The sequence below is a fragment of the Eptesicus fuscus genome, chromosome 1, assembly GCF_027574615.1.
Source record: "Eptesicus fuscus isolate TK198812 chromosome 1, DD_ASM_mEF_20220401, whole genome shotgun sequence".
Classification (NCBI taxonomy): domain Eukaryota; kingdom Metazoa; phylum Chordata; class Mammalia; order Chiroptera; family Vespertilionidae; genus Eptesicus; species Eptesicus fuscus.
In genome coordinates this window covers 5,745,536-5,867,431 of record NC_072473.1, presented here as the reverse complement: position 1 = coordinate 5,867,431, position 121,896 = coordinate 5,745,536, and the positions used below count along the sequence as shown (strand labels likewise).

Here is a 121,896-nt window from a genome sequence, read left to right as displayed (position 1 = left end):
CTACAATTGCCCTACTGGAAGGGTCATAAATTATTTGATTAATAAAACCATCTAACACAGCTCTTATGACTCAGGGCTTTGTTTTATTAATTTGGTAAGTTTCAAATTCCATAACGTGAATTAAATTTATTTGGAATGGCCCTAGCTGGTTTGGCACAGTGGATAGAGCATCGGCCTATGGACTGAAGGGTCCCAGGTGGATTCCGGTCAAGGGCACATGCCCGGGTTGTGGGCTTGATCTGAGCAGGGGGCGTGCAGAAGGCAGCCGATCCATGATTCTCTTTCACCATTGATGTTTCTAGCTCTCCCTCTCCCTTCCTCTCTGAAATCAATAAAAACATAAAAAATTATTTGGAATGCATTATTTTGTGTTTGAAACATTCATAATAGTAACACTTGATCCAGTTTGTTAAAGTTAGATGCAGTGCTTCCAAAGTGTGGGGTGAAATATGCAGAACAGAAACATGGATGAACTCATATTGAAATCCCACTCCCACTTGAATAAACATCAACTTTACAAAACTGCATTAAGCAGTTAACCTTGGGGCTTTGAGGGGAAGAAAAACCAAACATGTCCACAAGCAATGTAAAGCAGTGATACAACAGGGGAGAGATAGAATACAGAAAATTCGTCGGATGAGCTAAGTGTAAAATCCCCCAGCCTAATGATGTAATGGAATTATGTAAGGAAGAGACTACTTTACAACAAGCTAAACAATTCAAAAGCACAATAATTTTATGCCAGAGGGTGCATATGTGGAAGGAGACAGGCAGGGGAGGAAAAACTGAACCCCACATGTTGCTGAAAATTATGAACTTGAGGGCTCCTCAAAGTCCTTAGTGATGAAATTCTATTAAATCATCTTTGCCAACTAAATTAAGAAACGAGGGGAAATATCCGTATTTCCTTTTTCTTAAGGACAAAAAAATCACATGACCTTTATCTTGTAGATAAGATTCGAGTTTTTCTGCATTCAATATGTCAAGTTTTGCATGTGGTTAACCAAAAATAATCATTCACACAAAAGTTTGAAGAAGTGTAATTGTAACAGGTATAAATGTTAAGTTATTTGCGTAAATTCAGTTAAAGCTGCACTTTCAATAAAGGTCAGCACAGTTCCTTTGGTTAGTAAAACAAGGTTTATTTCTTGAGCTTTAAAAAAAAAAACTCATGTGAAAGAAGCCAGACACAAAAGAGCACATATGGTATGATTCCATGTATATGAAATGTCTGGAGCTGGCAAATCCAGAGAGACAGAAAGTAGATGAGTAGCTGCCAGGGGCTGGGGGGAGCGAGGGACGGGAAGTGAATGCTAATGGGGACTAGGTTTCTTTTGGGGATGGTGAAAGTGTTCTGAAATTAGATAACGGTGACGGTTACACAACTGTGTGAATACACTAAAAACTGCTGAATTGTAGAATTTAAGTTAAAAAAAAACTGCTGAATTGTAACAAAACTAAATAAATGCACATGAGCTTAAAACACTCTGTGTTGAAACTATATATATATATAATTAGTTTCAGAGAGGCACATTTGAACCACCAACATAAACTCAAGGACAGTCTGTAATACATAGGTAATTAAGTCAACAACAACAAAGAAATCACCAAGCAATTCTTCCAACGATGTTCCTTATTAAATACTTGCAGGGTCTTCTGGCAAATAAAACAATGAGCAAATAGAAGTTGATTCTGACCTCCTTTTCCTTATTTGTCTCTGGTGAAAATGGTGTGGAATACTGAAATGGAAAACCATGCAAAGAAAGGGAAATGTCCTAAGACAACAGGACGGTTGTTTATACCCTAGCCCAGTGGTCGGCAAACTCATCAGTCAACAGAGCCAAATATCAACAGTACAACGATTGAAATTTCTTTTGAGAGCCACATTTTTTAAACTTAAACTTCTTCTAACGCCACTTCTTCAACATAGACTCGCCCAGGCCGTGGTATTTTGTGGAAGAGCCACACTCAAGGGGCCAAAGAGCCGCATGTGGCTCGCGAGCCGCAGTTTGCCAACCACTGCCCTAGCATTTGAGCACATGTGGCCTGAGACTTTGTATCTGATGCTCACTCAAAGAGACTACATGGGAAAGAAAAGCTCGAAAATATTCTGGGAAAAACATGTTTTCTCTGTTCCAAGTCTCCACTCTCAAATTGTTTTGCCTGTTGTAAACTACAATCACTCCCTCTAAACTGCTTTTTAATTCTTTACATAAATGTGCATATGTATTGATATGTCATCTTTCTGGCTATTCTGGTTTTCTTAAGTGCATTAATTCAGCAAATATTTGTTGAAGGCTTTCCATGTGCCAGGAACTGTTCTTGGGGCTGGGGATAAGCTGTGAACTAAGAAGACACAAATCCCTAACCCTATGGAATTTACAATTTGGTGAAGGGAGGGGGGTGGGAAATGGACAATTAACAAAATAAATAAGTAAAGCATTGTATCCAAATAGTGAATAAGCTCTATAAAAAAAAATCAGAAAGGGTACTTGGTGAAGGTATCACTGCCCAAGGTGACAACTGAGCTAGGGCTTGAAAGAGGTAAATGAAGTCATTGGGAATCTGGGATAAGAGCATTCGAGGCAGAAGCAACAGCCAGTGCAAAGGTCCTGTGGCAGGTGTGTTCCCCGGCAGGGCCTCACTGCGAATAGCGAGAGCACTGGGCTGATTTGATCTGCAGTTCCTTTCCTGAGCACAGATCTAACCAGGGGCGTAGGTGGCAACTGCTCTGGGTTGATTCTAGAAGCTTTTTATTCCAGGGGCTTGATATCATTGTCAGCGCAGCTCAAATCTGTGGCTTGAGAAATGGGGAAGAAACAGAGAGAAATGGGGAGCAATGATTGTGGATCGAAGCTTTGGCCCTGTTGGATGTGTGACTGAAAGAGGAAGGGCCTTCTATGCAGAAACGCCAAGGCCAGAGCCCAACACGCTGCCTGGCCGCCAGCTGGCTCCTCTTCATCTGTCAGTGGTTCTGGCGGGCACCTCCTGTAAGCCCCCCTGAGGAAGGCTGCTGTATTGCTCCATTATAGGTATGAGGGAAGCTGGACACTGAATTGTACAGAAAGGTTCAGAATGACTCACTGAGATAAATATCCAATAGAGATTCTGTCTCCAATTCTCTTTCTCAGTTCATTTGGTTTTTTAATATATATATATATATATATTTTTTTTAATATATTTTTATTGATTTCAGAGAGGAAGGAAGAAGGAGAAAGAGATAGAAACATCCATGATGAGAGAGAATCATGGATCGGCTGCCTCCTGCAAGTCCCCCACTGGGGATCGAGCCCACAACCCGGGCATGTGCCCTTGACTGGATTCGAACCTGGGACCCTTCAGTCCACAGGCTGACGCTCTATCCACTGAGCCAAACCGGCTAGGGCTGATTTTTTAATATATTTTTATTGAGAGGGGAGAGATAGAAACATCAGTGATGGGAATCATTGATCGGCTGCCTCGTGCACGGCCCCACTGGGGATGGAGCCTGCAACCTGGGCATGTGCCCTGACAGGGAATGGAACCATGACTTCCTGGTTCATAGGTTGATGCTCAACCACTGAGCCACGCTGGCCGGGCTGATTTTTTTCATAATAGCTTTACAGACCATACAATTCACCCATTCAAAGCAATCAATTCAATGGTGTTTATTCACAGAGTTGTACAACCATTATCACAATCAATTTCTGAACATTTTCATATCCCCAAAGAAACCCCACACCCTTGAGCCTGATTTGTCTGATCGGTTTTCTGTCTCATTTTTAAATATCAAAATGCACTTAAATGCCCGGCCAGTGTTGCTCAGTGGTTGAGCGTTGACCTATGAACCAGGAGGTCACAGTTCAATTCCCCCGTGAGCACACAGGCTGGGGTTGCTGGCTCGATCCCCAGTAGGAAGTGTGCAGGAGGTAGCCGATCAATGATTCTCTCTCATCATTGATGTTTCTATCTCTCTCTTTCTCCTTTCCTCTCTGAAATCAATAAAAATATATTTTAAAAATAAAAATAAAATGCTGGCAGGGTGGTAGTGAAGATTAAATGAGATGCTGTACGATATGTAAAGTGCCAGGAATCTAGTGAATATGGTGATGGAACATCCTTCACCCTTCCTCTGAATGGATGGCTAACCTCAAGATTTGCCTGAAGGGTCACAGCCTCTATGAAGCCCTCCCTGATTCCCCTAGACCAGTGGTCAGCAAGCTCATTAGTCAACAGAGCCAAAAGTCAACAGTACAACGATTGAAATTTCTTCTGAGAGCCAAATTTTTTAAACTTCAACTTCTTCTAACGCCACTTCTTCAACATAGACTCGCCCAGGCCGTGGTATTTTGTGGAAGAGCCACACTCAAGGGGCCAAAGAGCCGTGTAGCACTTCCACAAAATACCACATGCGGGTGCGCACGTACAGTGCGATTGAAACTTCGTGGCCCATGCACAGAAGTCGGTTTTCAGCTCTCAAAAGGAATTTCAATCGTTGTACTGTTGATATTTGGCTCTGTTGACTAATGAGTTTGCCGACCACTGCCCTAGACGCCTGCACCCCTGCCTCTTCGGTCTCTTAAAATGGAAAATGACTACTGGCTACATGGCATTGGCGTTCCACCTGCATCTGTGGGTCCTGAGGCCTGGGACGGTGTCTTGTCATCTCTTTGCACCCAGCACCTGGCAAAGTGTAAAGCAATGTGCAATCGTTACAGTACAGTCTTTCTGGTAACACACAGTTACATCTCTGGAAACCTAATTTTAAACAGTATTGCAAATGAGATTATATGAAGTTGTCATGGGTTCTCCCTTCAGGCTGTGGGCTCTTCTGAAAGCAAGAAGGTACCTTCTAAAATTAAAGAAAGAAAGAAAGAAGGTGCCTTCTATAATCGAGGCCCTTACAGTAAATACCTCTGAGAGACAGAAAAATATTTGAGTCAAATATTTTGCATTTACTGGTAAGTTATAAATAACAAAGCAATCTGACCTGAAAGATGAAGGGCCGGGCCCTTGCAAAGGCAGTGGAGCGCTGCCAGCCGCGGGCTTCCTGACTGGTCCTTGGAAATGGAAATGGGGAATGAAAGGAGCCTCTGATCCCAGGAAGGGCTGGGGAAGAGACAGAGCTGCAATTGTACCAAGTTTTGATTTGAAAGAAGTGACATGGACAAAAGGAGAGTGATGTGGGAAAATCCATGAAGAGAGCCTTTCTGCATTCAGGTATAACAACTGATGTTTGTGCCGAGTGCAGAGCTACTCCTCATAACCATGGCAACCAGGATCCAGGCTATACTTGCATGGGGCAGAGTTTCTGTGCTGTTTGTTATTTCTGATTAGGGGCCACAAGTAGGGAGTTTGGGGTTGGTTGTATTTTATGAAGCATCCATTTGCAATATTGCCAATGTATGGGAGGAAAACATCGTTTTTCTTCTACCCGTCCAGGTTCCCGGCTGGGACTCTGTTACAAAAGACAAATTAACAAGAGGAAAGCATACACATTTATTGAGCATAAGTTTTATGAGACACGGGAGCTTTTATAAGGAAATAAATACTCAAAGAAACGGTTAAACCTGAGTGTTTTTCTACTTGGTTTGATGAAGAGTGGAAAGTCATGAGGAAATGTGATAGAACAAAGGTTATGAGCCCATAGTAGTAATCTGAGGGAAACCTAGTGAGGCCTGTTCTTTCCGGTTCCTCTCATCATGTTTCCATCTATAGACATAAGAATGGTCTTTTCCTTGGGTGTGGGTGGGCACCTAGCCGGTTTGGCTCAGTGGATAGAGCGTTGGCTTGCGAACTGAAGGGTCCCAGGTTCGAATCCAGTCAAGGGCTCATGCCCGGGTTGTGGGCTCGATCCCCAGTGGGGGACTTGCAGGAGGCAGCCGATCCATGATTCTCTCTCATCATGGATGTTTCTATCTATTTAGCCTATGACCTGCCTCCAGGGAGAATGGGGAGACCAGAGAGTCCTTCCTGCACCTGCCATTTCTCAGATTCCTTCAGCTTAAAATATTTTGGGGTAGCATGTCCTGAACCCCATTATCAAGGACTTTGTCAACCATAAGGATACAGGGAGAGCTGTCTTTGTGTCCTTGTGTTTGAAACCAGGTATATGAAATTTGGACCATTGGTATGGCCACTTAACTGGGTCGCCTGATCCACCCTTGCTTTCTTCCTCATTTAAGTTAACATAGAAGCCACAGGGATCCTTCCTAAAGGTCATTCCAATCTTATCACCACCAACTCCTTAGCTTCCATGGCTTCCCCTCAAGCTTGGAAAAACCCCCAAAGTCCTTATCATGACCGAGTCCTTATTATGAATTCGATGGCCCTTAACTTCACCTCTTCCCCCTCGCCCCCCCGCAACCCCCGCCCCGCTGGTGACGACACCTCAGCCTGTGGACGCTTGCTGTGCCTCATCTTTGACAGGCACCTTCCAGTCTTAGGTCCTTTTCCTATAAAAAGACTTTAAATAAATGATCCTTTACCCCACAAGCAATTTAAAAAAACACCTTTTCCCTGGCCGGTTTGGCTCAGTGGATAGAGTGTCAGCCTGCAGACCAAAGGGTCCCAGGTTCGGTTCCAGTTAAGGGCACATACCTTGGTTGTAGGCTCCTCCCCAGTCCGGGCTCTGGTCGGGACTCTAGCGGGAGGCAACCAACTGACGTGTTTCTCTTACATCTATGTTTCTCTCTCTCTCTCTCTTCCAATCTCCCTAAAAATCAATGGGAAAATATCCTCTGGTGAGGATTAACAAAAACAAACAAATTAAAAAAAACAACAACACCTTTATTTTTAGGGAATAAGATCTAGGATGTGAAAGAATGCTTACCTATGCTTAGAAAACATAATGCTATCTAAAGCAAAAACCCAGATTACTATCTTCCCGACTCTAGTTGCAAAAGTCACTAACAAAGTTAATACAAAATGAGGAAGACTAGCCAGATTTTTATGTCTTGGAGAGTAAAGGAATTTCCATTTCAGGTGTTTTTGTCTGCACATTTAGGTTGCAAAATTCCAGTATAAATAAAAACTACCCACAAAAAAAATCCCCAAACCCCGAAACACACAGACTAAAAAAAAAACAAAAAAAAACCCTAACCAAAAAGCAAAGAGTGACATGAACTAATCACACTTGGGTTTCACGTACTGTGCTCTTTCATACCCACTGAATAGTCTTTAAGATCATTCCAAGTCACATGAAACCACACTTTGTGAAACTTGAAGTTTTAGGTGACTTTGCAAGTTTCTCTTTAAAAGACTAATATGCCACATCACAATAAGCAGCTCTGGGAAGTCACAGGGAGAAAAGGGACCAAAATAGAATTCACACTCGATGGCCTCAAGAGATTTCTTCAAAACCATTTGAAACACAAAGGTCTTTTAGTTTTGAGCACCTTTGGGGGGATTCTGTGGTGAGGCAGGTAAACTGTAGTGGGCTTAGGCCTTCAGGGTCTGGCAGAGCAAGTTAACAAGTTAGGAGAAAAGAACTTATGAAAATGTGTAGGTCATCTGGTTGGCAGATAACTCAGAAATAAACTTGTACTCTTATTTTTTTATTTTTCAGAAGTAAACTTGTTGAAGCTATTACAATGAACATTCTATGAATATTTATTTTAAAGTATATTTTATTGATTTCAGAGAGAGGAAGGGAGAGGGAAAGAGAGAAACATTAATGATGAGAGAGAATTATCAATCGGCTGCCTCCTGCACGCCCCACACTGGGGGTCGAGCCTGCAACCTGGGCACATGCCCTGACCGGGAATCCAACCATGACCTCCTGGTTCATGGGGTCAGCGCTAAACCATTGAGCCACACCGGCATGGCTTCTATGAATGTTTAAAAGAGAAAAAAAAAAATCAGCTGCCACCACACAGAAGGCTGGTTGTGTTTAAACAATTATACCACTTGCTTAAACACTGTTTGCCAGGCCTCAAAGAAGTCCTTTCCTTTTCAATTCATTTATTAGAGAACTGCTGGGAGAGTCCAAGGCTGAAGCAATGGCCTTCCTCTGACTAATTCCTGTTTTTACGTAAGTAGATGTGGAACTTCAGATCTAGAGGGGTTCAGAGTATGCCACCCCGGGATACGCCATCCTGATAGAGGGATCATTCTGAGCTGAAAGCGAATGAGAAAAAGCAGACACAGGATGAGCTTCCTGCCCTCATGAAAGCAGAACAGAAATTCCCCTCACGAATTCCTTACCAGGAAGCGGGTAACAACCTTATCACTGGAGACGAGATGGCACTGAGACTACCCAAACCAACAACTAAATAACCACTGCCTCCCATTAGGTTCCCCATATATTTACTTTCCTTTGTCTTCTCTACAAATTTCTTGTTCTTTGTTAAAATGCCATAGAAGCCCAAGTTCTAACCACCCCTTTGAGTTCCTCATCACTGAGTTTCTTCTGTGGGTATCATGTAGCAAGTGGTAATAAACTGGTTTTCTCTGGTTAAGCTGTCTTTTTCAGTCTAATTTGCAGCCTCCCAGGTGCTTCGTCCTCCCCTACGGACCTAAAACACATGCCCTTGAGAACACGAAGACTCCCTAACATCAGAAACTGTCATGGTTGAAGAGTTTACACACCCTGGAGAACTTTGCAAAGAAAAACCCCCCATAACTCCTTCAACTAATCAAGGACTCAAAATAAAACACTGTAGGGTTAGTTATAGGGTAACTTTCATGGCTTAAGGGAGAACTGTAAACTGAGAAAAGCAGGGAAAAATAACAAAGCTCGAGTTACACAATGTTAGAGCCTAAAGGCACTACTCGCTTAGTCCTGCAAACCTCGGAACACATTTCTCAGAAGTCAAAGTAGCCTGGCCGGTGCGGCTCAGTTGGTTGGAGCATTGTCCAGTGCACAGAAGGGCCACAGGTTCGATTCCTATTCAGGGCACATACCCGGGTTGTGGGTTCGATGCCTGGTGGTGGTGCATATGGGAGGCAACCGATTGATGTTTCTCTCTCTCCCTCTCCCTTCCTCTCTCTCTGAAAATCAATGAGAAACATGTTCTTGGGTGAGGATTTTTTTAAAAAAGAAGTCAATATTGAGGCAGTTGCTGACATGAATTTGGAGGAAGAAAATCTGGAAGCAGCTCGAGTTGGGCTATCTGTGGTGTGTAGCCTGGGCAAGTCACAGCGCCTCTGTGGACCTGTTTCATCATCTGTAAAGTATACAGAACAACAGTCTTAAAGCCATGAAAATGATCAAGTGAGAGCCTAGGTATGAGCAGTTCTCAACTCTGACAGCATCTCAAAATAACTTGAGAAATTAAAAAGGAGCCCGGCCCGTGTGGCTCAGAGGTTGAGCATCATCCCAGGAACCAAGAGGTCACTGGTGCCATTTCCGGTCAGGGCACAGTGGGGGCATGCAGGAGGCAGCCGATCGATGTTTCTCTCTCTCGATCCCTCTCCTTTCCTCTCTCTCTAAAAAATCAATAAAACGTATTTAGAGAAAAAAAAATGAAAAAGGAAATGTTGACGCCCGGGTTGTAGCCCACAGATTCAGATGTGATTTTTCTAGGGGTGGCCCTCAGCCTCTGTGGAGTTTCAAAGTTCCCCAAGTGATTCCAATACGCAGCCACTGTTGATAACTACTGGCCTATTGCTAAAGTAGCGCTTCTCAAACTATTTTGGACAGGATCAACTTTTAGTGATAGTGGTGTGGACTTCAGCAAACGACTTTCTTAGGGTTTTTAAAATATATATATATTTATATATTGATTTCAGAGAGGGAGAGGGAGAGATAGAAACATCAATGATGAGAGAGAATCATTGTTTAGCTGCCTCCTGTACGATCAAGCCCGAAACCTGGGCATGTGCCCTGACTGTGACATCCTGGTTCATAGGTCAACATTCAACTACTGAGCCACACCGACTGGGCTTCTTAGGGTTGTATAGGATTTTAAAAACAAGTATAAAAGGGTGATATAAATAAAAGGTTTTACTCCAGTTATCTGTTGTTCAGAACATTTATTTATTTTACTTTAAAAAATAATTTTATTAATTTTTAGAGAGAGGAAGGGAGGGAGAGGGAAAGAGAAACATCAATGTGAGAGTGAAACATCAATTGGCTGCTTCCTGCATGCATGCCCCCTACCAGGGACAGAACCCGCAACCCGGGCAAGTGCCCTGACAGAGAATCCAAGAGGATGCCCAACCAACTGAATAAAGCTGTTATTTAAAAATTCATATACTTTACTTAAAAATCACATGTGAAAAGGCCAAAAATAGATACACAACATTTTAGACTGGGATTTCCTGAACGGCAAGATTTAGGTGATTTTTGTTCGTTCTCTTACTCTTTTCTGATTTTCATAATCGTAAAGTTGTTAGTCTAATATAATTTCCTGACAAAATCTATATACATTTAAGATATGTGCCAGGCCCAGAGCATTTATTTACAATTACAAGCACACCCAGTTGCTATGGTACCACTGTTCTCCACATTCATTACAGATTACATAGGTCATCATTTGTTCATCTGGGTTTGAATTCCGCACCCAACTTGGAAGGAAAAGTGTCCCTCTGTCAATTACAGTGACCTTGCAATTGAACTTCTCACAGCGTCTGCATTTGATTTTCTCTGTCGGGGTGCCCTCCATCACTTGGGGAAGGCAATGCTCCTGAATGCCAGATTCCGTGTAGGAAGCTCTCAACTGTTTCAACTCCTTGCTTGCCATGTCCATGACCGTCATTTCGGCAAATTCCCTTGGCGACATGGTCCCAGAGAGCAAGTTTTGTTGTAGGTGAGAATTTTTGGGGTTCTTCAGATTGGCAACTTTGCTTCTGATACAAGTTTTATATTTTTTGAGGTTCTTTGGATACAGGATAAAAACGTGCTCTTCGATTTCTCTTGCAAAGTTCTGCCACAACTCGGCTTTGGGCTGATCTGCAGAAGAACTAGTTAAAGCTTCATAAAGAAGCTCTGTGCATTTCATTCTCACGGGCACTGCCGGATGGAGCAATGCACTTGATCTCTGGTCAGTGGATTGAGGGTCGCCACCCTTGACATGCTCTTCCTGACGTTCCATTCCACTAGGGCTATTTTCAGGCACAATCATTTCAGTGGCTTTTGCTAGAACATCTTGGGAAGACAGCAGAGAATCAGAACTGGAGCCTCCCACTGTCTCATCTGGACGTGAGTCATAATTCAGTCCTGAATGTTTGGCCTTTCCACCCGCAGGGAAGAATGTGGGGCTGTCACTTGGTTTGAAATAAGGATCCTGATAAACAGCTTTCCATTTTGACAGTAGACACTTGGCCTTCTTCTTCAAAGCCACCGTGGGGCAGTTTTTGAGGACACGGTACACAGCCCTGACCACATGTGTCTGCTGGAGATGCTCCTTGGTCACGTGCAGAGTCTCTAGCTCTATCAGGTGGTTGCCAAGATCCTCAAAGTTCCCTTCAGACATCAGCTGCTCAATAAGGGAAGCTCTGGCAGCTAGCTGGGGCTTGGCAGACATTTTCACAGCTGCAAAGAAAAAAAGAGTTTTCCATTTTCTTAGGCTTGTGTTTGCCAATCACAGCTTCCTGATATTAGCGTGGCACTTTCTGCCAGTGACCTACATGGTGTTTGCTAAAGGAGTTGGGTAACAAAAATGGGTGTGGCATGTTAGAAAACGGGATCTGCAGTGTGGCATGGTTTAGTTTAAAAAGTTTGATTCTCGCCAAAACCGGTTTGGCTCAGTGGATAGAGCGTCGGCCTGCAGACTCAAGGGTCCCAGGTTCAATTCCGGTCAAGGGCATGTACCTTGGTTGCAGGCACATCCCCAGTAGGGGGTGTGCAAGAGGCAGCTGATCGATGTTTCTAACTCTCTATCCCTCTCTCTTCCTCTCTGTAAAAAATCAATAAAATATATTTTAAAAAAAAGTTTGATTCTCAGTAGTTTTTTTTTTTTTTAAAGCAGCACTGTAAACAGCTTCTGCATGAATGGCTGCTTAAAGATCTGCTATAACTTTTGCCACCTCAGATTTTACAAATCAGTGAGCTTCCCGAATCAAGACTGGTCACTTCCTGTGCATGGAATCTGGTGGTCATGTTGGGGATGAAATCATGCCAGTGTCAACATCAACAGGGTACGACTGAGCAAGTCTGGAAACTTCTTCCCATATTCAGCTATATAAGGGAGCTACTTGCTCATTTTATAATCTTTTTTTTTTTTTAGAAATTAAAATATTTTTATTGATTTCAGAGAGGAAGGGAGAGGGAGAGAGATAGAAACATCAATAATGAGAATCACTGATTGGCTGCCTCCTGCATGCCCCACACTGGGGGTCGAGCCCACAACCCGGGCTTGTGCCCTGACCGGGAATCGAACCATGACCTCCTGGTTCATAGGTCGAAGCTCAACCACTGAGCCATGGCGGCCAGGCTAATTTTATAATCTTTACATGGTACTTTTCTGAATATAAAAGAATGAGAAACAGGGCAAAAGGGGATGCTCTTTAGATGTCCCAAAGAATCTAAAGAAGTCATGAGCTAGCACAGGTTGGGAGGCAGCCGGAGCCAGGTCTGATGGGCCCCCTGTGCTGACATCTGAGTCTTCTGAACAACGGGGTAAAGGTTTAGACCAGTGGTCGGCAAACTGCGGCTCACGAGCCACATGCGGCTCTTTGGCCCCTTGAGTTTTTAGCAAAGGCCAGCTTAGGAGTACCCTAATTAAGTTAATAACAATGTACCTACCTATATAGTTGAAGTTTAAAAAATGTGGCTCTCAAAAGAAATTTCAATCATTGTACTGTTGATATTTGGCTCTGTGGACTAATGAGTTTGCCGACCACTGGTTTAGACTAAGCGATCCATAGGATTTATGACATTGGACTAACTGGTCCCTAGGCTGGAGTTTGGCTCTGTTAACTTTTTTCTTTTTTTTTTACTTTTAGGTGTAAAAAGTTGCTTGATGATTATATCTGAGTGAATCTCATCCCAGGCAGGCAAATGTTTACTGTACCTCACCAGTCTATGTTTGTCTCCACATAATGTACACCATCATGCCTACATGACACTTGTGGATCTACGTAGATCTGCCCATCTGGCTAAATGTGAACATAAGCGTCTTGAAGGCAGGAACCCTGTCTTTTAAAAGATTCATGGACTCCTCCCTGACTGGTTTGGCTCAGTGGATAGAATGTCGGCCCACAGACTAAAGGGCCCCAGGTTCAATTCTGGTCAAGGGCATGTACCTTGGTTGCAGGCTTGATCCCCAGTAGGGGGCATGCAGGAGGCAGCTGATCGGTGTTTCTCTCTCATTGATGTTTCTAACTATCTCTCGCTTCCTCTCTATAAAAAAAAAAATCAATAAAAAAATTCATGGATTCCTATTTTACAGCACTTGGTATTAAATAACCATCACTGAACATACATAGGCTAATAACACTGAAGCGATTACAGAGAGAATGAATGTAGTCTTCCTAGAAACCATCTGACAAGTGCTGTAACATGTAATGTCCTTTTAGACAGCAAATCTACTTCTATAAATTACTTTAAGGAAATGAGAGATGTGGAGGCTGGAAATCTAATAATTTTCTTCAAACTAAGAAATGAGAAGGTCCCAAATGGTTAAACATGAATGTTCATAGCAGCATCCTACATAATAAAAGCCTAATATGCAAACTGTCCCCTTGACCAGGAGTTCGACCAGAGGGTGGGGCCAGCCCACCAACCACCTGCAGCTCCCCCCCCCTCCCCCCCGCGCTGGTTCTTGCCCTGATTGGACACCCTAATCAAGCGGGGCCAACCGGCCAACCACAGGAAGGAAGGCCCCAGCTAGCAGCCAGCAGCCGCTAGGGACCCTACCCATGCACGAATTCCATGCACTGGGCCTCTAGTTATTCATAACAAAGAGTAGGAACAATCCAAATGTCCATCAACTGATGGATGAATACACAAAAATGTAGTACATCCATATAACGGAATGATATTTGCCAATACAAAGAAATGAGATTCTGCCTGGCCGGTATGGCTCAGTGGTTGAGCGTCCACCTATGAACCAGGAGGTCACAGTTCGAATCCTGGTCAGGGCACATGCCCAGGTTGTGGGCTCGATCCCCAGTGTGGGGCGTGCAGGAGGCAGCCAATCAATGATTTTCTGTCACCATTGCTGGTTCTATCTCTCTCCCTCTCCCTTCCGCTCTGAAATCAATAAAAAAATTTTAAAAAGAAAAGAAATGAGATTCTGATACACACTACAATATGGATGACCCTTGAAAACACTATGCTAAGTTAAAGGCACAGAGGACCACATACTGTGTGATTCCATTTATACGAAATGTCCAGAATAGGCAAATTCATAGAGACACAAAGGAAACTGGTGGTTGGCTAGGGCTGGAGGGTGGGGGCAACAGTGGGTGGAATGAGAAGGGGAGTGGCTGTTAAGGGGTGCAGCTTTTCTTGGGGTAGGTGGAAAATCTTCTCTAAAGGTGATTGTGGTGACAAAGTTGTGCAACTGTCAATATACTAAAACCCACACATATCATTAAAATTAACCATCTTAACCCATTTCAAGTGGTCAGTTCAGTAATGTTGAGTACATTCAGTGTTGTGCAACCAACCTCCAGAACGCTTTTCATCTTGTACACCAACGTGTACATGCCAAACAGGGGAATTGTATGGTATATAAATTATATCTGAATAAAGCTGTTATTTAAAAACAACATATAGAGTCTGAACCAAATTTTACTTAAAAATCACATGTGAAAATATATACACAAAATTTTAGACTGGGATTTTCTGAATGGCAAGATTTAGGTGATTTTGTTTGTTCTCTTCCTCTTTTCAGATTTTCTATGATGATTATGTATTATTTTTATAATCACAAAAGTTATTAGTCAAATATAATTTCATGATAAACTCTATATACATTTAAAATATGTGTCTAGCCCTGTTGGTGTGGCTCAGTGGTTGAGTGTCGACCTATGAACCAGGAGGTTACGGTTAGATTCCTGGTCAGGGCACATGCCCGGGTTGCAGGCTCTATTCCCCAATAGGGGTGTGCAGGAGGCAACCAATCAATGATTCTCTCTCATCATTGATGTTTCTCTCTCTCTCTCCCTCTCCCTTCCTCTCTGAGATCAATGAATATATATCTATTTTGAAAAAGATTTTAAAAATATATATGTGCCTACTGAAAAATAGCCATGTAAGTGGGCCAACAAACCTTCCCTCTGGAGTTGGCTTGGAATACCGCGAAGGTGCTCCATCACCATGGGTTTGCATTCAGATTAGCATTCATAGTTTCCTCAGGAGTCTACCCTGACTCTAAAACAGTTGACTCTCCCCTCAAACTTTACCACCAAACATAAGAATTAAGTACCCTTTAAAACATTAAGCACTCTTGCCCACAACTATGAGGTCCCTTCTGGTGTTTCCCTGTTCAAGATTCCTGAGTCTTGCATTTTTACCACCAGAATGTAGACCACCTTGGCAGGTTTTTTTTGTGTGTGTTTTTTTTTCAGTCATTTAATAGTCACGCAATGGGCCATCAATTCAGGATCTTAAGTGGCTATTTTTCTAATTACCCATTCAGTACTTCATGGCCATTGCTTTTCCTTTTTGAAGATTCCACTTCCCCTAAAAGCAAAGGCTCAGTAAACAAAGAACATGCAATATAGCACAGAAAAATAAAAAATGCACACCCTCAATTGCTGGATATTTGTCTCAAAATTGTCCACCTGACATCTTGGGATCTGGAGGAAGTCAAGCAGCCATGTCATGATGATGAGGTCTCAAGCCCTCCCCCACTTGCTGGAAAGTATCCTAACCAAGAAGAAATATTCATCCTGCCTGCCTTCTATATTCACTCTATATGCATGCATACCAAAGAAATCAGGATTGAAATTAGCTGGAGGTTAGCAAGGTGGTTAATAAGAGACAGGTCTACAATGCCCACATGGCGATTAGGCAATATTTAACTCAGGTCAGAATTTCTCAACGAAGGGTCAGAGTCTCAAGGAGACTCTGAAGGGGAATTGAACTGCAGCTTCAGGGCGTCAGTGCCATGAGAGCAGCAGTCTGGCATCCCAGCAAAACTTGTCCCTTACTCACATCAATCTACAGAAGTGAATGCATTCATGTGTAAGCACTTTGCTCTTCATTCCGTATGTCCCTCTATTCAGCTCTCCTCCATATTTATTCATTTTCCATTTTTAATTGTGGTAAATTACAGACCACAGAATTTACCATCTTAACCCTTTTCGAGTCTACACTTCAGAGGTGTTAAGTGCATTCAGTGTTGTGCAACCAACCTCCGGAACCTTTTTTTCATCTTGCAAAACAAAATTTGTGCCCTTAAACACTAACTCCCCATTCCGTTCTCTCCCCCTTACCTGCAGCCCTGGGAAACCATCATTCTACTTCCTATATCTAGGAATTTCACTACGTTATATACCTCATATAAGGCGAATCATACAGTATTTGTCTTTTTATGACTGGCTTATTTCACTTAGCATAATATCATCAAGGTTGATCCATGTTGCAGCACATGCCAGGATTTCCTTCCTTTATAAGGCTGAAAAATATTCCATTGAGTACAGAGGCCACATTTTGCTTATCCATTCATCCATTGATGGATACTTGGGTTGCCTCCACCTTTTGGCTTTTGTGAATAAAGATACTATGAGCACAGGGGGGTACAAATACCTCTTTGAGGCTCTGCTTTCAATTCTTTGGGTGTATACTCAGAAGTGGGATTGCTGGACCATATGGTAATTCTATTTTTAATTTTTCAAGGATCTGCCATACTGTTTTCCATTCTCCATCTTTTAAAAATATATATTTTTATTGATTTCAGAGAGGAAGGGAGAAGGAAAGAGAGACAGAAACATCAATGATGAGAGAGAATCATTGATCCGCTACCTCCTGCAGGCCCCCTACTGGGGATCGAGCCTACAGCCTGGGCATGTGCCCTTGACCGGAATTGACCCTGGGACCCTTCAGTCCGCAGGCTGACGCTCTATCCACTGAACCAAACCGGCTAGGGCTCTCCATCTTTTTAACAGCATTTAAATCCTGTCAAACTTTCTACCCCCCCCCCCCATGGGACAATCTGGTGACTATAAAGCACTTATTACCCTAGGCCAGTGGTCGGCAAACTCATTAGTCAACAGAGCCAAATATCAACAGTACAACGATTGAAATTTCGAGAGCCAAATTTTTTAAACTTAAACTTCTAACGCCATGTCTTCAAAACAGACTCGCCCAGGCCGTGGTATTTTGTGGAAGAGCCACACTCAAGGGGCCAAAGAGCCCCATGTGGCTCGCGAGCCGCAGTTTGCCAACCACGGCCCTAGGGGGGTCTAGTGTGGAAGCAACTGGGATACAAATTTTGAGAACTGTCCTAAAAAGACAAAGTGAGCTGTGTGTCCAGTTTCGAGTTCTACATAGTTCATTTAATAAAACATTTAGTATGTGTCTAGTACATGATAGATGCTGAGCTTCAATATTCTCTGCCTCGAAGGAGCTGCCAGCTCAGTGGAATACAGACAGAAAAACTCAGCCAATTATGATCCACAAAGATAGACATGATCCACTAGGAACTCACATAGGAGGACACCGAATCTGGGCTTGCCATCATCTGACCAGCTCCAATTGCATCCTCACTGCCTTCCCGGCACTTGGTTAGAGGGGTCATCCTCTCTCCACTTAGAGCCCTTCAGGGATTCCCTTCTGCTCTCAGGATGGAACCAAGGTCCTTGGCCAGGTAATGAAAACCCTCCTTGCAGCCCACCCCCCTGTGCCCGGCTGAACCACCGAAGGCACGGCCAACTTCCCAGCTCCGGGCCTTTGCTCCAGTAGCTCCCTGTGCCTGGCCTGTATCACTCACCATGAGTGGTTCTCAATCCTCACTGCAAATCCGAACCATCTGGAGAAAGTCAGCAGCAAAAACAACAACGCCAGGCCCTTGTGGGATAGAATGATATCATAATGAATTAGAATCTCCGAAGGTAGGCCTGGTATTCATTCTGTCAGCTCTCCAGGCGATTCTGATTTAAACCAGAGCTGCCACCACTGCACAGGCCTAACTCCCTGCCCGCAGCAGGAACGTCCCAGGGTCGCTGCTATCAACCCCCCGTCCTGCTCCTAGACTGAACGCACGGAACCTCTCTGACTGCGCTTTTGCTAGATGAGCCCCATTAAATCAGGAAATATTAAAAACACCTGCTGGGCACAACCAAGCTGAGAACCTTCTCTATAAATTACACGTGGTGACTGCCCTGTTTTAGGTGCTAGGATGCACCCAATTCCCCATATTCATTTTCTCTCTTACCTCCTAGCAGCAGAAGGCAATGTGTATTTATTGAGCAACTCCACCTGCCGTACACTCACGTCATCTCGATCCGCACAATAACCGAGACAGGCTTCTCTCCATCTTGCAGATGAGGAAACCTGTTAAAAACATCAAGTATTTGCCCAGTTTTTTTCATGCTGCATATCACATTAAATTTTCTTTATTGTCTGTCTCCCCCACAAGACCCTAGGAATGACATGTTTCATTCCCTGACACACACCGGGCAAAGCCCTGGCCAATGCTCAGAATTACTCAACAAATACTTTTTGTTAAATTCAGGAGGCTCTCTCCTCTCTGCTTGTGAAGTTCATTCTTTTCATACAGATGACCCTGCTTGTACCCACTGCACCGAGCTTAGGGCTCCCTCAGCTTCTTCTACAAGAGACTAATCTCATCTCAATTTTAGTATAAAAAAAAAACCATTAACAGCCCTAGCTGTTTTGGCTCAGTGGGTAGAACACTGGCCTGAGGACTGATGGATCCTGGGTTAGATTCTGGTCAGGGGCACATACCTCGGTTGAAGGCTCGAGCCCCTCTCTCTGTCTCTTCCCCTTCCCTTCCACTCTCTCTAAAAAAATCAATAGAAAAATATCCACGGGTGAGGATTAACAACACGGATTTAAAATAAATAAATAAATAAATAAATAAATAAATAAATAAATAAATAAAATAAAATAAAATCATTAACAGAAATTCTGTTAAAAAACAAAAAGAAACATGGTGTCTACTGTGGGCTAATCAAGTGGGGTCCAGGAGTCAAGCCATGTGGGGATAAGGAGGTTCAAGAAGGTACAGTTCCAGAAGTGAGGTGTGTTGAGCATGCTGGGTAGGCTTCATGAACATTCTGTGCCTCATTTTCCTCATCTACAAAAGGGGGGAAATCCAACATCCTAGGATTAATATGAGAATTAAACGACATAGTCCTTATAAAGTCCTTAGAACTACACCTGTCACACAGTAAGCCTGACTGACAATTACACAGGACTACAATGAAAAGGTTTACATATAGCTAGTATAATACCAGGCATTGTTCTAGAACAGGGGGTTGGTAAACTTTTTCTTTAAAAGGCCAAACAAACAAATATTTTAGGCCTCACAGGCCATCCGATCTCAGTATGCACTACTCAACTCTGCTGCTCTTGCAGCAGGAACAGCAACATTGCCAATGCAGAAATGAACGAGCATGGCTTTGCTTCAATCAATCTTTTTTCCTAAAGCAGGCAGGCTGGATTCAGCTGCAGGTCCCAGTTTGCTGATCCCTTTCTAGAACATTGCTGTTCAATAGAAACATAATGCAAGCCACAGATAGAATTTAAAATTGTGTAGCAGCCATGTTAAAAAACAGACAGGTGAGCCCAGCCGGTGTGGCTCAGTGGTTGAGCGTCGACCTATGAACCTGGAGGTCAAGACACATGCCTGGTTACAGGTTGGGTCCCCAGTGTGGGGCTTGCAGGAGGCAGCTGATCAATTATCATCTCTCATCATTGATGTTTCTATCTCTCTCTCCCTCTCCCTTCTTCTCTAAAATCAATAATAATAATTAAAAAAACACACCAGACAGGTGAAATTAATAATACATTTTACTTAACCTAGTTTACCCAAAATACTGCTACTTCAACATGTTATATTAAAAAACTATTGAGCTACTTTATATTTTTCATAGTAATTCTCAAAAATTTTGCTGTTTTATACTTACTGCACAACTCAATTTGGACCAGGCACATTTCAAGTACTCAGTTGCCTATGTAGCTAGTGGCTACCATATTGGATACAGTTCTAGAACATATGCTAATACAGATAATGCTTAGATACACACCTATACCTCTAGCTTCTGAATACATACCAAAAATTGAGTGTATACAGCGCCAGCAAGAGTATGCATGTAAAAGCTTGTCATTATTAACTAGTACTACAGTATGTGCAAGGTGCACGCATTTGGCCTTAACCCCAGAGTGGAAGACCAGAGAAAAATTTCCAGAAGTTTACAAATTAGCAGTAACTTAGATCTGTTGAGAACTTTAGATCTAAGATCTAATCCAGCTACACAGGGAGCCCCTTCCTCTGGGGAGCGAAATGCCAAATGTCCGTAGGGGCGTCTCGGTTTCTGAACTGTCAATACTGCGCTAGGGGACGATCCCTAGCAAAGGTGCAGGGCCAGTGAATGGAAGGGACACCCCAAGGGCCCGCCCTGGCCCGGGTTCGGGTTCCAGTGGGTGGGGTGGAACGACAAGCAAAGCCTGCAGCAAACCGTTCTGGGGTGACAGCCTGGCACCCAACACAAGCAGGGGCGGCCCCGAGGGATCTGCCCACCCCGGGATCCTCGGGCGGAGGGGACAAATCAATGTTCGGGCCTGCCCCGCCCGCGCACCAGGACTCCCCTGGGCAGAGCCCCAGGCGAACCCGGAGCGCAGCTCACCCAGAAGAGCTGGCTGAGCGCGGAGCCCTCCGCGGCCTCCGAGTCTAAAATGAACTTCCGGTTCCCAGGGCGGGACCACCAAGGTTCAGCCAATCAAAGCCCGCAGACTGGAAAACACAGCCCGGATTCAGCGCTTGCGTGCTAGGGAAATAGCGCCTGCGCACAGCGATCAGCGGCCAGGCGGGTTTGGGCCGCTCGCTGGAGGCGGTAGGCCCAGGGCCAACAGTGCAGCTTGCGGGCACGGATTGAAAAAACTAGTGCGGGTATTGTCTTTCAGCAGCAATTTGTGGACCTACTCTGCAACGTTCCATTTCTGCTTCCAGTCAAGACAGTGCTCAGCTAAATGTTGACAAAACTTTGGACAAATTGCTAATTACCTATATAATGCAGAGATTAATTCCACTAGTATTTAATGCACCCCTAGCATGCACCAGCTAATGCGAAAGGAGTAGACATTCATTAAGTAGCCACTAATCACTTGTGCACATCTTCCCCCTGCAAAGGTTCAATAAAACCAAAGTGATGGTACAACTCGAAGGGGTCCTCAAACTACGGCCCGCGGGCCACATGTGGCCCGCGAGGACATTTATCCGGCCTGCTGGGTGTTTTTGCCGCCGCAGCCTGTCCTGCTTAGCAGCTGACTTAGCAGTGTGCATAGGAATTTGTTCATAGTTTTTTTTTTTAAACTATAGTCCGGCCCTCCAACAGTCTGAGGGACAGTGAACTGGCCCCGTTTAAAACGTTTGAGGACCCCTGACCTAGAGAATGTGGCTCCCTTCTTTGCTGACCCCCTCCTATAAGACAACTTGGGGGAGGGTTCAAGGAAGCAGGGGTCTGCTCTGGATTGGATGCTGTCAGGAAGCAGGGCAATTCTAAGATGGAGCAATGTAATAAACCTTACCTAGAAGAAGGGAAGACTAAAGCTGTAATTAGAAAAAAATTTATATATAAAGAAGAGCAGCAGTAACTCAGTGTAAAAAAACCGTTGAAATACTGCAGGTCCATTCTGGATGTAACCTGAGACTTTAGTTGCAAAATTTGATTGCTATAAGATTGTTTCTATCACAAGAACAAAGTGAGACATCTGTAAATCAATTTTATTGCACAGGCTGGGCTCTGTAGGGTGAATGGAAGAAGAAACAATTTTCTCTCACCACTGCCTTGAAACAAGCTTTGTGGGCTCTCTCCCCTGTGTGGGCTCCTCCACGGCTGGATCTTGAGGCTTTTCCAATTACTTTCAGGTATAAAGAAATCATCTTAGTTTTAGGCTACTAAAACCCATTCTAACCTAATGGAAAGAATTCAATTACTCATCCCATTCAAAGCTCCGACCTTCCCTCGCTCAGGTGTGGTTTGTAACTCTGGAACAGCAAAGAGAAACACATATGAAGGGCTAGCAAGTCTGGTTTTAATAACTTCTTGGTGTAGCTCATAGGATGGAAATCTAGAGGCAAAGAAACAATATTTATACTACTTGGTTACTGGGATGCTTCAAAATTCCATTTAATCAGAAAAATATAGGAAAAGTACAAAAAAAATGGGATGAAAGGATGCCAACTCTATTCAAAGACCTGCCCACTCGATTGCCTTTTGCACTGTGGTTAGGAAATCTGAGCTGAAGCCTACCACTAGGATTTAATTTGGTCAGAGTGGCTTATTACCAGGAGTACAGTCTGCCAGTGATCCTGGACAGACTGTTCCATGAAACGCCTCTTCATTTTGGTTCTCAGCAGTTCATCCGAATAGGAAGACATAAAAACTGAACTAAAAATCACTGGCCCGTGCTGCTTCCTTGTCTTTTTGTTCTTGCACCATGTAGCTTCAAAGCTCATTCTCATGGACTAACTGTACTCACCACCCACAGCCCCTTTTCATGGTATAACCTGGGAGTGCTGCCATAGGGGCCATTAATCAAAAATGACAAGATAACAGATGACATGATACTGTACACAGAGAACCCTAAAGACTCCACCAAAAACCTACTGGAACTGATAAATGAATTCAATCAAGTAGCAGAATACAAAAGAAATATCCAGAAATCACTTGCATTTTTATACACCAATAATGAACTATCAGAAAGGGAAACTGAGAAAACAATCCCATTTATAACAAAAAATACCTGGGAATTGCCCTAGCCAGTTTTCTCAGTGTTTAGAGTGTTGGCCCATGGACTGAAGGGTTGAGGATTCGATTCTGGTCAAGGGCAGGTACCTCGGTTGCAGGCTCAATCCACAGCCCCAGTCAGGACACGTGTGGGAGGCAACCAATTAATATGTCTCTCTCACATTGATGTTTCTCTCTGTATCTCCCCCTTGCTTCCACTCTCTCTAAAAACCAATGGGAAAATATCCTTGGATGAGGATTAACAACAACAAAATACCTGGGAATAAATTTAACCAGGGGTGTAAAAGACCTAAGGACTAGTTTTTTGTTTTTTTTAAATATGTTTTTATTGCTTTCAGAGAGAGAAAGGGAGAGAGTCAGAAACATCAATTATGAGAGAGAATCATGGATCCGCTGCTTCCTGCAAGCCCCCCACTGGGGATGGAGCCTGAAACCCAGGCATGTGTCCTGACTGGGAATTGAACTGTGTCCTCCTGGTTCATGGGTCGATGCTCAACCACTGAGCAACACTGGCCGAGCTCATATACTAGTTTTTATTAGTTGTTCTTAGTTTCAAAACTGACCCAAACATCAACTAAGTTTCTAGTTGCTAAAGAAAACAAAGGCATCAACTCGTTTGTCATGACAAGGGTACATCATTTAGACTGGTATGTTGGCATGTACTTAATCCCAGCTTTTATGTGATATGGTCCATGTGGGAACTTCGGTGGGTTTGGGTCAGCAGCTTTTAGCCCACTTTCTGAAAAGCTAATTAGTTACCCCAATCTGCCCTAGCAGGGATCAGCCACATGACCCAGGCTGGCCCACCTGCCCACCCCTCCCCAGAATGTGAATTTTGAGCAGAAGATTTGAGGGCCATCAGAAAATGTTAAAGTTAAAGTTACACTTGCACCTGTTTATTCCTGACACTTGAGTTATCTTTTAAGGGTAGCCTCCCTTCATTTGTCAGAGACCAGCAGAACAGGACATAGGACCAGTAAGCGTTGATAGAAGAGAATGAAAGTTCTGCAAGATTGGATTCATATGTATGTATACACACACACACACACACACACACACACACACACACACACACACATATATATTTTAGAGAGGAAGGAAGGAAGAGATAGAAACATCAATGATGAGAATCATTGATGGGCTGCCTCCTGCACCCTCCCCCCCCCCCCCCCACCCCCCCACACTGGGGATCGAGCCCGCAACCCAGGCATATGCCCTTGACAGGAATCGAACCTGGGACCCTTCAGTCCACAGGCCGACGCTCTATCCACTAAGCCAAACCAGCTAGGGCAAGATTGGATTCTTCAAGATCTCAGTGGTGACTGAATTGTAAGGTTTTGGGTATCCAGAAAGAAGCATGAGTCCACCAGACACTGGAAAAGGGAGAAATGGAGCAATTCGGGGTGGGAGGGTGGGGGGCTGAAACCGGTTTAGCTCAGTGGATAGAGCGTCGGCCTACGGACTGGAAGGTCCCAGGTTTGATTCCGGTCAGGGGCATGTACATTGGTTGCGGGCACATCCCCCGGTGGGGAGTGTGCAGGAGGCAGCTGGTTGATGTCTCTCTCTCATCGATGTTTCTAGCTCTCTATCCCTCTCCCTTCCTCTCTGTGAAAAATCAATAAAATATATTTTTTAAAAAAGTCCTTTTAGCTGTAAGTTTCCCTGGTGGCAGCCACATACATATGCTCATAGGCTGCCACAAGGGGGCACTGCTGGAACTCTGAGAAAGGGTCTCAAAAATGAATGGTGCAAGTGGAAAGTCTCACTTTGAGCAGGAGAGCTGTGTGACTGCAGCTTGGACTCACGAGGAAAAAGATTTTTAAAGGGACAGTGACAGCAAGGAGGTTGATGGGAACTGGAATAGAGGCGGTCAAAGGCCTGTGAGGCCAGGATATTGGATGGGTCATTTGCACAGATTGATTGATGACAATGGCTAGCAAGGACAGAGGGCTGGAAAGCTCCTTAATGGCACCTCCAATGAACAGTGGCTTTTACATGGAAATCAAGAAATAAGAGACTATAAACAAGAGTAGGACGAGGAGAATAGCATCTTCAACTCTAGACCCTGATATGTGTGCGCTGTGGGAGGATGAGTGGCAGCCATTTGATCAAGCTACAGGGGTAGAAGTGGCTATGTTTAGCTAAGGCTGAGAGATGGAGGAAGACATCACTGGCATGAATTAAGATGTAGCAGAGTTTGTTCACCAGACTGTGGAGTATGTGTGATGGGGGAGGGGCAGAAACAGTGAGAGTTAGTGTCCAAAAGAGGAAGCTCATAACAGTGTGGGGATGAGAGAGTGCGAGAGCATGGATGACATGTGGGGGGGGGGTGGTTTGGACATTGGATCATGGCCAGGGTCAACAGATAGGGGAGTCATGGCTGAATTAGCTGACCTTAGATTTCCCCAAAGGAAGCAAAGTATGATTCCATGCTGGTGCAGGTTAGAGCTCCATGACACTACAGGCTGTTGGTTGGAATTTAAAACAATATGTTGGAGCCCTGACCAGTTTGGCTCAGTGGATGGAGCATCGGCCTGTGGACTGGGGGGGTCCCAGGTTTGGTTCCAGTCAAGGGCATGTACCTTGGTTGCGGGCACATCCCCAGTGGGGAGTGTGCAAGAGGCAGCTGATGGATGTTTCTCTCTCATCGATGTTTCTAGCTCTCTATCCCTCTCCCTTCCTCTCTGGAAAAAATCAATAAAATATATTTAAAAACAAACAAACAATATGTTGGTATTTTATTTATTTATTTATTTAACTGTATGAGAATATTTATTTGGTAAATCACAGAAGTAGAAATAATTCCTATCCCTGTGGGTGTGGCTCAGTGGTTGAGCATCGACCTATGAACCGGGAGGTCACAGTTTGATTCCCGGTCAGGGCACATGCCCAGGTTACAGGCTCGATCCCCAGTAGGGGGCGTGCAGGAGGCAGCCGATCAATGATTCTCTCTCATCATTGATGTCTCTCTCTCTCTCTCCCTTCCCTTCCTCTCTGAAACGAATAAAAAATATTTTTTAAAAAAGAAATAATTCCTAGAAGAAATGGGTTTAAAAAACAAGTTATAGAGGAAGGAAGGGCTCTTGGAGCTTGGGAGTGAGGAAGGGATGGGCGGCGGGGAGGACGGAGAAAGGAAAGGGAAAGGCATGGGCATGGGCATGCTCCTGGAAGGGAGAGCACCAATAGGTTGGTATTTAATGGTCTAAAAAGTTAATCCCCGAGACTATGGTCTTGTGTTGAAAATGGCAGAAGTAGCCCCCGGGGAGCAGGGAGAGTGGTCACCTGAGTCTGGATTCTGCTTTGTTTGAAATCCTAGGTAGGCCAACAAAGGATGTTTTTTTCTTTCACTTAATAAAATATTGAGCAGTGACTCGTCTGAGCAGCGGTAGAGATGCCATAATGTCGTCAGTGACCCAGGCTTCCTCCAGCTATGCACTCCTGATCACCAAGTACCTCACAGAGTTGCTGCCTTCACAACCACATTGAAGGCAGAAAGAAGGAAGAAGAGAAATGGCAAAAGTGTGCTGCCAGCTGAGAGCCTTCTTTAATGATCCCTTCTGGAAGCCTACCAATGCTTCAGTGGCCTCCTCCAACTGAAAGAGATTTTGAGAAATGAAGTCCTTTAGTTGAGTACATTGCCCTCTAACCCTCAAATATATTTATATACTAAAGGCTCAGTGCACGAATTCATGCATGGGTGGGGTCCCTCGGGGTGGCCTGCAGAGATAGGGCCCCAGCTTGCGCCTCCAGCCTTGCAGCCCCACAGCCCCGCCTGGCACCCCGCCTTGGCCTGGCGCTGCCCCTCACCTGCTCCACCATCCCCACCCCCCACCCCTGCGGCTGGTCGCCATCTATGGGGCGATTGGTGGGGCTATTGGGCCCCACTTGCACCCACCTTGACCCAGCGCTGCCCGCTCACCTGCTCCACCATCCCACTACAGTCCTACTCTTTTTTTTTAATTTAATAAATCTTTATTGTTCAGATTATTACAATTGTCTCTCCTTTCCCCCCCCCATAGCTCCCCTCCACCCGGTTCCCACCCCACCCTCTGCCCTTACCTCCCCCCGCACTATCCTCATCCATAGGTGTACGATTTTTTTCCAGTCTCTTCCAGCACCCCCCACACCCCTTTCCCCCTGAGAATTGTCAGTACACTTCCTTTCTATGCCCCTGATTCTATTATATTCACCAGTTTATTCTGTTCCTCAGATTTTTAATTCACTTGATTTTTAGATTCACTTGTTGATTACAGTACCACTCTTGTCGGGGCCCATTGGGGCTGGCAGTGCCTCCACTACTGCCTGCCATGTTTTGCACCTCCCCCTGGTGGTCAGCACATGTCATAGAGAGCAGTGGAACTCCTGGTCCAACAACCACCAGAGGGGACAATTTGGATATTAGGCTTTTATTATATAGGATGGTTACATTAGTAAGGGAAAGGGTGAGAATGAATACTGGATATGTAACTAGAAGTCTCTGCTACACATATTAGAGAAACATGAAATATTAGCTTTATGCATTGTTTTTATCCATGTATAACATGATTCACAGGCCTCCCTATTTCATTTTTGGCTCAACATCTCTTCCTTCATTTAAAAAAAAATATTTTTATTGATTTCATAGAGGAAGGGAGAGGGAGAGAGTGAAACATCAATGATGAGAATCACTGATTGACTGCCTCTTGCACACCCCCTACTGGGGATCGAGTCTGTGCCCTTAACCAGAGTTGAACCCGGGACCCTTCAGTCCGCAGGCCAACGCTCTATCCACTGAGTCAAACTGGCTAGGGCACGTTTCTTCCTTTAATCTGGATCACTGGGACACTGTCTTTTATTACAAATTCTCCCCCTATCTTTTATTCTAAGGCACAACTATGGTCTCAAATTTCCTCGATCACTGAATGGATAGAAAGTCTTCTTCAGATTCTAGTGCAGTATTTGAAACCATATGTATCAGTTAGCTTTTGCTGTGTAACAAACCAATCCAAATTTTAATGTCTTAAAATAACCATTTTATTCTTTCTTACAATTCTGTGGGCTGATTTGATGTAGCTGGGGCAGGTTTTCAACTGGTCTTAATAGAAAAACTGTTTTTGAGGGTTTCTGTAACTACCAGTTCTCAAACAGATACAGCTACATTCCCGTGTAGACCTTTTGTGCCAAATTTACTGCACTCTAAAGAAAAACAATTTGTTTCCCTACCCTCCCACAAGAGTTTCAGTATAAAAAACCTGAAGAGACTACAAATTTTAAAGATTATTAAATGGGCCACCTTCTCTCTTTCCTTACTCTTATGGCCCAATGCCTTCATTGCTTTTAGGAGAGGTCAAGGAAATATATGGAGAACCTTCTATTTGGGAGCTACCTTGGAGCTATTTGTGACTGAGAATCTTAAAGCAGAGTATCCTTTCATCCTCAGAGAATTCACTCAGGTTTCATTACCATACAAAGCTGTTACTGGATTTGGAAGAAAAGAGAAATAGAAAAGAGTGTATCCATCTTTTTTTTAGTCCTGCTACTTGCTTAACTTAGTTGTAGGTTCTCTGAAGCCTTGAATTCAACAACTTATGCTAATTTGCATTGCAATTATGAAGCCTAATAAAGCAGCCATGTGTTCCTATAATAGAAAGTACTTTTAAGAAAATAAAGTATTTCCATAGAGAAAAGAATAAAAACCACATTTCCACAAAGCAAATAATCATACACATAACTAAACATAAAATCAAATTAGCATATTTTCTTACTTAGAAAAACAAACCATGACACAAGGCAATTATTTGGATATTAGTACAAAGAATTTAAACATACAAGTTTGGCTATAAAAGATCAGGCTAAGCAACTTAGGTAAGTCTATCTGTGATGTCATGGTTTCCAAGAAGTGCCCTAAGAGTCACACAATTAAACATTTTTCTGTACTTTTTTTTTCTTGGTAATTCTATAAATGTTGTATAGAGAGGTTCATAAACTCATATAGACAAAAAAAATATATTGGGGGGAAAAGCTGAACTGACATTTCCACATTTTATCAATTCAGAAATGAATTTAAAGCACATAATGATGCATCTATACAAGAAAGGCAGCTTACAATAATGTTTCTATTGGTACATTACAATTTTTCAGTTTGTATTTTTTAAATGGAGGGGCATCTATGACATAATATCAAAAAAGCAGAGAACTGACATTAAAAGTCAAATATAAGGATATAAAAGACAACAGTAACATTCCAGCATCCACTGATAAAAAGGCCACCAGGACATTAGCCTGACACCAGCATGACACCGTCTACAGCAATTTCTCCGGTTATGCCTTTGTCATGTTCTGCTTCAAAAGTGATCTAATAACGGAGAGGGAATAAAAAATTACTTCAAAATGTTCAAAACAATGAGATAATCAAACCACTGAACAGCTATTAAAGAGGACTAACTCATGTGTCTCTGTTGCACAGGAACTGGCTTTGACATTGAGTAGTAGGAATAGATTTTATTTTCCAGATGCCAGTTATCCACGCTGAGTGAGCTATGTTCAGAGGAAACAGGGTCACTATAACACCTAAATGAACCTGAAGAGCCCTGTGAAGCTGAGAAGGGCAAGGTTTAAGAAGAAATTCTTGAATTCCCATTTAAAGAAATAAAAAGCAAAAATAAAAGAATATGAGTTTCTTTAAAAAATTGCTTGCCCAGCCAGCGTGGCTAAGTGGTTGAGTGCTGACATATGAACCAGGAGGTCACGGTTCGATTATCGGTCAGGGCACATGCCTGGGTTGTGGGCTTGATCCCCAGTGTGGGGCGTGCAGGAGGCAGCCGATCCATGATTCTCTCTTATCATTGATGTTTCTATCTCTTTCTCCCTCTCCCTTCTTCTCTGAAATCAATAAAAATTATTTTATAAAAAAACTGGCTGGAAGAAATTTAATATTCCCTGTGAACATTTAATAGAAAACTATATAGTTGAAATATTCAGATTTTGGTAGTTTTGATATATTCAGATTTTGGTAGTTTGTAGTAGTACAGTTATTTTCCTTAACATATTGATTCACATATTCAGAAACTATCTGGCATGTCATTGTTTTCATGTGTTGACAAATGTTTAATAATAAGTTATAATCACTTTAATCTAAGATCTTTTTTAATAATCTACAGAGAAGCAGCAAGGTAGGGGGCGGTAACATGTCCCTTCTCACCAGGTTTTGGAAATATATTTTCGTGAGATTCTCACTCGCTATTAGGGGAGATGTTGTCATTGGCACACTAGTTCTTGGATGGGTGGTCCTGGGTCTACTCCTCACATGGTTAAATCCAACGGTCATGGGGCCAAGAAGAAACAAGGCAAAATATAGAGGGAGCAACAGATGCCCAGTGAGAATGAGATGGAAAGTCTCAGTGTGGGGGTTCAGGGCAGGTTAATAGGAAAACTGTCCTGTATGGGCTGGGACTTAGGGGGGGGTTCTGTCGTCATTCAGTTCGTGGAGAAAACTAAAGCTTATGCTCTACTTCAGGGGTCCTCAAACTTTTAAAACAGGGGGCCAGTTCACTGTCCCTCAGACCGTTGGAGGGCCGGACTATAGTTTAAAAAATCTATGAACAAATTCCTATGCACACTGCTAAGTCGGCTGCTAAGCAGGACAGGCAGCGGCGGCAAAAACACCCGGCGGGCCGGATAAATGTCCTCGGCGGGCCGCATGTGGCCCGCGGGCCGTAGTTTGAGGACCCCTGCTCTACTTGTAACATTTTCTTCCCTACAATGGTCTCCTTAGGCTTTTAAAACAATAACCACACAACTGTGAAATTCTCTTTTCATTGAGCGGGCCTGTAAAAGGAACCTTCAAGAAGGAAAAATGTAGGGTTTGGCAGATCCAGCTGGTAAGGGTCTCCCTGGTTTGGGGTTGAACTGAATGGAGGTCTGGGCAGCCAGACAGACAACTGTGCTTGCTGGACAAGCAGGCTGTCTTTGCAGGGAGTGGAATGAGAGGGTCTGTGTCAAACAGGACCCCCGCCCCCCAAGGTAAGGGAAAAGGACCCAGACTTCTGGTTGCCCACAGGAGCAAATTTGATTGCGCATCTGCAGAAGATGTTACATTCCAGACTTATAGAGAACCCTGCTTTTTAGGACTTAGAGCCAAACCCATTTCACTTAATGAGTGAAACTGTCTTTTCTTCTTTCATGTCCCAGAGAGACCACAACTCATTTTTCACAAAATGTGTAAAATAACAGAAGTGATACTCACAAAACACATCTCCTCGAAGACTTCGTTCCTGCTCCACATGGTTCTTCAGGGCTGTCTCCTCTCTTTTCTCTTCCTCCAGCCCCTCTTTCTTTCTTTCCTCATTCTCCCTTTTCCCTCCATCTGGGTTCCCATCTCTGGAAACACTCTCTTCAGAGTCAAGGGGCCGCAAGTTACCCTTCGGGGCAGGAGTCCCCGCAGGTTCTACGATGGTGTTTTTTATTTTTACCGTCTTTTTCATGCTGTTTTTGTGAGCAAGCAACTTCTTGATTCTGTCTTTGATGGTACCAGGTGCTCTGAGGACTTCCTTCACAGACTTTTCAGGGATAACTACCACAAACAATAACAGGTGAGAAGTTCCACCTTGGCCGATAATTAGATAACTCACAAAACAACAGAGCATTTGAAAAGTGTTCAAGTGCTGGAAATGAATACTTTCAGAATCAACCCACATGAGGCTCTACCATTTGATATTTTCAGAAGAACTATATCTGCACCTGTTTTAAGCAGTTATGTTATGGTAGTATCTTTTTAAAAATATTTTATTGATTTTTTCCAGAGAGGAAGGGAGAGGTATAGAGTCAGAAACATTGATGAGAGAGAAACATTGATCAGCTGCCTCCCACACAACCCCCACTAGGGATCGAGCCCGCAACCAAGGTACATGCCCTTGACCAGGATCGAATCCAGGACCCTTCAATCCGAGGTCTGACACTATCCACTGAGCCAAACCGGTTAGTGCTGTTATGGTAGTATCTTAACTATCTTAGAGGTCATACGTTTGTTTTGCTTCAGAGACTACGATGATGAATACCTGCTCCTACCAGGTTGGGCTACAGGTTCTAAGATGATGGATTTTTCGGGGGGTCCTCTCATATTTCTGTTTTCACACAGATATTCTTTATAGCTGGTGTCATCCAGGTAGCCCTATCGATTTGTCCAAATTTGCTGTTCAAAGATTACAGCTATAGCATTAGGCTGGACCAGGTAAATGGTCAATAACGGGTCATTTGTGACCAATAAAAATTGTGCTTTATGGTTCAATGTGTATATACCTAATTTTTCTTCCCTGCTCTCTCTCCGCTTTGAATTACTTAACCTCAATCCACTACTATCTAAAATGAAATAATTTTATTTATTGAATACTTATAGAGGCTTTTACATTTGCTGTTTTACATTCATTTCCTATTTCTCACCACTAGATTAAATTGTTTTAAAAAATGTACCTCTAGATTAATTCCTCATGCCCCCAGTGGATCAATGAAGAACTCAAGAGGTAGAAAAAAAGATCATTTAGCCCAACAACTTTGATTTATAGATGAGACAACTGGGTCATGTTAAGTGACTTGCCCAAAGTCACTCAGATACCAAGGGGCTAGGATTTGAGGGTGAAGCAGATGAATGATTCTTTTTTTCCAGCCTATTTCCATGACAGATTTATTCCTACTCTAGGGTTAAGGGTAACTTTTCTCTAGACTGGTTCAAATGCCTTGAAATCTAGAACCCAAAGATGCATGCCTCCTTTTCAGGGATCTACTCATGACAATTAAAGATATCTAACTAATGTAAGAAAAAGTAATTTTTAAAAATTAAAAACACTGCCCAGTCAGCATGGCTCAGTGGTTAAGCATCGACCTATGAACTAGGACGTCACAGTTCGATTCCCAGTTAGGGCACATGCCCGGGTTTCCGGCTCGATCCCCAGTGTGGGGCGTCCAGGAGGCTCCCTTTAAAGTGAAATAAATAAAAATATTTTTTAAAAATTAAAGACACTAAAAAAATTAAAAACACCGATCTTTAAAATCAAATATATTGTCCTTTTATAAAATATCTAGGCATGTGCTGGTCTAAAACTAATAACAGCTGAACCAATTTATTCAATTCTACTACTTGGATATAGATTAGAGGAAAATGAAATAAGGGAGTAGACATCAACTTTAATCCCTGAAAAGAATACTATCCAAGAAATTGGAAATAACATTTTTCTTGGCAATGTCTTAATCTCTTCTGTTCAATTCCTTCTCCATTACTTGGTTGATTCACTCTGTACCAAAGTGGTAGAAAAATAAACAAGAAGTCCACCATATTTTTGGGCAAGCAAAAGGAGAAAGAAAAAATGCTTTGAAAATATGCATGCTCTTAATTAATACATTGCTTTTACTTTGAAATCAATCTAAGGCTGTTATAACAAGAGCTACATTTCCCTATTCAATGAAATGTTCTAGTTATTTACCAATGTGACAGCCTATAGTTATAGGTTCGAAATCAACTACTACTAATACAAGTAAGGCTTCATTACTCATTTTCCTGACCTTCAGAGGGCCTGTTTTGACTTCTTTGCTGGAGGTCGCATGCTAAGTTTTGATTGTAATATGCTGATCAGATATAGACCTTCCCCTGGAGGCCCCACTGTGTAATTCTGCACATGGTTCCCTGAATCTTTTCCCAGGATCCAGCACGAAGATTAACAGGAAACACCCATTCCCTAGAAATTTCCTTTATGCAATCAGTAACATAAAACTAAGGACCTTTAATAAATAATGAGGAGAGGGTTGCAACCTACACCAGGCAAACTGAAACATCTGCTTTCAGTTTCTGCTTTGAAGTTTTGATTTTTTCCTTTTGGAAAAAAAAAATCAAGCCACAAGAACTTTGTGGTGCCAACAATTTCATTTCCTTAGTATGTTAAGAGGAAGCTGGGGCAAGGATAAGGAACCCATGCATAGGCATGACCATGAAGATATGGCTTTACCTGAGTATTGCTGTTTCAAATGTGACATAACTGATTTTTTTCACGTTAGAATTTCTTGATTATTGCATCATCTTCTTGAGAATATAAAAATGTGGGAGGAAGTTGCAGTAGGAGGGCCTTTGACACATTGGGGGATCTCAGACATAAAAACAGGGAATTCCAAGGATTTCAGATTCACAAGACAGTCTTCTGTAGATGAAGTTGGCAATTTCTCTGGGGGAGATTTGAGATTTCTTTATATACCCACTTTGCCCCCAGCTGGCATGGCTCAGTGGTTGAGCATCGACCTATGAACCAGGAGGTCATGGCTTGATTCCCGGTCAGCGCACATGCCCAGGTTGCAGGCTGGATCTCCAGTGTGGGGTGTGCAGAAGGCAGCCGATCCATGATTCTCTCCCATCATTGATGTTTCTATCTCTCTCCCTCTCTCTTCCTCTCTGAAATCAGTAAAAATATATATTAAAAAAATAAAAAATAAAACATAAGTAAATAAATAAATAGATAAATATATAAATGTAGTGCCTGCAACTTCAGTATTGGAGTATTGGAGATGTGGTCCGATTAGCAGAGAAGACAAGGCTGAGGCCGAGTTAAATTTTCAAACACTGCAGGCTAACTGATGAAGGGAGGAAGGAGACATGGAGAGAATGCTTCATTGGAAGAGCTTAGACACCGTGACCAAATGCTACTTACCGGAACACTGAAGTCCACTGCCTTTATATCCCTGCTTGCACTTGCACTTGAAGGATCCTTGGGTATTAAGGCAATTGGCATAGAGGCTGCACGTATGGGTATTTACAGCACATTCATTTAGATCTAAAAATGTGAACAAGCTTGTAGTAACAGGGCATGCTTAAAGACTACCATCTTGGGCCAACCATCAACATTGCCAACAAACCAAGTGTGGCCACAGAACTGTGAGGTGTTCATAACCCCCAGTGCGTTGGCCCGGAGCCCCAGCTTGCCTGACCCCCGGTAGGTAGGGCGTGTGTCTGTAGCTCAGCACCCCCAGCAATCTCATCTGCTTATCAATCCTGCTGAAATCTGTAAGATGTGTAGGTTGTTTTCTTAACTGTCCCATCTGTCTAATTTAGAACTGAATCACAATATCAGGAAATACATTCTATACAGGGAAGGGTTTGGAACTCCTAACTAACAAAGGACAAGACTGGCCAGGAACCATCGACATCATCTGCATATATAGGCATTTTGTTCAAAGACTGCAGACTGCCAGGAGCAAGGTCAGGCTGGTCTGAGCTTGTCTGCTGGATTTAGACTAGGAAAGCTGACCAAATTCCACCCAGGTGAGAAGTGCATAAGCCCGCTTCTCTGCCCGCTTTCTAGCTATGCTTTTGTAGACATACACACACGAAATAGTCTACTGTTTTTAATTTAGCCACAAAGGGAGCTCAGAGGCTATTCTCAATCACTTTTGTTAATCTTCACATGAGGATATTTTTCCATTGACTTTTTTTTGTATTTATTTATTTATATTATTCCATTGATTTTTAGAGAGAGTGGAAGGGAGAGGGAGAGACAGAGAGAGAAACATCGATGTGAGAGAGACACATCAATTGGTTGCTTTCCACATGCATCCTTACCAGGGCCAGGGATAGAGCCTGCAACCAAGGTATGTGCCCTTGGCCAGAATCGAACCCAGGGCCCTTCAGTCTGCAGGCTGATGTTCTATCCACTGAGCCAAACCAGCTAGGGCTAATCTCAATCACTTTTAAAATCACAAAAAGATTTGTTTCCTTTGGAAGCTCTCCATGCCTGTCCTGTGGAACCTCCCTGTGGGTATCAGGGAACAGGCTTCTGCTCTGTGACATGGCATCACCCATTACAGAGCTGGACGGGTCTGCAGGAGGGTGTGGGGTCCAAGCCCACAAGAAACAGGGGCTTTACCAGCCTGTCTGGGTGGTCTTTGCGTTTGAGAAGATCTGACGGAAGAGCTGTGGAAGCTTCACAGGATAGTTCAAAACTCAGGAATTGAGTGTTGCCCCAACATGATAACACAGGATGCATCCTAGGTGCAAGGTTAAATGAATTCTGACTTTCCCCCCAACTGTTAGCTTTCCGTGTCATGTGCACATTTGCTACACATATCATGTGACTAGAATTCTACAGGGGCCTAAACTCCCCTTCACTATAGGACCCCACGTTATATCAGGGCCATGGGAATGCATCCAAGGGCTCCACAGATACCCCATTTCTCGTGCTCATTGAGACTTGGAATCCCTTCACAAGGGATAAGTATTTTATTTCACACAGATCATGCCCACCGCTGCCTGATACCAGAATCTTAGCAGAGTGGTTTCAATGACCCTGGAAGGGAACATCTTAGGGATGTGGAGCTTGAATCACTAAAGGGCTGAAGGAGGAGAGGCAAGAGCACGTGCCTTCATATCCTTCAGCTGTTTCTCCAAAGCCACCCCTGCTGGAAACTGCCATGAACAGATCACTGAGATCAAGATTAAACAGGCCTTGTTACTCTTCCTTTTATCAAATATAAAAACTTCTTTATTGTTCCTATTTTTAGGTATGTACCTGGACAAAGAATGAAAAATTAAAAGCAAAACCAAACAAATTTTTTGAAAAAGGCCACAAAATGCTTGGCTGATATGGCTCAGTGGTTGATCATCGACCTATGAACCAGGAAGTCACAGTTCGATTCCCTGTCAGGGCACATGCCTGGGTTGTGGGCTCCATCCCCAGTGGGGGGCATGCAGGAGGCAGCTGATCAATGATTCTCTCTCATCATTGATATTTCTATCTCCCTCTTCCTCTCCTTTTCTCTCTCTGAAATCAATCTTCTATATATATAAAAGCCTAAGCGACTGGACGGTAGCTATGACATGCACTGACCCCCAGGGGGCAGACGCTCAATGCAGGAGTTGCCCCTGGGGGTCAGTGCATTCCCACAGCCAACCTCCCGCGGCTGGCCAACCTCCTGCAGTCACTCCCCCCCGCCGGCCACCCCGAATGGCCCCAATTGCCAGCCAGGCTGAGGGACCCCACCTGTGCATGAATTCATGCACTGGGCCTCTAGTAATAACATATTTTATATTTGAAAAAAAAGACCACAAAACTTATCTCAAGATATTTTCCCCATAATAGAGCTATCCAGACTGAAGTTCCTTAGTTTAAATCTTTACTGACCTGACTTCCTATAATTCATGGCGTCAGAGTTCCCTAAATGCCAGACTTGTAAAAAATGTAACTGTTTCTGTCATTCAGCTGGTTGGTACCCTAGATTGTTCAACTAATAGACTGAATTGAAATAGTTGTAGAGAAAGCCTACATGTTTGGTGGGGACAGGGAAAAAGAAAAAGGTGCCACCAGATCTTACCTACACAGTCATACCGGCCACTGATATATTTCAGTTCGAAACCAACATGACATTTGCAGTAGTAGCTTCCAAATGTGTTCACACATCTCCGATTGTAGGGGCAGACAGCTTCGCCAGAGGCACATTCATCGATATCTAGGATGGAGAACCAGAAGGTGTCAGTGACAGCAAGAAAAACACTCTCCCTCTGAAATACACACGCACGTGCACGTGCATGCACACGCACACGCACATTACATGTTTGCTGAGTGGATTAATATTTTTCCCGCTCTGTAAACTGCATAGCATACACAATTTTTGAAAACAATCAGATAGCTACACTTTAAGCCAGGGGTCCTCAAACTTTTTAAACAGGGGGCCAGTTCACTGTCCCTCAGACCGTTGGAGGGCCGGACTATAGTTTAAAAAAAGCTATGAACAAATTCCTATGCACACTGCACATATCTTATTTTGAAGTAAGAAAACAAAACTGCAAAAACACCCGCATGTGGCCTGCGGGCCATAGTTTGAGGACGCCTGCTTTCAGCAAACTGAATACACAAACATTTAAATTGTGCATTTTACAAAATAATTATTTAATTAGCAAGCTCTCCCAAGTCCTGAAATATTGACCCAAATCACAGAAATGTGGTTTCCTAAGAATAGACTTATTACACAAATTGTGGGTCAAGCCCAACGGGTGTGGCTCAGTAGTTGAGTGTCGACCTATGATCATGATTTGATTCCTGGTCAGGGCACATGCCTGGGTTGTGGGCATGGTCCCCACTAGGGGGCATGCAAGAGGCAGCCGATCCATGATTCTCTGTCATCATTGATGTTTCTATCCCTCTCCCTCTCCCTTCCTCTCTTGGAAATCAATTTAAAAAAACATCAAAAAAAGACTCAGATTTTGATTTCACTTTCAGATATCAAATCAAATAGATATTGTGTTGTTATTTTAGAATGGTGCTGGCTTATTGTTTCTTTTGCATTCTTTTTTTAAAAGTAAATTTTATTAATTTTTTACAGAGAGGAAGGGAAAGAGATATAGCGTTAGAAACATCCATGAGAGAGAAACATCAATCAGCTGCCTCCTGCACACCCCCTACTCGGAATGTGTCCGCAACCAAGGTACATGCCCTTGACCGGAATCGAACCTGGGACCCTTCAGTCCGCAGGCCGACACTATCCACTGAGCCAAACCTGTCAGGGCTTCTTTTGCATTCTTAAAATAATCAATAAATAAGTGATGGACTGACAACAATTACTTTTCAGTGATTACTTTCCTGCACATCCTCTTCTCCTTCCAATAAAAACAGCATCTGAACAATCAAAGACGTGGGGGGGGGGGGGACGGTGTGTGGATTCAGTTTTATCAGGAATTAGCCTTGTCATAGAAACCTTCTTTTACTACAGAATACTAAACTTGTCATTCTAATTAAAGCTGTTTGATTACTCTCAAAGAGCAGAGCCAAATTTTTAATTTACATGATTAAAAAAAAGTGTTTAACTGATGTAGGACCTATTTGGCTGAGCTTTCTAAATGCAGTGTATCAAGTTATGTACATTTACGATAAACATCCAGCACCTTGAGTGAAAAATATTTCTTTATAGTAAGGAATTACGAATATTAAATCATACTGATATTTCCTTATTTAAATAAATAAGATTAATAACTCAATGTTCTGACTTGGTTTGACATGGCTTATTAATGCTCTGTGCTCCTTGCTCTAAATATTATGTATATTTGGTGCAATATAATTCAGTACAATACTATGAAGATATGCAATTTGGTGGCCGAAGTAACATGTGCAGGGTAAATATACTAAAATAAAATTATTTCAAAATTTTTTTACACTATGGCATTAGGCAACTCCCAAATAACAGAGAAGTGTTCTTTCTAGCATTCCAAAGTCTAAAGCATATGTGGGTAACAATGTTGTCTCAGAGACGGACATAAGTCTGTACTTTTAGGAGCTTGCGATGTTTAGTCACCAAGCAGAGTGTATCAGTGAAAAAGGAGGAATTGAGCTCTAGCTGGTATTGCTAAGTGGATAGAGCATTGGCCTACAGACTGAAGGGTCCTGGGTTTGATTCCGGTCAAGGGCACATGCCAGGGTTGCGGGCTCGATCCCCAGTAGGGAATGTGCAGGAGGCAGCCGATCAATGATTTTCTCTCATCATTGATGTTTCTCTCTCTCCCTTCTCTCTGAAATCAATAAAGATATGTATATATTTAAAGTTAAGGAAAAAGAAAAAAGAAAAAGGAGGAATTGAGTAAAGGGATCAGTCAAGGACAGGGGACAGGGCGTGGAGGCGATGCCTCGTGCCTTACCAATGCAAACTCTTCCATTTGGGGCCAGGTGGAGTCCTGAGGACGGACACAGACACTGTGGCCCTTCCTCCGTGTCTTCACAGCTGTACTGGCAGTATGTCATGGCACACGTCCTAGAGTCTGGAAAAGTAGGCAAAGATGAGCCTCCTCTTGAGATGCTAAGTAGTGCTTACTGAGAAACCACCTCCGAGTTCTGGGATGTTACATGTAACACATGGAATGGAATCTATATATATAAAAGATAATATGCAAAGTGTCCCCTTGGGCGTTCAATCAACCGGGAGTTCGATCGCTCACTATGATGTGTGCTGACCACCAGGGGGCAGCGCGGAACGAAGGAAGGCCCCGGCCAGCAGCCAATAGGGACCCTACCCTTGCATGGAATCTGGGCACAGCAGTGCCTTGGTGGCCACGTGGTCTGTTTCGATGGCCAGTGTGTTGAATATGACTGTCTTTGGGTAGGACATGCACCCCTCAGTTACCAGGCTGCATCTGCCTCTCCTCCTGCCTGAGCTCTAATCACTTCTTTATGTCACCCGCTGCTCCCTACAGGGTTGAAATGCAACCTCCAATGCAGGTGATCAATCTGAGTAATTAGGGTAGAAGAATCCATTCTAGACAGCTCTCCATGCATGTCTAGCCTCAATGAGAGAGTCACTTGAGATATGAGACTTGGTCTTTTAGGTACCAGTTTTAAAACATGTGGCAGACAATACTGACTGGCTGCTAGCCATTCTGGACCTCCTTTTCTCTTTATATTAACACTAGTAGCCCTGTACATGAATCCGTGTGCCAGTAGCTCACCAGTAGATCGCTGCTGCCCTCCAGTAGCTCTCCACCTGCTGCCCTGCCCTCCTGTAGCTCCCTCAACCCCCCTTGCTGCCCTGCCCCCTCCTGTAGCTCTCTGCTGCCCGCTTGTAGCTTGCTGCCCCACCCTCCTGCTGATCCATGATCTGGTCATTATGCGGTCAGTCCTTACACTTCACGGCGTAATGACCATTTGCATATTACATCTTTATTATATAGGATCAACGAGGCTGAAAAGCCAGATATTTATCTTTTCCCCAGTTTCCCTTGCAGCAAAGAGGAGTGACCATGTCACCCAGTTGTGGCCAAAGAGATATACAGATGAGTCTGGAGGGAGTGGGGTTTTTGGAAAATATGCTGCTGCACAATAAAAGGGACAGTCATGACAGAGGTGTCATTCACTGGCATCACTCCTTTCCCCTTTGTCTTGCCTCCCTTAAATGCACGTGTGATGTCTGGAGCTGCGGCAGCCATATTGTGACTCTGAGGCAACAAGTATGAGAATGAAATCAATACCCTGAGGATGGCAGAGACTGAGTCCTTGTTGAGCGGTTGGGAAACTGCCTGCCTTTGGCTATTTTAGCAAGTAAGATGATTTAGCTGGATTTTTCTGTCGCTCATCGCTAACCATAACTTATCTCACAAAAATGCATTTCCTCAGCAGGAGTCCAGTACGTGTGGATCATAAGCTTCTACAACAGGAGAGCATGGCGAATATACTCCCTTCACCCACCCCATCCATGGCATGCCAATCACCCAGCTGCACAAGAGACTTCAGGGAGCCAGGTGCAATAAAATCAGCATCCAGGAGAGCGGTCCGGGGCCCCTGGACACTCTGAGCTATAAACAGAGAGGCCCAGGCAACCTTTACATACACAGAAACAAAGAGGGGGCAGGGCCAGATACACAGGCCGAGATAATGTAACAAACACCTACCGATAGTTATATTTCTAGTTCACTCTTCCTTCTCTTTAGTTGTCGTCTTTTAAAATTAATCTTCACAATTACCTAATTCTATCTTTCCATTTGGAGAAAGTTACCTTTTTTGGCACTGACTGGGCCTTCATGGAATGTTTTAGAAACATCCATTAGCATATATCTTTTCAGAAATGTTAAGTGATTACTATATAAGCCTGACTAGTGGTTCCCCCGAGGGTGTGTGTGTGTGTGTGTGTGTGTGGGGGGGGGTTCTGGCGATGTTCTATTTGGTAGTAGTTACTTGGGTGCTCACCATATAAGAACTCATTAAGCTATGTATTTGTCTCTGGTGGTTTTCTGTTTAATTTATAATAGTAAGGATTTTTTTAAAATATATTTTGTTGATTTTTTAAAGAGAAGAAGGGAGAGGAATAGAGAGTTAGAAACATTGATGAGAGAGAAACATCAATCAGCTGCCTCCTGCACACCTCTTATTGGGGATGTGCCCGCAACCAAGGTACATGCCCTTGACTGGAATCGAACCTGGGACCCTTGAGTCCATAGGCTGATGCTCTATCCACTGAGCCATACCGGTCAGGGCTAGTCAGGATTTTTTAAAAGCCTCTTGAATGCCTGCTCTATCTCTTCAGCTTGCTGGCCAATGAAGAATCTAGGTGAGTGGTGGTGTTGGGGCACTTTGCCAAGAAGGGACAGTCCATGGGTAAGCCAGGGGAGCAGTGAGCCCCGCATTAGCCAAAATTTTACAACAGCAGGAAAGCCCAGGACGGGCTGGGGAGTCCCCAGACTCTGCCACCACAGAAGCTGGCAGAAGGCACAGGCTCCAGGCTTGTTGGGGGCTGCAGGGCAGTAGAAAGAGAAATGGGAAGAGGGGAGGGAGGCCGGGAGGCAGGCAAGGAGGATGCGTTTACCTTTCAGCTCAAACCTGAAAAGCTTTCCTTCTCAGTAAATGAATGGATACAGACTCTCACCCTCCCACAGGACATGGGTTTCTCTTGATCACAGAAGGGCTTTTCTTTCCAGGAATGTGAACCAGAGTGTATTTGCAACAAGAGTCACTAATCTTTGAGCCTGGGGCAAAGGGCGTGAGAAAGGTACTTGGTGGGACTGATATTCCAAGATGGAATTTAAATTTATCACCTTCCTGAAACAAGCGGCTTATTCTAGCCAACATGTTTATTTTCGTGAAGAAACCCAATACATCCCTGCATATACAGAGATACAGAATTTATTTTGTTCCTCAGCGACTCTTTTTATTTAATATCCACATCCATAGAGACAGAAAGCAGATGTGTCATTGTCTGAGGGATGGGGGTGACTGCTATTAAGGATAGTTCCCATTTTGGGGTGAAGATTTTCTGGAATTAGTGGTGATAGTTATGCAATATTGTGAATATATAAAATGCCACTACACCGTACACTTAAAAATGGTTAAATGGAGCATTCTATGTTATATATGTTTTACCACAATTTTAAAAAAAAGTACTCAAAGATGTTTTAGCCTGGGGTGATGTTAGAGATTTTTCTGTGTGTTTTTTTGTTTGTTTGTTTGCTTTTAAATCACTCAAGTCAACTTTCTTCCAAGCATCAAATGGCAAAAGTTAAGCCTCAAAGGCTGACTGACAGCAGCCTGGCTGTTGACACTTACTGGCACATGTGGCATCCGGCATGAGCATGTGGCCACTGAGGCAAAAGCACTTGTAACTTCCATGTGTGTTCACACATCTGTGTTGGCATGGCCTGGGTTTCTCTCCACACTCATTCACATCTGCAGGGGGTGGTGAGAACACGAGAAAGGTTCCCTGAATCCGGAAACATCCAGATGTGGAACTGGGTAATGCAAAGATGTTCAGGGAATGGTGTTAAATGAGAACAGAAGATTGCAAAACCACCTATAAAGATCAATGCCAAACTTGTAAGAAATATAATATAAACCCGAGCCAGTTTGGTTCAGTAGATAGAACATCAGCCCGTGGATTGAAGGGACCTGGGTTCAATTCCAGTCAAGGGCATGTACCTCGGTTGCAGGCGCGATCCCAAGCCATGGTTGGGGCATGCGGGAGGCAACCAATCGATGTGTCTCTCTCACATCTATGTTTCTCTGTCTCTCCCTCTCCCTTCCACTCTCTCTAAAAATCAATGGAAAAATATCCTCAGGTGAGGGTTAACAAACATATATATAAAATAAAAATGCATAGAAAAAAAAGGCCTGGGAGGCTGTGCTCAAATGCTAATGATGGTTATCTCCAGATGGTGAGACTGTGACTTTCTTTTCTGTGCTTTTCCGTGTTTACTAAAAGAATTCTGAACAATTAGAATGAATAACCTGTCCAGCTGGTGTGGCTCAGTGGTTGAGTGTCAACCAATGAACCAGGAAGTCACGGTTCGATTCCCGGTCAAGGGTACATCCCAGATTGTGAACTCGATCCCCGGTGTGGGGCATGCAGGAGGCAGCCTGATCAATGATTCTCTCTCTTTCTCTCCCTCTCCCTCCACTCTCTCTAAAAGTCAATGGAAAAAATATCCTCGGGTGAGGATAAACAACAACAACAAAAATTCAGGATGCCCAGTTAAGTTTCAATTTTAGATAAATGATTAAACTTTTTTAGTATATATACATCCCAGTCAATATTTGGAACATAAGTACGCCATAAAATTATTTGTTGTTTATCTGAAATTAAAATGTAACTAGGGATCTGTATTTTATCTGGCAAATTTTCCTGGGGAACAGTATTATACAGATTGAAAACTGCTGTTCTCAATATTATAAATAAACTCTCCAATGTCTTCAAATAAACAGCCCGTGACAAAAGTCACAAACTGCCTTTTAAAATATATCCATCAAAATAAAAAAATATGTACATTATTCAACCCAACAATTCCATTTTGAGAATTTATCCTATTCTTATATGCATATCCTTGCACCCACTCAAGGTGCAAGGATATGCATAGAACGATGTCTGCTTTTGCATTGTTTATAATGGCAAATAATTGGAGACAACTTAGACGATAGTGATTAAATAAAGTATTTTTTTACATAAATGATAAAAGTGTTCACACTAAGGACTAGGATACAGGCTTAAAAAGTGTGAGGCAGCTCTGTATGTGCTGACATGGGAGATGCCCATGAGAGATACTGATGTTGGTTCTATCATAGAAAAGGCTGGAGGGACCTAGCAAAATTAACTATGGCAAGAGTAGGGACTGGGCGGGGACACTCACTTTAAAAAAATATATTTTTATTGATTTTTAGAAAGAGAGTAAGGGAGAGGGAGAGAAACATCTACACTGAGTGGTCAGATTATTATGATCTCTGAACGCATAATAATCTGGCCACTAAGTGTCTATCCTATATAATAAAAGGCTAATATGCAAATTGTCCCCTTGACCAGGAGTTCGACCAGCAGGCAGGCTGGCCAACCGCCCATGTCCCCTCCCCCTGGCCAGGCTGGCCGGACCCCGCCCATGCACGAATTCATGCACTGGGCCTCTAATATATATATATATATACACACACACTGAGTAGCCACATTATTATGCGTTCAGAGATCATAATTGGCCACTCAGTGTATGTGAGAGCGAAACATCAACCGGCTGCCTCCTGCACGCCTCTTATCAGGGATGGAGCTGGCAACCCAGGCATGTGCCCTGGCCAGGAATTGAACTGGCAACCTTTTGGTGCATGGGACGATGCTCAACCAACTGAGCCATACTGGCCAGGGCTGGACACTCACTTCTTTTTAAAAAAATATGTTTTTATTAATTTTAGAGACAGAGAGGAAGGGAGAGGGAGAGAGTGAGAAACATCCATCAGCTGCCTCCTGCATGCCCCCTACTGGGAGCGAGCCTGCAGCCCAGGCATGTGCCCTTGACTGGAATTCAACCTGGGATACTTCAGTCCGCAGGCCAACGCTCTATCCACTGAGCCAAACTGGCTAGGGCCTGAGACCACTTTCATTTGAAGATCGGAGTTAAATCCTGAGCACTATATTGTGTCACAAATCCCACTGCAATGATGAGAATGCTTGTGAAAGATCTGGGGTAGGTTTGGACTAGGACCTGGTCTGTTCCACTGACCTTGACTGCAGGTTTTCCCGGTGTATCCTGGGAAGCATCTACATTTGTTTGGTCCCACACACTCACCAAACTTGCAGCCAGGTTCACACGTAGCTGTGGAAAGAAAAGTGTTTTAAGGATAAAAGAATATGAGTAGTTAGCACAGTGAAATGTACGCATGTCAAACTCAGCCGCCTTGTCTATGGCAGAGACATCCGTGGGGACATTTAGAGGATGATCTGCTTTTTCTCTGGTCCATTTTCCTCTTTAACACACTGGAAAGTTTTTTTAATAATATATTTTATTGATTTTTTACAGAGAAGAAGGGAGAGGGGTAGAGAGTTAGAAACACTGGTGGGAGAGAAACATCAATCAGCTGCCTCCTGCACACCCCCTACTGGGGATGTGCCTACAACCAAGGTACATGACCCCGCTGGAATCGAACCCGGGACCCTTCAGACCGCAGGCTGATGCTCTATGTACCGAGCCAAACCAGTTAGGCCACACTGGAAAGTGTTTTGCTTGGGAACTAGCAATGGTGAATAAGACTCTTGCTGCCATAAAGTCAAAGCTCCCGAAAGATATTTCAATTTATAGTAACTTTGGATCTGTGATTTGAATAGCTGATCCACAGCAAAATTCAGTTTATGTCTAAAATGGTCTGAAATTCTAGTGGGCTTTAGAGAAAGTAAAGCTCACTTGCTCAATTGTTCCTGAAACCCCGCCATCTGCAGCTTTTCATTAATGACTTGTTCATGGACAACCTCTGGCTAAGTGACATACATCTGAAGGTTAATAATACAGAGTTGAGCAGACCTGCCCAGGGAGCAGATTTAGGCAGGGCGGCGGCCAAGATCTAGAAAGCTCGGGCACTGAGACAGGGCCTTGCAAGGAATGAAGGGTGAAGAGACAGATGGAGGTGAAGGCCAAGGTAGACTGGGATCTCACAGGCGGGGGTCTAACTCTGTGTTCTTGTCCCGTTAACACAAAGCCCACCCTCTGGCTCAGAAATCGGAGACCTGGCGATCAGAGTGTAACCACCCTATTGTTTTGGTGCTTCAAGGAGCACATGACTTTACTATCAAGAAGGACGATGCAAATCGGATAAAATACAATTTTTATTTTATTTTATTTAAATAAGTTTTTACTGATTTCAGAGAGGAAGGGAGAGGGAGATAGAAACATCAATGATAAGAGAAATATCATTGATCGGCCCCACACTGGGGATTGAGCCCCCAGCCATGTGCCCTGATGGCTCCGTTTGGTTATGCTAATATGCTTGCATACAAGTCCTTTGGTTGCTCTCTAACCCCTCACCCTCCCCTGCCATTTGTCTATGGATCTATTCTTGTTCATCAAATTATGTTGATCATTATATTCCACATATGAGTGAGATCATGTGATATTTATCTTTCTCTGATTGGCTTATTTAGCTTAGCATAATGCTCTCCAGTTCCATCCATGCTGTTGCAAATGGTAAGAACTCCTTCTTTTTTATAGCGGCTTAGTATTCCATTGTGTAGATGTACCACAGTTTTCTAATCCACTCATCTGCTGATGGGCACTTAGGCTGTTTCCAAATCTTAGTTATGGTAAATTGTGCTGCTATGAACACAGGGGTGCATATATCCTTTCTGATTGGTATTTCTAGTTTCTGGGGATATATTCCTCCCAGATATTTTTCAATCAGAGAGGAGCAGGATTGGGTAGGGACAGACCAGCAAAAATAAGGCAGCGTTGTCATTTATATATATATATATATACATATATATAAAATTGATTTTTTACAGAGAGGAAGGGAGAGGGATAGAGAGTTCGAAACATCAATCAGCTGCCTCCTGCACACCCCCTACAGGGATGTGCCCACAACCAAGGTACATGCCCTTGACCAGAATTGAACCTGGGACCTTTCAGTCCGCAGGCTGACGCTCTATCCACTGAGCCAAACCAGTTAGGGCAGCGATGTCATTCTTAAAAATAGCTAAATTCTTGAGCTTTACAGTTTATAATCCAATAGGATCCACAACAACACCTAAAGTGTATGGGGCATGCAGTAGTGTATTTGTCCATTTAACAGATAAAACACTGAGGTTCAGGCATATGCCACCTAGGGACACAGGAACAGGGAGACCAGACTCCTGCCACGAAGGAGTGCATCCCAGCTCAGTCAGCTGGGAGGAATAAACAAAGATTTGATTCCTCACACTGAGAGTATTCGTTATGCTAGAAAGTCATCTAGCCCTGGCTGGTTTGGCTCGGTGGTTACAGCATCGGCCCACGGACTGAAGGGTCCGGGTTCATTTCCTGGTCAAGGGCATGTACCTGGGTTGCAGGCCTGATCCCGGCCTGTGTCAGGGCATGTGCAGGAGGCCACCAATCAATGTGTCTCACATTGATGTTTCTCTCTCTCTGTCTCTCTCCCCACTCCCTCCCTTTCACTCTCTCTAGAATCAATGGAAAAAAAGCATCCTCTGGTGAGGATTAGTGGAAAAAAAAAGAAAGTCATATTAAAAAGAAACACCACAAAACTCTACATAAATCCCTGTCCATCCCAACCCTCTAGAAATGATCAGAGGCCTTTTCCTAACACATGGCCTGAGAAACAATGTCCAAGGCCAATTATGGCTCATTAGTATGTAAGTTGTACAGAGAATCCAAAAATACTTAACATCTTTGCATATAAACCATTTAGAAATTGGCATAATGGACTTTCAAAATATGAGTAACAAAATTATAAAGTAAATGGCTTACTTTCACGTTTGTGACTGGAGTCTACCAGTTGCGTGATTCATAATTAAAAAGTGTATATCATTAGAAATCAATTGTAAAAAGTTATAATTGGAAGGAGGTACTTATTGACCTATTTTTGTCCAACTCAGTTTCTCCTGATTAAAACAATAACAAGCCACCCGGTCATGCGCACTAAGATAGCAATAGAAATAAGTGACCAAGGCAGGTCTCCTAACAAACCATGTCTAGGGTGATGGTGTCAGCCACATTTTGGGTGGGAAGAGGTCTCACAGGAACCTAAGAGCTTGGATGTTGGTAGCTATCCATGTCCCTTTGCTGGGGACCCCACAGCTCATGGTGTCACAAGTAAAACCTAAAGCCTGGCCGGCGTAGCTCAGTGGTTGAGAGTTGACCTATGAACCAGGAGGTCATGGTTTGATTCCTGGTCAGGGCACATGCCCGTGTTTCGGGCTCGATCCCCAGTGTGGGACATGCAGTAGGCAGCCAATCAATGATTCTCTCTCATCATTGATGTTTCTATCTCCCTCTCCTTTCCTCTCTGAAATCAATTAAAAAATAAAAATAAATAATAGTAAAAACCTAAAGACCCTGAGCTCCTACTTGAGTACCTGGTGGCCTGAGTTACCTTCACAGACTCCCTTGCTGCCCCTTCTCCAGCCGTAGCAGCAGGCCAGTTTGGTTCCATAGCGACAGAGCCCGGGCTCGAGTGCCGACAACCCGTGACCCCTTGGACTGCAGACAAAGAGCCACATGTTAGTATTGAGAAAACAGAAAGAGCAACAGGGACCCTTCCCTGCTACTAAATGAGCAGCATAGATGTCAGTTACCGGGATAATTTCAACAAACCTGCCCATTCGACTAAAAACCTGAATTTGGGATGGCCAATCTGTGCTACCATCCCTTGCCAGCCTTCCCCAATAATTAGTGTCATCCATTTCCTTCTTCCCCAGAGTTAAAAGAATTGGGTTACATAATCTAGAAAACTGGGGCACATGAAAGTGGCCAAAAGTTCATGGGCTTCCCTCCGGCTTCCCTTTGGCACCTGGGACCTGGGCATCCCTCGCAGCCCTGGCTTCATCCAGAAGGTCATCCAGAAGGACGTCTGGTATAATTAGCATATTACGCTTTTATACACACACACACACACACACACACACACACACACACAACACACATACACACACACATACACACATACATACTAGTATATATTTCAGAGAAGAAGAGAGAGGGAGAGATAGAAACATTAATGATGAGAAAGAATCATTGATCAGCTGCCTCCTGCATGCCTCCCACTGGGGATCGAGCCCACAACCGGGCATGTGACCTGACCTGGAATTACACCATGATCTCCTGGTTCATAGGTCAACGCTCAACCACTGAGCCATGCCAGCTGGGCAACAGTACTCTTCTTTTGATTTAGCTTTAGCCACAAGCCACATAAAAACAGATGCCTACCCAGCGTTGTCTTGCAGGCTGTAGTTTGCCGATTCCTGACCAAGTGAGCCCTGTCACCAAGTGCCCCTAAGTATTCTGGGCCATGGATGAAGCTCGCTGCAAGTTTACCTACTTACTGGCCTAGGTTGGGACAGGGTTGCTAGCAGATCCTGGAAGAAGAATTGAGTTGTACATTTTATGGAGGGCTGGGGTTGTTCCCACACGCATATTAAATTCACTGTCAAATGTTCCCTGGGCTGTTTAGCAGACAAGGAATGTACATTCTACCACGTGTTTTCTGCTGCAGGGCTGGATTTTATGCAAGTTAATAACATCTGAGTCAAGGTCGGGAAGTTAACTAACCTTACCGTTTTCCCTTGTGGTCTGCCTCCCACCAACTTGGTTGTTCAATTAAGAGCTACAAAGAGATGGTGTCTGACATTTCATTAGCTGAGAACACCAAATCAAGGATGAATTTATTTTTTACTTTTTCTTTAAAAAAAACCCCACATATATTTTTATTGATTTCAGAGAGGGAGAAGAGAGAGATAGAAACATCAATGATGAGAGAGAATCACTGATGACTGCCTCCTGCATGCCCCACACTGGGGATCAAGCCCGAAACCCAGCAATGTGCCCTGATCAGGAGTCGAACAGTGACCTCTGGGTTCATAGGTTGATGCTCAATCACTGAGCCACGCCGGCCCGGCTACTTTTTTCTTGAAGGGACATTATTTTCATACTCTAATGGAATTAATTTGGGGGATTTGTAAGTCATTCGCTCAACCTCTGAATGGGGTTTTCTAACCTCTACATGACCAATATTTTGAGCCAAATAAATCTTTGTTGTTGGAGGCTGTCCTGTGCATTGTAGGATGCTTAGCAGCATCCCTGGCCTCTACCTACAGACACCAGCAGCACCGACCCCTCCAGTAGTGTCAGCTGAAAACGTCTAGACATCGCCAAATGTCCCCTGGAGCAGCAGTTGCCAACCTTTCGGACCTCACGGACCACCAGTGGTCCGCGGACCACTGGTTGGCGACCGCTGCCCTGGAGGACAAAACCATCCCATGTTAAGTACCACTGCATTAAAGCGAAACATTTACTGAGCACTTGTTATATTCCAAACACTATATTAGGCACATAGAGTGATGAAAATGACCCAATCTTTGCTCTCTTAATGTCATAGTCTACTGTAAACAGATACATTAAAGGACAGTCTGGTAAGTAGCATTACTATGCTCTCAGAAAGTGTAGTGGCTGAGAAATAATACAGCCATCTGACATAATCTAATCTGGATATATATATATGGATAATATGCAAATTGTCCACTCGGGAGTTCAACCGGGAGAGTGGGAGTTTGATTGCTTGCTATGATGTGCGCTGACCACCGGGGTGGCGCGGAACATGCCGGGAGACCAGTGGTGGTGGCAGGGCGCTGAGGGAAAGGAGGAGGTGGGGAGGCGGGGAGGCCAGGCCTAAGGACCCTACCCTGCACAATTTCATGCACTAGGCCTCTAGTTACTAATAATTCTACTTGACCCAGTCTGCATGGATCTAACAATGCCCAAACAAGAAACCACAGACTACTGAACATGAAGTGTGTTGAGCAAATAAGTACTAGTCCAAACACAGTGATGCATTTAAGAATCATTTCTTAGCGTTTTGAAAATTGATATATAATTCACATAAGGTAAAACTTACCATTTAAAAGTGTACACTTCAAAGGGCAAGAGATCTTTCTTTTTTACAGCTACATAGTATTCCATTGTGTAAATGTACCACAGCATTTTTATCCACTCATCTACTGATGGGCACTTGGGCTGTTTCCAGATCTTAGCTATTGTAAACTGTGCTGGTGTGAACATAGGGTACATACATTCTTTCTGATTGGTGTTTTGAGATTCTTAGGATATATTCCCAGAAGTGGGATCACAGGGTCAAATGGCGGTTCCATTTTTAATTTTTTTAAGTATATTTTTTTATTGATTTCAGAGAGGAAGGGAGAGGGAGAGAGAGATAGAAACATCAATGATGAGAGAGAATCATTGATTGGCTGCCTCCTGCATGCCCCCTACTGGGGATTGAGCCCACAAACCGGGCATGTGCCCTAACTGGGAATTGAACCGTGACTTCCTGGTTCATAGGTTGATGCTCAACCACTGAGCCATGCCGGGTGGGCCCATTTTTAATTTTTTGAGGAAACTCCATATTGTTTTCCACAATGGCTACACCAGTCTGCATTCCCACCAGCAGTGTACTAGGGTTCCCTTTTCTCCACATCCTCACCAGCACTTGTCGTTTGTTGATGGTAGCCATTCAGACAGGTGTGAGATGGCACCTCACTGTTGTTTTAATTTGTATCTCTCTGATGATTAGTGACTTTGAGCATGTTTTCCTGTCTCTTGGCCTTCTGTATGTTCACTTTGGAGAAGTGTCTATTAGGTCCTTTGCCCATTTTTAAATTGGATTGTTTGTCTTCCTTTTGTTAAGTTGTTTGAGTTCCTTATATATTTTGGATATTAACCCCTTATCAGATGTATCATTGCCAAATATGTTCTCCTATACAGTGGGCTCCCTTTTCATTTTGTTGATGGTTTCTTTTGTTGGACAGAAGCTTTTTACTTTGATGTAGTCCCATTTGTTTATTTTCTCCTTAGTTTCCCTTGCCCTAGGAGATGTATCTGTAAATATATTGCAATGAGAGATGCCTGAGATTTTGCTGCCTATGGTTTCTTCTAGGATTTTTATGGTTTCCCACCTTACATTTAAGTCTTTTATCCATTTTGAATTTATTCTTGTGTATGGAGTAAGTTGGTGGTCTAGATTCATTTTTTTTTTGCATGTACCTGTCCAATTTTCCCAGCACCATTTATTGAAGAGATTGTCTTGATTCCATTGTATGCTCTTGCCTCCTTTGCCAAATATTAATTGAGCATAATGGCTTGGGTCGATTTCTGGGTTCTCTGTTCTGTTCCATTGGTCTATATGCCAGTTCTTGTGCCAGTACCAGGCTGTTTTGATTACAGTGGCTTTGTGGTATAGCTTGATATCTGGTATTGTGATCTCTCCTGCTTTGTTCTTCCTTCACAAGATTACTGCAGCTATTTGGTGTCTTTTTTTTGTGTGTGTGTGTCTCATTTGGTGACCCCTAACCTCCTTATATCCCATTGAAATACATTTGCATGCTAACCGACATACCCTGCAGCCACATGAAGCCTATATAAGGACACAACATGGTTGCTGGGGCTCTTAACAGAAATCTCCACTCCTTTCCCAGAAAGATCCTGAACATTCCTCTCCCCCGTTATTGAATGCCCTACCACCCGATTAAATGAACTTCAATGAAAGAAGTAAATTCCACTAGGGAGGGGATGCTCTGTAGATGGAATAGCCACTCTCACTGCTTCACTAAGAAACTCTCTTTCACTTTAAATTCTATTCTGGCTTGTACTTGAATTCTTTCTTACATGAAGCCAAGAACCCACAGTGGTTGGCAGACCCTTGGGTCCCCAGACCCCAGGAATGCCTGCATCAAGGGGTTTTCTAGAGGAAATAGGGCCTGATATGAATTCTGGTGACGGGTGGAACTTACCCAGCTACAAGGGAGGAATCTGTTTACTGGGGAAGGTGTTTCAGGCAGAGAAAGTAGCCTGTGTCAAGGATGGAGCCACTAAGAACACAAGCTGGTGGCCTATAGACTTGAGAATAGAAAGTAGTGTGTGTTTGCACTAGGGAAGTGGGAGAGGAAGCAGAGAGAATAGGATGGAGAAGGGGCAGGGAGATTAGCAGGGGCCAGAAAGAAAAGACCTGTGTCCACGTGAAACAGTCTGTTCATCTTGAAAGCTCCAGAGAGTTATGGAAGGATATCAATCAGTAAGAAATATCAAAGATTTGACAAAACACAGGCCAGCTGCCTTAGAACCATGGTGAACTTGATAAGCTCTAACATGATTACTAAAACTGTTAGATGTTAACTATCACAAAAACAAATTTAAATTTGTTGAAATATGGTATTTTTCCAAAAGTCTAAGTAGAAACTTTGGTGAAAGCGCCCAGGGTCCCCTGCACAGGTGGTCAAACCCATTTCATATGTGTTGGGTAAAATCCATCACTTTTGATTTATGCAGAATTCTGCCTGGGGTTAACTAACAGGAGAAAATTAGCAGAAGATGAAATTCATATACTGCTTGCACATTACCACAACTCTCCAGAGACATCGTCTTTCTCGAGTTTTATTGCTTTCACATGCTTGCCTGTAGGTGAAAAGGTGACACAGAAATCTGTGTTGTAGTAATTTCTCCCAAGTCATCGTTTTTGACATTGTACAAAGTATCACTTGTTAAACTCTCCAAAATGTTAATGAGTAACCCTTGGGCCATCCAAAACGTGTTAATAAAGTAAGATTTCTTAGGCACTGGAAGAAATCCCTTTCTCAGTGACAAGTGCATCTTAGAATTCAAGCTCTCTTAGAAGAAATCAGAAACTGGACATTAAATCTAGCCTTAGTCTCATTTGTGTAAAAAATGAAAATAGCTAAGAATCTACTGATGATTAGGAACTAGAAAATGGATTCTGATGTCCGGGCAACTGTACAAATCAGCCTCCAGCTCCACTATGGATGCAACGGCACGCTCTGTGCATATTTTCTAAAGGCGACCGAGCAGCTTCAAACAACAGGGAAAGAAAAACCACTAGAGAACCATGCGAGTCCATAAATGAGCCACATGCCTTTTAATGAATGGGTGTGCCATCCATGAATTCACTCAGCTTTGAGAGATGGCTTCAAACGAACAGCTACAAATGGGATTTTATTGGTTTGATCATCAAATTCTACATCTGGTTATGAGAATGGAAAATTAGTTTAAAGGGGGGAAATCACTCCTGGACAGAAATGCTACTAATTACTTGCTGGTTTAAAAAGATGCCAGAGGAAATTGATTTATTACCCCAAGAATCAAGCTCTGCATTTTATGCTTGCCAGTTTTCTTTTAATGCACATATGCAGCTATTTAAAACTACAAATAAAAAGAAAATTAATTACTAATTGTTTCTGTTTAAATTGAAACAATATTATTGAGGGGAAGAAATAGGCAAGCATGATATTGACAATAATAGCAGGGCACATTAACTTATAAAATCTTTTAAAAACTTCGAGAGAGAGAGAGAGAGAGAGAGAGAGAGAGAGAGAGAGAGAGAGGTCTTGGACATGGACAACAGTGTGGTGATTGTAGGGATTAGGGGGGTGGGTAGAGGTGGAAGAGGGCATATAAGAGATAAATGGTGATGGAAAAATAAACATTTTAAAAAGTAAGTATAAATGTCTGCTAAAAAGCTTGAACATTTAGTTTCTACATAGTTCTCACATGCCATTCCATGTTAATGTTAGCAAATGATTCCAATTACTTTCCCAGCAGCCTCTCCTTCTACCTTTGCTCGAATATCATGCCCACTCATGATCTTTCCCATCACTAATTCAATTATTTTACTTTAATATCTGGTTGTGAGTATTCTGGATAAGGGCCATAAACTATTAGGTTAAACTACACGAAACTACCATTTTTTAAAGTTAAAAATGGCCAAATAGTTTTAACTCCATATGTTGCAATTTAACGGTGGTGGAAGAGATGGTTAAGTGCTCATTAGGGTGCTTCTGTGTCTCCTGGGCAGAGCTACGCTAGACTTCCCAGCCAGCCTGCCAACTAGTTGGGGCCCCGGGACTGGATTTGGCCAGTGGAATGTGGGTAGGTCATCTCCAAGCCTGCTCACAACGCCTCCCAAGAGACCCTGGATCTGCTTATTTTCCATCAACGCGTTGAGGAAAGATGATTCTGTGGACCTGGAGGAAGATGGTGACTCTCAAGATGGATGGAGCCTGGCTCCATGTGAAGGCATGCCGCCATCTTTTAAACATGCCTTGGACTTCAAGGCAGACAAAGGAAGAAACTTCTGCAGTGTTCAACCACGGAGATTTTGAGATGGTCTGATGCAGAAGTTAGCCTATGATGATCAACACAGTAGTATTTCAAGAATCATTTCTTTTCCTAAAGTCTGGTACACATGATTATGTTCTTTATATGTGAATCCATTCATACAAAAACAAACAAAAAAACACCTTACAAAGCTATCAATATGAATTGCATTTAGTTCCATATTTACTGAAGCATGTATTTTTTAAATGTATAAAATTGGACCAGTGCATTCTGGCATTATCAAAGATACATGGTTAAGGCATAGTATCAATCATCAGAATTTAACAGATGTCTGAGTATAGAGAGCTTTTATGCATTTGGCTGGATTGACCCAACCCCATGGAACCTGATATACCTGGGGTCATCAATAAAAAGGAATTTATGAAAAAGAATTTCTGATCTTGGACTGAAATGATTCCACCAACAAGCACTGCCCTCTACCACCTTGAGAGGTCTGGCTGGGCTGGCCAGCTTCTCTCTCTCTCTCATTTCTCATCTCTCTTCTTAAACAATGTTTGGCACACAGAAGGCCCAGGGAACCTGGTCCTCAGGCAGGGACATATTAACATAGGGGAGTATGTCTCTGTGGAGAGAAGGCCCTGAGCTGTAGGAGTCTGAGCTAAATGCTGAATTGCCAGAGTTTCTTTAATGCATTATACAGCTTGCTGTCTACATTGATCAAATTAATCAGAAAATTGCCGTCTCCACAGCTGAAGTTAATTTAAAAACATTCCAGGGGTTGTGTAAGTAGTGTAGTATTTCTTCATGGGATTCCTTATTTTCTGCAAAAAAAAAAAAAAAAAAAAAAAAAAATACTGTGCCAGAATTGGTTCCAGGAAACTTCATGATATTCTCCAAGACAAATTGAGAAGTTAAAACTTCTTTTACTGATCTTTAAATCCGTTTAAATGTTGACAAACAAATTAAATCTTTTTTTTTTCCTAAATAGGGATAACAAGGCCCAACCATGATGGGTTGTTTTTTGTTTGTTTGTTTGTTTTTGTTTGTTTGTTTTTTAAATTTTTTTTCAATAGCTCCCAGCATGGCAAGCCCATTGTACCTAATGGGTTAAGATCAATTCTGGGTTCCCATCCATCTTCAAGATACAGGGTTCAAGTCCAACAGGCCCAGGGATACCCCAAAGCATCTCACCTTCCTGAATATATAGGCTATCAAGCTCTCCAGGCCCAGCGTGAATTGATGCATTTTCAAATTCCCCATGCCTTGAGTGGTAGGGCAAAACTTGGCAAAACTTGGAACTTTCCATTGCTTCCTCTACTTCTCTCATTTATCTTTCAAGCTCAGGAGTCAGGCTAAAATTGGGGAAGAGGAGTGTGTTAGTTTGGCCTCTCCCTGGAAGCAGACCATAAGATAAGATTTGAATGCAAGAAGTGGTTTATTGATGAGGTGAAGGGAAGATCATTAGGGAAGAGGGAAAGTGAGACAAGGAAGGGAAGGTAGTAAAAAAAAAAAAGTCAGTGTTATCAAGACAGCCATCTTTATTTTCCATCACATTCATTCATTCATAGTGAACATGGTGGGGTAACGACATAAAATGAAGTTAAGAAATAGGCAAAGGATAGATCAAGTAGTCCCTTCCATGCCATTTTATATAGAACGGATTTTATTCTTTTTTAAAAAATCTTTATTGTTGAAAGTATTATATATGTCCTCTTTTTCCCCCAATGACTTCCTCTAGCCCACCCCAACCCCCACCCCAGGCCTTCACCACACTATTGTCTGTGTCCATGGGTTATGCATATATGCATACCAGTTCTTCGGTTTTCGGTTGATCTCTTCCCACCCACCCTCCCAACCCTACCTTCCCTCTGAGATTCCACAGTGTGTTCCATGGTTCTGTGTCTCTGGATTTATTTTGTTCATCAGTTTATTTTGTGCATTAGAGTTCACATGTGAGTGAGACCATGTGATACTCGTCTTTCTCTGACTGGCTTATTTCACTTAGCCTAATACTTTCCAGGCCCGTCCATGTTGTCTCAAAGGGTAAGAGATCCTTCTTTTTTACTGCTGCATAGTATTCCATCGTGTAAACGTACCACAGCTTTTTTATCCACTCATCTGCTGATGGGCACTTGGGCTGTTTCCAGATCTTAGCTATTGTAAATTGCACTGCAATGAACATGGGGGTGCATACGTTCTTTCTGATCGGTGTTTCGGGTTTCTTAGGATATATTCTTAGAAGTGGGATTACTGGGTCAAATGGCAGTTGCATTTTAAATTTTTTTTAGGAAATTCCATACTGTTTTCCATAATAGCTGCACCAGTCTGCATTCCCACCAGCAGTGTACTAGGGTTCTCTTTTCTCTACATCCTCGCCGGCACTTGTCATTTGTTGACAGGTGGTACCTCATTGTCGTTTTAATTTGCATCTCTCTGATGATTAGTGACTTTGAGCATTTTTTCTTCTACTTTCACCACTCTTATTCCACATAGTCCTGGAAGTCTTAGCCAGAGCAATCAGACAAGAAGAAAAACTAAAAGGCTTCCAAATTGGAAAGGAGGAAGTAAAACTGTCATTATTTACAGATGACATGATATTGTACATAGAAAACCCTAACAACCCACCAAAAAACTACTAGATTTAATAAATAAATTCGTCAATGTAGCAGGATAAAAAATTAACACCCAGAAATTGATGGCATTTTTATACACCAATAATGAATTCTCAGAAAGAGAAACTTAAAAAAAATAATCCCATTTACCAATGCAACAAAAAAATTAAGCTACATAGGGATAAACTTAACCAAGGAGGTAAAAGACTTGTACTTGAAAAACTACAGGATGTTGAAAAAAGAGATAGAGGAAGATATAAACAAGTGGATTGATAGAATTAACATTATTAAAATGTCCATACTATCCAAAGCAATCTATAGATACAATGCAATCCCTATTAAATGGCATATTTTCCAGATCTAAAACAAAATACTCCAAAAATTTATATGGAACCAAAAAAGACCTTGAATAGCCACAGCAATCTTGAGAAAGAACAAAGTTGGGATCACAACATCAGATATCAAGTTATACTATAAGGCCACTGTAATCAAAACAGCCTGGTATATAGATCAATAGAACAGAACAGAGAACCCAGAAATCGACTCAAGCCATTACACTTAATTATTATTTGACAAAGGAGGCAAGAGCATAAAATGGCATCAAGACAGTCTCTTCAATAAATGGTGTTGGGAAAATTGGACAGATACATGCAAAAAAATAAAACAACCACCATTTTACACCATACACAAGAATAAACTCAAAATGGATAAAATACTTAAATGTAAGTTGTGAAACCATAAAAATCCTAGAAGAAACCATAAAAATCCTAGAAGAAACCATAAGCAGCAAAATCTCAGACATCTCTCATTGTTTGCTGATACATCTCCTAGGGCAAGGGAAACAAAGGAGAAAATAAATAAATGGGACTATGTAAAGGTATAAAGAGAATTATGGGAGAAGCAGGGAACTATGGGATAAAATGGGATTATGAAAGATGCAGGTAACTATGAGAAAGAATGGGATTATGGGAGAAGCAGGGAACTGTGGGAGGGGATGGGTTTATGGGAGCAGCAGAGTACTATGGAAGAGAATAGGATTATGGGAGCAGCAGAGGAAAACGGGAGAGAATGGAATTATGGGAGAAACAGATAACTATGGGAGGAAATGGGATTGTGGAAGAGAATGAAATTATGGGAGCAACACAGTACCATGGGAGAGAACATTTATGGGAGTGATTGAGATTATGGGAGAAGCAGGCAACTATGGGAAAGAATGAGATTATGGGAGAAAATGGGATTATGGGGGCAGCAGAGTACTATGGGAGAGAATGGAGAATTATAGTAGAAGCAGGGGATTATGGGAGATCTAGGAATGGACAAAGCACGTCTAGAGCATCTAAATTGTCCCAGTGCCCAAAGGGTATAGAAAAGTCTGAGGTTCAAGCCAAATATTGATGCTTAAAACTATGGAAACATATGCTGCTAATGATTTACTTACTTGATAAGTATTAATTGTCTACTATGTGCTAAGCACCATTTAAGAGGCATATAATTTTCTAGGTCACTAAAGTTATGGTGCAGATCTTCAATTAAATAAAAACTGGTGATTATATTAGAAATTTCTCTATAGCAGGGTTAATTTTTGCTATAAGTGTGAAACCTCAGAAAATAATCATGCCCTGGCTGGTGTGGCTCAGTGGGTAGAGCGTTGGACTGCGGACTGAAGGGTCCTGGGTTTGATTCCGGTCAAGGGCACATTTCCAGGTTGCGGGCTCGATCCCCAGTGGGGAGTGTGCAGGAGGTAGCTGATCAATTGTTCTCTCTCATCATTGATGTTTCTATCTCTCTCTTCCTCTCTGAAATCAATAAAAATATTTTTAAAAAAGGAAGAAAATAATCAGCAGACATACTTTTCTGCAGTGAATGCCTAGCTTTTTCTTTTAGTGTGTCTCTGTAACTCAGAGTCTGGAATTGATTAACCACAGCTCCCAGCAGTTCCTGAATAGCCGACCACTTGACATTTCCAAGCATGTTGAGGAGATAATACACACACCTGCTGTAATACGGTGTGTGTGTGTGTATTATGATGTAAGGAAACCATGTTTCACATCTTGAAAATGGAAGAATCCTCCACAGAGTCTCCATTTTAATATTCTTATTTGGGGGCTTTCCAGCTTTGCATTTAATTTGGTGGCACTTTGAGAGTGACACTCCTAGAGGTCAGTTTGCTGGTTGCTAGGGAACTAGCACTCTCATCTCCAAAGAGAACTTGGTCTTGCTGAAGCGGGCTTTCTAGCAATACAAGACCCGCCCAGTTCCAGGACAATGTGACTATGAGCAAATTACATCTGCCCACATTTTTATCATGAAAAGGAAATTGAAACTTGTGACCATACATTCTAAGAACCTGATTTCAGGTCTGTTCTCTTTGAACTTCAAAATCCCTTAATACTGTGGCAGACTCTGATGAAAGTTTTTAAAAAATATATATTTTATTGATGTTTTACAGAGAGAAAGGGAGAGGGACAGAGAGTCAGAAACATCGATGAGAGAGAAACACCGATCAGCCGCCCTCTGCACACTCCCCACAGGGGATGTGCCCGAAACCAAGGCACACGCCCCTGACCAGAACCGAACCCGGGACCCTCCAGTCCACAGGCCGACGCTCTATCCACTGAGCCAAACCAGCCAGGGCTCTGATGAAAGTTTTTTCCCTACAAGTCAAACAGAGACAGGCTCACCTTAAAGCAGCCCGCACCAAAGCGAGGCTCCCAGCCTGCTCTGCCCAGGAAATGTCCACGCAAAAATCTCAAGCCCGGCCGGTGTGGCTCAGTGGTTGAGCGTCGACCCATGATCCAGGAGGTCACAGTTCGATTCCCGGTCAGGGCACATGCCCAGGTTGCCGGCTTGATCTCCAGTGTGGGGTGTGCAGGAGGCAGCCAATCAATGGTCCTCTCTCATCATTGATGTTTCTCTCTCTCTTCCCTTCTCCCTTCCTCTCTCTGAAATCAATAGAAACATATTTTTTAAAAAATCTCAACAGCGAAGTGGTTCTCACGCAGCTGGAGGTGATTCAGCAGGGGACCTTGGACATGTCCGGGGGCATTTTTAAAAAAAATATATATTTTATTGATTTTTTACAGAGAGGACGGGAGAAGGATAGAGAGTTAGAAACATGGATGAGAGAGAAACATTGATCAGCTCCCTTCTGCACACCTCCTACTGGGGATGTGCCCGCAACCAAGGTACATGCCCTTGACCGGAATCGAACCTGGGACCTTTCAGTCCGCAGGCCAACGCTCTATCCACTCAGCCACACTGGCCAGGGCGCGGGGGCATGTTTTGGTTGTCACAACTTGGGAAGGTTGCTGCGGGCATCTGGTGGTTAGACGTGCCACAGATGCTCCCGCTAAGAATCCTACAACGCACATAACAGCCTCTCTACCCCACAAACACGGTCCACCCCAGCCCCAAAGGGCACTAGTCCCACAGTGGAGAAGCCCTGCTTAGGGGACACCTCGGAAGGCAAGACATCACAGCCAGGGAACCGGGAACCCGTTTCCAGTGAGTGATCCCCAAAAGGCTGCCCTGGGGCGCAGGGACTCTGGGCCAGACCGCCTGGGTCTGAATGCCCGGGCCACCCCATACTGGCTGTGCTTCCTTGTGCGTTTACCCCCCTGTCTGTGCCTCATGTTTCTCCTCTACAACTGGGGGATGATAACTCCACACAGAGTAGTTATGGGGCTTTATTTCATTTTAAAAAGTATATTTTTTATTGATTTCAGAGAGGAAGGGAGAGGGAGAGATAGAAACATCAGTGATGAGAGAGAGAATCATTGACCGGCTGCCTCCTGCACGCCCCCCCACACTGGGGATCGAGCCCACAACCAGAGCATGTGCCCTTGACCAGAATCGAACCCGGGACCCTTCAGTCCCCAGACCAACGGGTTATCCACTGAGCCACACCAGCTAGGGCCGTTATGGGGCTTTTTTTTTTTTTTAAATAGATTTTATTCATTTTTTACAGAGAGGAAGGGAGAGGAATAGAGAGCTAGAAACATCGATGAGAGAGAAACATCGACCAGCTGCCTCCCGCACACCCCCTACCGGGGATGTGCTTGCAACCAAGGCACATGACCCTGACCGGAACCGAACCGGGACCCTTCAGAGACCGCAGGCCGACGCTCTATCCACTGAGCCAAACCAGTTTTGGCCACTATGGGGCTTTAAATGGGTGTTTTGAACAGTGCCAGGCCTGCAGGGAGCACTATATAAGTGTGTCTTTCCTAAGTGGCCCTGCTGATCTCTGCAAAAGTAAGTTTTAGGGCTTGGAAAAACTTTTATGGGCAATAAAGAAACAGCTTCGGATTCTGAACTGCCACAGCAAGAAGAATGAGTCCGTTTCGTTCACACCCATGTTCCTTCTTTCCAGTTCATCAACCCTAACGAGAAAGCCACTGTGTGGGAACCCCCTTCCCCGCGGGCTCGGCCCACAAACAGTAAGCGCTTAGTCCCAGTCCTCCCAGTTTCTTTCCCTTCTCCCCCAGCAAAACCGGCGACTGACAATCCTTTGGTACCGGTTAGAGAGAGTGGAAGACACAAAACTACACAGGCACATTAGCTACCTACCCACGGGCAGACCCTCACACACGCGCCCCCACTGCTGCCAGCAGATCGCGAAGCCAATACGCGCCCTCGGGGTGCGGGGTGCGCGCAGAGCCTCCCTCCTCCAGGAACCCACTGGAGGCGGTCAGGTGGGGCGCCTGGGATGCAAAAGGGAGCTGGAGCGATGCCCTGGCCGCTCAGGAACTGGCATCCTTGTTAAATCCCGTCTCAGCAAGCACACACCCGAGGGGGGTGCCAGGAGGGATGGGGGACAAAGAGTAGGGGCCCCGTGGAGAGCTCAAGCCAGGGCGATCGCCAGCCACTCACCTGGCCGCGTTCTCTAATCCACCTGCCACCCAGGGGAGCAGCAGCGGGAGCGCAAGGGCCCAGGGCCACCGCATCTTCGCGCCAGGGCTGCAGCTGTCGCCCGCCGCTCCTCCTCCTGTCCCCTGGGAGGGCGCGGGACCCGGCGCAGCCTCCTCTCTCTCCTTGGTAGCTCTGGGTCTCCGCTCCTCGCCTGCGCGGCCCTGCGGTTGGGGGCGCTCGCGGGCTCTGGAGAGGTGGGGGCGCCCTGGCCAACCGCTGCGGCTCCTCTGAGGGTGAAGAGGGGTCGGTGCGCAAGGGAGGGCGGGGAGGGCCATGCACATCTGCCTGGGACCCGCCTCCAGCGTTCCCCTACCCCCCACCCCGCCCCCAAGCGCATACTCCGCCCTAAGCCTAGGTTCACCAAGCAACTTACCCCGACTCAGTTTACTTCACTCTAGCTGGGCCGCCGTCTATTTCAGACAGGGGCAGCTTTCAGTGATACCTGCGCTGGGGGATTTAAGAATTTGCCTGAAAGGTCAAAGCAGGAACGAAGGATGCCAGTTGCGAATGATGCTTTTATCCTATATCTGTTTAGACTGTCACACTGCAGAGTTTTCTTCAAAAACTGCAAGCCATGGGCTGCTACAGCTGCAAAGTGCAACCCCTTCCTTTGACAAGTGACCTGCCAAACTCAGCTGCGACAGCTTACTCACATGGGACCGCCAGGTGATATAGTGATGTAGTAACCAGCAGAAATTAATGGCAGAAACACGAATGCTATATGAGTTCAGAGAATTCACTTGGGTACTTAGTGTGTTCTTTGTTCTGACAATTGATTTCAGAGAGTTAAGAGAGAGAGATAGAAACATCAATGATGAGGGAGAATCATGGATTGGCTGCCTCCTGCACCCCCCCTACTGGGGATCGAGCCTGAAATCTGGGCATATGCCCTGACCGGGAATTGAAACATGACCTCCTGGAGGAGAGAAAATGGCGACGGAATAGAGTCGGGTTTGGAGTCTGTTCCTGGGGCGGAGAGTCGGAGCAGCAGAGGCTCGCAGAGGGAGTGTATGTGGGCAAGCCAAGGGACAGCTAAACTCCAGGAGAAGGCGGGGGAGTGCTGGGCAGTGTTCCTCTGACCGCGCAGCACCCACAGGGGCTGGGTCCCCTCCTGGAGCTGCGGGCTCGCCGGGCGCCTCGCCATCTTGCAAGGAAAGGAGGATTTTAGTGGAAACCTGGCTTTCCGCGACAACTGCAAACACTGAGCTGCTGGGAGCACCAGACCACCGGTCCCCTATCAGCGCAAACATTCGGATTCAAAGAAACTCTTCACTGCACCACGGAAAGGTCAGATTTCGCCTGAAATGAGGGGCGGTTTCTAATCCCCGCGGTGGGTGAGGGAAGCGCTGGGTGAGGGAAGCGCGGCAGCCGCAGGACCGCAGGACCGGCAGGAGCCGGGAGGTCTGTGCCTAGAAAAATCGGAGGCAGTTGGAACTGCCCTGATCCGTGAATGAGGAGGGGGGTCTTCTGAGCTGCTAACAGAAGTGACCTCTTGAAAGCAACTCATTTTAATCTGACGAGGAGGGTCAGACTAAGAATTTTCAAAGGAGTGCAGGCTCCTTAGTCTGGGGCACAGACCCACGGTCCGCACACCTGGGCTCTTTCCGACTCTGATTGCTAAGCCCAATACAGAGGTAAACCCAGGCGGAAACCCTGAAAGACTGCAGGGGGAAGGTGTTTTTTCAGAACCTGGGGACCAGAGCTGCGTGTGACCATCAGAGAGGCAGCTCTGAGGTGCATACCTCCACAAACCAGTAGTGAGTGCCATAGAGGGGAAAAAAAAAAAAAAAAAAGAAAAGAAAAAAGAGCTAGAGAGGCCCGGAAGTCAATTCAGAAACACTGCCACCCAGGGGCTGAAACGCTAATTGTCTCTGGTGTAATTAAAAATAAATACGAGAAATTAAGACACGGCTGGCTTAAAAAGCAGGACTGGCTTCCAACACTGAGGAGCCCTGGAATGAAGCTGAACTGAAATACCGCCCAGACTGGGAAAAAGGCGTACCAAACAGAATAATAGAGGAAGTGAATGACAGCCGCTACTGCACATTTTAGTCTTCCTATTTTTTAATTTTCAATTCTTTTTTCAATTTTTAAAATTTTTTATTCTCATATTTTTTTATTTTCATTTTTTGCATCTTTTACTTAAGAAACTAATTTTTTTTCTTTTTCCTCACTCGATTTTCACCTTTTTAATTATTACATTTTTATTTTCAATCAACACTATTATTACTATTATTTTACTTTTTTTTTTTAATGTCATTTGATTTTCTCTTTCTTTTTTTTTTGGATTAGTGTCCTACATTCGATTTGCATCTTTCCCTTACAATCGTTTTACCCTATCTTAAAGCTAACATTATGACATCACTCTCCTCCCAACCTTTCCCATTTTGGTCCCCAGTTTATCTTAACCCTTTCTGGCTTTAGATTTTCCCTACTTTTTCAGTTTACTCCCTGCTAAAACTTCACCCTACTTATATTATCTAATTCCCAACCCCCTGCTCCAAATCCATACAAACCTCTCTCTACGCTACCTTAAAAAAATTATTTTTCTCTCGGGCCTTTTGTTGTTGTTTGCTTGAATGTTGATTAGATTGAATTTTTATGCTTTTTTATGAGATTGTTTTGATTATTCTTTTTGTTGGTTTGGTTGGTTCTTTTGTTTGCTTTGTTTTTGTTTGTTTTTTACTTTTGTTTTCCCTTGCCTCACTTGATATTAGCTGCTGTTGCAGTTTGTATTAATCTCCAGGCTCGTGTTGCTGGAATTTGCTGGGAATAGTGGTTGTTCTAGTGGAGTTTACTCCCCATATATATAGTTTGTTCCCCTTTTCTCTCTTAGTATCATTCTTGTCTCTCTTACTTTTTTTTTTCTTTTTTTTTCTTTTCTGTTATTTCTTTTTCTTTTCTTTCTTTCTGCTCTTTTCCCAAGTTCAGATTCACACTCGTTGTTTTTTTTTGTTTTGTTTTGTTTTTTTTTTTCGTTGTTGTTCTTTCTTTTTACTCTCCCTCTTCCACTCCTATTCCCTAATTTGTCTTTCTCTGGTGGTTACCTTTATTGGAGGTTATTAATATCGTGAATACAATTCTGTTCAGTGCCTTGTCTGTTGTGCCTGGTTGTGTTGTATTTTATACCTTTAAATCAACGCCAGAGAGAGAAATCTATATAACCAGACATCCGGAGAAGAGAGACCATGGGGAGACAAAGAAACAGCCCCCACAGGAAAGAGAAACAGGCATCACCAGAAAAGGAAGTAAACGATTTAGAGGCAAACAACCTATCAGAGAAAGAATTCAGAGAAATGATCATAGGGTGGCTGAAAAGGATGGAAGACAAATTCGACAATATGAGTAAGAACCAAGAAGAAATGAAGAAGAACCAAGAAGAAATGAAAAATGACATTGCTGCTGTAAAGAACTCAATAGAAAGCATCAAGAGTAGACTAGATGAAGCAGAGGACCGCATAAGTGAGCTAGAAGACAAGATGGAAAAAAATACCCAATTACAACAGCTTCTAGAAACAAAAATTAGAAAGATTGAGGAGAGCGTAAGGGAACTTCGGGACAATACAAAACAAAACAACATCAGGATAATAGGGGTGCCAGAAGGAAAGGAAACTGAGCAAGGAATAGAAAACCTGTTTGAAGAAATAATAACAGAAAACTTCCCTGATATAGGGAAGAAAAAACCCACACAAATCCAAGAAGCTCACAGAGTTCCAAGCAAAATGAACCCCAAAAGACCGACGCCAAGGCACATTATAGTTAAGTTGGCAAACACCAACGACAAAGTAAGAATCTTACAAGCGGCCAGAGAGAGACAGACAGTTACATACAAAGGAACCCCCATCAGACTAGCAACTGATTTCTCAACAGAAACTCATCAGGCCAGAAGGGAATGGAATGAAATATACCAAGTCATGCAAAGGAAGGGTCTAAATCCAAGAATACTGTACCCAGCAAGGCTATCAATCAAAATTGAAGGTGAAATCAGGAGCTTCACAGACAAAAAAGGACTAAGGGAGTTTATCACCACCAAACCAGCAATGAAAGAAATGCTAAAGGGTCTGCTGTAAAAAAAAAAAAAAAAAAAGAAAGAAATAGGAAGCAAAGAAGGTACACAGGGGTATAGAATAAAAATGGCGTCAAATAAGTACCTATCAATAATAACTTTAAATGTAAATGGATTGAATGCCCCAATCAAAAGACACAGGGTAACAGACTGGATAAGAAAACAAAACCCAGATATCTGCTGTCTACAGGAAACCCACCTCAAAAAAAAGGATGCATACAGACTGAGAGTAAAGGGTTGGAAAAAGGTTTTCCAGGCAAATGGAAATGAAAAAAAAGCTGGGGTTGCAATACTTATATCTGACAAATTAGATCTCAAAGTGAAGGACATAACAAGAGATAATGAAGGCCACTTCATAATACTAAAGGGAGAAATCCAACAAGAAGAAATAACTCTGGTAAACATATATGCACCCAATACAGGAGCACCAAGATACATTAAAAAACTCCTGGAAGATATCAAAGGAGAGATTGACAGTAATACAATCATAGTAGGAGACTTCAATACCCCACTATCACCATTGGACAAATCCTCTAAACTAAACATCAGCAAAGAAACATCAAACCTAAATGACTCACTAGAACAGATGGAATTAATCGACATCTTCAGAACATTTCACCCCAAAGCCACAGAATATACATTCTTCTCAAGTGCACATGGGTCATTTTCAAAGATAGACCATATGTTAGGACATAGGCAAAGTCTCTACAAATTCAAGAAGATAGAAATCATATCAAGTATCTTCTCAGATCACAGTGGCATAAAACTGGAAATCAACTACAATAAAAACAACCCAAAGAAATCAAACACTTGGAGACTAAACAGCATGCTATTAAACCATGACTGGGTTACCAAAGACATCAAGGAAGAAATAAAAAACATCATGGCAACAAACGACAATGAAAACACAACAATCCAAAATCTATGGGACACAATGAAAGCAGTCCTGAGAGGGAAGTTCATAGCTCTACAAGCCTACCTCAAAAAACAAGAAACAATGGTAATAAATTACCTAACCCAACAACTCAAAGAGTTAGAGAGAGAGCAACAAGATAAGCCCAGTGTAAGCAGAAGGAAAGAAATAATAAAGATCAGAGCGGAGATAAACGACATAGAGACCAAAGAAACAATACAAAAGATCAACAAAACCAAGAGCTGGTTCTTTGAAAGGATAAACAAGATTGATGGACCTCTAGCCAGGCTCACCAAGAAGCAAAGAGAGAGGACCCAAATAAACAAAATCAGAAATGAAAGAGGTGAAATAACAACAGATCCCGCTGAGATACAAAGGATTGTTACAAAATACTACGAACAACTCTATTCCAACAAACTGGACAACCTAGAGGAAATCGACATATTCCTAGAAAAATACAACCTTCCAAAACTTAATCAGGAAGATTCTAAACAGCTCAACAAGCCAGTAACTATGGAAGAAATTGAAGCAGTCATCAAAAAGCTTCCGGCAAACAAAAGCCCGGGGCCAGATGGCTTCACAGGAGAGTTTTATCAAACTTTCAAGGAAGAACTAAAACCTATCCTCCTCAGACTATTCCAAAAAATTCAAGAGGAAGGAACACTTCCAGGCTCCTTTTATGAAGCCAGCATCACCCTAATACCAAAACCAGATAAAGACAACTCAATGAAAGAGAATTACAGGCCAATATCCCTCATGAACATTGATGCCAAAATCCTCAACAAAATTCTAGCAAATCGGCTCCAGCAGTACATCAGAAAGATAATACACCATGACCAAGTAGGATTTATTCCAGGAATGCAAGGATGGTACAATATCCGCAAATCAATAAACGTGATACATCACATAAACAAATTGAGAGATAAAAATCACATCGTCATATCAATAGATGCAGAAAAAGCATTTGACAAAATCCAACACCCTTTCTTGATAAAAACTCTCAACAAGGTGGGAATAGAAGGCTCGTACCTCAACATAATAAAAGCTATTTATGATAAACCCACAGCAAACATCATACTCAATGGGCAAAAACTAAAACCATTTCCCCTAAGAACAGGAACAAGACAGGGATGCCCACTCTCACCACTCCTGTTTGACATAGTACTGGAAGTATTAGCTATCGCAATTAGGCAAGAAGAAGAAATAAGAGGCATCCAAATTGGAAAAGAAGAAGTGAAGCTGTCCTTATTTGCAGATGACATGATATTGTACATAAAAAACCCAAAAGATTCCATCAAAAAACTAATAGACTTAATAAATGAATTCGGCAATGTAGCGGGATACAAAATTAACGCCAAGAAATCTATGGCTTTTCTATACACCAATAATGAACTTACAGAAAGAGAGACTAAAAAAGCAATCCCATTTACCATCGCACCAAAAAAATTAAGATACCTAGGAATAAACTTAACTAAGGAGGTAAAAGACCTATACGCAGAAAACTACAGGACACTGAAAAAAGAGATAGAGGAAGACGTAAACAGATGGAAGAACATACCATGTTCCTGGATTGGTAGAATCAACATCATTAAAATGTCCATACTACCCAAAGCAATCTACAGATTCAATGCACTCCCCATCAAAATACCAACAGCATATTTCACAGACCTAGAAAGAACTCTCCAAAAATTCATCTGGAATAAAAAAAGACCCCGACTAGCCTCAGCAATCCTCAGAAAGAAGAATAAAGTAGGTGGGATCTCAATACCAGATTTCAAGCTGTATTACAAAGCCACTGTTCTCAAAACAGCCTGGTACTGGCACAAGAACAGACATATTGATCAATGGAACAGAATAGAGAACCCAGATATCGACCCAAACCACTATGCTCAATTAATATTTGACAAAGGAGGCATGAACATACAATGGAGTCAAGACAGTCTCTTCAATAAATGGTGTTGGGTAAACTGGACAGATACATGCAAAAAAATGAAACTAGATCACCAACTTACACCATACACAAAAATAAACTCAAAATGGATACAGGACTTAAACATAAGACGGGAAACCATAAAAATACTAGAGGACTCCACAGGCAACAAAATCTCAGACATATGCCAAAAGAACTTCTTCACTGACACTGCCCCTAGGGCAATGGAAGCTAAAGAGAAAATTAACAAATGGGACTACATCAAAATAAAAAGCTTTTTTACAGCAAAAGAAACCATCAACAAAACAACAAGAAAGCCCACCGCATGGGAAAACATATTTGCAAATGCTATCACTGATAAAGGTTTAATCTCCAACATCTACAGGCAGCTTATGCAACTTAATAAGAGGAAGATAAATGATCCAATAAAAAAATGGGCAACAGACCTAAACAGAATATTTTCAAAAGAAGACAGAAGGAAGGCCAAGAGACACATGAAAACATGTTCAAAGTCACTTATTATCCGAGAGATGCAAATCAAAACAACAATGAGGTACCATCTCACACCTGTCAGAATGGCTATCATCAACAAATCAACAAACAACAAGTGTTGGCGAGGATGCGGAGAAAAAGGAACCCTCGTGCACTGCTGGTGGGAATGCAGACTGGTGCAGCCACTGTGGAGAACAGTATGGAGTTTCCTCAAAAAACTGAAAATGGAACTCCCATTTGACCCAGTAATCCCACTCCTGGGAATATATCCGAAGAAACTAGAAACACCAATCAGAAAGGATATATGCACCACTATGTTCATAGCAGCACAATTTACAATAGCTAAGATTTGGAAACAGCCTAGGTGCCCATCAGCAGATGACTGGATCGGAAAACTGTGGTACATCTACACAATGGAATACTATGCTGCCATAAAAAAGAAGGAATTCTCATCATTTGCAGCAACCTGGATGGAATTGGAGAACATTATGCTAAGCGAAATAAGCCAGTCAATGAAAGAAAAATACCACATGATCTCACTCATTTAGGGATAGTAAAGAACATTATAAAGTGGTGAACAAAAAGATAGATACAGAGTCAGTAAAGCATCAAACAGACTTTCAAAGTACAGGGGGAAAGTTTGGAAAGGTGGGGGAGTTATGAAATCAAACGAAGGACTTGTATGCATGCATATAAGCATAAACAATGGACGCAAAACTCTGGGGGGGGAGGGCATGTGTGGGTGTGGGGTGGGGGGTAATAGTAAGATATGTACACATATAATACCTCAATAAAAATATTTAAAAAAAAAAAAAAAAAAAAAAAAAAAAAAAAAGAAACATGACCTCCTGGTTCACAGGTTAACACTCAACCACTGAGCCACACAGGCTGGGGGAGGAAGATTTTTAAAATATATATTTTATTGATTTTTTACAGAGAGGAAGAGAGAGGGATAGAGAGTTAGAAAAATCGATGAGAGAGAAACATCATATCAGCTGCCTCTTGCACACCCCCTACTGGGGATGTGCCTGCAACCAAGGTACATGCCCTTGACCAGAATCGAACCTGGGACCCTTGAGTCTGCAGGCCGACGCTCTATCCACTTAGCCAAACCGGTTTCAGCAAGGGAGGAAGATTCTTGCTGCAGCTTCCTGATTCACACCATAGCTGTCTTTACTGATGTAAGCCATGTTCAGTTGGGTTTTCTGTTTTACCTTTGAAGGCATCCTAATGGATTCAGTATCCCTGGTTAGTCACCAGTTAGGCCATTGAGCTGTTCATAGCCAACAGTGACAGGCATTGTCCTAGACACTTTACAGACATCATCTTCATGAACACCTGCTCCCCTTTCTCATCTTCTTACTTCTTTGCAGCTTCAGATGTCAAATGAGTTTCATGAATAAGGCAACAAGAGGATCCCATCAAGACCATTACCCAAACCCTTTGAAAACCAGTTATGGTTTGAAGAGTTCAAAGGAAAGAATATAAGGTATGGACTGTATACCTGCCACCATCCTAAAGCAGGTGGGATATAAAGTTCCTCTTGGTGTGGGTTTGCCCACAAGCAGACCCTGAGGAAAAGACTGGATTGGTGGCGGTTTGTTCTGGAGGAGCAGAGCCCTGGGAGGGGGAGAGGGGGTGAGTCCAGAGAGGGAAGGTAAGCAATAGTAGGTGTGTATCAGGGTATCATTGGGGTGACTGCAGCTCCATGCTGCCAGGCACCTCCCTAAGCCAGCCTAGAACCTGGGTCTCACCTGAAAGGCCAGGGGGCTGGGGTATTTAGACACCATCTCTGTTCAGTCATTGCCTGAAGGTTTCCACCAGAGTGCAGGTCCGAGGACTTCTGCCTGCTGCGCTGAGAGCAGAGCCCGGCCAATTGTGGCTCAGCAGTTGAGCTTCGACTCAGGAACCAAGAGGTCACTGGTTTGATTCTGGTCAAGGGCACATGCCCGGTTTGTGGGCTCAATCCCCACTAGGAGGCGTGCAGGAAGCAGTGATCAATGACTCTCTCTCATCATTGATGTTTCTCTCTCCCTTCTTCTCTGAAATCTATAAAAATGAAGAAGAAGGAGGAGGAGGAGGAAGGAGAAGAAGGAGGAAGGAGGGGAAGGAGGAAGGAGGGGAAGGAGGAGAAGGAGAAGGAGAAGGAGAAGGAAAAGGAGAAGGAGAAGGAGAAGGAGAAGAAGAATATCCCATAGATGCTGACTGCAGACAAGTTACTGGTGCTGTCCAGCTGGGGAGGAGATGGGCGGGGCATCACATTGCTGCCACCTAATGGCCAGCAGTTGAATTGAAAATGATGGTTGTGCTCATGCCACTTCTTCCTAAATATTCGGATCCAAATCACTCCCTCTTCCAAATACACCATTGTTTTTTTAAAGTTCTAATAAAACACAATCAGCTTAAAAATGTGGTCGGCAAACTGCGGCTCGCGAGCCACATGCGGCTCTTTGGCCCCTTGAGTGTGGCTCTTCCACAAAATACCACGGCCTGGGCAAGTCTATGTTGAAGAAGTGGTGTTAGAAGAAGTTGAAGTTTAAAAAATGTGGCTCTCAAAAGAAATTTCAATCGTTGTACTGTTGCTATTTGGCTCTGTTGACTAATGAGTTTGCCGACCACTGGCTTAAAGCATGGGGCCATCCTGCTTTCTTAGCCCTGTGTTATAAAGGGTTAGAATAGCATCTTATATAACCTTGATCTGTCACATCCTAGTTTTGTTTTCAGCATTTTGATGCTGTTTCTACTGTCTTTTTTTCCAGAGCCGGCTTCCCTTCTGTAATCTTAAAGGAAGTGATGAACATTACAACAGGAAACTTCCGGAGGAGGTCAAATGCCTTTTGGCGAACCCACCTATTATTTCCTGGGGGACAAAAGTGCCATCGGGTAGTTGGAGCAACAGAGAAGGAACCGGGAAATGACGTGTTGCCAGATTGGATACAAATTGCCACGCAGAGGCAGGGGTTTTTAATAATCACCCTGGTGTTGCTGACTTTGAAGAGAACTTCTCTTTAGGGGACCCTACTCTGTTCTCCAAAGGAAAAACAGTCTTTGATCGGAATCTCATAAAATCATCCACACCTTTTACAGGGCTACATTTTGCTCTCCTAATCTATTTCCATTTAGCCTCCTGCATAGAACAGGTGTAATGGGATATTTTTGTGCTTTCTGAAAATATACACATAACACACTCTCCCTCCATTCTTGCTAAAACGTTGAACTAGAACCTACGAAGTGGCAGGTCCTGTGCCAGGCAGTGGAGACCACCTGGTGGAAATGTGTCTACCAGTCAGTTCCTTTGTTGTTTTTTTCCTCCCTGGTGACTTGGGCTGGACAACTAGCATGCAGTTTTTAGAATGTCTTGTTTTCTTTAACATAATGAGTCTGACCTCTTGGGGAGAATCACTAAGGTGAAATTAAAAGAAAAAAATGACACCTTGATTCATTCCCCCCTTGGACTTTGCCAGCTCTTAGAACTCTCTACTTTCTCCTCGAGGAAGAAAAAGAAATTGACATTTGTGGATGATTACTAAGGGATAGACATTTTATAGAGAGTACTGATTTACTCTAGACAACACCTGTAAGATAGGTATTATCACACCATTTTACAGATGAAGAATGTGAGATATAGAGCAGTTAACTATCTCATCTAAGATTATCTATTAATCTAATAGAAAGAACATGGATTTTTAAGTCAGATCTCACCAGAGATTAATTTTGCCACCGGATTTCATTGGGGGGGGGGGCGGTAATCCTCACCTGAGGATCTTTTTCCATTGATTTTTAGAGAGAGTGGAAGGGAGAGGGAGAGACAGAGAAAAACATCAATGTGAGAGAGACACATAGATTGGTTGCCTCCTACATGCACCCTGACTAGGGCTGGGAAACCTGCAACCAAGGTACATGCCCTTGACCGGAATCGAACCTGGGACCCTTCAGTCTGCGGGCTGATGCTCTATCCACTGAGCTAAAGCAGCTAGGTCCAGATTTCATTCTTCATAGCAGATTCATAGCCTGGTGGTGGTGGGCTGGAGTCAAGTTCACCACCAGAAACAGCAAATAACGTTTTATATGAAAGGAAGTATGTTCTGGTGAGAAACAATATGGCTTTCATCTGATTTTTAAGGGAGGCTATGACCCTTTAAATGTCACTATTCTATAGAAAAGTTCCCTGGCCGTGAATGAACTCTCATTGTCTGAATGTTAGCTCCCTTGACTTTTACCAAATTCTTAAGTTTCCAACTTAAGGCACTCAGTCATCAGGGGCTTTTCTTTTTGTCTCTGTTGGGAGTAGGTATGGCTTGAGTCCATCCTGTACACTTCCTTCCTGCTCCACGTGTAAATATCCTTTGCTGTTTTCCTGCTCACAATGAATGTAATAATCACTTAGCATACCCTGCAAGGCTTGTCTATTTCTTTTTTCCTACATAAAGCCTACACAATGATTTGTGAGAACTAAACCCAGGCAACTCAGTTTAGACGGGCCTTAAACATAAAGACTCTGACTCAAAATCACTCCAAGTTAATTTGGGGAAGTTTGGTTGAGAGATGTTCTGTGGACTATAAAATTGGAACTACATTTTTGAGCCCTTTTTTTAAAGAATAAAGATAGAAAAACTTTCTAAAACAAAACTCTTTTTTCTTTTTTACATATACACCTATTTTCAAAAAGCTCTTATACATGGTTTACACTTATTCCTTTAACAAACATTCGCTGTACCCATGCCAATCATGTGCTGAACACTGTGTTTGATGGGATATAAAGATGAATAAGATATAATCCCTTGCCCTGGGTGACAGAAATGTAAATATATTATTAGAATTAATGGCATAAGTGGTAACGGAAGTACTCAGGGTGCTGTGGAAACAAGGAAGGAAGAAGATACATTCTTTGTGTTCTGTACAGATAAGTGTTTGTCCCTGTTTTATCCCTCCTTTCATGGATCGTTTTATAAAACAATCTTTAGAAAGTAGAAAATCTTGCAAATTGTATATGAGCAGATAACAACTTGCCCCAAACCACAATGTTCTGACCCACAGCTCTGCTACTTTTGAGTAAGGCATAAGACAAAGGAAAGTCATACTAAAGTGACTTTTAAGTGTTATAGTGGGTTGTAAATGATACAAAACATACAGTTAAAGGTTTTGCAAATGTAGGCCCCTGGGCATTATAAATGTTGACATTTAAAATCAATCATTTAAGCAGCTGAAAGCAGCTCAGGGGAGCCTTTGGAGTTTAAATCGCCAGAAATATATATTTATAGAGAATCATAGTGGCAGAAAGGTTATAGTCCTAGACTTTGGGGACTTTAAAAGTTTTTTTAAGGGAGTTTAGAGTTAGCCAAGGCAGACAGGACTGGTATTTTAAGTAAAATATGGGTTTTGACAGTGGCCTATACATTATATATTGTATAAATGCTGTTTTGAGTTTAGAGCTGTAGAGTTAAGGATTTTTTTTCTGCATTTTACTTCTAGAGAAACACAGAACAGATTATTTCACCCTGAAGTCTAACAGGCAATAATAGCTCTAAGAAGACCACATCAAGGTGTCGTTTCTAGAATTGGAGTCCAGGGACTATAATCCATAGGTATGGAGAGCTTAGACCTTGTTTGAAAAATGAAGTCTTGCTGGCCAGTGTGGCTCATTGGTTGAGTGTGGACCTATGAACCAGGAGGTCACGGTTGGATTACCGGTCAGGGCACAGGCCCGGGTTTTGGGCTCCATCCCCAGTGCGGGGCGTGCAGGAGGCAGCCAATCAATGATTCTCTCTTATCCTTGATGTTTCCATCTCTCTCTCCCTCTCCCTTCCTCTCTGAAATCAATAAAAATATATTTTAAAAAAAGAAAAATGAAAAATGAAGTCTTTAGGGTTCTGGCAGTAGGAATTAAGGGGAAAGTATCAAAGGAGAAAAAACACACAAGCATTGTGGGAGAGGCATGCAACAATGAAATTGGGAGTTGTAGGAGAGAATGGAAAATTGTGGGAGAAGCAGAGATTGTGGGAGAGAATGGAGAATTATCCAAGACAAGGGAGAATTGTGGGAAGCTTCTCCTGAGAAACAAAATTGTAGGAGAGACAAAATTTTGAGAGTAACTGGAATTGTGGGGGAAATGGGAATTTGGGGAGAAATGGGAATTGTGGAAAGAAATCTGGGAGAGAATGGAGAATTGTGAGAGAACATAGAATTACTGTGAAAGAAAATGAAATCAAATCATAGAATTGTGTGGAAGAACAGAGAAAAATAAAGGAAAACAAGAAATTGTAGAAAAACATGGAGAACTGTAGAAGAGACCAGGAATTGTGGGAGAGCACAGCATTGTAAGCGAGATGTGGAATTGTGGGATGGATTGGGAACTTTGGAAGATACAGGGAATTGTGGGAGAGAATGGAGGGTTGTGGGAGAGAAGGGAGAATTGTGAGGGGGATGAGAGAATTTAGGAGAGACTGAGAAATGTGGGAAAGGATTCAAATTATGGAAGAGAACAGAAAACTGTAGGAAAGAATGAAGAATTCTGAGAGAGACAAAGTGTGGAAGCTGGGAAGAATACAAAAGCAACACTGATGAAATGATTGTAGGTTTGGAAAGGTTAGTAATTTTGCCAGGACCAATAGTAAATTCAGTGTGCAAGGCAAAGAGCTGCTGATTTTTTAAAATTATTTTTAATATATATTTTTATTGATTTTAGAGAGGAAGGGAGAGAGAGAGAGAGAGAAACATTAATGATGAGAGAATCATTGATCGGCTGCCTCCTGCATGCCCTCTTTTGGGGATCGGGCCCACAACTTGGGCATGTGCCCTTGACCGGAATCGAACCCAGGACCCTTCAGTTGCAGGTCGATGCTCTATCCACTGAGCCAAACCAGCTAGGGTGAGCTGCTGATTTTAACTCTCTACTAAACCCTCCGACAGCAGCAGTACCTATTACATACCATGGACTGGCAACCTCATAAACACTGCCTCGTATATTCCAAGGTCTAGGAGTGTTATTCCAGAACATCTGCATCCTCCTCTGCTCACAGGGCTTGCTGTGTCTCCGTTTAGTCACAGTGGTTAGGACCTCTCAGCTTTGTTATACCGGAGAATCTCCCCTCAGGAGCCCTGAGATGAGGTCCAACTCAGATGGTTGTATGACACCCATTTTTCATGTAATTTTTGGTTGTCAGGCCAGAGAGAAAAGGTGCATAGATGCTTTGCTGAGGGACATTTTCCCTCTTTTGTACTTTCCTTGCCAATGAATACTAGGAAATCTGCTCATTCATCCAAAAATGGCCCATTTATCATTTTCATTAAGAAATGCAATGAAAATGCTGGTTTCCGTTTGTGAGTGTTACAAATAGAAATCATTAGCTTTGGAATGAAAAAAAAATCTTTGCTCGTCTCTGGCCAAGAGTCGATGGCTTCATATTGCTGCACTTATACATCAGTGATTTCATAAGTGTTTATAATTATAACCGGGGAGCTGTCCTGGATGTAATTCAGGATTCTTTCCCTTCTTGGCGTGTAATACTTTCCATATGTTGGTTTAAGAAATGTTGTACCTCTCTGATATCAGCCTTTTCCCCCTTAAAAAGCCATCATCTTTTAAAGCCATTAGGGATATTTAAGTTTTTTTTTTAAGTGGGAAGAGCATTGTAATGTTACAGATGGTTACTTTCTCTTGGAGATTCTACATTATTGCAAAAAGAAAGATACTGGAAGAGAGGAATGGTAGTTAGTCAAGTTAGAGGTGATAATCAGGATTGTCACCATCCAGCTTCTATGGCAACGAACCAAGCATAGGATTCAATCAATGGGGTAAAGCTAAATGTCTAAACAATCCAAGGAGAATCACATTTTCAGTGTTTGGTTGCTTATTATGAGTTAATTCATTTTTTCTTGTTGTTAAAAAAACTTCTAGCCCCACTGGTGTGGCTCAGTGGTTGAGCTTCGACCTATGAACCAGGAGATCACGGTTTGATTCCCGTTCAGGGCACATGCCCGGGTTGCGGGCTCAATCCCCAGTGTGGGGCTTGCAGGAGGCAGCCAATCCATGATTCTCTCTCATTATTGATGTTTCTATCTCTCTCTCTCTCCCTCTCCCTTCCCCTCTGAAATCAATAAAAATATATTTTAAAAAAAGAAAATTTTGACTAACTTTCCTGCTGTCATTATGATACCTTTAGTAAAACAACCCTTTCCATTATTATTACTAGAATTGAACTGGTGAACTTCTGTGATTGAAATCAAGTTTCTGGGGCTCAGAAGGGGCAGATCAAGTTAGCAAATGCTCCGTGCAGCCCGGGTCCTCAGAAGGCCGGCATCTCTGGGCGTGTAAGCCTCGCCTACGGCCCTGGAGGACAAAAGGCCAGGGCCAGAATATGACTGGGCAGTGACAGGCCGATGAAGGAAGCAGATCGTGGCTGAAGCTGAAAATGTGGAGCAGAAAAAGAGCAGATCCAGGGGTGAGAGCAAGTCCCCAATCCTGCCACGCTGTCCCCAGCGGCCCCTACCAACCAAGGTCTCCCTGTGACAGAAGCAAGATCCCTTTGGGCAGAGCAATGGAATAGCAAGGCTCCATTTGCATATGTTTGGGCTGGAGTTTGTCTCCTGTTTCAGGATTTGTTCAGGTTTGCGTGAGAAGCGGAGATTAGAAAACAGCGCGTTCCCTGCGATGCAACACAATGCCTGCCTGTGAAATTAAACCCACACGGAGAGGGGCAGGTTTCTGCAGCGTTGGGGGGGTGCTGGCTTGACCACACAGCGCCCCGCGTATCTTAGAAGCGAAACTCGGAACCTCGGTATCAAAACCCGGGAAACCTTTCTAACCTCTCTTCGCTTTCAGCGGAGTTGCCTGAGCACTGCCCACGACTTCTTTCTAGAGCCAGTCATTGGGAAGAACCCGAAACCATGGCCAAGAGCTTCTGGAATCTGTGCTTTTCTATTTATTAATTTAACATTTATTTGAAAAGTTAGGATCTGTTTAAATGTTTAGTTTATTTTTGGATAGAATTCAAAAGAATATGCCATGAAAACACACGCCCTTGGTCACTCAGTGTGTGTGTGTGTGTGTGTGTGTGTGTGTGTGTGTGTGTGTTTTAGAGGCCCAGTGCATGAATTCGTGCATGGGTGGGGTCCGGCCAGCCTGGCCAGGGGGAGGGGACATGGGCGGTTGGCCGGCCTGCCTGCTGGTTGAACTCCTGGTGGAGGGGACAATTTGTATATTAGCCTTTTATTATATAGGATATACACTGAGTGGCCAGATTATTATGCGTTCAGAGATCATAATAATCTGGCCACTCAGTGTATATTCTGTATGTGAAAGTTGCAGAGACAGGAAGTCTTAGAAGTTCTCATCACGAGAAAAAAAAATTTTGTAACTATAAGATGATAGAAATTAAACTGATACTGTGGTGATCATTTCACAATATATAGAAATATTGAATCATGTCCTCCACCTGAAACTAATAGAAAGTTACATGTCAATTACACCTCAATTAAAAAACAAAGAAACCTCCCTATGCTTTTAAAAGAAAGTTAATCCTGCCCTGACCGGTTTGGCTCAGTGGATAGAGCGTTGGCCTGTGGACTGAAGGGTCCCGGGTTCGATTCTGGTCAGGGGCATGTACCTTGGTTGCGGGCACATCCCCAGTGGTGAATGTGCAGGAGACGGCTGATCGATGTTTCTCTCTCATCAATGTTTCTAGCTCTCTATCCCTCTCCCTTACTCTCTGTAAAAATCAATAAAATATATATTTTTTAAAAAGTTCATCTCAATTCTTTTATTTATTTTAATATTAGTGACCTGGTGCATGAAATTTGTGCACATTAAAAGGGGATTAGAGGAAATAATTTAATATTGCTATTTGCTCTTTCTCTATAATAATAGAAGTGTCAGAGATGAAAGAAAATTAGTAAAATGTATATGAAAACCTTCCTCCTATCAGAGTCTGGGGCTCACCACGGGACGGAGAGTCAAGTCCCCGCCCACCCACATGCACCTCAAAATCGCGTGAGACCCAGACCTGGCCGGCCCCCCTCCCCCATTGGGCTAGATCCAGACCCGGCCAGTCCCATCCTTGTCAAGCCCTGCCAGGCAAGAGCGTAGCCTTAGGTCCCCTGGCCTGGCACCAGGACTGGGGGTGTGGCCTGAGGTCCCCCAGCCCACACTGGGGTGGGGGTCGTGCCTTGAGGTCCTCCATCAATGCCTGCCAGTTTGAGGACACGGCCTGAGATCCCCTGTCAAGCCCCACTAGGTGGGGAACATGCCCTGAGATCCCCTGTCAAGCCCTGCTGGGTGGGGGGCATGGCCTGAGGTTCCCTGTCAAGTCCCACCAGGTGGGGGGGGGGCGCAGCCTCAGGTGCCCTGGCCCAGCACCAGGAGGGGGGCCACAGCTTCAGGACTCCCTCAAGCCCCACTGAGCAGGGGCACAGCCTGAGTTCCCCCGACTCAGCACTGGGGGTGCACCTTGAGGTCCCTTATCAAGCCCTGCTGGGTGGGGGGCATGGCCTGAGGTCTCCTATCAAGCCCATCCAGGCAGGGGGGCACAAATTCAGGTCCCCTCGCCGGGTGCTGGGGCAAGGTGTGTGGCCTGAGGTCCCCTGTCAAGCCCTGCCAGGCGGGGGTGAGGTCTGAGGCCTCCCGGCCTGGTTCTGGGGTGGGGGGCGTGGCCTGAAGTCCCCTGTCAAGCCCCACCAGGTGGGGGGTGTGGCCTGAGGTCCCCCGGCCTGGTGCTGGGGTGGGGGGAGCAACCTGAAGTCCCTTAGTCCAGCACCAGGATGGGAAGCACACCTTGAGGTCCCCTGTCAAGCCCCACGGGGGCGGGGGAGGGTGTAACCTCAGGTCCCTGCTGATTGCTTGTTAAGGCTCCTTATGGGAACTTGGCCTCAGCTGTGGGTGCAGCCATCTTTGTGATGGAGTGATGGTCAATTAGCATATTCCCTCTTTATTAGATAGGGTATTTTTATTGATTTCAGAGAGGAAGGGAGGGAGGGGGAGAGAGAGAGAGAGAGTGAGAGAGAGAGAGAGAGAGAGAGAGAGAGAGAGGAGGGGAGGGGAGGGGAGGGGAGAGGAGAGGAGAGGAGAGGAGGGGAGGAGAGGGGAGGGGAGGGGAGGGGAGAGGAGAGAGATAGAAACATCAATGATGAGAGAGAATCATGAATCGGCTGCCTCCTGCATGCCTCCTACTGGGGATCAAGCCTGCAACCCCAGCATGTGCCCTGACCAGGAATCGAACTGTGATCTCATGGTTCACAGGTCGACGCTCAACCACTGAGCCACACTGGCCAGGCCCCATGCTTTTTGTGTTCCTGGAAATGGTATAGAACCACCTTTCCCCAAATGACTCTGATAAGATTTATAGATAATCCCCTTGTTTACCTAGCGTAAGGCCAGACCCGGACTCTCCAAATTCCCATTCTTTGTCTTAAAAATTATTCACTGAGCTGTTTTGTGCCCACTGATCAATCAGAAGAAAATGCTTGATAACCAATATTTGGTTAAGCTCCTCTCCTCCCCCCAGATCCTGGAATTCTGGCCCACACTCAGTCTGAGCCAGCAGACAATGTCTCCTTTGGAGACACTGAGAGACTGTCCCCTGGTGCCACTCCCGGTCACCCCACTTCTTCACACTGGTTCTTCCTAGCCTTGCATATGATGGGGAACTCAGGAAGTTAAAATTTCTAGCTTTATATCTGTAGTTACTAGGGTTGGTCACTGATGCACATAGAACGCTATTGCCCCAAGGACTGGGATGTACGACTGGATCTGCCCTGACTTCAGGAGACGCACTAGCATTTTGACCTCTGTGCCCCAGGAGGACTGCAATCAGCCACGATGGTATCTGAGCCATCGTGCTTCAGGGAGAGAACATCCACCACCCAGGACGCAGATAAAGAATCATGGAACACGCACGTGCGCGCGCATACACACACACACACACTCACAGGTCAGCAGATGAAGAAATGCTTGGAAAATCATGGACTGTAGCTTTTATCTGATTAACCTTTCCCCCCACATTCCAAACCCCTTACCTACTTTCTCCCGAATTCCAAACCCTTTACCTACACTTTTCTTCTCCTTCTAAACAGAGTCAGCCTGAGATCAAATGTAAGACCACCTTTTTAGAGCACATAACCCACCGTCTTCTCAGATCGCCGGCCATCTGAATAAAGAGCCCATAAAGACTCGACCCTTGTTCCTACTTGTGCTGTGCCAGCACAGCCAAGGGTTCGGTGAAGGATGAAGAAAAGACAGACAAAGAGGATAAGCTGGGTCTAGGTGGATCTTCTGTGCCTGGCTGAGACCACAGAACAGATCCAGACTGCAAGCTGAGCCTGTATTTTATAGCCAGAGGTAAACAAGGTAATTTACAATGTTCTTGTGAGTTTTACTTGTTTTGGCAGCACTTGCTGCCCCTCCCACAGCCCATTAGCTACCCAGGAAAGATCTAGGGAGTGTCATAAGGTCAAGCTTAATTATGCTAAGAGGGTTGTGCCCTCTAAGCTGGGACTTGTTTGCGGCTTTGCCAACAGGTCAGTCCGAGGCTTAACCCTATAACCACTCCCTACATCTACTTATTGGTTCTATTCCCTCTCCTTACTCCTGACTTTTCCCCGACTACTGTGATATGTATTTTATATGGCGCATGCATTTCCTTTGAGAAGAAGAGGATGGCATTCTATGAATATCTGCTTTGAAGCTGGACTTATTTTCTTCTCCACCCCTGTGTGATCCGTTATAATATACTATGAAATGAGGCCCAAATTTCCTCAGCCTATAACATGCAGATGTATTCAAAGCTGCCTTCACATAGCTGGAAGCCACCCATCTGAGCCCATCTGTACTACTTCCTATGTCCCTAAGGCTGCGGTCCCTATGGATCTGCATCACTCAAACTCAGTGTGTCTGTGCTCCAGCTTGTCCATCCCTGTCATTCTTGCTATAGGCTCCCCCTTTGCAAGTAAATTTGTTTGCTTTCTCCCAGCCTGTTTCTAGCACAGAGAGCCAGGAGATGGGGCTGCCTGCCAGCATTCACCCCCAGCCGAACTCAGGACAGTGAGGGCCGGTCCCTCGGGGAGGATTTGCTGAGACAGACCTCTCCAGCTGAGGGCTGGGGCCGCCACCTTGCTGCCTTGACAACGCAGCTCCCTTCCCCAAACAAAACGCCAGGTGAATGTAAATTATTTACAGATGAGGAATGTAGGTCAAGGGCAAGGCAAGAGCCTGAACGAATTCTGAGCTGGCCAATAACGATTTCTAGGTGCACTGGAGCCGGGCTATGTGAGGGCTAAAAACCAATACAAGATCCTAAATTTGGGTTTGCTCACTAAGTCACTTTAATGCCCAACAGTGGCAACTCTGGTGGGCTTAAGCCCCATTAGGAACTTGACCCAGAGCACAAGTGGTGGTAAACCATTGTGACCACATTTTATTTTATTTTTAAAATATAATTTTATTGATTTCAGAGAGGAAGGAAGAGGGAGAGGGAGAGAAACATCAGTGATGAGAGGGAATCATGGATCGGCTGCCTCCTGCATGCCCCACATTGGGGATTGAGCCCGCAACCCAGGCATGTGCCCTGACCAGGAATCGAACTGTGACCTCCTGGTTCATAGGTCAGTGCTCAACCACTCAGCCATGCCAATTGGGCTGTAACCACATTTTAAAGTCAGGACCCCCTCAACCCCCAATCAGATGGTAGCAACTAAAAACTAGATCCAACGTGCATGAAAGACAACAATGATGTATCTTTGGCTACCATGATTAAAGAACATGGATTAGTGGTTACTATATGCCAGGCCCTAAGCTGGGAGCTGGAAATACAGAAAGAAAGGAAACCAAATGTCTGCCTTGTTCACCGTCTAGTGGAGGAAATACCAGAAAAGATTCAAATATTGTAATAGACTGGGATAAAGACTCTCACAATGGAGTGATGGGAGATGGTGATCACAGAGCCAGGTTTAGCCTGGATTTTCCCAGGAGACTTCTGGAGGAGGTGACATGGGCGATGGACCTCAAAGCTGAGTAAGAATTTGCCAAGTGGGCAAGGGCATTTGGTCAGAGGCTTTTGTCCAAAAGCACAGAGGCAGGAGCAGCGCGGTGTTTGAAGCAGGCCAGAGGGTATGCGCTGGTCTCTGTATGGAAAGGACGCTCACTGCTGCCCTAGAGCATCGGCCTGCAGACTGAAGGGTCCCCAGTTTGAGCGTCGGCCTGCAGACTGAAGGGTCCCCAGTTTGATTCCGGTCAAGGGCACATGCCTGGGTTGCGGGCTTGATCCCCAGTGTGGGGCAGCCGATCAATGATTCTCTCTCATCATGGATGTTTCTCGCTCTCTCTCTCTCTCTCCCTTCCTGGGGGTCCTGGCTGTCTCCAGCAGTTACCATCTCCACGTTCCCTTTATCTGTTTTCCAACTTCCAACACCAACTTACCTAACTCCGTATAGTAAATTCACTCTGTTAAATGAACTGTTATGAGTTCTGTTTTCCTGATGGGACTATGACTGAAACCGGGAATGAGATCAGCAAAGGGGTCACAGTATATGTTCACATGAGCAAGAGATGAATGGTCTCTTTGTTAGTTGAGCTCTTTACCTTTTAGAATAGCTGACACGAAGCTCTGTTGATTGTGGAGGGCCTGGCACCGTCACCAATGGTGACAGTGTCACTTCATCACCCCGAGCTATATTTTCCTTACTTATTTCATTGAACCAGTGAAGAAGCGACAGCCGAGTACTTACTGCATTGTGGGTGCAAGCACAGAATCCTACATTCCAGTGATAGCAATTCGCATGCATAACTCTTACATTATAATAGTCCAGTGGTCGGCAAACTCATCCGTCAACAGAGCCAAATATCAACAGGACAACGACTGAAATTTCTTTTGAGAGCCACTTTTTTAATAGTTTTATTTATTTCAGAGAGGAAGGGAGAGGGAGAGATAGAAACATCAATGATGAGAGAGAGTCATGGAACGGCTGCCTCCTGCACGACCCCCACTGGGGATCAAGCCCACAACCTGGGCATGTGCCCTTGACCGGAATTGAACCTGGGACCCTTCAGTACGCAGGCCGACGCTCTATCCACTGATCCAAACCAGCTAGGGCAAGAGAGCCACATTTTTTAAACTTAAACTTCTTCTAATGCCACTTCTTCAAAATAGACTCGCCCAGGCCGTAGTATTTTGTGGAAGAGCCACACTCAAGGGGCCAAAGAGCCGCATGTGGCTCGCGAGCCGCAGTTTGCCGACCACGGTACTAGACCATGCATTGTTCACCATATCACAAAGAAGTGTGATCGGTGCCAGATGTCACCATTCTCTATTTTAAATGTTTCCGAATGACAGGCACTTCCACACTGCATGTCAAACTAGTGGGAAATGGAAATTATTCACAGACATGTAAGGGGAGGAGACATCTAGTCCCATCCCAGGTCTGTCCCTGACCTTTTGTGCTCCAGAAGCCTTTCTCAGCAGTGCCTTCTGGGCTTCTTCCGGGCAGGATTGCCTAGCACAGCTGGCCTCCTTGGGGGGGGGGGGTTGGGGTTGAGCTGTTCAAGTCAGTGTTTCACACCTGAAAACAGACAGCATATGTTTTTCTTATTTTTTTAAATATATTTTTATTGATTTGAGAGGAAGGGAGAGGGAGAGGGAGAGATAGAAACATCAATGATGAGAGCAAATCATTGATCGGCTGCCTCCTCATGGCCCCCATTGGGGATGTGCCTGCAACCCGGGCATGTGCCCTTGACCAGAATCGAACCTGGGACCCTTCAGTCCACAGGCCGATGCTCTATCCACTGAGGCAAATGAGCTAGGGCATGTTTTTCTTTCTTTTCTTAAAATATTTTTTTATTGATTTCAGAGAGAAGGAAGAGGGAGAGAGAGAGAAACATCAATGATGAGAATCATTGATTGGCTGCCTCCTGCACGCCCCCTACTGGGGATTGAGCCCGCAACTGGGACATATGCCCTTGACTGCAATGGAACCCGGGACCCTTCATTCCGCAGGCTGACACTCTATCCACTGAGCCTAACCAGCCAGGGCAAGCAGCACACATTTTTCTTAGAGAATTTACTTAGGAGACAACGAGATGGAATATGCCTCTTGAGCAAAGAACACACCACCTAAAGACTTACCAAAGACAGTGAACTTGAGTCCATTCAGACCTCTGGATCCAGATGACACTGGAAGGAAATAAAGAGGACAGTGGTCAAGGTTGAACTGCCCAAGAAGAGGAAATAGCAAAATCCAGATGTTGAAAAATTTTATAGGTTGACTGGCCTTAACTTTTCAACAGATAAATTATTTTAAAGAAAGAAAAGAATAGAGGGGAAACTATGGATTCAAAGAGACTCAAAAGACATACCAAGTTTTTTAAAATGAGCAAGACCAAAGTACAATGTCTTGGAAGAGAGCCATGTGAGAAAACGATAAAGAAACACAGGAAGTGATGACTGTGACAGTATAGCGGCTCCTTTGGGGTCTAGGACTGATATGGGGGACCTGTAGAGCTTCTGGGGTGGCTCACAAAGCTGGATTTCTGGGTCTGCATGGTGATTACAAGGGTATTTATTTATAAAAATTCATTCATCTGCCCTAGCCAGTTTGGCTCAGCGGATAAGGCGTTGGCCCATGGACTGAAGGGTCCTGGGTTCAATTCCGGTCAAGGGCACACACCTTGGTTGCAGGTTCCCCGGCCCTGGTCTGGGTGTGTGCAGGAGGCAACCAATCGATATGTCTCTCTCACATTGATGTTTCTCTCTGTCTCTCCCTCTCCCTTCCACTCTCTTTAAAAATCAATGGAAAAATATCCTCAAGCGAGTATTAACCAAAAATTTTTTTTTCATTCAGCTATGCTTTTTTTCGTGTGTAGGGATTTGTACCTGTATTTTATTTCATGGTAAAGACTGAGAAAAAGAAAAGCATCCCCTGACAGTGTGGCCCTGTCAGCTTGGATTTGTTGTGGCTAGGAGCTGGCCTGCTACTCAGAGCTGGTCTTGGTGTTCTGCTGAACATTCATATCGTGCCCAGCATCAACATCAGACAAGGACACCCTGTGACCAGGATGGATCAAGACAAATAGAAGTCATTTCTGTGTGAATACAAAAGCCAAAACTTGATCGTATTGTGAGACAGAGAACAAAGAACCTATGCTTCCCAGCTTGCTGGCTGCCCTTCCCACCAGGAGCTGATAGAAATGAAGAGGGAATTGGGCTGGTTTAACAGCTGTGCCTCACTATCACACCATCTACTATTACACTGATGGCCAGATTATTACACACACTGAATGCATAATAATCTGGCCACTCAGTGTGTGTGTGTGTGTGTGTGTGTGTGTGTGTGTGTGTGTGTATTTTAGAGGCCCAGTGCATGAATTCGTGCATGGGTGGGGTCCAGCCAGCCTGGCCAGGGGGAGGGGACATGGGCGGTTGGCCAGCCTGCCTGTTGGTCGAACTCCTGGTCGAGGGGGCAATTTGCATATTAGCCTTTTATTATATAGGATATACCGTAACTTGAGTGGCCATATTATTATGCGTTCAGAGATGATAATAATCTGGCCACTCAGTGTATTTTAGCAATATTTAAAGAGCATTTCAGATTTCGTCCCAGTAGCAATAAGTCACTATTTCTGCCCCCAAATGAACATGAGGATGATGCCATAACAGATAAATGTCATTGAAAACCGACTAATAACTTTTCTGAAGTGGTACACTGAGCTTTTACTCATTTACTATTGTCCTGGGCATGGAGGAGGCGGAAAGGTGGCAACTGTATTTTGGGACCTGGATGGTATTTTTTTGTTTACAGTTTTGACCAGGCATATTAGTGGTCCCACTGGCCTGGGAAGGCACTCTTTCACGTTCAGGGCCCTGGGGTGGGACCTGGTTTGTTTATAATGCAAGAATATGTCATGCTTCATTATAGATTATCATCATAAAAAAATGCAAGTGAATTTTAAAAAAATATGTTTTTATTGATTTTTAGCGAGAGAGAAAGGGAGAGGAATAGAGAGACAGAGACATCAATGGGAAACATTGGCAGCCTCCTGCACACCCACGACTGGGGATCGAGCCCACAACCTGGGCATGTGCCCTGAATGGGAATTGAACCAGTGACTCTTGGTTCCTGGGTCAACGCTCAACAGCTGCGCCACACCAGCCAGGCTTGCTATAAAAATTTTGAAGGAAAACCTGGCTAGCAATTTCTCTTCATGACCTAGAAGGCTCTCTGAGTAATTAAGTAATCCATGGGGTCTTGAAATGGTGCTTCACTTGGGGTCAGGGTCAGGGTCAGGGTCTGGGTCAGGGTAAGGATATAGAAAGTAAAGAATCAATGCTTTGTGATTCCAGGGCCCATAACAACGAAAAATAACTGAGCTGAACTCCATCAGCCCATCTTCCCACGCATACACCTGACTGGATAAGGGGACACTGGTTCCAATGTCCCAAGGATGGCATCGCCTGAACCAGGCCAGGACAGTGGCCACTCCTGACAGCTCAGAGAAACAATGTTTATATCACATATCAGGTTAACTTCATCAAACTAAGGGGGGAAGATGAATGCAAATATCCCACATCTGAAAAGCTGGACCCCAGCAGTTCTCACATGCCTGGGTGGTCTCCACTTGGCAACTAAAAAGCAAAGCTTTGGTGCCTTAACACCTGTGAAGTGATTTTGAGCCCCAAGGAAGTAGAACTCTTCATTTCTGGCAGGAAGCAGCAGCATGCTGGGAAGAGCTGAGAGCACTCAAGGGCCCCCAGATTCAGACCCGAGGCTCCCTCATCAGACGCCACTGCTAATAGCAATCTCTAAGCTCAGGGAGGTTTTTCCTGAAGCTCACCTTTATTTTCATTACCCAATTTCCTGAGATAGATGCAAAATTATTTTAACTTAAACTGATCTGGATGTGACCTTCATCTGGCCCACAGATGTGTCAGGGGGTTACAGAAGATATATTTCTAAAATAAAATAGTAAAAGAAATGAAGAACAGTATGCCTACTGCAGCACCCCGACTCCCACGGCCAGCAAAGAAAGCATTCTTCATGCCATTCTCTCCAGACCTCAATGACACCTGCCGCAAGCCCTGCAGCAATCGAACATTGGCAAGAATTTAGGGGCTTAAACACCCTTCTGGTGACTTAAGTAGGTCGTTTTCACCAGGATGCTGCCAGTCCTCCGCTGGGAACACTGCTTTTAGAACTTGGCAAAGTCACGCCCTTGAGTCTTCAAACTCCCAGAATTGGGATTTTGCTAAGCTGACCTTCTAGAGCAGTGGTTCTCAACCTTTCTAATGCCGCGACCCTTTAATACTGTTCCTCATGTTGAGGTGACCCCCAACCATAAAATTATTTTCGTTGCTACTTCATAACTGTCATTTTGCTACTGTTATGAATCGTAATGTAAATATCTGTGTTTTCCGATGGTCTTAGGCTCTACAGCAGCGGTTCTCAACCTGTGGGTCAACCTGCCTCCCGCACATCCTTCCTTCCTTCCTTCCTTCCTTCCTTCCTTCCTTCCTTCCTTCCTTCCTTCCTTCCTTCCTTCCTTCCTGCCATCTATCTATCCTTCCTTCTTTCCTTCCATCCTTTCTTTCTTCTTCCTTCCTTCCTTCTTTCCTTCCTTCCTTCCTTCTTTCATTCATTCTTTCTTTCTTTCTTTCTTTCTTTCTTTTCTTTTTTCTTCCTTCCTTCCTTCCTTCCTTCCTTCCTTCCTTCCTTCTTTCTTCTTTCTTTCTTTCTTTCTTTCTTTCTTTCTTTCTTTCTTTCTTTCTTTCTTTTTCTTTCTTTCTTTTTCTTCCTTCCTTCCTTCCTTCCTTCCTTCCTTCCTTCCTTCCTTCCTTCCTTCCTTCCATTTATCCATCCATTCCTCCTTTCATATTTCCTGCCTTCCTTTTATCCTTCTTCCATTCTTCCTGCCATCTTTCTAACCTCCCTTTCATCCTCCCATCTTTCTCTCCTTCCTTCCTTCCTTCCTTCCTTCCTTCCTTCCTTCCTTGCTTCCTTCCTTCCTTCCTTCCATCCATTCTTCCTTCCTTTCCGTCCATCCTTGCTTCCTTCCTTCCTTTCTTTTTTCATCATTCCTTCCTTCCTCCCATCCATTCATCCATCATTCCTTTCTTTTTTCCATCCTTTCTTCCATCCTCCCTTCCACCCATTCTTCCTTTTTAAAAAAATATATTTTATTGATTTTTTACAGAGAGAAAGGGAGAGGGATAGAGAGTTAGAAACATCGATGAGAGAGAAACATCGATTAGCTGCCTCTTGCACACCCCCTACTAGGGATGTGCCCGCAACCAAGGTACATGCCCTTGACCAGAATCGAACCCGTGACCTTTCAGTCCGAAGGCTGATGCTCTATCCACTGAGTCAAACCGGTTTTGGCCATTCTTCCTTCCTTTATTCCATCCTTACTTCCTCTCATCCATCACTCCTTCCTGCCTGCCTTCCTTCCTCCCATCCATCACTGCTTCCTTTCTTTTTTCCTTCCTTCCTGCCTTCCATCCATCCTTCCTTCGTTTCTTTTATATAAGATTTTTCTTTTAAAAAATATGTTTTTCTTGATTTTAGAGATAAAGGAAGAGAGAGAAACATCAATGATGACAAAGAATCATGGATTGGCTGCCTCCTGCATGCCCCACACTGGGGATCCAGCTCACAACCCAGGCATGTGCCCTTGACCAGAATAGAAAACGGGACCTTCAGTCCCCAGGCCAACGCTCTATTCACTAAGCCAAACCAGCCAGGGCAATAGTTCACCTCTTGAAGACCTACTCCGTGACTCTGGCCCTTTAAGAAGACTATTGTCACAGGCCTGCAGACCAGCCCTGGGTGCCATGGAAACATGAGAATGTTTGGTTTCCTTATGTCTATTACTGCTGGGCAGTGGCTACCATTTGACCTCTGAGACGTCCTCCTCCTGCCTTTTTGTATTGGTTGGTAACCATTGCGCTTTATTTTTCTCCCAGGTTAAGAAAGCCCTGAGATTTCTTGCGGGGGAGGGGGGAGGCGTCACTTTATTTAATCCTTTTATTTGCTCTGTGAACAGGTTTACTGTCACCAGTGGTCTTACAGGAGAGATGAACCCTAGCCACCTTCCTGCCTTCCGTCCTTCCTACCTGCTCTCCTTCCTTCCTTCTCTTCTTTCCTTCCTACCTTCTCTCCTTCATTCCTTTCTAACTTCTTCACTCTCTTCTTTCGTTTCAACCTTCCTTCCTTCCTCCCTTTCTTTTTTCCTTCCACCTTTCTTTTCTTCTTTCCTTCCTTCCTTCCTTCCTTCCTGCCATTTATCCATCCATCTTCCATCCTTCCTTTCATACTTCCTGTCTTCCTTTCTTCCTTCCTGCCATCTTTCTAACCTCCCTTTCATCCTTCCATCTTTCTCTCCTCCCTTCCTTCCTTCCTTGCTTCCTTCCTTCCATCCATCCTTCCTTTCTTTCTTCCTTCCATTCATTCTTCCTTTATTCCTTCCTTACTTCCTCCCATCCATCACTTCCTTCCTTCCTTCCTTCCTTCCTTCCTTCCTTTCCTTCCTTCCTTCCTTCCTTCTCTCCTTCATTCCTTTCTAACTTCTTCACTTTCTTCTTTCCTTTCAACCTTCCTTCCTTCTTCCATCTTTCTTTTCTTCTTTCCTTCCTTCCTTCATTCCTTCCTACCATTTATTCATCCATTCTTCCATCCTTCCTTTCATACTTCCTGCCTTCCTTTCTTCCTTCTTCCGTTCTTCCTTCCTGCCATCTTTCTACCCTCCCTTTCATCCTTCCATCTGTCTCTCTTCCCTTCCTTCCTTCCTTGCTTGCTTCCTTCCATCCATCCATCCTTCCTTGCTTCCTTCCATCCATCCATCCTTCCTTCCTTCCATGCTTTCTTTCTCTTCCTTCCTTCCCTTCCGTCCATCCTTCCTTCCTTTCTTCTATTCATTATTCCTTCCTTCCATTCATCCATCATTCCTTTATTTTTTCCATCGTTTCTTCCATCCGCCCTTCCTTCCTTTATTCCTTCCTTACTTCCTCCCATCCATCACTCCTTCCTTCCTTTCCTTCCTTCCTCCTATCCATCACTGCTTCCTTTCTTTTTTCCTTTCTTCCTGCCTTCCATCCATCCTTCCTTCCTTCCTTCATTCCTTTCTTTTATATAAGATTTTTCTTTTTAAAAATATGTTTTCTTGATTTGAGAGAGAGAGGAAGAGAGAGAAACATCAATGATGACAAAGAATCATGGATTGGCTGCCTCCTGCATGCCCCACACTGGGGATCCAGCTCACAACCCAGGCATGTGCCCTTAACGAGAATAGAAAGTGGGACCTTCAGCCCCCGGACCAATGCTCTATCCTCTGAACCAAACAAGCCAGGGCAATAGTTCACCTCTTGAAGACCGGCTCCCTGACTCTGACCCTTTAAGAAGACTACTGTCACAGTCCTGCAGACCAGCCCTGGGTGCCATGGAAACATGAGAATGTTTGGTTTCCTTATTTCTGTTACTGCTTGGCAGTGGCTACCATTTATACCTCTGAGACTTCCTCCTCTGCCTTTCTGTATTGCTTGGGTAATGATTGCGCTTTATTTTCCCCCCTGGTTAAGAAAGTCCTGAGATTTCTGGGGGGGGGGGGGATCACTTTATTTAATCCTTTCATTTGCTCTGTGAACAGGTTAACTGTCATCAGTGGTCTTACAGGAGAGATGAACCCTAGCCACCTTCCTGCCTTCCTTCCCACCTTCTCCCCTCCCTCCCTCCCTCCCTCCCTCCCTCTTCCTTCCTTCCTTCCTTCCTTCCTTCCTTCCTTCCTTCCTTCCTTCCTTCCTTCCTTTCTTCCTTCTTTCCTTCCTTCCTTCGGTCCTTCCTTCATTTCGTCTTGCCGTCCATCTTTCTTTTATTCTTTCCTTCCTTCTTACAACCATCCTTCCATTCTTCCTTCCTTCCATCATTCCTTCCTTCCTTCTCTCCTTTCCTTCCTACCTTCTCTCCTTCATTCCTTTCTAACTTCTTCACTCTCTTCTTTCCTTTCAACCTTACTTCCATCCATCTTTCTTTTCTTCTTTCCTTCCTTCCTTCCTGCCATTTATCCATCCATTCCTCCGTCCTTCCTTTCATACTTCCTGCCTTCCTTTCTTCCTTCCTGCCATCTTTCTAACCTTCCTTTCGTCCTTCCATCTTTCTCTCCTTCCTTCCTCCCTTGCTTCCTTCCATCCATCCTTGCTTCCTTCCTTTCTTTCTTCTATTCATCATTCCTTCCTTCCTTCCTTCCTTCCTTCCTTCCTTCCTTCCTACCTTCCATCCATCCATCATTCCTTTCTTTTTTCCATCCTTTCTTCCATCCTCCCTTCCTTCCATCCATTCTTCCTTCCTTCCTTCCTCTCATCCTTCCTTCCTCCCTCCCATCCATCACTCCTTCCTTCATTGCTTCCCTACCTCCCTCCTTTCTTTTCCTTCCTTCCTTCCTTTCTTCCTTCCTTCCTTCCTTCCTTCCTTCCTTCCTTCCTTCCTTCCTTCCTTCCTTCCTTCGGTCCTTCCTTCATTTCATCTTGCCTTCCATCTTTCTTTTCTTCTTTCCTTCCTTCTTACAACCATCCTTCCATTCTTCCTTCCTTCCATCATTCCTTCCTTCCTTCTCTCCTTTCCTTCCTACCTTCTCTCCTTCATTCCTTTCTAACTTCTTCACTCTCTTCTTTCCTTTCAACCTTACTTCCTTCCATCTTTCTTTTCTTCTTTCCTTCCTTCCTTCCTGCCATTTATCCATCCATTTCTCCGTCCTTCCTTTCATACTTCCTGCCTTCCTTTCTTCCTTCCTGCCATCTTTCTAACCTTCCTTTCGTCATTCCATTACTCTCCTTCCTTCTTCCCTTGCTTCCTTCCTTTCTTTCTTCTATTCATCATGCCTTCCTTCCTTTCTTCCTTCCTTCCTTCCTTCCATCCATCATTCCTTTCTTTTTTCCATCCTTTCTTCCATCCTCCCTTCCTTCCATCCATTCTTCCTTCCTTCCTTCCTTCCTTCCTCTCATCCTTCCTTCCTCCCTCCCATCCATCACTCCTTCCTTCATTGCTTCCCTCCCTCCCTCCTTTCCCTTCCTTCCTTTGTTCCTTCCTTCCTTCCTTCCTTCCTTCCTTCCTTCCTTCCTTCCTTCCTTTCTTTTATATAAGATTTGTCTTGTAAAAAATATGTTTTTCTTGATTTTAGAGTGAGATGAAGAGGGAGAAACATCAATGATGAGAGATAATCATGGATTGGCTGCCTCCTGCATGCCCCACACTGGGGATCCAGCTCACAACCCAGGCATGTGCCCTTGACCAGAATAGAAAACGGGACCTTCAGTCCCCAGGCCAATGCTCTATCCACTGAGCCAAACCAGCCAGGACAATAGTTCACCTCTTGAAGACCTACTCCGTGACTCTGGCCCTTTAAGAAGACTATTGTCACAGGCCTGCAGACCAGCCCTGGGTGCCATGGAAACATGAGAATGTTTGGTTTCCTTATGTCTGTTACTGCTGGGCAGTGGCTACCATTTGACCTCTGAGACGTCCTCCTCCTGCCTTTTTGTATTGGTTGGTAACCATTGCGCTTTATTTTTCTCCCAGGTTAAGAAAGCCCTGAGATTTCTTGCGGGGGAGGGGGGAGGCGTCACTTTATTTAATCCTTTTATTTGCTCTGTGAACAGGTTTACTGTAATCAGTGGTCTTACAGGAGAGATGAACCCTAGCCACCTTCCTGCCTTCCGTCCTTCCTACCTGCTCTCCTCCCTTCCTTCTCTTCTTTCCTTCCTACCTTCTCTCCTTCATTCCTTTCTAACTTCTTCACTCTCTTCTTTCGTTTCAACCTTCCTTCCTTCCTCCCTTTCTTTTTTCCTTTCATCTTTCTTTTCTTCTTTCCTTCCTTCCTTCCTGCCATTTATCCATCCATTCTTCCATCCTTCCTTTCATACTTCCTGTCTTTTCTTCCTTCTTCCATTCTTCCTTCCTGCCATCTTTCTAACCTCCCTTTCATCCTTCCATCTTTCTCTCCTCCCTTCCTTCCTTCCTTGCTTCCTTCCATCCATCCATCCATCCATCCATCCTTTTCTTTCTTCCTTCCATTCATTCTTCCTTTATTCCTTCCTTACTTCCTCCCTTCCATCCCTTCCTTCCTTCCTTCCTTCCTTCCTTCCTTCCTTCCTTCCTTCCTTCCATCCTTCCTTTCTTCCATCCATTCTTCCTTCCTTTCCATCCATCCTTGCTTCCTTCCTTCCTTTCTTTTTTCATCATTCCTTCCTTCCTCCCATCCATTCATCCATCATTCCTTTCTTTTTTCCATCCTTTCTTCCATCCTCCCTTCCACCCATTCTTCCTTTTTAAAAAAATATATTTTATTGATTTTTTACAGAGAGGAAGGGAGAGGGATAGAGAGTTAGAAACATCGATGAGAGAGAAACATCGATTAGCTGCCTCTTGCACACCCCCTACTAGGGATGTGCCCGCAACCAAGGTACATGCCCTTGACCAGAATCGAACCCGTGACCTTTCAGTCCGAAGGCTGATGCTCTATCCACTGAGTCAAACCGGTTTTGGCCATTCTTCCTTCCTTTATTCCATCCTTACTTCCTCTCATCCATCACTCCTTCCTGCCTGCCTTCCTTCCTCCCATCCATCACTGCTTCCTTTCTTTTTTCCTTCCTTCCTGCCTTCCATCCATCCTTCCTTCGTTTCTTTTATATAAGATTTTTCTTTTAAAAAATATGTTTTTCTTGATTTTAGAGATAAAGGAAGAGAGAGAAACATCAATGATGACAAAGAATCATGGATTGGCTGCCTCCTGCATGCCCCACACTGGGGATCCAGCTCACAACCCAGGCATGTGCCCTTGACCAGAATAGAAAACGGGACCTTCAGTCCCCAGGCCAACGCTCTATTCACTAAGCCAAACCAGCCAGGGCAATAGTTCACCTCTTGAAGACCTACTCCGTGACTCTGGCCCTTTAAGAAGACTATTGTCACAGGCCTGCAGACCAGCCCTGGGTGCCATGGAAACATGAGAATGTTTGGTTTCCTTATGTCTGTTACTGCTGGGCAGTGGCTACCATTTGACCTCTGAGACGTCCTCCTCCTGCCTTTTTGTATTGGTTGGTAACCATTGCGCTTTATTTTTCTCCCAGGTTAAGAAAGCCCTGAGATTTCTTGCGGGGGAGGGGGGAGGCGTCACTTTATTTAATCCTTTTATTTGCTCTGTGAACAGGTTAACTGTCACCAGTGGTCTTACAGGAGAGATGAACCCTAGCCACCTTCCTGCCTTCCGTCCTTCCTACCTGCTCTCCTTCCTTCCTTCTCTTCTTTCCTTCCTACCTTCTCTCCTTCATTCCTTTCTAACTTCTTCACTCTCTTCTTTCGTTTCAACCTTCCTTCCTTCCTCCCTTTCTTTTTTCCTTCCACCTTTCTTTTCTTCTTTCCTTCCTTCCTTCCTGCCATTTATCCATCCATCTTCCATCCTTCCTTTCATACTTCCTGTCTTCCTTTCTTCTTTCTTCCATTCTTCCTTCCTGCCATCTTTCTAACCTCCCTTTCATCCTTCCATCTTTCTCTCCTTCCTTCCTTGCTTCCTTCCTTCCATCCATCCTTCCTTTCTTTCTTCCTTCCATTCATTCTTCCTTTATTCCTTCCTTACTTCCTCCCATCCATCCCTTCCTTCCTTCCTTCCTTCCTTCCTTCCTTCCTTCCTTCCTTCCTTCCTTCCTTCCTTCTCTCCTTCATTCCTTTCTAACTTCTTCACTTTCTTCTTTCCTTTCAACCTTCCTTCCTTCTTCCATCTTTCTTTTCTTCTTTCCTTCCTTCCTTCATTCCTTCCTACCATTTATTCATCCATTCTTCCATCCTTCCTTTCATACTTCCTGCCTTCCTTTCTTCCTTCTTCCGTTCTTCCTTCCTGCTATCTTTCTACCCTCCCTTTCATCCTTCCATCTGTCTCTCTTCCCTTCCTTCCTTCCTTGCTTGCTTCCTTCCATCCATCCATCCTTCCTTGCTTCCTTCCATCCATCCATCCTTCCTTCCTTCCATGCTTTCTTTCTCTTCCTTTCTTCCCTTCCGTCCATCCTTCCTTCCTTTCTTCTATTCATTATTCCTTCCTTCCATTCATCCATCATTCCTTTATTTTTTCCATCGTTTCTTCCATCCGCCCTTCCTTCCTTTATTCCTTCCTTACTTCCTCCCATCCATCACTCCTTCCTTCCTTTCCTTCCTTCCTCCTATCCATCACTGCTTCCTTTCTTTTTTCCTTTCTTCCTGCCTTCCATCCATCCTTCCTTCCTTCCTTCATTCCTTTCTTTTATATAAGATTTTTCTTTTTAAAAATATGTTTTCTTGATTTGAGAGAGAGAGGAAGAGAGAGAAACATCAATGATGACAAAGAATCATGGATTGGCTGCCTCCTGCATGCCCCACACTGGGGATCCAGCTCACAACCCAGGCATGTGCCCTTAACGAGAATAGAAAGTGGGACCTTCAGCCCCCGGGCCAATGCTCTATCCTCTGAACCAAACAAGCCAGGGCAATAGTTCACCTCTTGAAGACCGGCTCCCTGACTCTGACCCTTTAAGAAGACTACTGTCACAGTCCTGCAGACCAGCCCTGGGTGCCATGGAAACATGAGAATGTTTGGTTTCCTTATTTCTGTTACTGCTTGGCAGTGGCTACCATTTATACCTCTGAGACTTCCTCCTCTGCCTTTCTGTATTGCTTGGGTAATGATTGCGCTTTATTTTCCCTCCTGGTTAAGAAAGTCCTGAGATTTCTGGGGGGGGGGGGGGGATCACTTTATTTAATCCTTTCATTTGCTCTGTGAACAGGTTAACTGTCATCAGTGGTCTTACAGGAGAGATGAACCCTAGCCACCTTCCTGCCTTCCTTCCCATCTCCCTCCTTCCCTCCTTCCCTCCCTCCCTCCCTCCCTTCCTTCCTTCCTTCCTTCCTTCCTTCCTTCCTTCCTTCCTTCCTTCCTTCCTTCCTTCGGTCCTTCCTCCATTTCGTCTTGCCGTCCATCTTTCTTTTATTCTTTCCTTCCTTCTTACAACCATCCTTCCATTCTTCCTTCCTTCCATCATTCCTTCCTTCCTTCTCTCCTTTCCTTCCTACCTTCTCTCCTTCATTCCTTTCTAACTTCTTCACTCTCTTCTTTCCTTTCAACCTTACTTCCATCCATCTTTCTTTTCTTCTTTCCTTCCTTCCTTCCTGCCATTTATCCATCCATTCCTCCGTCCTTCCTTTCATACTTCCTGCCTTCCTTTCTTCCTTCCTGCCATCTTTCTAACCTTCCTTTCGTCCTTCCATCTTTCTCTCCTTCCTTCCTCCCTTGCTTCCTTCCATCCATCCTTGCTTCCTTCCTTTCTTTCTTCTATTCATCATTCCTTCCTTCCTTCCTTCCTTCCTTCCTTCCTACCTTCCATCCATCCATCATTCCTTTCTTTTTTCCATCCTTTCTTCCATCCTCCCTTCCTTCCATCCATTCTTCCTTCCTTCCTTCCTCTCATCCTTCCTTCCTCCCTCCCATCCATCACTCCTTCCTTCATTGCTTCCCTACCTCCCTCCTTTCTTTTCCTTCCTTCCTTCCTTTCTTTTCCTTCCTTCCTTTCTTCCTTCCTTCCTTCCTTCCTTCCTTCCTTCCTTCGGTCCTTCCTTCATTTCATCTTGCCTTCCATCTTTCTTTTCTTCTTTCCTTCCTTCTTACAACCATCCTTCCATTCTTCCTTCCTTCCATCATTCCTTCCTTCCTTCTCTCCTTTCCTTCCTACCTTCTCTCCTTCATTCCTTTCTAACTTCTTCACTCTCTTCTTTCCTTTCAACCTTACTTCCTTCCATCTTTCTTTTCTTCTTTCCTTCCTTCCTTCCTGCCATTTATCCATCCATTTCTCCGTCCTTCCTTTCATACTTCCTGCCTTCCTTTCTTCCTTCCTGCCATCTTTCTAACCTTCCTTTCGTCCTTCCATTTTTCTCTCCTTCCTTCTTCCCTTGCTTCCTTCCTTTCTTTCTTCTATTCATCATGCCTTCCTTCCTGCCTTCCTTCCTTCCTTCCTTCCTTCCTTCCTTCCTTCCTTCCATCCATCATTCCTTTCTTTTTTCCATCCTTTCTTCCATCCTCCCTTCCTTCCATCCATTCTTCCTTCCTTCCTTCCTTCCTCTCATCCTTCCTTCCTCCCTCCCATCCATCACTCCTTCCTTCATTGCTTCCCTCCCTCCCTCCTTTCCCTTCCTTCCTTTGTTTTCCTTCCTTCCTTCCTTCCTTCCTTCCTTCCTTCCTTCCTTCCTTCCTTTCTTCCTTCCTTCCTTTCTTTTATATAAGATTTGTCTTGTAAAAAATATGTTTTTCTTGATTTTAGAGTGAGATGAAGAGGGAGAAACATCAATGATGAGAGATAATCATGGATTGGCTGCCTCCTGCATGCCCCACACTGGGGATCCAGCTCACAACCCAGGCATGTGCCCTTGACCAGAATAGAAAACGGGACCTTCAGTCCCCAGTCCAATGCTCTATCCACTGAGCCAAACCAGCCAGGACAATAGTTCACCTCTTGAAGACCTACTCCGTGACTCTGGCCCTTTAAGAAGACTATTGTCACAGGCCTGCAGACCAGCCCTGGGTGCCATGGAAACATGAGAATGTTTGGTTTCCTTATGTCTGTTACTGCTGGGCAGTGGCTACCATTTGACCTCTGAGACGTCCTCCTCCTGCCTTTTTGTATTGGTTGGTAACCATTGCGCTTTATTTTTCTCCCAGGTTAAGAAAGCCCTGAGATTTCTTGCGGGGGAGGGGGGAGGCGTCACTTTATTTAATCCTTTTATTTGCTCTGTGAACAGGTTTACTGTAATCAGTGGTCTTACAGGAGAGATGAACCCTAGCCACCTTCCTGCCTTCCGTCCTTCCTACCTGCTCTCCTTCCTTCCTTCTCTTCTTTCCTTCCTACCTTCTCTCCTTCATTCCTTTCTAACTTCTTCACTCTCTTCTTTCGTTTCAACCTTCCTTCCTTCCTCCCTTTCTTTTTTCCTTCCACCTTTCTTTTCTTCTTTCCTTCCTTCCTGCCATTTATCCATCCATCTTCCATCCTTCCTTTCATACTTCCTGTCTTCCTTTCTTCCTTCTTCCATTCTTCCTTCCTGCCATCTTTCTAACCTCCCTTTCATCCTTCCATCTTTCTCTCCTCCCTTCCTTCCTTCCTTGCTTCCTTCCTTCCATCCATCCTTCCTTTCTTTCTTCCTTCCATTCATTCTTCCTTTATTCCTTCCTTACTTCCTCCCATCCATCACTTCCTTCCTTCCTTCCTTCCTTCCTTCCTTCCTTCCTTCCTTCCTTCCTTCCTTCCTTCCTTCCTTCCTTCTCTCCTTCATTCCTTTCTAACTTCTTCACTTTCTTCTTTCCTTTCAACCTTCCTTCCTTCTTCCATCTTTCTTTTCTTCTTTCCTTCCTTCCTTCATTCCTTCCTACCATTTATTCATCCATTCTTCCATCCTTCCTTTCATACTTCCTGCCTTCCTTTCTTCCTTCTTCCGTTCTTCCTTCCTGCCATCTTTCTAACCTCCCTTTCATCCTTCCATCTGTCTCTCTTCCCTTCCTTCCTTCCTTGCTTGCTTCCTTCCATCCATCCATCCTTCCTTGCTTCCTTCCATCCATCCATCCTTCCTTCCTTCCATTCTTTCTTTCTCTTCCTTCCTTCCCTTCCATCCATCCTTCCTTCCTTTCTTCTATTCATTATTCCTTCCTTCCATTCATCCATCATTCCTTTATTTTTTCCATCGTTTCTTCCATCCGCCCTTCCTTCCTTTATTCCTTCCTTACTTCCTCCCATCCATCACTCCTTCCTTCCTTTCCTTCCTTCCTCCTATCCATCACTGCTTCCTTTCTTTTTTCCTTTCTTCCTGCCTTCCATCCATCCTTCCTTCCTTCCTTCATTCCTTTCTTTTATATAAGATTTTTCTTTTTAAAAATATGTTTTCTTGATTTGAGAGAGAGAGGAAGAGAGAGAAACATCAATGATGACAAAGAATCATGGATTGGCTGCCTCCTGCATGCCCCACACTGGGGATCCAGCTCACAACCCAGGCATGTGCCCTTAACGAGAATAGAAAGTGGGACCTTCAGCCCCCGGGCCAATGCTCTATCCTCTGAACCAAACAAGCCAGGGCAATAGTTCACCTCTTGAAGACCGGCTCCCTGACTCTGACCCTTTAAGAAGACTACTGTCACAGTCCTGCAGACCAGCCCTGGGTGCCATGGAAACATGAGAATGTTTGGTTTCCTTATTTCTGTTACTGCTTGGCAGTGGCTACCATTTATACCTCTGAGACTTCCTCCTCTGCCTTTCTGTATTGCTTGGGTAACCATTGCGCTTTATTTTCCCTCCTCGTTAAGAAAGTCCTGAGATTTCTGGGGGGGGGGGGATCACTTTATTTAATCCTTTCATTTGCTCTGTGAACAGGTTAACTGTCATCAGTGGTCTTACAGGAGAGATGAACCCTAGCCACCTTCCTGCCTTCCTTCCCACCTTCTCCCCTCCCTCCCTCCCTCCCTCCCTCCCTCCCTCCCTCCCTCCCTCCCTCCCTTCCTTCCTTCCTTCGGTCCTTCCTTCATTTCGTCTTGCCGTCCATCTTTCTTTTATTCTTTCCTTCCTTCTTACAACCATCCTTCCATTCTTCCTTCCTTCCATCATTCCTTCCTTCCTTCTCTCCTTTCCTTCCTACCTTCTCTCCTTCATTCCTTTCTAACTTCTTCACTCTCTTCTTTCCTTTCAACCTTACTTCCATCCATCTTTCTTTTCTTCTTTCCTTCCTTCCTTCCTGCCATTTATCCATCCATTCCTCCGTCCTTCCTTTCATACTTCCTGCCTTCCTTTCTTCCTTCCTGCCATCTTTCTAACCTTCCTTTCGTCCTTCCATCTTTCTCTCCTTCCTTCCTCCCTTGCTTCCTTCCATCCATCCTTGCTTCCTTCCTTTCTTTCTTCTATTCATCATTCCTTCCTTCCTTCCTTCCTTCCTTCCTTCCTACCTTCCATCCATCCATCATTCCTTTCTTTTTTCCATCCTTTCTTCCATCCTCCCTTCCTTCCATCCATTCTTCCTTCCTTCCTCCCATCCTTCCTTCCTCCCTTCCTCCCTCCCATCCATCACTCCTTCCTTCATTGCTTCCCTCCCTCCCTCCTTTCCCTTCCTTCCCTCTCTTCCTTCCTTCCTTCCTTCCTTCCTTCCTTCCTTCCTTCCTTCCTTCCTTTTATCTAAGATTTGTCTTGTAAAAAATATGTTTTTCTTGATTTTAGAGTGAGATGAAGAGAGAGAAACATCAATGATGAGAGATAATGATGGATTGGCTGCCTCCTGCATGCCCCACACTGGGGATCCAGCTCACAACCCAGGCATGTGCCCTTAATGAGAATAGAAAGTGGGACCTTCAGCCCCCGGGCCAATGCTCTATCCTCTGAACCAAACAAGCCAGGGCAATAGTTCACCTCTTGAAGACCGGCTCCCTGACTCTGGCCCTTTAAGAAGACTACTGTCACAGTCCTGCAGACCAGCCCTGGGAGCCATGGAAACATGAGAATGTTTGGTTTCTTTATTTCTGTTACAGCTTGGCAGTAGCTACCATTTATACCTCTGAGACTTACTCCTCTGCCTTTCTGTATTGCTTGGGTAACCATTGCGCTTTATTTTCCCCCCTGGTTAAGAAAGCCCTGAGATTTCTGGGGTGGGGGGGGGGATCACTTTATTTAATCCTTTCATTTGCTCTGTGAACAGGTTAACTGTCATCAGTGGTCTTACAGGAGAGATGAACCCTAGCCACCTTCCTGCCTTCCTTCCCACCTTCTCCCCTCCTTCCCTCCCTCCCTTCCTTCCTTCCTTCCTTCCTTCCTTCGTTCGGTCCTTCCTTCATTTCGTCTTGCCTTCCATCTTTTCTTCTTTCCTTCCTTCTTACAACCATCCTTCCATTCTTCCTTCCTTCCATCATTCCTTCCTTGCTTCTCTCCTTTCCTTCCTACCTTCTCTCCTTCATTCCTTTCTAACTTCTTCACTCTCTTCTTTCCTTTCAACCTTACTTCCTTCCATCTTTCTTTTCTTCTTTCCTTCCTTCCTTCCTGCCATTTATCCATCCATTCCTCCGTCCTTCCTTTCATACTTCCTGCCTTCCTTTCTTCCTTCCTGCCATCTTTCTAACCTCCCTTTCGTCCTTCCATCTTTCTCTCCTTCCTTCCTCCCTTGCTTCCTTCCATCCATCCTTGCTTCCTTCCGTTCTTTCTTCTATTCATCATGCCTTCCTTCCTTCCTTCCATCATTCCTTTCTTTTTTCCATCCTTTCTTCCATCCTCCCTTTCTTCCATCCTCCCTTCCTTCCTTCCTTCCTTCCTTCCTTCCTTCCTTCCTTCCTCCCTCCCTCCCATCCATCACTCCTTCCTTCATTGCTTCCCTCCCTCCCTCCTTTCTTCCTTCCTTCCTTCCTTCCTTCCTTCCTTCCTTCCTTCCTTCCTTCCTTCCTTCCTTCCTTCCTTCCTTCCTTCCTTCCTTTTATATAAGATTTGTCTTGTAAAAAATATGTTTTTCTTGTTTTTAGAGTAAGACGAAGAGAGAGAAACATCAATGATGAGAGATAATCATGGATTGGCTGTCTTCTGCATGCCCCACCCTGGGGATCAAGTGTACAGCAGGGGCATGTGCCCTGATCAGGAATCGAACCCTAACCTCTTGGTTCTTAGCTTGATGCTCAACCACGCCAGCTGGGCTGTAGCCAATCTTAATTGTGTCTTTCAACAAATGTCCAGAAGTGGAACTGCCTGTTTGAATGTTTGTACATATTTTCATTGACTTTAGAGACAGAGAGAGGGAGAGAGAGAAACATCGATTTGGGGTTCCACTGACTGATGCATTCATTGGTTGATTCTTGTATGTGCCCTGACCAGGGATTGAGCTGTGCAACCTGGGCCTGTTGGGAAGACTCTCTAACCACTTAACTATCCTGCAGGGTGAAAGTCTGTGTACTTTAAGGCTTTCAGTAAATCTTGCCCAAGGACCCTTCGCCAGCAGAGCATGGGGGTCAAGTGTCACCATTCTCAAATATGGCATTTCCCTCTCCAATACAGCACTGCTCACCCCCGGGGGGAAGTTCCAGCCCGTGGGTCCCACCCTCATGTCACTCTCTATTGGTTTGCAGATCCCCTGGATACAGAGCCATGGCCTTGTTTGACAAGGCCAATTGCCAGGCAGCGAGTTTAGCTATCAACATCGTGGGATGGATCTTGACCGTGGTTTGCATGGGCCAGGCTAATTGGCGAGTATGGTACATGGAGAGCAGCCCCGAGCCTCCCTGGGGGCTGGCCTACGTAGGGATGTGGAAGGTCTGCACTTACCAGCCCGACAGCCTCCAGACCAGACCCATAGCCTGTCACCGCTACACCTACAGGGACACCTACCTGCCAATGGATATCCGCTTCGCTCAGAACCTGCTGCTGGCCGCCAGCCTCCTCGGTCTCCTGGGGAAATGGCTCATGGTCATGGGCCTGCGGAGAGTGTACACGGGACAGCTTCAGAAGGACACCACCTGCAATCTGTTCCTAGTTTCCAGAATCCTGAGCATCGTCGCTGGTTCATTTATCTTCATCGCCGTGCTCTGTAACTACCATGCGGTGAAGAATGAAGAGGGCATACACTTCCCGCCATCCTTCCACATCCCGTTCAGTCCGGAGCGGCAGGAGATTGGCAGCGCCGTGTATCTGGCGGTTCTGGCTGCATGCCTGATGCTGTTGAGTGGGCTGTTTACCATCTCTTTCCAGCTGCCCCCAACAGCCAAAGGTACCCCCAAGTCTTGCAAGTGTGAAATTCACGGTTGCATAACTTTGCAAATCCAGGATAAGCAGTTTATGGGGGTTAAGTAACTATGAAATAGATCCAAGGAGTCATGACCATGACAAAGGTCATCAAAGTGGCCATATCCTGCTATGAGCAAATTGGGCTCATCGATTGGTTAAGGAACTTTCATTAAAAAAATTCCAAATAAACCACTTTCCACCTGTCTTACTGAATCTGGATTTTAATTATTATTGAATAAACTCGTGTCCTGGTGCACGAAGTTTGTGCCCATTAAAAGGGGATTAGTTAGAGGAAATATTTTAATATTGCTATTTGCCCTTTCTCTATAATACAAGTATCAGAGATGAAAGAAATTTAGTAAAATGTATATGAAAATATTCCTCCTGTCAGAGTCTGTGGCACACCACGGAACCCAGAGTCAAGTCCCCGCCCACCCAAATGAGCCTCAAAATTGTGCGAGACCCAGACCCAGCCAGCCCCGCCTCCCATTGGGCTAGATCCAGACCTGGCTGGTCCCTCCTTTGTCAAGCCCTGCCGGATGGGGCGACACAGCATCAGGTCTCCTGGCCCAACGCCAGGGTCGGGACATGGCCTGAGGTCCCCCAGCCTGGGCTTGGGCGGGGGGCATGTCCTGAGGTCTTCCATCAAGCCCTTCCATACGGGGGGCATGACCTGATGTCCCCCAGCCCTGGCCCGGATCGGGGTGTGTGGCCTGAGGTCTCCCAGCCTGGGCCTGTGTGGGGCATGACCTGAGGTCTGCCAGCCTGGGCCAGGTGGGGGGGCACCGCCTGAGGTCCCCTGTCAAGTTCCACCAGGCGGGGGTGTGGCCTGAGGTCCCCCTTCAAGCCCTGCCAGGTGGGGGATAAGACCTGAGGTCTCCCAGCCTGGGCCAGGTGGGGGGCACAGCCTGAGGTCCCCTGTCAAGCTCCAGCAGGCGGGGGTGTGGCCTGCAGTCTCCCTTCAAGCCCTGCCAGGTGGGGGATAAGACCTGAGGTCCCCTGGCTTGGTGCCAGGGTAGGGGGCGCGGCCTGAGGTCCCCTGTCAAGCCCCACGGGGGCACGGCCTCAGGTCTTGCTGATTGCTCGTTAAGGCTCTTTACGGGAACTTGGCCTATGCGGTGGCACAGCCATCTTGTGTTATGGAAACCCTGCCTCCGCTGTGGGAACCACCTTCTTTGTGGTGGAGTTAGGGTCAATTTGCATATTCCCTCTTTATTATACAGGATAATCAATGCTATACACCTACTGGGTGGAAATGAGAGTTGCTGGGATTCTCACAGCTCCCTCTCAAACTCCCACTTAAAAAAAAAAATGGCCTGAGCTTCCCTGGCATGGCCCTAACACCTCTCCACCACATGCAATTCCCCAAATGTGCAAAAGCAGAACAGCGGGAGGAATCCCCCTTCCATGACCAGACTCAACAGTTACCGCGCTTTTGCCATATTCACTTTCTCTCTCCTTCCTTCCCTTCTTTTCCTCTAGTTTTCTTTCTCCGAAGAACTTTAACGCAAACCCCAGATGTCACGTTCCTTCATCCCTATGCACTTCAAGATTATTCTCTAAAAAAAGGACATTTCCTCGCGACCCACAGGTTGAGAACCGCTAGCTAGCAGGGTCGCCTAAGACCATCGGAAAACACAGATATTTACATTACGATTCATAACAGTAGCAAAATTACAGTTATGAAGTAGCAACGAAAATAATTTTATGGTTGGGGGTCACCACAACATGAGGAACTGTATTAAAGGGTCGCGGCATTAGAAAGGTTGAGAACCACTGTCCTAGATGTTGACTGGCCCTTCTGTTTGTTCATCAATAGACCACCTGTGGTATGGAAACCATATGAAGCAGGAACATGACCGGCCTCTCCCTCTGGTCAGGGCCCACCCAGACAATCTGCAGTAGGGAGCCTGTGCTCCACATTCTAGAAGCTCAGACAGTCTCAGGGAAACTGCTTTATTTCAGAACCTAAACTCAATTATTGGGAATTGTAGTAGGAAGGCTGTTTCGGTTTTGATGCATAGCCCAACTTCCTTTTTTAAAAAAATATTTTTTACTGAATTCAGAGAGGAAGGAAGAGGGAGAGAGAGAGAGAGAAACATCAATGATGAGAGAGAATCATGGATCGGCTGCCTCCAGTACACCCCTTACTAGGGATCAAGCCTGCAACCTGGGCATGTCCCCTGACAGGAAATTGAACCATGACTTCCTGGTTTATAGGTCAATGCTCAACCACTGAGCCACACTGGCTGGGCCCAACTTCTTAATATAAGTAACTTCTTGTGTCCTTTTTTGTGTGTTCTGTTTGTGCTCATCCTCCATCTTTCTCACTGGCTTGTTTTCAGGTTCTTTGCTTTTTGGCCTCATTGGAAAAAATGAGTGGCCCTGGCTGGGTGGCTCAGTCGGTTGGAACATTGGCCTGATATGCCAGGGTTGTGGGTTCGATCCCCAATCAGGGCTCACACAGAAAAGTAATCGATGAATGCGTAAATAAGTGTAACAACAAATCCACATCTTGCCCTCTCTCAACATTGATAAATGAAAAAAAATTTTTAAAGAAAGGAAAAAATAAGTGGGATCCTTTTTCTCTTTCACTTAAAATCTATCCATTTTTCTCCTTGCACATATGGCTGCCTAAGGATTGTCTAGACCTGGGCCCACAGGTCCTGCATGCAGACTCACTGCAAACACAAACGTGTTCTCTGGAGTCAAACAGATCCAGGCCCAAATCTTAGCTCTGCTGCTCATACGCTGAATGACTCTGTGAAGTTATTTAACTTCTTGGAATCGCTGTAAAAATGGAGATTTGCAAGCTGAGCTGATGTGTAAGGGAGAGGACATATGGAACAAATATCTAGCTATATTACGTGCTCTAGATGTTTGTAAGGTTCAATGGCAGGAGGGTGGTGTGGCATATTCCTACTTCTTTTTCCTTTTTTTTATTTTTATTTAATCCTCATCCGAGGATATTTTTCCATTGATTTGTAGAGAGAGTGGAAGAGAAAGGGAAAGACAGAGAGAAATGTCGATGTGAGAGAAACACATCGATTGGTTGCCTCCTGCAGGAGCCCTGACCAGGGACCGGGCCCAGGAGGAGCCTGCAACCCAGGTACGTGCCCTTGACTGGAATTGAACCCCAGACCCTTCCGTCCACAGGCCGATGCTCCATCCACTGAGCCAAACCGGCTAGGGCTACTTCTTTTATCTTGACTTGAGAAGGCAATATAGTACACCTGACAAAATTTTGTGCAGGAGAAGGTGTAAAATAACCCGCAGGTCATATCCTTTCCCCCAACTCAGAGGAATTACTGTAACCAGGTTCTTTTGTATCATTCAGGACATCCTCTTTGCATAGCCACAGAAACGACGCAATATTCTGTATGCCCCCTTTTTGAGGTCATTGCATGTTAATGTATATATATCTATGGCCACATTGTTATTGTCATTTTAAGCAGTCCCCTCCTCAATCTTGACTCCCATTTCATTAGAATCCTTGGATTTGTCGTGGTGAGAATGAATTTAGCCATCACACTGTCCAAACCTCTCATTTTATGGATGAGGGACTACGGCCCATAATGAGGGAAGGACCGATGGGTGGATATGGACCCAGTTCTCATGCAGTATCTTCTTTTCTGATCAGAACATGTGGATTTGCTGTAGACAATTAGAAAGCACAGAAACATGTGTAAAGCCAATAGAAAAGGAGTTATTTTAGCAGGCCCTGACTTGACTTGGCTCAGATCAGAGTTTGCATACATCGAAGACTGCATTAGGGCTCTGTTAACGGGAAGTTGGCTATTTACAGAGTTCCCTTGCTTGGAAAGCAGCTATAAGAGCAGTGGTTCTCAACCTTCCTCATGCCGCGACCCTTTAATACGGTTCCTCATGTTGAGGTGACCCCCAACCATAAAATTATTTTCGTTGCTACTTCATAACTGTCATTTTGCTACTGTTATGAATCGTAATGTAAATATCTGATATGCAGGATGTCTTAGGCGACCCCTGTGAAAGGGTCGTTCAACCCCCAAAGGGGTCGTGACCCACAGGTTGAGAACCGCTGTATCAGAGTGTAGGTGACTCCAGCGGGCAGAACTGCTAATGAAGTTACACCACCAAAGCGATCTCCTTGCTCCTGGGGCAGTTCGTTGCAGTGTAGACAGATCACAATACCCTCTCCAGAGAGGAACCTGCTTTTCCAGAAGCTCTCAGCAGGCCTACCTTCAGACCTCACTGCCCCAAATTAGGTCTGAGGCTCATCTCAACCAGGAGACAGCACTAGAGTGGGAAACAAGGGCAGAGAGAGGGATCACTCAGACACCTTGATTTTTGCTTTGTTTTCCTTTTTGATATATAAAAATATATCATTAAAAATGATTTCAGAGAGGAAGGGAGAGGGAGAGAGAGAAACATCCAAGATGAGGGGGAATCATGGATTGGCTGCCTCCTGCACGTTCCCTACTGGGGATGGAGCCTGCAACCTGGGCATGTGCCCTAACCGGGAAATCAAACCCTGACCTCCTGGTTCATATGTTGATGCTCAACCACTGAGCCAGGCCAGCCGGGCTTGCTTCATTTTCTATAGAACCAGCCAACAAGCAGGATGAGGCTTATTCAGAGGACCAAGGAGACGGGATACAGTGGGTGAGTCAAGGCAGCTTCTTAGGGCTTTTCTCACACAGATGCACCTGAAGTTGGGGGGCCAAACAGACCCTGTGCAGCAAGAGACCACCAGGACAGAGGAGCCCAGAAACGTGGACTCCCTCCGTGTATCACGTTAGGCTAGTGCAGTGGTCGGCAAACTCATTAGTCAACAGAGCCAAATATCAACAGTACAACGATTGAAATTTCTTTTGAGAGCCGAAAACCGACTTCTGCGCATGGGCCACGAAGTTTCAATCGCACTGTACGTGCGCGCCCGCACATGGTATTTTGTGGAAGAGCCACACTCAAGGGGCCAAAGAGCCGCATGTGGCTCACGAGCCGCGGTTTGCTGACCACTGGGCTAGTAGGCAGGGCATTACTAGTAACTCTATTGCTATGACATTTATGCTGCTTGACATAAATATAATTTGGTTATGTATACATATGATAAATTACATGTCTGCTGCATATACATCTTGGATAACTGATCAAACCCAGAGAGTGGGAGGGCTAGGTTTCCAGGCTGCCGGTTTAGGGATTGCTGGATCGGGATGGACTAACCAAGACCATTTTCTTTTAATAATATATTTGTATTGATTTCAGAGAGGGAGGGAGAGGGAGCGAGAGATAGAAACATCAATGATGAGAGAGAATTATGGATTGGCTGCCTCCTGCATGCCCCGCACTGAGGATCGAGCCTGCAACCCAAGCATATGCCCTGACTGGGAATTGAACCATGACCTCCTGCTTCATAGGTCGATGTTCAACCACTGAACCACACCGGCAAGGCAAGATCATTTGCTTTAATGCCACGCAAGTGTGATGACCCTTTGTTGGCACCACTGTTGGTGGGGTATTGCTTTAAGTACTCCAAGTCCGCTGACCTCGCAAAGTTGCACACACTACTGAATTCTGGTGAGAGGGATGCTTTTTAACCTTTTGCCACATTAAAAAAAACAAAACCTCATTTGAGCGACTGCGAGGGCTATCGGACTGTCTTTCCATGATGAACTGTTACTTTAGTGCTAGGGACTTTTTAATATTGGGCAGACTTAGCAACCAATAGTTACCCTAGCAACTGAATCATCTCATTCCATCACTATTTACACAGGGATGACGGGCCTCAGACTGGCAATATGTGCTCAGCTGGGACCTTCTAGCAAATTAGGAAACACATTCAAGGGAAACCTCCGATTCACTCTGCCACTTTCCCTAAGAGTCCTGGAGTGAAAGGCATCAGTTCTCTGCTGGACTTTAACCTCTGACACTTTCTTTGGCAATAAGCGCAACCCTTGGAACACAGGGAGCACATTGGGGAAATGTCTTATGTTCTCGCTGTTCTGAGAGTCAGTTTCACTGTGTGTGTGTGTGTGTGTGTGTGTGTGTGTGTGTGTGTGGTGGTTCCCCACATATGCAACCAGCAATTCTTAGGACGCTGCTGCGTGTCCTGCAATTCAACTCAATTCTGACACTACCTACTTGTACTTCTGACTGTAAATCAGAGGTTCCCATGACCCTCTCCTTGGGTTTAATTACTTTGCTAGAGCGGTACAAAACACTCCGAGAAGCACTTTATTTACTAGATTACAGGTTTATTATAAAAGGATATAACTCAGGCCCTGCTGGCGTGGCTCAGTGGTTGAGCATCGACCTATGAACCAGGACAGGGGTCCTCAAACTTTTTAAACAGGGGGCCAGGTCACTGTCCCTCAGACCGTTGGAGGGCCGGACTATAGTTTAAAAAAAAACATGAACAAATTCCTATGCACACTGCACATATCTTATTTTGAAGTAAAAAAACAAAATGGCAAAAACACCTGCATGTGGCCCGCGGGCCGTAGTTTGAGGACGCCTGAACCAGGAGGTCACAGTTTGATCCCAGGTCAGGGCACATGCCTGGGTTGTAGGCTTGATCCCCAATGAGGGGCATGCAGGAGGCAGCTGATCAATGATTCTCTCTCATCATTAATGTTTCTGTGTCCCTCTCCCTTCCTCTCTGAAATCAATAAAAATATTTTTAAAAGGATATAACTCAGAAACAGTCAGATGGGAGAGATGCATAGGGAAGGGTGTGGGGAAAGGGCACAAAGCATCCATGCTCTAAGCTGTTCACTCTCTCCAAATCCCTATTGTTCACCAACCCAGAAGCTCTCCGAACCTTCCCCTCTTGGGTCTTTATGGAGGTTTCATTACATTATTGATCAAATCATTGGCTACTGGTGATTGATTGATCCTGCAGCCCCCTCCCCTCCCCCGTCTGTGCCACAAATAGGACCAAGAGCAAACATACATTTCTTATTATAAATCACAAGATCACCATATGCCCTGTGTGAAACACCAGTTTGAAAGGACTAGACTGTGTTACAATATGTCAGCCTATGTGAAGAAACTGAATTTAGTGGCATTATTTATTTTGTACTTAACTGAGTTAATACCATGCTACAATCATTATTTGCAGTTTTCCTCTTAAATTTGGTGGGTGGTCAATTTCCTGTTTTTGTGGTGGTTCCTCATCAGAAGAATGCATGATGTTTATAATAAAAGTTCTTAGATCACGCTTCTTTGAGGCCTTGCTTTCCTAAAGGCTCAAAAATCTGAAATTACCAGCTAGCTGATTACAGATCTCCTCTCCTGCATGCAGCTAGAGCGCCACCTGCTGGCCAATAGTAGGCATCTTTAATTTTGAAAGTCACAAAAATGTTTCACCTTCTTAAAAATTAAGTCATCTTGTAGTTGCTGTTATTTATTTTTAAAATAGCTTCTCACGCTTATACAGAGTCCTGAGTAGATAGTAAGTCTTGGGCAAAAGGCTTAGGTTAGAATCCAGTTTCTACAAAGGATGAAGGTGGGGCGGGCTATATCCTTTGCAGGCGCCTGGTATAAAATGCAAATGTGAGGCCCTTGGTTCACAAATAAAGAATTTCAAGAGAGCGACCACAGAGCATGAAGCTAAGTGCGGGGTCCTTCTGAGTATGGGGTCCTATGTCACTGTGCGGGTCACATGCCCTTGAATCAGGTCCTCGGTGAAGGGAGCAGTGAGAATGAGCCCAGCTGTCAACTACAGCAGGTAGAGCATGTGGGTGACAACCCAATGACCTTGGAGCCTACAAACAGACTCCACATTTCATCCCACTGAAGAGGGACTGAGAAGACAGTGGTTTAATTAAAGGGGAAGGGGCTAAGTTAGCCATTAGGGACTTTCATGCAGACCACACATTCTTATGTGCCTCCTCCCTTTTTTAATTAAATATATTTTTTTATTGATTTCAGAGAGGAACGGAGAGGGAGAGATAGAAAGAAACATCCATGATGAGAGAGAATCATTGATCTGCTGCCTCCTGCACACCCCACACTGGGGTCAAGCCTGCAACCCAGGCAGGTGCCCTGACCGGGGATCGAACCATGACCTCCTGGTTCATAGGTCGATGCTAAACCACTGAGCCATGCCTGCCTGGCTCTGCATGCTCTTGTAGCATAACAGCCATAGACAATCCATAAATAAATGGCTATGGCTGTGTTCTAATAAAAGGTTATTTACAAAAGCAGGTCTTGGGCCTATAGTTCTAGAACCAGTGGTTCTCAAACTGTCGTGTGCATAGCATCACCTGGAGTAAGGCCTGGGAATTTGCATTTCTCAGGTGCTGCTGGTCTAGAGATCATACTCCTTGAACTAATCCTAGAGACAAAAATGGGTCAAGTGGTTCTCATCTCCTAGTGGGAGGAGTTTGTAAGTCTTTTTCCCGGCTGGGATCACAAATTGGGCCTGCAAAATTCGGCAACTGAAAACTCAAGGATGTTTACATTGCTCCATTGCTGGGTATTTGTACATTGATAAGAGTGCTTGGTTATTTAAATGTCAAGGGCCATTAATCCTGCAGGAGGAATTTAGAGAAACTTTAACTGTATTTTTCTCTCTCATTTCTTAAGCAAGAGCAAAACTGGGAAGGAAGGTATGGGGGAGGGGGTCAAAAATATAGGTAATCTGCCAGATATAATTTCCTGCCCATTTGTCAGCCAATTATTTTTAAAAAATATATTTTTTATTGATTTCAGAAAGGGAGAGAGAAAAACATCCATGATGAAAGAGAATCATGAATTGGCTGCCTCCTGCACACCCCACATTGGGGATCGAGCCTACAACCCGGGCATGTGCCATGACCGGGAACTGAACCATGACCTTCTGGTTCATAGGTTGATGCTCAACCACTGAGTCATGCTGGCCGGGCTGTCAGCTAGTTATTGAAGATGCCTTATGGAGTCTTGGAGAAGCCTTAAAGAAGACAATGACCTCTATTCTGCTGGGAGCAGTTGGATTGAAAAAATTCCCATTGCCTCAGCTGTCCACAGAAAGGCTGGGGTAAAGTCAGCGTTTTTCAACAAAGCATGCGCCAGCCCCAATTGCCAGTAGCACCAGGGTTAAGCCATGGCCAATGCCCGCAGCTGCTCTGGCTCTGTAATCCCCAAGTACCACCCCAATAAACCACCTTCCTTCTCTCCCTCAACCCCAGGTTGCTCATTCACTGCTTCCAATCTAAAAAAAATTACTGGGGCTCTCTTCAACCAAAAATAGGTAATACTTGATTTGTCTATTCCGGTGTGGTGGAAAGTCAGAAGAACTGGGTCCCAGTGCTGAATTTATGACCTGTGGGACCTTGGGCAAGTGACCTGGTTTCCCTGAGCCCTGTTATCCTCACTGAAAAGTGGTGATAGTTGTACCTGCCTCCATTAGTCGATTGTTATGGGAAGCAGAGGATGAAATGCAAATGCAAGTGCAAATGCAAGCTGTGGTTCCAGTTTGCACTTCAGTAGGGCACACATTCCCAGGACTTACAGGTTCTGTTTCATTTGTAGGGACTGTATTATGATATAACTAGATGCCTGGTGCACGAATTCATGCACTGGTGGGGTCTCTCGGCCTGGCCTGCGCCCTCTCGCAATCCAGGACCCCTCAGGGGATGTTGGAGAGCTGGTTTCGGCCCAATCCCTGCAGGCCAGGCTGAGGGACCCCACCAGTGCACAAACCTGTGCACCCGACCTCTAGTATGCATGTAAGATCTTTGGTTAATCTCTTTCCGTCCTCCCTCCTCCCCCCTTCCCTCTGAGATTCATCAGTCTGTTCCATGTTTCCATGCCTGTGCATTGAGCATCTGGCCCCGGTGATCATTGTGCGTCATAGCTACCAGCCAGTCAGCTTGCCACTTAGGCTTTTATATACATAGATTAATAATAATAATAATAATAATAATAATAGGAATCATTATTGTTTATTGAGCATCTATTACATACCAGAAACTATATAAGACTCTTTGCTTCAATTACTTTCACTTTGGCAACAACCCTAGAAAAAGTATCCTTTTATAGCCGAGGTTACTGAAGCTCAGAGAAAGTAATAATTTGCCTGAGGTTTCGGAGCCGGAAGGAGATGGAACAGGATGTAAAGCCAGCCCTTCTTACTCCACAGCCTGGGCTTTTCTACTGCCTCCTGCTTTGGCCAGCCGTCACTGCTCACCTGCGGCTGGACCTGAGGTATCCCTGGGCATAACATCTTCCTCTCAGGAGGAGGAGCTTATCCTGAGACCAGAAAGCTCCGTCCATCTCTTCTCCTGATTGATGTAATCATGTCTATGACTTTCCTATACTCAACTTTTAAAAAATACAAAACAAGAAAATTTAAATAAATATTCTTTTCTCCCCTCTCCCTTTTTACTTAAATGTAACTGTGGCAGAGACACTATTATGTTGTCACCAAATCCCCCCTTTTTTTTCTCTAAGGGACACAGGACAATTCTATTTCCCAGCTTCTTTTCCTGTTTGGTTGAGGCCATGTGAGGTTCTGGTCGACAGCAGGTGTGCAGAAGTGATTACACCATCCGGGGACCTGCCCACACAACTTCCTGAGCCTTTTATGCTCCTTCTTTTGTTCTGGCTTCAAAGGTCACGTGATTAAGATGAGGACATCTAGATCTCTGAGTCATCTGACACACATTGAGTTGTGCTACGAGCAAGAAATAGACATTATATTAAGCTACTAAGATGTCACAGTTTGTTACAGCACATAATGTGCCCATCTGAACAAAGGAAATCACTTTATTTTACTTCCAACAAGACATCCTGAAGATCTTTCCATTGCATTAATAGGTACACAGGATTCCATTTGGTAGATGCATCACAGTCTATTTACTTAGTCCCTTTACAATGGACATGGCTTATGTCCAATCTCTTGTTATTACGCACACATGTCATTATGTAAATATGCAGACTGGAGAATGTCTTAAGTGGCTGATGTGGAAAGTGGGAGAAAGATTTGACAAGGGGAGCACAATAGGGTTGCAGCGATATGGGAGACCAGTTGATTTCGGATGCCGTAAATGTGTTGTAATAGAAATCTGAGGAATTCTATGCTTCTTCGCTAATGCTATTCAGCAGGTCAGGTGCAGCTTGGGAAAAGGTGGGCAGTTGGGCCCATTGAGGATGGGGTTTTGGCAGGCTGACTTGAGAGCTGGCCAACAGGCAAGGGGAATGAAGACCTGGGCAGGAGAGTGGTTCAAATGTTGGTCCAAGTTACCCAAGCCGATAGGGAAGGGAGTAAATAAAGGAAGAGGGTGTGTGGTAGGGAGAATGTTTAGAGGCCAGTGGGCTAGAGTCTTGATGAGTCCAAAGATCCAAAGTAGTGGAAGCGAGTGAGAGAGTTGCAAGGAAGAAGTCTGCAGTCAGAGTGTTAGAGTTTGCGATTTCAGAGGTGACAGCAGGTGTTCTTCCCAACAAAGACCAGCTTTAGGAAGTGACCATGTGGCCAATATGGAATAGAAGGGAAGGTCATTGTTGGTGAAGAGAACAAGGGAATTAGAGGCAGTATTTTCTATGCGACATTCACTGGAATGTTCGAGGCTTCTGGGAATATGACAGGACTAAGTGTGAAAAGTAGGATTATGAGCCAGACACCAAAATATTTAAAAGTCTTCTGGGGTTGAACTTGGAATCCATGAATATCTAAATTGTCTATGAATAGGGATACATAAAAACCTGGACTTATATACATAATAGCATGTGTACTGGAGGCTAATTCCAACAGGTCATAAATGCAAGAAGATCATCAAAAGGTTGATGAACCTTGGGGCTTCAGCAGGGCTGAATCATATTACCTGCTGCTGGAATAGCTGAAAGCATTTCCCCAAACCTGAAGATCTACATATATTATTGCCTGCTGCCAGACAGCTGTAGGCATTTCCCCCAACCTTACCTTTGATATGTATATCTGCTTTGCTATAGGGAAAAATGTATTAATAAAAAGCTAAGGGTCCAGAGACTTGGAGAACTTAGTAGTTACTAAAGCTAAGCCTTCCCTGGCTCCCCCGAAAAATGCCTTCCAAATTTATATTTTGTGTCTAGTCTCTTTATTAATTTACTTGCCGCCCCTTCTCCAGATTCCTGAACACTTCTAGATGCTGAGAACGACCCCGGCACACGTGTATGTGTGTTTGCACATTTTATTAGGAAAGGGTTCATGACCCTCTCCCTCACCCCCTAAACTTAATAACCACAACTCTCAAAAAGTGGTGACAGAACTTTGTGTGATGATGACAAATGTTCTATGTATGCGCTGTCAATACACCAACATGGTAGCCACTAGCCACTGTGACTACTGACCACTGGAACATGGCTATTGTGACTGAGGAACTGCGCTTTAACTAAACTTAAATTCAAATAGCCACAGCTAGTGAACAGTGCAACTCTACATATATGGCTTATAGAAAAGCATATATTTTGTGTGTTTCAGCGGCAAAGGTCAATTTTGTCTATGGTATCTTTACAGATGACATCTGTGTTTTGATACCCTTCTATTTTCATGCACTTTCTTCAATTATATAGGACTTAGCTTCTGTGTTTTACAGACTCGCACATTGCTGCTTAATTTTCTCTATTAAAGCACTATTCGTCCATTTGATGATAGCTACTTACACATGATAGATTTTCTCCTGTCTCTTACTTTCCCTACCAGTTCTAGGTAAATAGGGCTTCAAGTTATCTTGTAAACCTGAAACCTAGAGTGGTTGTAGGTCCTCAGGAATTAGCAGTTAGCGAATCCACTGTGGCCTGATCCTCTGAATTGTTTTGGTCTTCTCTCCACATAGCTGTGCTTCTACTCTGAGCAGCCCTTTCCTCTCACATCAGAAGCCAACAAGAGGGACTGGGTAGAAGAGCCCTGTAGGAGATTAGTCCTTGCTCAAAAGTCCTCAATGACCCATCTTCCCAAGTTCCTTCAAATGCCTCAGCCTGGCCCTCAGGGTCCTCCCACGGAGGCACTTCCCATTATTTTCTATTGTAACTCGGCATCAGGCCATATTCCTCAGACACGGCCCATGTTTTCACTTCTCACTCCTTGCCTCCCTTCTACCTTTCTGGACCCTACCATTGGGATGTTAAAAAATGATGAAAGAAGACAATTTAGGTGGTCTAAACGAACATTAACACTCCATGAACTGCACAGCCTCCATTTGGAGATCTGCAAAATGGGACAGGAAGCTCTGACAGGATAAAGAATAAAAAACAAGAGAAAAATAGAAAATATCTGATTGGTTGGAACTACAGTCAACCTTGTTTGTGGTGAGAAGGCCCAGATTTGGCTTGGCAGTTGGGGATGGGCTGACTGGACATGCTGTATTTCTGGTCAAGAGGAATATTTGCAGGGACATGACAGTTATCTAAGTTTTTGTTGTTAATCCTCACTCGAGGATATTTTTCCATTGATTTTTAGAGAGTGGAAGGGGGGAGAAAGAGAATAAGAGAGAGAAACATTGATGTGAGAGACACATCAATTGGTTGTCTCTTTCACACATCCCAACCAAGGCCAGGGATTGAGCCTGCAACCCAGGTATGTGCTTTTGACCAGAATCAAACCTGGGACCCTTCAGTCTGCGGGCCGATGCTCTATCCACTGAGCAAAATTGGTTAGGGCCAGTTATCTAAGCTTTGATTTGTTGATATGTGGCACCGTGGGCGGCAGCGGCTCCATCTTGAGCCTTGAAATATATTTTAACTCTGGTAAGATTCGCCTCAAACACCATCTCCTCTATGAACCACTGTGTGCTTTCTTTCCAAATACGAGCCCTCTTCCCTTGGGCCCTACTGTGTTATACCTCTTTTAAGAGGCTTGGATATTTTTGATTAGTACAGTCCACTTAACTAGGCTAACAGTGCCTTGAAGGTAGGTATTATTCCATATTATAATTTTTTTCACTTTAAAAAGAATTCCAGTTGGCTTTCAAAGATGTACAGTAGTATATTCGATAGAAACATTAACCGTGAAAAAAAAATAAGCTTGTCTCTAAGGCTTAAAGTCTTGTGAAAAGAGCCACTCTCCAGACCTTCAATGCCAGTCAATGATAATGTCCCTGTTGGGATAATAAGCATGGTATAATTGAATGCACTCAGTTTGATCATTAAAATATATGAAGATCTGCATATATTATTGCTTGCTGCCAGACAGCTGTAGGCATTTCCCCCAACCTGATAACCAAACCTTACCTTTGATATGTATATCTGCTTTACTATAGGGAAAAATGTGTTAATAAAAAGCTAGGGGTCCAGAGACTAGGGGAATTTAGTTACTAAAGCTAAGCCTTCCCTGGCTCCCCCGAAAAATGTCTTCTCACACACACTTTTTCTCTCACTGTTCTCACCTATCCATCATTTCTTCTTTCCCCACCCTGGGACAGTGGTGAGCAAAATGAGAATCATCATTCATTCAATCTCCTACTTCAAAATGTTTTCCTAAAAATGTTAGTCCTTCCATCTAAGTAACACAGTAAACTGATGAACAGAGTGGATCCAGAGACATGGAAGCAATATATCCAGTCCCCTAAAATATATGGATAACAAGCCTCTTCCAAATCCTTGTCTGGACATGAACCTTGACTCGCCAGTGGCTAGAAGAAGTGCCCCCTTGGAAGTCAGCCATCCATTGGAGAAGACAGGAGTGAAGTCTGTTCTCATGACAGATGTACACTACTGTTTGCCATCTTCAGTTAACGCTTACATACGTGTTTACTCGGCAGTCTCATCAGCAAGTATGGGTAGGAAGCACGTGTGTGCTTTGCACCTGCCGGCAATGTTTATTTTGAATGAAGATCTGTTGCTGCCTCTTTTCTTAACAATGTCAATGTTTTGCTTTGCTTACAGTCCAGCACTGAGAAAATAGATACGTCTGCTTTTTCCTTTTATACCCATCATATTTAACTGTTAGTTTTAAGTACCATGCTAGTTTGTTCTCATGACATCTGCTGGCATCCAGCATTTCCGAAGAGAAAATGACTTGCTGTATTGTGAAGGTAGTTATGTGGCATTGTATTTGGTTGGTGTCTGATGCCATTACTTGGCTGCTCAGATGAGGCTTTCAGCCCTGGCCAGTGTGCCTCGGTTGGTTGGAACATCATCCCACACACCCAAAGGTCGTGGGTTCGATTCCCTGTCACATGCTCAGGTTGTGGGCTCAGTCCCCGGTTGGGTGTGTATGAGAGGCAACCAATAGATGTCTCTCTCTCTCTCTCTCTCTCTCTCTCTCTCTCTCTCTCTCTCTCAAATAAATAAACATATCCTTGGAAGAGGATTTTTTAAAAATTTTATTTAAAAAAAATAGCTGCTATCACTGTTCTCACCTACCCAGCACTTCTTCTTTCCCCACACCCCCACCCATCTCAGCTTTATAAGACTGATGATCACCCCTGATTTAAATGACAAGGCCTCTGCTTTTCCTGGATGCTAAGGGAATCAATTGCAGGGGAAAGAGCTGAAGACTTGGAACTGACAGTTGGGGTGTTTGTACTGGTCTGAAAATTGGGATATGGAATTATAGATTATTTAAATGCCTTTATATTTTTCTGTATTTTCTAAATTTTATGCAGATAGCATGGGTTGACTTTATAATGAGACAAAACCAGGAAATATCACAAAAATTATTCAATTAGAGTCTGTGATAGCAAGGGAAATGATTTTGTCATAATGTTAAGGATACCAAGTTACAGAGAGAAAAGTATTTCTTCTCTGTAGAAAAAAAATGGAATCTTTGCAAAGATAAAAGAGTAGAAGAATATTAATAGAGGCATTGATAGAGAATATTAATAAAGATATTATGAGAATACAGGTTAATTTTTCATCTTCTTTAAATTCTTTTGTAAATTCCAGATTTTCTATAAGGATTGTATGTTTAAAATAGTCTAGAAAAATGTACCTTTAAAATAAAGCCAAAGCTATCTAAAAAACACAAACAAGTAACTGGTTATACTTTTGGTCTCAACTGTTTTGCTTCTGCTCTGTTCACTGAGCAGTTTGTGCTTCAATGTGACCCCTAGTTCCCTAGACCGATGCCAAACTTGTATCAGGTCTAGGCATCAAAAATGGGGCAGATGCAAAGTATGGGAGCAAAAGCACAAAACCGGAAGGGGGTGGGAAAACCAGGGAGCCAAACAATCACAATAGAGGTGATCTCCGCCTGGGCACAGGTGACATTTGGGGTGGGATCATTCTTTGTCATAGGGCTGTGCACTGTAGGATGTTTAGCAGCATCCCTGGTCTCTGTCCACTAGATGTCAGTAGCAACTCACCTTTCCATTTGTGACAAAGAAAAATGTCTCCAGACATGACAAATATTCCTGGAGAACAAAAGCACCCCTAGCTGAGAACCACAGAGATCTATACTATTAAAGGTCTCCTAGCCCGGCTGGCGTGGCTCAGTGGTTGAGTGCTGACTTATGAACCAGGAGGTCATGGTTCGATTCCTGGTCAGGGCACATGCCTGGGTTACAGGATCCATGCCCAGTATGAGGCAGCTGATCAATGATTCTCTCGCATCATTAATGTTTCTATCTCTTTGTCCCTCTCCCTTCTTCTCTAAAACCAATTAAAAATATATATATATTAAATAAATAAAGGTCTCCTAAAATGGGTTTTTCCCTTTGGACTTTGTGGATATGGTTGCTTTTAGTCAAGTTTTCTTAATCTCTGCACTATTGATATTTTGGTCTCAATAATTCTTGATTGTGGGGGCTGCCCTGCGAATTGTAAGATGTCTAGTCTCATCCACTATATGCCAATTCCACCCCACCCCCACCCCTGGGGAGCAAAACTTTATGGAAAAGTGTTATAAAATGAGGACAGCTGGTGTGCAGTTATCAGCTAGCACTTGAACATTTCTTCA

The 121,896-nt window shown here is 44.1% G+C and overlaps 3 protein-coding genes across 4 annotated transcripts; 1 reads left to right on the top strand and 2 right to left on the bottom strand.

Moving 5' to 3' along the window:
• Positions 1-9,999: 9,999 nt before the first annotated feature.
• Positions 10,000-18,343, bottom strand: TCEANC (transcription elongation factor A N-terminal and central domain containing). The gene is made up of 3 exons (XM_028130260.2): positions 18,249-18,343; positions 17,805-17,881; positions 10,000-11,455 (listed from the first exon to the last, which is right to left on the bottom strand). The coding sequence occupies exon 3, from the start codon at positions 11,445-11,447 to the stop codon at positions 10,389-10,391; it is 1,059 nt and encodes a 352-aa protein (XP_027986061.2). The 5' UTR covers positions 11,448-11,455; positions 17,805-17,881; positions 18,249-18,343; the 3' UTR covers positions 10,000-10,388.
• A 10,647-nt stretch (positions 18,344-28,990) lies between these two features.
• EGFL6 (EGF like domain multiple 6) lies at positions 28,991-62,924 on the bottom strand. The gene is given in 9 exon segments (XM_054714814.1): positions 28,991-29,143; positions 31,041-31,360; positions 34,476-34,598; positions 37,132-37,266; positions 39,446-39,565; positions 42,837-42,956; positions 45,266-45,358; positions 48,621-48,727; positions 62,851-62,924. Coding segments are annotated over 9 exon segments (1,245 nt in total).
• Positions 62,925-99,915: 36,991 nt separating this feature from the next.
• LOC129148978 (claudin-34-like) lies at positions 99,916-105,267 on the top strand. 2 transcript variants are annotated; one of them, XM_054715487.1, is made up of 2 exons: positions 99,916-99,961; positions 104,408-105,267. In XM_054715487.1, exon 2 carries the CDS (start codon positions 104,427-104,429, stop codon positions 105,126-105,128), a length of 702 nt encoding a protein of 233 aa, XP_054571462.1. In that variant the 5' UTR covers positions 99,916-99,961; positions 104,408-104,426; the 3' UTR covers positions 105,129-105,267. The 2 variants fall into 2 exon arrangements, with proteins under 2 accessions (XP_054571462.1, XP_054571464.1); XM_054715489.1 differs by lacking the exon at positions 99,916-99,961 and adding an exon at positions 102,833-102,894.
• The last annotated feature ends 16,629 nt before the right edge of the window (positions 105,268-121,896 follow it).

What these genes read in the sequence shown, in the direction of transcription:
- TCEANC (XM_028130260.2), bottom strand. Translation starts at nt 11,447, where the DNA reads ATGTCTGCCAAGCCCCAGCTAGCTGCCAGAGCTTCCCTTATTGAGCAG.
- LOC129148978 (XM_054715487.1), top strand. Translation starts at nt 104,427, where the DNA reads ATGGCCTTGTTTGACAAGGCCAATTGCCAGGCAGCGAGTTTAGCTATC.